At 38.7% G+C, this 112,550-nt stretch overlaps 1 protein-coding gene and 1 long non-coding RNA gene across 6 annotated transcripts; one reads left to right on the forward strand and one right to left on the reverse strand.

Moving 5' to 3' along the window:
- Nucleotides 1-3,791: 3,791 nt before the first annotated feature.
- On the reverse strand, nt 3,792-62,326 carry ITGB8 (integrin subunit beta 8). 5 transcript variants are annotated; one of them, XR_001553113.3, is made up of 16 exons: nt 61,083-61,792; nt 47,614-47,699; nt 44,801-44,975; nt 42,537-42,783; nt 41,668-41,833; nt 38,543-38,701; nt 33,413-33,508; nt 33,231-33,320; nt 30,449-30,583; nt 27,211-27,616; nt 23,896-24,121; nt 22,427-22,530; nt 21,164-21,327; nt 20,825-21,070; nt 14,703-14,828; nt 14,327-14,437 (listed from the first exon to the last, which is right to left on the reverse strand). XR_001553113.3 is itself a non-coding variant. In XM_085538508.1 (15 exons), exons 1-15 carry the CDS (start codon nt 61,210-61,212, stop codon nt 3,807-3,809), a joined length of 2,325 nt encoding a protein of 774 aa, XP_085394634.1. In that variant the 5' UTR covers nt 61,213-61,792; the 3' UTR covers nt 3,792-3,806. The 5 variants fall into 5 exon arrangements, 4 of the variants coding, with proteins under 4 accessions (XP_085394634.1, XP_015709285.2, XP_015709281.2 ...); XM_085538508.1 differs by lacking the exons at nt 14,327-14,437; nt 20,825-21,070 and adding an exon at nt 3,792-3,821; XM_015853799.3 differs by lacking the exons at nt 20,825-21,070; nt 61,083-61,792 and adding an exon at nt 62,144-62,326.
- LOC116653036 (uncharacterized) lies at nt 6,808-13,646 on the forward strand. Its single transcript, XR_004306422.2, has 2 exons — nt 6,808-6,884; nt 13,496-13,646. It is a non-coding gene; the product is annotated as an uncharacterized LOC116653036 (long non-coding RNA).
- Nucleotides 62,327-112,550: the final 50,224 nt, after the last annotated feature.

The raw sequence follows: 112,550 nt of genomic DNA on the forward strand, positions 1-112,550 counted from the left end.
TGCTAAATACAAGGACTGCGGTTTATTGTATCCCCAGAAAATACTTATTTAGACTGCAAGAGTTAAGCTTTCCCAGACCACACTAAGTCATCCATTCAATAGAAGTTCTTCAGTAAAAACTCAATTATGTTTTTCCAACCTATCACTCTTTTCCTTCAGTCAGAACCATGGCCATCTTAGCAGTGCTGATCTCAGCCACAAATCTGGCTGGCCCCCCCTTCAGCTGGATTCGATCAATGCAACCTAGTCAGGAGCAGCAGTAGAGATCTGCCCAGCAGATGTATGCCAAACAGGAGAGATATAGTGATGATGTTCAGCTCTTTCCTTTTTCAGAGGACCTCAAGGCAATGAATTCTTCACCTGCTTTGGGAGTTGGGGTCCTACTCTTAGGGAGAAATGTTTTGTCATGTGTATTCCAAACTCTCATTTGAGCCACTCAGAATGGAGTTTTGCCACTGAAGAGATGAGAGAAATGTGGCTGGGAAGTTCTTGCTTCTCCATCCCTCTTGATCTCTTGACACTAGGTTTTGTATGCTTGCTTCTTTTAGAATGCATTCATTTTTTAATAATGCAGCTTATAAAAGAAAGAAATATGCTAGCAGAGACTTTCTGCATTTAGCTATAATTCATCTCTATTCTGAGAATAGAGTTATTTGCTGCCCTTGTTGTTAAGAAGCCCAGAAAATGATGAATTTTTGTGAGGTGAAAAGTTGCTTTAAGTCCCTCTTGGATTGCTCCCTATAAACCGAGACACTTCCTTAATCTCTAGACATCTTCTAAACTTCAGCCCAAGATGAAATTTACTTTAGATTGAACAATTTCCTTATGGGGGACCCTTCCCATAATTCCCACAGAATTACACAGAGGTTTTTGTGGAAGTCCTATTTGGCACAGGAGTAGTTGCTGCTTGTGTTCAAGAAAATTTGTATTCAATTACTTGGGAAATACTTAATCCTCATGGAATAAAAATCAGTCACACCTATGATGGGAATGCAGGGAAGGTGGGAGATGGGGAGGACAGCTCAGAATGGGCGTGGTGCTGTCAGCCCTCCCTGCTGTTGGGTGCTCTGTGTGGGGTCATCACGCATGGTGGTGCAGCTCTGGGAAGAATTGCTGTGGCTGGGCTGTGGGCAGATCCCAAGAAGACGAAAAGATGTAATTAAGTCCAAGTGAAAATAAACAGACAGAGCTTCTGTTAAGAGTGAAGTGGTTGGGCATTCCTCTCTCACTTACTTCCAGGGTCATGAGAGTGCAGAGCTTCACAGAATTGTAATCTGTGCAATGAAGCTTTCCCCCAAAATGTGTTTGTATGTTTGTAATTCACCAATAAGATCCTGCAACCTAGAAAGTGCTTTTTTTCTTGGAAGTGATCACTGTACATTTAGATTTGGAGGTGAGGATATGTTTTCAAGTCCTTATTTTCCATTCTGCTCCATACAGGCTCAGGTGATGAAGACCAGGTCTCACCTTGTGGTACAGAGCATTTCTTTAGGAATTGTGTTAGTGACATGAGTGTGAGAGATTACATATGAAAGTGATCACATATATTTAATCATTATCCCATTAATTCAGTTCACCTCTTCTGACATTTTTTTTTTTTTTTTTCCACTAACAATCACAGAGATGTTTCACAGATCAGTAACATTAATTCTACCTGTTATTACACAGTGTAATACTGGGGATAGTAAATCAAATGCTCTGCCAATGATTCAAGTAGGCAAGCTGAGCTCCAGGGCTTTGTTTTTCTTGGGTGTTCTTGAGAATGCTCCCATGGAATCAGGAACAGAAATCTGCTAAGTGGTAAAGTTAAAGTTGAAAGCAGAAATCAGTCCAGCATGTCTAGTAATAAATGCCCATGATCGTTGCTTCAAATATATGTGGACAGCTTGAAGGCATGACATTTTCTGATAAGATGTATAGTAACATGCAATCTATCTGTAGTAGATCCATAAAGATCTATGCAACATCCTTCTTTTCTTGTGAGCCTCCAGTTTCAAAACAATATTAGGAAAACGGTGTGAGCAATGTTAAAGCTTTTTTTACATATATCAATGGAATACAATTATGGAATAAACACTTTACAGTACAGTAATTTTATACTCTACAATGAGAAAAAACAAATCATGTAGGAGAAAAGATGAGTTAGCTTAGCTAGCCACTGGATGGCAGAATTGCTCTATTTAACTATTGCAAAACTGGATTGTTTTTATTTATTTTTTTTTTCAGATGCAAACGAATAAATCAATCAATCTGGATGCAAAGTCTTTATCTTACATACAATGCAATAAACACAAATAAGTCAAGTTTTGCAGCAAATAGGAAGTACAATTTGTTGTGAAATTTATGACATCACTCAAACACTGCTACTTGAACAGATCAAACAGCCAAAACAGCCATTTGAGCAACTGCCACAGAACTGAACTTTGATTTCATTCCTGTTTATACAGCTCCACTGTCTTCAAATTCATCAAAACTAAAAGAAAAGGAAAACAGCTGAGAAAATAGAAATGTAAAGGTCTAGCAAAATGAAATCAAGCTTCTTGGTCAAATGTTTGCAATTTTTAAGATCAGTAGTTGTCCAAACACTGGAATTTCAGAAGACTCCATGATCTCCTAGTCAAGTTTTTCAGAACCTGATTGCCTTATTTTCTTTATGGCCTCTTGTTCATAGTACATGATTTCAAGTATACTTTAATGACTTTATTTATTTATGTTTTCTGATGTCCTTTGGATCCTCCCTTTTTCTCTCTCCTTGAGGTCAACTGAGAAAGATTTATAAGTCATAGCCCGGAAGGCTCTGACATATGATGTTTACTCCAATGAGATACAAGTTATGAAAGCGGTGTTTCAAGGAAACAGCGGTCATAAAAGGCTGATATACAACCTCAATAATACCATAACAATACTCAGCAACAGCAGCAGCATCCTTTTGATAGACCTTACTGGCAGAGTGTTGCTTATAAGTGACCTCTGCTCAGTACTCTGTGTTTGGCTGTGATTTTGACTCGTTTTTCATGGGCAGATATGTACCCAGTGACAGCTGCAATGTGGGTGGCCACCACTGTTTTACCAAAGCAACCAAGGAAGAAAGCTTACAAATTACTGATTTAACTTTTATTTTGGTTTTAAAAAAATATAACAAAAAACAAAACAAAACCAAGAACCAAAAAACCCTCCAAAACAAACAAAAAAACCCCACCCCCCAAAAGAGGGGGAAAGATTTGCACAATCACATTGTTTTTCAGCTGTCCACTTGCCTTTGGTAACTTCTGAATGACCGCAACAGACTGCAGTTCTTAAACATAGACTTTTGTCACAGTTTTGCATGAAACAAGATGGTACATTGGTAGACAAGACCCAGAAATAGAGGTGTCCCCTTGCCCCTTCTAAAGCTGGCTGATGCTGGTTGGGGCACCAGCCTGCTGATCTCTGCATACGCTGCATCATACAGCCAATCTGTCAACCAGCTCCCCTCTTCTAGTTGAAACAATTTCCCATTGTCCTGCCACAACAGAAGCTGCTACAGAGTCAGTCCCCTTCTTTCTTACATCCCCCTTTTAGATACTGAAAGGCTGCACTCTAGTGTCCTCGAGCCCTTCTCTTCTTCAGGCTGAACAGACTCATCTCTTTTAGCCTGTTCTCGTCGGAGAGGTGTTCCATCCCTTGGATCATTTTTGTGGCCCTCCTGGGAGTGCAATCCAACAGATCCATATCCCTTCTGTACTGAGGACTCCATATCTGGACACAGTCCAGGTGAGATCTCATCAGTGTGGAGTAGAGGAGGCTCTGAAAGTAATGCCTCCTTTTTATTTCCTTGGAAACTATAACAAAAAGCACAATAATGCTCTATGATAGAACAAATCCTTAGATAAAAAAAAAACACAACAACACTATTTTACAGCATAGTCACCTCCATTAGATGGTTTGCATGGGTGAACTGAACGTGACACTCTTCATTTCATTGTGTGACAGCTGTGCATGGCTGTTTGAAATATGGCTTCTCTATCACATTGTCATCACTGCTGAAATGCATAACTCACCACTGTACTAACACCCACTATTTGGTCTCTAGAAATATTCAGCAAGTGTCAATGAATGCCATTTGGGATGCACCATGGGTGCCTGTTGTTTTTCTGCCTGGAACAGTTCCATTCCACACCTTTGCTTCATACACACTTCCATGTCAGACACCACTCTGTCAGACAGCTCTTGTGTTGCTGTCTGTCACAGAGCAATAAGACATAACAGAATAATGGCAGAAAGGTTCAATCTCTACTACCCTACCACCACCATCTGCCTCTAATGTCATGGGCCAAAGTAATAAAACAGGAGGCATTACTTTTGGAGCAGCCCCCATAAATAAATGATACCCATGAAGGTTGTAGAAGCCCAAAGCCACGATGGAAATGCTGAGAGCGGTTCCAAGCATTTGCATGTGGAAACAGTGGCACAGGGCCAGCACTGAATCCCAGAGACGCCGCTCTTGCAGCAAAGCAAATTCTTTAATAGGCATAATTCAAAACCAGAGGAATAAACAGTTTTTGTACAAATAGCTGACCAGCTCATGCATGGAGGAGGGATCCCCTTGATGAGGAAAAGTAGTAGTACCCTTGAGACCTAAAACCACTGGATAAAACTGAAAAAAATGCACGTACTGAATAATACCAAAGACTCCTACACACACCCGAGGCATGAGCACAAAGGAAGAACTTGTTTTTCTGTAAAGAGATGAGGAGACCTGGCGCACTGCTGGTAACTGCAGTGTGCAAATTGGATCTCCTGTGGAAAGTAAGTCAGGGGTTCTAGTTTTTTCTCCTCTTAAGTGCTGAAATAGAGATGAAGAAGAGCAGAGAGAACAGCATCTGAGCCACATGGCACCATTGTCATAAGCATAGAGGCTATGATGCTGGAGCATTGGGCACAGTGCCCAATCTTGGCTGGGCTTCTTCTGAGCTGGCCCTACTGGTCATGGCCTCAGGACTGATGGCCCTGCATGAGGTGAGATCCCCAGACCTGCCAGCTTACAAAAGAGCCATTTTACAGAAGGTGGGGAGGAAAGCATCATAGGCTTAGTGTTTAGCTGGATGGCTTTTATTCATACTCTGTCTTTCTGCCTGTCTGCCCTATCCCATCACACTGGAGTGTCCCTAGATGCTCCCAGATTGACAACTCGTCTCATACACAGCATCTCAGAAGGATCACCAGGATGATGACATGTTGGAGAGGCACTGGTGTTTTGTGTGGGGCTTGCTTTGCCTGCAGCACAATGGTGAGCAGCTGTGGGCTGCTCCTGAAGGTTAACAAATAACCTAATTTTGAACCTAGTTATAGATACATGTGGCATTCCTAGAATCTACTGAATCCACAAATAAAATCAGAAATCTTCTGGATGTTCTGAAATTAAAGCTATGAGGATAAAAGCCCTCCATTCTGCACTTTTACTGCTTATTTCTCATAGAGAATGCAAAGCAATTGTCAAGAGAATAGAACATATAGAATAAACATACTGTAGGCTTTAATTTATTCTCAGAGCTTCACCGATGCCACAAAACCACAAACAGCAACAGACCCTTTGTGTGAATTAAACCTTATATTAGGTTTCAACCATCTGTTCACAACACATAGTTTTGAGGCCTGATTCATTGTGGCATAATGCCAGTGTTATAAATGGCATTTACATTAGAGTAACATTAGAAGGATGCTTGGATTAATCTGGCTTTTAACATTTTAATAGTTAGTTTTGCTTTAACTATCAGCCCTATTACCTGTTGGACAAGTAACAGCTGAATGTAGCTTTCACTGCCATGAGTCCACTAGAACAAATGCACTGCAGGTCTTCTACAGCTGTCTAAGGAAGGGACTATGACTATGGGCTAAGAACTGGAGTACGTTATTAAATAGATGTGTTGAACAATACACTCAGAGGGAGTTAATTTTTTTCTTTGTGTGCTGATCTGTCACATGAAATTCAGTGATGTAATAGTTTTGTGGGATGTGAATATAGCATACATAGGAAACTGATAGGTGTGTCTCCACTGGCAAGCTGGTGTATTTCATGTTTTGCTCTGAAGCGATATTGTTCTATGGGCACATAAGAGACTTGTGCCCGCTTCAATCAAGTCAAGTAGTATCCCAGGAGGAAAGACAGACTTTTTTGGGGGCACACTGTTTTTGCACTACCTGCAGTATCAAAATAGTAGGACTGTAATATCCATACTTTGTGCAAACATGTCTTAGACTGAAGAACAAAAGGCTCTTCAGACATGGACAGCAAAGCAGTGCAGAGGAAAACAGTATGAGCTGTGCTTAAGGTAACTGCCTTTCTTGGTCGCAACATTAATCAAGTTTCTTGTAACACTGACTAAAGTACAGTGTTATTGACATAAGCAATCTGCTATTGATTGAAGTTCCTGCAGATATTGCCTGTCTTCTTTTCTTACTCTGACGTAAAGTACACAATGCAAATGAAAGAATCTTTGCAAATGCAAAGAATTCGGGAGTGGTTTGTATTCATTGTTCCCAGATTAGTACATAAATTACTGCAGGATTAACTGGTAAGAAAATAAGAGTAAAAAGTATTAGTTTTTATTTAAGAAATAACATCCTATCTCCAAGTACCATCTGCAACCTTAGATTTCTTTCTGTTTCCGTATTAATTACAGCAAACAAACATGAAGTGCAAGCACATGGCTTGCCAACATCGTGATGAAGATGTAGATCATTGGTAACCTCTCTAATTCTCTTACTTGGGGACTTTCCCCAGGAAATTCACATTGACCCATTAGCCAGGAGCAAAAGTAACTGAGTTCTCTTTGCAAAGTGACTGAGTTCCTTCAGATGAAGCTGTTGTATTTGTGATTGAAAATGTGGGAAAATGTAAGATGGTAAGTTAATAATATGGTTCTGTATACTTATAACCCACAAAGTAACTGAAAGCAATTCTGTTTATACATTTCCAAGTTAATTGGAACTCTTTTGTTTTGCTAGAACTAATTCCTGCAGATACATGGTGTAACATACCTTGAATTTCAAGGAAAAATAATTGATTCTACTTTGGTTTAGAATTATTATTTCTTTAAATAATGTTTTCCCAGAGCCATAGAAATACAACCATTGTTAATCAAACTATTTTTGGAACATATTCAGCTTATGCCTTAATCTTGGATTTCAACCTTTTTCTTGGTTTATTAAACAAGTTTAAAAACAATCTCTAACTATCAGAGAAGGCTCAGATGAAAAATCAAAGTTCACTTTGGACTCATTCTTTATATTTTTGCTACATAAAATGAGAAATTGTCACCAGATTGAGAAATTAGTGCAGCCTCATTTCAGACTGTCAATCACCCTATTTTTTGGTTAGGAAAAGAAAAACATTAACAGAATACATACATATCTAAGTTGTTGTTGTTTTTATTTCTGTTCTTTCTTTTTCTTATGAAATCAGTATGAAGTCAGTCCACCTTCACTGCTGTAGTATCAGAATACCTTCCTAAATTTACCATGAACAATATTACATTTAACCTTGCTTATAGAATCACGTTGTTACATTGCCTTATTTATTTATTTAATATTTAAATAGCTTGGATCCTGCAATTTGATTCTGAAATGTAATAAAATATTTGACAGTGGATTTAGCTTTCTCATACTTTTCCTTGCCAAACTCTGTTTTTTGTTTTTTGTTCTTGTTTTTGTTTTTTTCTTTGTAAACTACCAGTCAGAAGTTAAAGATTCAATTCTCTCTCCTTTGGTTATATCTATCCATGAAGTTGTTTTCACCTCAAAAATTTATGAGAAGTATTTTACCCTTAGGACTCCAGTTTAATAAGAAAAATGTTACTGCTGCATAACAATAGTTTGGGCAACACTGTAGAATAGAAGCTAAGAAGAAGAAAACCAAACCAGGCAAAAAAAGGCAAGAGATTTCTGTGTGACCTTGGGCAGCACACATACCCAGTTTATGGTTTCTATTGTGTTGGTTCAAGGATTTTGTACAAAAATTGAACTGTTTTTTCCTAGGCTGTTTGGTACATGTTAGTAACTGCTTGTGACCCTATAACCCTGGGCTATGTTCTCATGATGTCTTAATGGTGCCATGCCTTCTCAGTGCCTCAATGTGAAACTTCCACAGGAAGTAACAATTTGGGAGGAGACAACCCTGGGGTTGCTGGCAGACTAGTCCCATTCCTGTCAGGGCAGAAGGAACAATGCAGAGGGGACAAGGACCAAGGACTTGCTGATGTCTTGTCCTCTGCTCAGCTGTTATATTGGTGTGTCACCATTATTTCAGCTTACATAGTCATATTCTTGCCAGTTAAATCCTTGCTATTATTCACTCAGGGAAGCCCTTGTTCACAGCATCTCCTCCTGAAGTGCAGCAGGGTGTCAAAGGCCACACAGAGCAGCTGAGGTGATTTGGGATGAATGTGGTAGTGCTCAGCAAGCAGGGAAAGTAGCACTTTGGGACATGCCTGACTGGGCCTTGCTGTCCTTGTGCTGATGGCTTCACAGCAAGTTCCTACACCTGGACTTGAGCACCAGAATCAGAACAGATCTTGGGTATGTTCAAGGCTGCCTTTGGGAAAGTCACAGGACTGATCATGTCTGTGAAGCTGCCTCCAGCTAGGCAAGGCCTAAGTATATTCTGACCTCTGCTGTTATTTTCTTATGTCTTGTGACAGTTCTTGCTTCTGGCCAGTGATGACATGACATAGAATATTTTCCTGTCTGTTTCTGACATATGGTGGACATCAGCCTGTTGCAATGTTTCTCATGCATGTTCTTTAAATCCCCTTTAAATTCCTTATGAAATAAAAATTGCCTGAACAGTAATTCTGAATGACGGTGAATCAAGTTCTGTTCTGCAGTTTTGTGGACATAAGTGATTAGCCTGATGTGATGGACAAACTTTAGCTTAACAGGGGAAGATTGTGAGAAAGGACATTTTCCATAGGAAATATGAATATAAATTATATAAGGAACATTTGGAACTTCTCTGATATGTAATATAAATTCCATAAGCTTTTTGAACCCAATTCATGAGTGGGAAGAGAGCATGAAATTCAGAAAAGTTGCATAATATTTGGTCTAATATTACTGCGTGACACTTTTGGCCTGAAGTGATCTCGTGTTTTTGTATTTCAAATTACCCATGGACTTTCTCAATAAATTTAATTAGACTTCAGAGATCTTCCTGCTAATGTAGATGAACTCTATAACTGCAACAACAGGAATTAATCAGAACCTTGGGAGGGGAGAAATATAAATACTTTAAGGAGAAAAAAAATGCAAGATAAAAGCTTTTAGGATGATACTGACAATGAGCCAATACACGCCTTCATCTATGTATATGCTGCTCCCACTGAAGCTAAGGGGATTTGTAGATGCCTCAGAGAGGGTATGTGGTCATTTGCTTTAGATGACAAAACACTTGCATGGACAGATGGGAAATATGCATTCATAAATCAATGTATGCTATAAATTTCACTGTACTGAATTTCCTTATATAGTTGTTTTTATCGATGAAGAAGATCTGTCTGCTTTGTAAAGGAATTTGGAAATGGCAGTTTTTCATTTCCAACAGATTGTTAGTAAATGATTGCTACCAGTGTCATTTTTCACTTGCATACTGAAGGCCTCTTGAGTTAAATGCAGGTAGTAGGGAAATAAAGACAATGTATTTTTTGAGAAATGACCAGGCTCCACACTTACCACTCACAGACCTATTCAGGTTAGAAGGGATCCTGCAAGGTATCAAATCCAAACTCTTGCTCAAAGGAGGATCAACACTTTATTGCTTTGGATTTCACAGAACATTGTCCACCTGGATTTTGAATGCACTGAAGGAGATGGGAACTGGAGCCTTTCTGAGCAACCTTTTTCTGGTGCTTATTCACCCTCAGAATGAACATTTTTCCATTTCAATTTCAATTTATGTCCATTGTCTCACCACTGAGGAAAGCCTGAATGCCTTCTTGGATAACCACCCCATAGGCTCTGGTAGACTACTTTTCAGCCCCCTGAAGCCTCTCCTCTGAGAGAGTCCAGCTCCTTCAGCCTCTCCTTGATAAGCAAGTGATAAGTCCCAACTATCTTGGTGGCCCTCCACTGAACTTGCTCCATGTTATCAGTCTTTACTGACTTGAGGCCCCCAAATTGGATGCACTATCTAGATTTCATCTGACAAGTGTCAGTACAGACAATGGCCTCCATCTTTTTACTAACTACACTCGTGTTAGTACAGCCTAGGATGCACTGGCTCACAACTGTCTAACTTTCATCTTGTATCCACCAGGAATCCCAGTCACTTTCCAGCAGATCTGCTCACCCACCAGGCAGACCCGAGCCTGGATCACAGCAAGGGGTCAGCTGGCCCCAGGTGCAGAACTTGGCATGCATCCTTTCTGAGATTCCTGTTGGTCCATTTTTCCATCCTCTCAAGATGTCCACCTTAATCCAAATATTCACCCCATGTGGAAAAACCTTAGAGATTCATCCTGTGGAAAATATCTTAATAGATTTCTGTCTTACTTTCAGAGCTATCCCAATAGTCTTTTTATATGTTTAAATTTTCCATTTTGTGGGATTCAGCAAATGTAGGAGTGCATTTAGGTCTCTGCTGTGCCAGAAGGAATCTCTGCCAAAAATTTTAAGTTCAGAACTTTAGATTTTGAACAAAGCTTAGGGGCAAAATAATGATTTCCCACCCCAGAGGGTCATCTTAAAGGTAATAGTCACTATAGCAGAGGACATTACTGACAGCAGCACAGTCCAGCAACTACATATAAAAGCTACATCATATGTGTGACTTCATCATACTGCCATAACTCTGATGCATAACTTTGAGACCTCCTCAGATTTCTAGGCTCTAAGTTACCCTATCATCAAAAAAGCTGTTTGTTTTTTTTTTTCCCTCCAAAAAATACTTTTTCAGAACTTCAAAGGTAGGAAGGTACAGAGATCAAAGAAGGATGAAATAATTCACAGGAAACCAGGCTCAGACACTGAAGAAACATGTGTTGTGAAGCAACAGGTAGGTAGCAGATTTCCTGAGCAACTGTTGGAATGCTGTGGGTATCTTCCTTGCTATGGGAGCTGTAGACTAGACAGAAGGCAGAAAATCTAAAATGAAGTTGTAGCTGCAGAAGATATAGATCTATTAAAGAAATAATATGTTTCATGGTTTGTTCAGTTATAAATTTTATTGTCTCATTAAATAAATATTTGTTTCCACATCCTTCACATAACTCTGTAGATTACAGGACTAATTCAATATCCCCTTTACAAAATCTTCCCTTTTCTAGAATCCTCTGTATAGAGACAAGACATTAATAAGCTAATCAAGCAGGAGCATTCAAGGACAATAACCCATCTGGGAAGAATTTGAGGTGGGATGTGTGGGAGGAGGCCACCCAGACACAGGTATAAAGCCAGAGGCCAGGGGCAAGATGCCTTGTTCCTGTAGGGTTGGTTCTAGCATGAAGTAAATATGAATCTGGAAGTAAATAGCTTGACAAGATTGTTTGTTTTTTTGTTCTAGTAGAGAGACAGGAGTGGGAAAAATCAGTAACTGTGTTTTTATGCCTTTTATTTTGCACATGTGCTTAGAGATGCTAGTGGAAGAAAAATGGCAGAAGGGCCTGCTTTAGGAGTTGCTCTTGTGGCTATTCAGAAGGATGAAAGGAAGAAAAAACACTATAAGTTTTATTATTATTTTTTTTTTTTCCGTTTTTTTTTTTTCTTCTTCTTCTTCTTTTTTTTTTTTTTTTCTCATGAGAGAGGAAGAATTATCAGCATTTCCCCTGTGGAGTAGCTATCATCTGTGCATACGGCTGTCATGGTGGGATAGCTGACCTAGAGGAAAGTGAACTAATTTCAGGTTTGCTGAACTTCAGGAGTAGCTACACTACTGCAGTTTCTCTATAAATTTTAAATCAGGTAAAACTGCAATAATACAGGTGTTGCAAGCATACCCAAATTCTAATATCTTTGCCAGAGCTTGCTCAAGAAAAATAGCTTCCTTATCTCAGTAGTTCAAAAGGATAGTGCAGACTTCACATTGTTGGCAAGCACCTTTGTTGGCCTAAAGAAGCAGTAGTAACTGGGCCATAACCAAGGAAGGAGTAAAATCTGTCAAGATAAAAGTACATGAATTCCATCTGAACTAGGTCACCAAATGTATCAAATAGTGTAAATGATAGCAATTACACTCAGTAACACACTTTTCTTCAAGATACCGAGTTACGTTGACAGTAATTTGATAAACTTTCTTTCATAAAATAACAAAGTTTGAGTACATTTTTCATGAACGCACTGGAAGAAATGCCAGTTAACTCAGTGAGCAAAATTCCTGGACAGTACAGTGACTTTTACATGGCATTGTTTTCAGGTAGTTCAAATACCAGCTAATTTTTCAGTGAGTGAAAAGAGTATAAAGAAAATGTAAAAATACTAGAGTTGCTTGGATAAACTCTTTGTGATCCAGGAGGGAACATCAGCTCAAATAAGCTTCTTACGTTTTGCCTTTTGCCTTACCAAACAGGTCCTGGAAGTTACCAAGTTTTTAGATTTATTTTTTTTTTTGTTTGAAAATTCATCAGACATGTTATCTTTCCGTTCTCTTTTTTTTTATTCTTTTCTTGTTTGAAACCAAGACACCAGACTCACAGTAACAAAAAATAAACCAGGTAAAGAAATATATTTTTTCTTATTTATAAAATCATGACTATGACCCAAGAATCCACTGTGCAGGACGCGGAGTTTGTCTTCCACAATTTAGGTGCAATGTGCGAGACAGCAGCTAAAAAAGGTAAACAGGAAAGTGCAAAGGCTCAAGGAGATGAATACTGGGGAACACTTCAAGTCATGATTTCAACGTGATAGCAGCATAGCCACCAAGAAAAACTTGGATAAGTATAGGAAATCTTAAGGGAAGATCCTCCTATGCAGGAGAAAGTTTGGGAGGAATCCCATTTGAAAAACATGTTTGTGAGACTCTATCTGGATATGTAGTAGATATTAGTATATAAATCTATACTGTCTGGTCTAACAGGTTATACAGAGATGGATTTCTTGATACTGAAGAAAAGTTACTTTGGATGGAATATGCAGACATAAAGAAATACATGAAAAAAAATACAAAGAATGATGGCACTTAAAATGAGTGATCAGATCTGACTTTTAACACTGGAAAGAAGAGGAATATGACCACATCTGACCAGGCTGGGAGGTGCTCTGTTTAGCTTTGCTTTACAGAGTTGGACTCACTCCTGTCTGCTCAAAGACAAAAAAAAAAAACAAAACACGTTCTTCTGAAGATAAACGAGCTGTTCACTGATGAAGCCTTCTGATTCAGTGCCTCTGATTTTCAAGGAAAGCATAATTTCAGATGGCACAGTTTTAAGGGAAATCTGGGAAGGACTTATTTTTGCTGGCTTTTTTCTTTTTTCTTGATTTTTTTTTTTTTTAAATTTTTATTTTTTTCTTTTTCTTTGCACAGGAACCCAGGCACAAATGCAGAATGACTGAAGGAAAGAAGACAACCAAAAGCTGTAGAGAGCACCAGGATTAACCTGTAGAATTCTTTAAAAGTTCTATTTTGTCAAAAGCAGAGTAAAGCAAGTGTTGTCTAGAAATCCCACATAAAATTGTCCATTGATTTGTCTAATTTTCATTGCAGCTAAATTACATACTTTAAGGATCTGGTGAAAGACTAATAAATAAGAAGAGGACGTGAAGAAGAACAGGAACTATGAGTAGTTTGGGAAGCACGGGAATCCCAGTCAGGAACAGGTCCTGGGCTCTCCAGATTGCTGAGGCATAAAGAGGCTTAGGATGAAATGTTGGTTAGGGGCTCAAGAAGGGAACTTGGCAAGCTGTGAAGCTGGAAGAAGTACATCATATGCCCTGATTTCAATAAGCATAATGTGATGTCACTTGGCAATGTTATGTTTCTTGGTTAATCGTTTAGTTTTATCAGCTTGCACGCACATCATCTTATTAAACAGTAACTGTCCTTCATTAATCATTGAGTTCGAGGCCAAGAAAACAGCTAGAGGCCATATTATTCTTGGGCTCAGCAGATGATTAACGATTTGCAAGAAGGAACGTTGCTTTCTGCCACCCACCACTATTTCCTTGAATAGAGGGCCGGGAGATGATAATGCTGGGCCACTAGTACTGATAAATCAGACTTGCAGCCTATGCCTAGGTAATGTAAATTCAGAACAGGCAGAATTTGGATGAACACAGGACTCCCAAGCAGAAGCGTCAAGCCCATGAACTGCAATGCGGATACCTGTGCCCCAGACACAGCTCCAGACCATTCAGGTTTCTGTAAAACTAGATTTTCTGTTTAATTCATACAATAAATTTAAACTACTTGGTTTCAAGCCCAGGGTAGCAGGAGTGTGTTTCCAAAGTTCTTCTCTTTGTTGTAGACCTGGAAGGAAAACAAACCAACCATTTCTCCGATTAACTTCTAACTAGTTAAAACCAGCCTGTTAACAAAGCTTTTATTTGTTATTCTAACAATTGACTTCTGGCTGTCATCACACGTATTCAGATCCTTGCTCAAACCACTGTGCTGAGCAGATAACTTACATGCAGCAGCCCCTAATTGTCCCCTCCATTTTCTCTGTGTATCAGGTCACCCGCCAGAATAGGAATCATGCAGGGAGACAAATTGTGTAATAGCGTGCACGTACATGACTGGTGTCAAAAAAGTGGCTGAAAGAAGGATCTTTTTCCTCCTCCGGCTTTAGAGGCTGTAACTTAGGTTTCATTCCTCTTTGGAGAGCTGGAGCAGCAAGCCTTTTTCTGGTCAATGGTATCTGCAACAAAATAGCAGTTGCATTACATTATAGTCAGTCAAATTAGAGCATCCTTGTGCCCTCACCAACAACTTCATGGGCACAAATGAAAACTGGCTAAATTTGATGCTGCCAGTGTCAAACCCCTACTGCCTCCTGCAAATTTTAAGGTGTCTAGGCATGTTTTCAGGATTTCAGGACACAGGAAGGATGGAAGGCTTCATACAGATCACTTACCATCATTCGACAACGTAGAGAGTAGGCATAGACTTGGTGCCAGTCTGTCAGAGATTTAGGATTAGTGTTACCACTGACTTTGAGATTTTAAATTAAGCAGCAAAAAGCAACCCTGTGTCTGTAGCTCAAGATGCTTGAGCTGTGTGTCTGATCCAGGATGTTTACTCAGAGGTGCTGACAACATTAACATTCTCTCCATAAAGAGCTGTTGTGGAAAATGTGTTTTTCTCTGTGGGAGTGGTTGCATGTGCCTGCTCTGTATGTTAGTGAATGCTTACGTATCTTCTGCCTCTGCAAAAGGAAATTCCTCTGCCTCTGCCTCATCAGGCTTAAAATGGGTTTGCCTTCCTTGCCTTGTCAGGAAAAGCAACAAAGATGCCCACATTGCCATTGTGATTAATGTTTTTCTTTCTAGGTTTGCTGTACATCTTTTCCCAGTTTTCGTTGTTGTTGTTATTTTTCTATTGTATTTTTTCTAGTGTATTGTTAAGGCCTGGACACTGCATGGATTAGTGACTGGATCTGTATCAGCCATCATTTGATTCTACCTCTTTCTTACCCCCAGAGAAAAACCTGGATCTTCCTAGGAACATGAATCTTCTTCATGTGGGAGAAGCCCATCAGTTTACCAGTGATTTCCATGAGAAATGTGATGGTGTTACGCAGAGCTTACTCTATTACCAACTCCGCAGGAGAACAGAGGTGTCCCAACCTACTGAAGTGTGTTTTTGCCAGACCTCATAAAGCAACACGGGTCTGCAGTGAGGGGCATAGACAACACATCTGCAAGAAACTGACCCATATGCAGGACAGGAGCTCCTCTGCTACCAAAGCAGAGCAAAGCAGGATACTGTAACCACCTATTAATAGATAGATTATTTTTTTGTAGGAAGTATCTTCTTGTCCCCATCCTGAACGCATGTTTATCTGTTTGGCTACATCTGAAAAACCGAGTATTCTTTTTATTTAGCTTGAATTCTCCTGACATGGTATTGTACCATTTGAAAAACAATATAATCATATCCTCTTTATAGACATATTTGCACACCTTGATGAAAACATGTTACTTCTTAAAAAAGAAGGGAGCGTCTCTTCCTTAACTTACCGGAGATATCCTAGGCATTAAAAATATGAAAATTCCATACAGATTAAATACTGATTTTATTTTTTTAGAGAGCAAGTACAATGATGTTGCATTAAAATAATGCTATGTCATACTTGTTACAGCTCTGATAGAAAAATAAACATCTCAATATACTACAGTGTCAACTCATTAATAAATATCAAAATGGAAGTTAGTAGTCAACTGAATTTAATCAATAGCTATAAAAGGATACTATTTTAAATAATAAAATATTCAGTATATTTTCAGACAAACAAAAGTAGTGATTTAAAAGTATCATTTAAAATGGAAGAGGGACAGTAGGAAGTTACAGATATAATTAAACCATCTTCCCTAACATTCTCTATGCATAAAATCTAGGGAAACATTATTCATCTGTATGTAATTTTTTTACAAAAGGTAGCACATGTTAAATAGAAAGTATAAAACTGTAGTATTATTAATCATTGTCACATCATTGCTAAATAAGACACTTTGAAGCAGTAGTAGGTAAAAGTGAAGATGTTAGCACAGTGAATTCTTCTAAAACAAATGTCTTCCTAAATGAATCTTTCATCTTTCAGCCTCGCCTTTCAAAATACAAACAACTCGAACACAACACATGTATCATGATGAAAAGTTAGGATCTGAGCTGTTGTTCAAACAAAAGTCTGATTTAGAACTATTTTTTAATAAGCAGAAAAGTCAACAAAGAGCAGCATTTCTAAAACTTAAGAATCTATTAATTTTCTGGGGTCTTTTTTATTTTATTTTTATTTTATTTTTATTTTATTTTTCCCAGAATGACCAACCATTCTGAGCTGGCTTGTACTCAGTGAAATCCCACTGATTTGGCTCACTATACAAAAACACTCACATTCGCTACCTCTAACCTTTTTTGTTCTCTCCATGAATTTCTGTTCTCTGTAATACCAATGAGACATCTGTGCATCGAGAAGTATCAAGATTACCATAGCAAAGTAGTGTCATTCTTAATACTGCTCCACTTCTGTTTACCAAATAGATCTTGCACCTCTGTTTCAAAGGGAGAGCAAGAACACTGGCATCATAGTTCATCCACAGAGCAGAGTAAATGCCACACAGCACCCTTATGAGAAGCACCCTTCCTGTGTACTGAAAACATCACTGAAATCTGGCAATGCAGGTCCTGGGGCTGGGGAGAAGCTGATGGACAGATGCCCAAGGACTTTGCAGAAGGCTTGCTTTCTATCAAGGAGGGCTGCAGCACCCAGATTTACAGTACCTCATTAGGTTTTATGCAAGCAGTGTTTGATGAATAAAGATGCAAACAGGCTGCAGTGTTGATAACGGCAGACTGCACATCATGCATCTTCAAAGTGACAAGGCTTCCTGCCCTTCCAGGTGGAGAAATATGGTCCCAGAGCACAATCTCTGTTGAGCTGCCATGAGGAACAGCGGGTTGCATTGGGTCTGCTTGGGATACCTACTGCAAAGGCATTCCCTACACCCTTCTGTCCTGGGCATTGCTGTCCCTTATGGCCACCACCAGGAGTAAGGGTTGCTTGAAACTGCTTCACATGTTCACTCCCACAGTTTATGCTGCACGTGCATTTAAGTATGCACACTAAGCAGAAAAAAAATGTATGATCAGACTGGGAAAATATTTTTTTTCCACCACGGTCTGAAGAATACTTTACATAGTAGGTTTTCATGACATCATAGAAAGGAAAAAATAAGTCCAGTTAGTTATAGTAGCTAAAGTGTAAACTATGCCTACACAGCTGTCCTTCCTTTTTAAGGTCCACTTGAAACATTGTTTGTGAACATTAGGGAATTTCAGCCAGTCACAATGAAAATTTCTCACATACCATGTGCACGTTTTCTGGATGAAACAGCTATTTTCCCACACACCATCTGTAGTGGTGTTATTAACTTGCTCATGATGCTTGGAAATAATCAGTGCATAGCATTCTTTTAATCTCTCCCAGGGCCTCCAAAAACAAATCTGAAGATGTATGTGTTTTAGTTGTATGAATGTGCCATTTCTGCAATGTTACGTAGTTAATAAACCGAAGGTAAAAATAATGTGGGATTAGAACTGACATTTTCTAACATGTACAAATCTGCTGCGAAGGGTATGGAAGATCCTCTGTTTCTAGGAGAAAATCTAGAATAAATGCTGCAAATCAGCAATGAAGTGCCATAGTATCTGTAAGCATACTATTAGGTATAGGTATGTAGTCAAATTATCTGACCTTCTTTCCATTTTTTTCAAGCAGCCTAGTATATTTCAAAATATTCCACTTTATTCAGAAGTTTGAAATATACTACACTGAGGCTAGATATTTTCCCTGTATTTTTACAAGCATCTTTGATGCACAGTACTTTGAAAATTAATCTGAACTAATTTCTTTGTGATATCTCCCATAATAAGCGCTATAGGAAGCACAGGCCTTCTGTGACTGCTGAGGAAATTCCTTGTGAATTACAGGCTGCTTTCTCATTTAAGGTCATGTGCTGAGGGAACACAGCTCCCTAAATAGTGAGGCTTTTGTTGGTCTATTCATCTCCTGCAGCAGCTCTTCTGAAAAACATGGTCAAAGGCAGAAGGAAACAAGCACTGAGTAAAGCCAGAGTTTCTCATGGATAGATTCCATCCTCAGAAACAAAGCCTCCTCCCAAGGATCCTGCTCTATGTAGGCTCCCCATGGGCCTTCTAAAAGCCTTGACCTGTCACATTAGCAACAGCTTATTCTTTTTTCACCAGATCCCTCTACAATACAGCGAAGCACTGAGCAAGATGCAAGAAAAACCTTTTTATAAAACGCTTCTTTTTCTTTCTTCCTTTCCTTTTTTATTTATTTTTTTAACTTAAGACTTTGTCCTGAAAGCCTGCTGTGTGAACAGAGCATATCACACATTCAGGCAGGTGTCTGATAAAGACATACTGTCTGCACTCCTGCACAGGCAGCACTGCAATGACAACAAAGTGCTACAGGAGAAAAGTGGCAGCAATAGGATGTGTCTGGATGATAGGTGGTACAGATTATATCTTTCTTCCACACCAGCTCCTTTGCCCTCCATCTAAATTTAGCTTCCTCTAGCAGTGAAAAAATTAATTCTAGAGACAAAAACCAATACCTGTCACTTCAGAAAGTGGCTTATGGGCTGTTAGGAGAAACACATTTTGGTGAATCTTTTCTGTTCAAAAACAATTATATAATAGAATCACAGAATTGTGGAATGGCCTGGGTTGAAAGGGACCACAATGATCATCCAATTTCAACCTCCCTGCTATGTGCAGGGTCACCAACCACTATACAAGGCAGCCCATCATAGCATTTGTTATACAGGCAGGTATTCTCTTGTGAGGCTTTTTTTCTTTGTTTTGTTTTTCTAAGAGAAAAAGATGGTCAGATACTTTTTTGCCTACTCAAAAACCGTGTGACAAGAACAATGATAAGTAAACCTTAACAGGTTTTTAATCATAATCCCCCTGAAAACAGTGGTTCAGGTTGACTCTGCCTATTAGTGCACAGCAATAATCTGCTCTCTACCATCACAAGGAGTTAAAAGGGTGAAAAAATGTTTCTGCTTGAAATTCTAGCTCAAATTCTGTTTTCATGTGAGCTTATATTGGTCCCGTTGTGTTTACAAGAGTTTTGTCCATTACTGAAGGCAGAATTTGGTCCTACAATTATGAAGTCAGTTAGTATGTTCCTCCACTTCTTCAAACTGCAGATTCTTTGTCACATCAAGCCGGACACATTTCTCAATGCACAGAAACAAAAATTAAAGCAGTAAAGTACAAAATGAGAAAAACGAATCCTGTCAACTAATTTACGAAGAAAAAAGAGTGAGTGTGTAACATCAGACTTATGTCTGACATACAAAAGGAACAAGACCTTACTTGGCAAAAGTACATGTAGCTTGCAGACCAAAGACATCTCTGGTGTAGTTTATCGAATTGGAGCTGATGCTGCTGACTCCAAAGGCACAGTCAGCAGGCAGTGGTTACAATGCATGTGGTGCTGGTGGACAGAGGAACTCATTTTCTGTAGCCATGCAGTTTTTTGAATATCTTAATATTCACATAAAAGTTTTATGATGAAAAAAGCAAAAAAAGCTAAAAAGTACTTGTCAAATATAAATTATCTTTAGGTGACATGACACACACACGAAAAAACCTACATATATATTTGTCTGTGTGCATCTGTATGTGTGCGTACCTACACACACACACTGGTAACTAAGCACTTGTTTAATCCAGTCATTTTTATTAAGCAATGAGGAAAAGCTAAGAGACTAAAGCAGACAAATCAGTGGAATTTAGTCAACTGAGAGAACTATAAAAGTACCATTTACTCTATTTTAAGAGCATTCGAATAGTTTCACCTATTGCTATAATATACAGCAATGTTAATAATTCAGTCACAGTTTTTGTCCATTCCCACAGAGCACATCAGTACTAGCTAAAAATAGAGCGAGATCAGTGCTTTGTCAGATCTGTTCGTATCTACATTCTATGCCAGAACTAAATAAATTAGAATACATTAAAGTGCTACATCAACACTAATGTTCCTGAACAGTAGTAACGCACATTTTCTTTAAAATAAAATAAAATAAAATAAAATAAAAAAATAAAAATACAGCAGCTATAGTTTCAGACATAGTCACCTTATGTGAATATGCTTACATGTCACGTTGTTACAGTATCCAACAAAATGCATGACACAAACAGCAACAGTCGAGATTCTGACAGAGTGGTAACTTCTAAAAAGAATGGTGGAAACAGACATTTGCAGAAAAGACACTGTCTTCAGAATTCACACTTGAAAGTTTCATTTAATCGCAACTTGCTGATGTCGATATTTATTTCCTCTGGTTTGTCACGTCTGTATGTTACTGTTCTTGTACAAACAGTAGGCAAAAACATCTTTTCCTTGAAGGAGAAGATACAATTTTTATCAACAATTAGCTAACTTTTATGTGCAAGAAATAAATTACCGAATACGATGGCTCTGAAATCAATTACCTTCTTTGATGCAGAGACTCTGTAATCAGCCGAAGATTTAACTTTATTGCTATTTCCCTGCAGAATTATCTGCCTGATGATAAGTACAACAAGCAACCCAATCAGAAACGTAACTATAAAGATTATGGAAAACACTCTAAAGTAGCTTCGTCCAGAAAAACATTCTGCAAGGAAAGGAAAACAAAAGTGTAAAGCTTTACATGCAGAATAAGCACATTCCTAAAGCACATTTATATTTACATTTACCACTGCATCTTAATGGAGCATAAAGGCAACACAAGCCTGATAAACATTAAAGGAAAGTAGCTTGTGTTGCCGTAAACAGTCTTCTAAAGCAAAGAAGATCATGAACTGATTAAGACCAAGCATAGAAAAATGCTCAAATATTATCCCTTTAATCTACAGGAGTAGTCTAAGGCTTCGCTGTGCTAGTGACCATGAATTCTCTGCAAACCAATGAGTTTATAGCTGAAACTGAGAAGATGACTTGTTAGTGACGTTCAGGTACAACATAGTTTGATTTTCATGAGATTACAGCACAGTTCACTGGCGAAATATGAAAGAAAATGTAGTTTCTTTATTGCTTGTGTACTATTGCCCTCACTGACCAATGATCTCACACTGTAGGCTTTCTTCTAATTAAAAACACCATGAGAAATGTATTCTTAACTAGTTTTCCCATTCAGAAAAATCTTCCAGGGAAAAAGACATACAGAAATGTGACAAGACATAAGGTAACAATCTAAGTCCATTTTTGATGCAGTGTGGACTAATTAAGCTTAATAATATTTTATTAAAAAGTATTTTATTCTTCCAAGACCCCCAAAACTACAACATTTTTTAACTTGCAGGGAGTATTTAAACATTACTGATGGTGAAGTAAGCATTCTATCTCATCCTTCTTCACTTCTGGTAATGTCAAATAATGTAAACATATCCAATGTAATAAAACATGCAAACGTCATAATGGACTTTTACAAATATTTCTTCAAGCATGGCTCAGGCAGGATTCATTATTATTAGATGTGATTTCTCAAGGAAATGGGAAATCTATTTAGCAATGCTTGCCAATTACATTTCCTGTCACTATTTATCTTTTACTTTCCCTGAAGCTAGGAGTAATTTCTTTTTTCCCGCTTTCCTTCTTTCTTATTGTAATAATACTGACATACTTCTGAAAGGCATGGTAACAGTGATGTTTTCTAACATTAATCTGGACAGATTTTCAACTCTCACCAAAATTATCTAGAAAATACTACATACCTGAAGTTTGGTCAACATAATGCAATAAGTAAGCACATGAGGTTTTACACTGGTCAAGTTTAGCTTGAGATGCATTGTTAGAATGATGGCACTGAACACAATTCCTGTAAGAGAAATGTAATTAAATCATTCTGTTTTTCTCTGCTCTCTCCTTACAGAGATTCTATCAACAAGCTGACGTATTATGTTTTTCTGTTGTTAGTAAAAACATTGCGACATTTATTTATTTTTTCTGAAATGAGATGCCTTCCTCAGCATTTTATCCCTGTGACACTTCTCAAGGCTGACCACTCAGAATTAGTAAGTAGAACATCTGTTTGGTTTCAAGCCCCCTTCATCCGGCCCCTGTTTTGCATTCTCAGATGTGTTCCTCAGGGGTCTTGCACCATCTCTTCCACTGTCAGCCTCCTGTTCATTCTTAGTCTTCCTTGTCTATCATTGGAAAATATGCTGTGATTGTCAAGAACTTTTTTGATGCTTTGTTAGGAAAAAACATGTAAGTTCTCAGTGCTGGGCAGCTTATACAGATCATCAGCAAGGTGGGAGACAGCATGGCAGCCTCACTAATTTCACTTTATAGCTTTGCAAGAGGATGGACATCTCAGGCGATAGCGGAAAAGCCTTGATTCTTTTTCAAATGAATGTATGCCATTTTCTGAATGTATTAGAGGCACACATTTCACAGTGATACTGAATTAGTCTAATGAATTAGTCTAAGCCAGCAAGGCTAACTTCATTTTATCTGGCGAATCTATTAGCAGTCACCTTTCCAGATACAGTCCAACTTGTCTCCCCTGTGCATTTACCACGAGCTATATTTCAAATGAGTACAAATAATCAACATTTCTGTTTCTACTGCATTTCCCTCCCCAACTAAAGGCTGTTCTGTCACCATGCTGTACAAATTGGGATGTGAGACGATATTTGTGTAATTTTTCAGGAGGGCCAGAAAAACCATGCCCAAGGACAAGGTTTCACTCACTCTACCTTAAAAAACACAGTGACAGTGCATGGGTACTGCTCTTGTTCACTCCTCCTCCCTTCAGACTGTAGGCACAAGGAGAGCGTGGAGAGAAATTCAGGAAATATTACTGGACTTAGTGGCACTTAAGAGCAGGATCTAGTGTCCATTTCTAAAATCCCAAAACTATAGACTCTGTTCTCCACTCAGAACATTTTATATGAATAACTGTCCCTTAGTATATATGAAAAAAGCCATACTCATACTACATATCACCTATGACTTCCCAAAGCAGAAATACTGGTGAGCACAGATGTGGACATTCAGCTGTTTTGTGAGCAGGAAAACCCTACTACATAGAAAAAAGCCTTGGGTAGGAAATGTTTCAAGTTTCCTATAATCTAAACATCTAAGGAAAATAGCACATAGTATACATAGCCAAGAAGAAATATTTCTCCTTGCTTCAACACTACAGAGTTAAACATGAAGTGTGGCACAAGTAACCTACCAGTTTTCTTCACAGGCTTTGTTACAAGCAGGGCAGAATTCACACAAACGGCCAAAGCTTCTTGGGTCAGTGCACTCACATTTTCCACATACACAGTTTCCTCTTCCACTGCAAATCTGGCCCTTGGAATTCAGGCACTGCTTTGCTGATTGTAATGAACACTCGCAACGGTCACCTTCCCAATCAGCAAAGCATTTACATTTACCAGCTTCACATTCACCATTACCTAAAACATCAGATAACCTTGAGTCAAATGCTTTTATGAAAACACAGAAAGTCAATTTTTATATACATATGTTTGTATTGCAGGTGCCTTATATCAAACAGCTAATGTAGTCCTTGGCCTGCTGATAAGCTTTTAAAGTTAACAATTAGGCTGAAATTATCACCATGATACACATTTATGGCTGCTGTTTGCTGCTAATTTGAGCAAAAGCTGCTACCTTGATTGTGTCCTAAAATGTTTTACCACAGTTTTCCTTGTTGTCATGGATCAAAGCAGAAGAGTTTAAAAATTACACAACTTTCAGGAAAACAGCCTTCAAGCAAACTAAACAAACTACTCTGTAGCAATTAAGCATTTAGCTCAAATAAATTGCAAAATTCTGAGAGGAAGGAGTATCAAGTTCATATGTTCAAGCCAGTTCTTTTCATTTTCTTTTCAGAAGCATGCATTACAACATTTTTCAGCCTTTTAAAGGGACAGATAACTGAATGCAGTATGAAAATTAAATTGCACAGCCTCAAGGGCTCAAAGGCTATGGAGAACCTCTGGTGGCAAATCAGTGGATGCTTTGGGGCAAAATCCAGACATTTTTCACATTGCAGTATATTAAGACAGGGGTACAATTGATGTGCCGGTAGTGTTTAGCCATAGTTTTACAACGTAAGAAAACACCTTTAGGAAATATAAAAACAGAAAGTCCAATGCAGCTATTGCTTGCAGCTATAGCAAATCTTATGAGACTTCCTCAGCCATGCACTCAGCAGTACATAGACTTTGCATACACTGCAGTGGCCCTTCTTGTGCTTCAGGGACCTGCAGAGCAGATGCAGAAAGACAGTCCCATCTAACTACATGGAATCGCCTAAGGGTTGAGGGCAGGGGGCAGTGTGAGTAAAGTATAGGCTGCCTCTTGTTCTGCCTGGGCTCTGTGCTGTAAAATATCCCACTAAGAGGCAGATACAGAGACATGGTCCCATGTTGCTTGGGCAGGAGACTCCATCAAAGTAAGAATCTCCAACATGTCTTAGACAAAGATCTCCCTGTTTCCTCTTCCACTGCATCACAGGCTTTGGGACCTTGCAAATTTGAAAGTTCTGCTTAGGATAAGAAAAACTAAATACCCAGACTTTGCTGTGATCAGAGGAGAAGACTGAGAACATGAACAACAAGTTTTTGTGTTGGAATGAATCATAAAATCATAGGATTGTTTGAGCTGCAAGTGACTCTTGAAGGTCATCTAGTCCCATCTTCTGCAATGAACAAGAATATCTAGAGCTTTACCAGGTTACCCAGAGATCCCTCCAGTCTGACCTTGAATATGTCCAGGGACAGGTCATCCACCATCTCTCTGGGAAACCTGTTCTGATGCCTCACCACTCCTGTAGTAACTTTTTTTTTTTCATATATCCAGTTTAAATCTCTCCTTCAGTTGAAACCATTTCTCCTTGTCTTGTCACAAGAGATCCTGATAAAAGTCTGTCCCCTTCTTTCTTATATCCCCCTTAGATACAGAAAGGCCACTTTCAGGTCACCTCAGAGCCTTCTCTTCCCCATGTTGAACAGTCCCAGCCCTCTCACATGTCCTCACAGGAGAAGTGTTCCATGCTGTGGATCATTTTTGTGGCCCTCTTCTGGAAGCGCTCCAGCAGGTTCATGTCTCTCCTGTACTGAGGACTCCAAATCTGCATGCAGTACTCCAGCTGAGCTCTCACTAGCTCAGAGCAGAGAGGCAGGATCACCTCCCTTGACCTGGTGACCATGTTTCCCTTGGTGCAGCCCAGGACACAGTTGGCTTTCTGGGCTACAAGGGCAAATTGCTGGCTTGTATCCTGCTTCCATCCACCAGTGTCCCTAAATCCTTTTCACCAGGGCTGTGCTCTATACTTCCATCCAGCTTGCATTGATATTGGGGGTTGATGAGATCCAGGTACAAGACTTGGCTTTGTCAAACTTCATGAGGTTCACCTAGGCCCACTGCTCAAGCATGTCTAGGTCTCTTTGGATGGTATCTTATTTCTTGGTCATGTTGACTACACCACACAGCTCGGTGTCATCTGCAAACCTGTTGAGGATGTACTTGATTGCACTGTCAGTATCACTGATGAAGATATTAAAGAGCATCTGTACTAGCACTGACACCTGAGGTCCACAACTCATTCCTGATTTCCATTTAGACATTGAACCATTGACCACCATTCGCTGGGGAGTAAATGGGAATTCTTTTTCCATTGAACAGCCAACCTGTCAGATCCATATATTTTCAATTTGGAGAGAAGGTTGTTGTAGGGGACTGTGTCAAAAGCCTTACTGAACAAAAGTTCAGACAGTTGACTTTAGTGACCTTTCCCTTGTTCACTGATGCCGTTACACCACCATAGAAGGCCAATATGTTGGTCAAGCAGGACTTGGTGAAGCCATGTTACTTGTTCTATATCACTTCCCTGCTCTCCATGTGTTGCAGCATAGCTTCCAGGTGGATCCACTCCATGGTCTTCCCCAGCACAGAGACGAGGCTGACAAGTTGGTAATTCCCTGGATTGTCCTTTCTAACCTTCTTGAAAATGGGTGTGACGTTGCTTTTTTCCAGGCACAAGGGACTTCACCTGACTGCTGACTGAGTTTTCAAACATCATTGAAAGTAGCTTGGCAACGCATCAGCCAATGCCTCACTCAGTACAGAGTGAAATGAGAGGATGCAGAACAGCAGTACAGGTTTTAAAATACTTGAAATATAACTTCTGAGGGTAAAAAATATATTAGAGTAGAGATAATGATTCTGATTAAAATCTATTTTCCTTAATATCATTAATTTAAAGGTACTTTAAGTGTTTGCATATGTATCAGTATTAGAAACCAGATATCACTGTATCTATGACAAGACTGATTCAGGGTGTTAGAAAATCAGAACTACATATAGATGTTATGGCTCCTTCTATTCTCTCAGCATCTCACATATATCTCCTAATTCTGCACACATAATTCTTGTACTTGACAGCTTTACATCATTGCTTTCAGATGCATAATGTACATAAGTTTCAGAAAAGAAAACACAAGAAGAGTAAAGCACAGACCTAAATTCTGCAGCTTACCAGAGCATAAGTTTCCCTGGTGATATGGGCAAGAAAAATCATCCATTTGACAGTATTTGCCATATACCCTGCCTAGCTTGTTCTTGTAGCAGAAACATTTTCCCTCTATGCAATCTCCTTGGCCACTGCAGATGGGCTGGTCCTGGTGCTGCCTGCACTCCTCAGAAGGAAACGTCTCTCTGCTGTAGCTGCAACTGCTGTCACTGCAATGGGGCTGTTTGCCATCAGGAAAGGTTTCATCAGTCCATACTCTCTTGGGCTTTGTGTTGTTTCCATTCTGACAGGCACAGCTTTTCTGTACATTAATAGTAGTGGTTTCATTGAAACCAATAGGCTTAAGTATTGCATAATTTCTTCCCCCTGATGTATCACATCCTTTCACTGTGACTGACACATTGAAAAGTACCTAGAAAAATAAAAACATATTTTACATTTATCCTTTTTTCCCTACAAATTACTTACAATTTTTAATGCACAAAGAAGAATCTCACATTACATATGAACGTGCAGTAGCTGGTAATAGTACTTAGTGGCCACTTGTGAAATATACTAGCAAACATAAGCATCGCAAACATGATTAAACCCTAACAACATGAGGTTGGCAGGAGTCTGCTTTTCATGTTAAGAAAGCATAGCTGCAGAAAACAGGTTTAATACTTGATAAATGCTCATAGAATTACCATCTTCCACCTCCTTTTTTTTTTTTTTAAATATGTTCATTCTGTTTATATTATAGAAACACAAATCAGAATGGATAGAGCAAGAGCAACACAAGCAGAAACAGATACTCATCATAAAAACAATCTACAGTAAATTTCCTTGTTGCAGAAAGAGACTGTGGAAACATAAAATACATGGGCTTTTCTGGAAGGTCCTACCTACACTTGTTAAAACCAAGAAATGGCTCACACCTTAGCAGCACCTTATTTTTGCCTTTCTTGTGATGCGCGTGGAACAGGAGAGTGCTGCTGCTCTGGCTGTGACCCTGCTCTGGAGGGAGCCCTGCACTCACCCCTGGCCATGGCCAGGCCACCAGCACCATGCCCTGGGTCACAGCCCATGGCTGTGCTCACAGCATCAGTGGCCCCTGGCACCTGACTCCTTCCACAGCCCAGGCTCTTTTAGGGGTTAGGTGACTGCCAGAGCTCTTTGAGTTTTGCTATCTGTGGTAGTTTCAGCACAGAAGTCTGTGTATTCATCATCACAATCTTTTGTATTGCACTTATTTATTTATTTTTAACATATTTAACGGCAAGGCTTCTGATGGGGAATTCCCACTAATGTCATGCCATCACCTGACTGAGAACCAGTCTTCTAAGCCTTCTTGCAGGGAAAGTATCACTGAAAAGGTGAGAAAGGAACCCGAGGGATGCAAATGCCTTTACATTTTATCACCAACTTTTTCCAAATCAAAAGAATTGAAAACATAAGAAAGCTGTATTGTGGGAGGCTGAAACTCCCCACAAAGACTGCAGCATTCATTCCCCATGGCAGTCTCCCCCTCCCAGCTCCACAAAGGCAGCTTTGTGACCAGCCGGGCTGCGGCTGCCCACACCAGCAGGAGAAGAATGCAGTGCCGAGCGTGCACTCCTTAACCATCCCATCGAGTGTGCACAAAGGCTTTGTCCCTCTCTTTGCTTTTCTTCTTGTTTTTCAAGTGCTCCACTGCATGTATAACCCCCAGCTGCCAGCAGGCTCTGTGCTCAAGACTTCTTCCATGAGGAAGTGTGGACACGCACTAATAATTCATACAGCAGGTGCATGTCACGAGGGGAGAAAAGGCTACAGCTAGAGAACGAGCTTTGTGTTCAGCACAGGGCCCTGCTAGAAAGTGCAATCTTCCCATACAACATGGGAGGTAAGGGCAAAGAATGCCTTATCTAAAAGTCATGAAACGTGATGGGTAGCAGCAGAAAGATTAAAGTCATCACCACTAAATAATCATGACACTATGAACTCACTAATAGTCAAAGTTAGTTTTGCCCCATGAAGAGGACATAGGATTTTTCCAGAATATAATGCACTTTTATGTTTTGCTAAGGAAAGGAAGGAAGAAGGTTTAGACAATGAAAGGAATGTGAGAATTAAGAACAAGCATTCTGCCTGTAAACAAATACTGAAGGGAGGCTTTGCAGTTAAAAATAAATTAATCTCTTGAAGATGGCTCATTTTCAACTGCAGTAAGCTGTAAGACCACATGTGGTCTTTTACAATCAACTGGCTTGTCTTTTTAATAAAAAGAACCAGATATAAATATTTTTCTTTTCATTAAACAGAACGAATTCCATTCCTATTTCTTATGACATACACAGGCAATGACATTTCAGAAGAGTTAAGAACAAAAACATATCACATCTACCTTAAAGTATAACAGTTAATCAGCTGCAAATTGTGCAGACAAAATGGAGAAGCATATAAAATACATTTAAATGAACATGTTTAAAATTCACACATTTGATCTATTGTTTTGTTTTGCCACTTCTACGCACAAACACAATCAAATCCCATCAACTGAGCTGTGTGTACACCACAAGGAAAGAACTCCTTGACCCTGCTCTCCAGAAACACAGACCGCTTCCTGGCAAGCTACATGAATTACTCTACTGGTCCAAGCAATCAAATAAATATATCAACACACAGAGAAGTTGTTCTGGGAAGAAAATCATGTTCTTTATATTTGCCAGACATCTTCCCCCACATTTTCAGGGTGCATGATGCTCCAGGTTTATAATCCATTTCATTCAGTAGGTGGTACTGATCCAAATGGGAATAAATAATTTTATTAATTTGATTTATAAAATAAACTAATTACCCATGACTCTGAATGTGCACAAAGGCTACTAGAGCAAGGAGAGTGAAAGGTGGTGTCTTGTACAGATCCAAGCAGCACAAATTCCAACGATTCTTTTCCACTGGGTGATTATCTTTCAGCCTCTTTAAGTACAAATTTCATCACAATGAACACAGCCATTGTGTCCAGTGAAGGACAAAGGAGGACAGTTTTAATGGACATTAGCTTTCAGGAAAAGCTTTGAGCCTGAGTCCCACAAGATTAGTGAGAATTAAAACGAGATTTGGGAAAAATAAAACCAGAGAATAATAGAGAGTCTGTGATCACTAATCACTAAAGTCCAGTTTCAGTTTGAGTAAATCCCTAGAAGATTTCACACCATTGAAACCCAACCAAACAGAAAAACAAGTATTCCAGTTCCTTGAAGAAAGAAAACTATCAACATACTTCTTCATTATATCCAACATTTTTACATCCTTCCATGCCAGTTTTTTTGCTTCCATCAGGACAGATTGCAGTGATATTGAAATTAAGATCCTGAATCTGGTTATCCACTTGAATTTTCACTTCAGAGATTAGTTTCTGTAACCAGAAAACAACTTTAGTTGCATTGCATTCCAACATATAATGTGCTTTAATGACTAATAGAAAGTACTGCTATTATGACTGACTAAAAATGAAGAAAGCTTGTCTGTGTGAATAAAGGAATGAATTAAAGCATTGTTTCCCATATAAAGACCCAATTACATTCCAAATATACAGAATCAATGAACTGGTAGCACTGATAAAGTGGATTACATTTTCCAGATAAAAATGTTTTCAGCTTTTCTAAGATGGTTTTGAGGCTGTATTTTTGGCAATTTGAAAATCTGTTCTAACAACTATGTGTAACAAAAACTGCTTATTATCTGAGAGACTATGTTGTCTTTTAGCTGCACACTTAGAGTCAAAACAGAAAACATGCATGCAACTATTGTTTTTCAGCAGAAAAGGTAACTAATCAATGCTTTAAACTTGTGATATTTTGCATCTGTCTTGGAAAAGTTTCCTCTGAGCAAATCTTAGGGTGATATAAAGGCGACTGGGATTACGCTTCCTGATTTATTTGGGTCAGATAGGACTATATAAGTCAACAATCTGTTAATTCCCATGAGGGCTTTTCACAACACAAAGTAAGTAAAAGGCCTGCTTTGTAACCAGTATTTTCTATGACCTCAAAAATCCTATTTAGTAATTACAAAAGAAATATTACCTGTTTGACTTTTCAAATGTATTAAAACTGTAAAAATTTATTGCACCGAGGGATTACTAAATTTCCTTGCAAACAGTAAAATTCCTTGCATCTTACTATTTTTAAAATTAATTTTGTGGGACACTACTGCTACAAATGAAAATTTAATTACATGAATCTCAACACGTGGTTAGCTAAATAACTTTTTCAAACTTAGTGACTCATCTTTGGTTTTTTAGGGATTTCCAGACAAGGTTTTCCACAACTAAGCCTAAGGCTTCCCTGCTTGGAACAAGAGTACAAGAGGCCCATTGCCATCAAACAAAAACACTAAATTTTCTTATGTAAATACTTATGTTGTCATGAAGGCAAAACATTCAAACCCTGTTCACTGTGTTGTTTGTATATTACAAGAAAGTAAAACCATGACAAAAGTACTCAGAAGTACCAAATCCAGTGCAGTTTATGATAGGAAGGATGATACTGTCAAAAAAAAAAAAAAAAAAAAAAAAAAAAAAAAAGAAAAAAGAAAATAAAGCAAGAATGGATTGGGGGTGGCTGGAGAAGGAAAGTCCCACAGAATCTTCCATTTAGCGGAAAGGATTATTTTGTAAATTTTTATTTCCTTTCATTGAATGCTTATCCTGGATTACTCTGCAAAAACTTTGATTCAATTAAGGATGGACAGTGCAAAATTGGCATTCAGAAGAACCATGATCTGCAAATTATTACTTTTTTTTTTTTTTTTTTTTCTTTTTTCCAAGCAGTATTTCACTATTTCCTGCAAATATCTATATTCAAAATGAGACTTCTTGATATTAGAAGAGAAAATCTAATATCAGGGAGAATTTATCTGCAATTTGATTATACTTCCTCTGCTTTTGAATGACTTTGGCATCTGCACAATGTTTCTAACATGACAATATGAAAACGCACACAAGCCCACTCTACTGCTAGTAATAGACTTGGGATTTGGCTCCTCATTAGGGCTAATTTGCTGAAAGCAACCGAAGAGCCTCATTTAGATGGTTAACCTAGCATAATGGACAATTTCATTCTTTCATCTCCAAATAATCAAAATTAATGTGATGCACACAGATACCTTGCATCTAGGCTTATAACTAATTGCCTAACTTTTTAGTCTTGCATATTTATGTAACTTGCACACCCGGACAACATTCAGCTACCTAGCCTATTTTTATTTTACTCCTGCTTATGTGCTCCCATTGCTCAAGTGGGTCAAATGTATACTTCATAGCTTCATTTTAAAGCTGTTTATCCCCACTTACACTCACTATCAAGATGACAGTCCCCCCTTAAAAGCTGACATTCCTAAGCAATCATTTGTGCAAATGCTTTTTCCCAAACTACTATTTCCAGTTGAGAACTCTACAGGGAAGCACACAGAGACATTTCCTTTGTTCTCTCTCAAATCCCTATCAAAACTTTTCTTCATTTCAGTGTGCTAAAACCCAGAGACATTATGCAGCTGCATGAAATGTTAATGCTGCTTTCCACAATAATCACTGTTGTCAAACTACGTCCTTGTAAATATCTACTTTTTTTCCCCTATTTTTTCTAAGAATTATTAGGTAAAACCCTCTAAATGTTGCAGTATCCTTTTGCTCTGAATTTTTATGGTGCCTAGGCAGTAGCGTCTGGTATTTAACCAGAGATCTGAGGTCCCAAAATACAAATGAAACAGAAATTTTTTTCGAAGTAACATGGCAAAAGGTGCAAAGAATCAAACACTGTATTAGGGAGCATCCTTAGTATAAAATAAACTTTTGATTTTGGGATGCCAGCAGCCCAGGAGTTTCATAGTTGTTTAGGGATACTGTCACCCACCAATTCAGACATTTGGAAAACAAGAAATGTGGAGCTGGGGCCTGGAAATTCCAACTTTAGGCTCTAGACCTATTTTTCTTAGTGAAAAAAAAAATAAAATAAAAAACACCTGTACAAAGACAGCATCCAGCACAGTCATTGCAATCATACCTGATAAGCTTCTACCACCAAATCATTGAGATTTGCTGCTTGTGATTCTATCTGTCTTGCAACAGTACCAGGCAACAGAGGTAACAGATCCTACAAAAAATACAGTAATTTATGCACATTCAAAATATTTTTTAAAATATTGTGTTTTCAAAATTAGAAAAAGAATCAGGTTTCTAACCTACTTTATACCAATGGAACTGGCTTCCTTGAACTGCAAAAATGACATTGATGTTATTGTCAATCAGTTTTTCAGAGAGCTGCCCAAGAGATGGATGCTCCTGCAAAATAACACAAAGAGAACTGCAGTTTAGTAAGGGAAACCTTTAGATTTTATGTTTGGCATAACACAGGGCTCCAAAGCCACTTAAATCCTTATTTCTAAATGTACAGAGAAATACTAGGCCTACATCCAAAAGAAGGTAGGACTGACTAAATATTAAAAAAAGAAACAAACAAAAAAACCACAACAAGACAATTTAAATCAGCGCATCAGGTGAGCTGCAATACACTTCCATTGTGAGCTCTGCAGCTGTGCTGCAGAATGGTAGGACTAAGCAAACTCTCCACACAGTACCTTTTTGTTGGAGTCTGATGCTTATGAAACAGCTGCTGGATATGGGTTTTTCCATGTTCTGCCTAGAATAATAAAAGGATTCCTGAGAACAATAAGTGGGTTCTTGCTCAAAAGTCAAGGAGAAGGAATGACATAAGGGCACTAAGATGAGGTGTGGTTTGAAGAGTGGCAAGGAGAGTTACTAAATAGGCTCCCCGGGGAGGTGGTTGAGTCACCATCCGTGGATGTCTTTAAAAACCATTTGGATGTGGTGCTCGGGGACATGATTTAGTGGAGGGTTGTTAGAGTTAGGGTAGTATGGTTAGGTTGCGGTTGGACTTCATGATCTTTAAGGTCTTTTCTAATCTGAGCAATTCTATCATTCTAAATCTGTATCTCAGAAAGGTATTTTGGCACCAGGGATCAGACATATTTGCAAAATGAAACCACTGGTTTGAGTTCTAGCAATGTCAATACCCTATACATATCTTACAGCTGACAGCTTTTTCCAAGACCTGCCTAAGGAGCAATGTCTCCAGTTGTCACTGCAATGGCCTGCTACAGTTTCTGAACCCTGCTTCTTCTTGAGGAAGATAGCATGAGTTTCACTTCTCTCCACACTGGGGACATTACTCTTCTTGGTGAAGTACCTATGAGGGCAAGTCCTTTGCTGTGACCTGCCCTCCCACACTTCTTGCTGCAAGATCTGACACAGACTTGGGAACAAGAGGTATGTTTGCTATCTCTTCATCCAAGATATTGAGAAGAACAAAGTCTTTGTGATCTCAGTGGGCTTGTAAATCTGGGCTGTATGGGATTCCTTTCAGTTCCAGTACTCCAAAACAAACGGAATCTGAAAGACACTGCTGATTTACTGTAAGTCTGGGAATACTTCCTAGGAAGTAAATTCAACATCTAAAATTAACACCGAAACATAGTGAAGTGACTGGGGCTCGTGCCTTTCCAGAGATTTCATCAGGACACCTATACACATATCAAGGCAACTGCTTTACCCCACATAGTTCTGCGGTCTTTCTCTTCCTGCCATTTTTCATCATCTGTCCCACATTTTCTTTCTTCCTTTCTCCTACACAAACATGCTCTCACAGTTTACTTGCACAATTCATTACTCCTTGGAGTGCCACTTGTTATTCAAAGCAGCCTGCAAGTCAAATGCTATCCTAACAGTAACTTGAAAGCCAGGACAGCAGAGACAAAGTTATGTAAGGGGGTAAAATCCATTTTCCACCACAATGCACTATTATAAATAGCCTTGGACAGAAAGAACAAAGGAGCTCCTTGCTGCAGTTTGATCTTAAACAGAATCTCCATTCATTTATCCTTTGATAAGGTAAGTGATTTAGTAAGGTTGGGTAACACAGCAATAAATCAACCTTCTTACAGCTGCAGCTTCCAAGTGTGCCATACATGAGGGTCCATAGAGTATACATTCCTTACTTAAGACTGAGGTGCAGCAGCAGAAGCCTTGTTACCTCTTTTACAACACTGTATTAAGATCTCCTCCCTTCTCCATGACCACAGACCACAGTGATTGGGCCTCTTCAGCCCGCACAAGCTATTTGCCACATGCAAATAGTAGATCACACATGAGGCAAGTGCTCCCAGGACAAGGGCCAGTGAAACTAGATGTTGTATAAATACCCACTGCACTCAAAATGCAGGGCAGTGGTGAGGGATCATCAGAGGGTGCACAAAAAAGTCAGTCTCCTCCTGCTCACCATGACACCAGGCATGTCCAAATTCCAGTATTTGGAATAGTTAGGAATAATCGTTTGGAATAATTGAACCTTCAACATCTCTGCAACTAATGGCAAAAGTTCAGGATTGGTAGTAGCTGAAATGGGTTTCCATGAAAGAAAAGTTTTATTCAGATGGAGCTTACCAAAGTAAAGATGACATACATAGACATGTAAGAGTTGTAGGGACCAGATCCCAAACTACATAGTCTGCTTACAAGAAAAACTGAACCTCCATCTTCTTGCCAGTTCTAACTCATTCCAATGCCTATTTTGGTTAATAGGGCATTCAAGTCTCTGCAGATTAGAAGGACAACACTCCTTTGTATTAGAATGGGTACAATTTTTTAAAGCCCCAAAAGAATCACAGTATCTTTTTTTTTTTTTATTTTAAGTACATAAAGAGATGACATAAGGGACTGCTGGTCACTTGAGGAGCCTCATTCTGCTTGTGGTAAAAACCTTGGTGTACTCTAAGTATTTTTATCTTATCTACTCCCACTACTGTTTAGGAGAGTATATTCCCATTTTAGATCGTCTTTCTTGTTCCAATTACATCATTCATTTCATTATTTTAACCTACTGTGTTAAACTTAGAAGATAACTAAAACAGACGTTAAGTATTTCAGAAAGGGAGTGAACTGAGCACAGATCTAATAAAAAGGACCTGGATATCTTTCTTGCCTAATGCTTTTTGCTGATCTGTGCATGACAAGTCAGAAAGAAGTGAGAAGAAAAGTGAATAACTGGAAACATTTCTGATTTAAAGATTAGGCCTATACAAATAAATAAGGAAAGGTCCTCTTAACTGGAACAAGAGAAAAATCAAACTATGCCAGAATTCAATCTTCCCTAGACTATCTGGCGCTAGGAATGAAAGTAGGAGCACAATATTATCACAGATGGCTCTTTAATTTAACATAGCACATCAAAATTGAACTGAGAAGGAAAAGAAAAAAAAAAGAAAACTATGTTTCTTCTTTGCAGCTTTTTAGAAAAAGAACTGGTAGACTTTCACATCTCATTTAAGTATTAGTTGCATAGATTTTCTTTTTTCCTAATGAGAATATATATGAAATAATCACAGACTATATGCTACTGAGAAGAAAATAAAATAGGAACCCAGTACACTTACTCTTCTAGACATTACTGTGCTATTTTGTCAAATCTGCTCCAGAAAATGTCTGATACTGAGAAAGATTTCCACTCGGCACCTGTTCCATTACTAAATCTCAGATGCAGGCATGCAAGAATTAGCCAGTGGCTGAATAAAGACAACACATGGGCCAAAATGTGCTGATCTCAGTATCCTTCAAGGTCGTTTCATTTGGACAGCCTGAAAGACTACATAATCTCACAAAAGCATCAAAAGCAAAAATCATGGAGATTTCTTACAGTAAATGGGTAATAAAATCATAAAATTTTCATCCCAGAATTAAAAAAAAAAATTAAAATCTTTAGTCAGCCATCAACTAGCCTTTGAAGGAGATTAATTTCGTCTGTAAAGAGATTTTTGCCTCCATTTTATATTGGTGAGGTTTTTCAGATAGAAAGAGAAGTGAATTTTTCAAGTTGGACAGCTTTTTTGTTGTTGTTGTTTTCTGAAACTGACAATATCTTTATGAACAAAGAAATCCTGATTCCAAGAGACAGATTTGTATCTACACCAACTGTTCAGTAAAGCAGTGGAAAAAGAGTAGAGATAGGGACGTCATAACCCATAAGTATGCTCTGTGTTGGGAAAGGAGTTTCTGGATTCTTTGCTTTTGCAGAACAAAGGAAGGCATTGTTTTTATCGTAGGGACACTAAAAATACTGGAAATGGACAGACTAGTTAGAGGGAAATAAATAATCCTGACATCAGTGAGGGATTATCCAAAAGGTGACAAAAGGAGTGAGTTACTGTAATAACATTGTATAATCAGAAATCCAGATGACCTTCCCATCAGCACATGCTCAGTTGCCTCCTCCACTCAGTAAGGTTCTGAACACTCCCCTATTACTGGAAATCTCCTGTGTTTCACTGTAATCTTTTTTTGCTTCTCCATCCCAGTAAGCATCTGTGCTGGGATCCAGTTCAGGGCCAGCCTGCACGCAGCCCTTACTGATTTCCTGAACAGCCTGGCCTGAACAAGGGCTGGATGCTTCAACTGAGTGCAATGGGAAAAACTATGAAAACACTGTGTGTTGTGATGACACCACAGCCCATATTTCTATTTTCTGGTAATTACACAGTAATTTGGTAATGATTCACATTTCTTAAAATGAATGAATTATGTTCATTCAAGGAAATATCAAGTTCAATAGTGTAAATCTCATGAAAACAATTCTTTCTTAATAACTCACAACTATTTGGTATATACTTGAAGAAATCCTTTTGAAAGTTAAAAGTACCTATTGAAGGCTTATTATTTAGTTACAGTGGATTTGAAGCAACTTTTAACACAGGTATGTATTTCGGCACATTTGTTTTATGCTGTGAGATTCAAATATATTTACTGCTGCATTAACACAGCAAAGCTTTTTGGTACCTAAGTATTTCCTAGATCATCAAGGTTGGAATAGCTCCATCTTCAGTTTTCTCTTATAAAGTCTCTTCAAACAATGCAACTATGTATCTTCTCATCATAAAGCATGATCAATACCTTTGTCTCATGAGCACATTTAATTCTGACACATTATGATCTTCTGCAAAATGTCACAGCCTCCTACTCATGTTTTATACAGAATATTTGCCATTCTTTTGACATGACAGTAAAAAACACATTAAAAAACAGTAATATATTCCCCCGTGTTCTGTACTGTTGATTCCGACTAAAAAACACTTTATCTCAGATGAAAAGGATGTCAATATTTCCATGCAACTGATTCTTTATTATACAACTTGCCTACCTGGGAAAATATTATTTTGACGATTGAATTAAAAGCAGTATTCTGACATCGACCTAAAAACCTCATTTACACCACTTCCCTGAAGGCAGAATGTATGACATATACCTTACCATACTCGTGGCTTTGACGTACACATTATCTTTCAAATGGCAGTTTCCATCGTGGGGAATCACAATCCCTGCTAATTTACTGTCTAGGGCTAGATGGGAAGTTTGGTCTGTCATCACAAGAAGCAGTCGCTTGGCTTCTTTGCGCCATCCAATGTGGCTCTGAAAAGGAAACAAAATTGAACGTAAGAAAGAGATAACTATCTAATTTCAATAATAAATAACAAAATGAAAGATGAATGTAGAAGCCTGCTTCCAGGAATATATAGAAACACTGAGTTTAAACCAGTATATTTAAAGCTTTCTTTCTTTCTTTCTTTCTCTCTCTCTCTCTCTCTCTCTCTTTATTTATTTATTTATTTATTTATTTATTTATTTATTAATTCTGAGAGTCAGAGATACGCTTACAACTTGTTTTCATGATGGTATTAATGGTATTAAGCTTACCATCTTAAAAAATCCTGGGTTTTCCTCCAACAGTGTACAGTCTCCTTGCTTCTAACATCCATTACCTCATTTGTCAGCTCAGTACTTCTTCCTTCATATGTCTGAGCAACCAAAAATTCAAAGTAACATCATGTACTAATCTGATTCTGCTTTGAACAGGGATGTTTGATTAAAACGAGTTGGAATGAGTTATAAAGTTCTTATGTAAGCAACAGCAGTACACACTGATATAAATTATAATTCATGATTGTAGATATGAACTGCATATTGCTCTCATTTTGGTTCCCAACTAAATTAGTGCCTCCTCATTCTCACAAATCATAGAATCATTAAGGTTGAAAAGGACTTCAAAGATCATCTCGTCCAATTGTCCACCGATTATCAGTGCTGCCCAGTAAACCATTTTTTTCAGTACCACAGGTACCACATCTAAATGTTGCTTGAATGTTTCATCATGGATGATGATTCCACCACCTCCACGGACAGCTTGTTCCAGTGCATGACCACTCTTTCAGAGAAGGAAATTTTCCTAATATCCAACCTGAACCTCCCCTGGTGCAACTTGAGGCCATTCCCTCTTGGCCATTTGCTAGTTACCTGAGAGAAGAGGTTGACCCCCACCTGACCACAACCTCTTTTCAGGTAGTTGTAGAGGGCTATGAAGTAGCCTCTAAGTCTCTTCTTCTCCAGACTAAACAATAATAGTTCCCTCTGCCACTCCAGGAGACTTGAGCTTCAGACCCTTAACAGCTTCATTGCCCTTCTCATGACATGCTCCTTGGCCTCGGTGCCTTCTTTGTGGTAAGTATAACACAGTACTCGGAGTGTAGTCTCACCAGAGCTAAATGCAGTAGGACAATCACCTCCCTGGTGCTGCTGGCAACACTATTTCTTATACAAGCCAGGATGCCATTGGCCTTCTTGGCCACCTGGGCACACTGCTGGCTCATGTTCAGCCTAACGCTGACTAACACTTTTGAGTCCTTTTCCTCTTCATGGTCTCCCAGCCACTCTGCCCCAAGCCTGTAGTGTTGCCTGGGGTTATTGTGGTCAAAGTGCAGAGCCTGGTACTTGGTCTTGTGTGAACTTCCTCCTATTGGCCTCAGCCCAGTGATCCAGCCTGTTCTGATCCCTCTACAGACAAACTCACACTCTCTACCAACTTGGTGTCATCTGCAAACTTTACAGAATCACAGAATCACGGAACAGCCTGGGTTGAAAAGGACCTCAAAAATCATCTAATTTCAATCACCCTGACATGCGCAAGGTCACCAAACACTGGACCAGGCTGCCCAGAGCCACATTGCCTTGAATGCATCCAGAGATGGAGCACCCATAACCTCCCTGGGCAACCTGTGCCAGTGCATCACCGCTCTTTCAGTGAAGAGCTTCCTTCTAATATCTAATCTAAATCTCTCCTGTTTCAGTTTAAAACCATTCCCCCTTGTCTTATCACTATCAACCCATGCAAACAGCCATTCCCTCTCTATGCTCCCTTCAAGTACTGGAAGGCCACAATGAGGTCTTCCCAAAGCCTTTTCTTCTCCAAGCTAAACAAGTCCAGTTCCCTCAACCTTTCTTCATAAGAGAGGTGGTCCTTAGTCCATGTTTTCATTCTATTTCATTCTACTGCTTTAGGAGGTACAGATGATCCTAAAACTCACAAGACATAAGTGTGGAATGTACCCAGTGAGAAACACTGCAATTTAAGGAACTTTTTCAGAGCTTCTGAATAATTTTTTCTAACAGCTGTGATCACAGTGTTTAAGAATAATAGCTATTTGCCTGTGTTACAGCTCATCAAAAATTGAAAATAAAACTGGAACCTAAGAATTCACTTTTATCATAGCGTGGGTTCCTTTTTGGCCTTGACTCCTAATCCTCCAAAGGAGAATGTGAAAATGGTCAAGATAAAAGAGTTACATTGACATCATCCCAAAAAACAAGAACTGCACTAGAAGAACTGTGGTTTGGCTGGGAGCAGAACTATCACGTATCCTACAGAGCATCCTTCTGTAAACCCAAGAATCAGTATACTTTCAAAATCTCTATTGCACTACTTCAAGGAAAATAGCATGCAAAAAAGCCTTTAAGAACAAATAAATTACTGTTATTTAATAGTCTTACATCTTGGAAACTACTGATGCAAATCTTTCCTGTCTCTTTCTACATGGGAGTGAAGGGGATGCAATTTTATCAATATATAAAAGTTAATTTTTTGTTGATTTGTATTTTTTCAAATATTAATTCCTTAAAAGCTGAGACAACACCAAAGTGCATATGTTTTCTTTATCTATACAAGCTAACATGTAACTGATTCTTCAGTTTTCAAGTACACTCTTAAGTAGCAGAAATGACAAATGGTATGTCTTTCATTGGGAGCACTAGGAGGCCATCAGTGATTTTTGACACTGATTTTGTAATTGACTGAAAGTAATTCACATGTCTGTTCAAGCAAGAAGCAGCTGATTTCATTATCCATTCTGTTTCCTAATTCCTTTCTCAGTTTCATCTGGAAGCCAAAATGCATAGCTTAAAAGGAAATAATGAAACAGAAGGAAGAAATCCTTTTATTTTATGGCCTATAATTGACAATTTGAATTCAGTAACACTGAGCACAGTTGTAACATGTATATTCATGTCTGAAGTACCATTTGGTCTTTTGTTGATGCATTCCTTACCTGGCACACGGCTGCTTGGAGCATTGCATCAAAACCCCCTTCAGGTGTATCAATATTCCCAGAAATTTTTTGTTTATTCACTGCATTTCTGAATTCTGCTATGTTGTCAGTCAGGGATAGCACGTGAATATAACCATGAGGTGGCATACAATCTAAATTATAATCACTGTACAAAATATAAACAAATATGTTAATATGTACTTTACCAAATATTATGCATTACATAGATTTTAATCTAATGTGAATAATCTTGTCTTCTTGGACCATTTCCAAAGTGACTCTTCACTTTACCTATGCAATGAATGCAAGGAATAAAACACATGAAAAATGAAATTCAAGCCAGAACACCTTTGTCATTTAAAATGGGAGCTACTTCATAAAACAATGGTGGAATTGAATATAAGGATTTCTTTTGTTTAATAAATGAAAGGAAGTGAATCACATCAACAAATGTAGCTCTTGAAAGAAAAAGCTCATGAAAGCAAGACCATACATCAGAAGAGAAGTCTTGGATCAGAAAGTATAATTCTTTGTATTGAATCTATGCAACATATATCCAGACTTACTGAGAATATATGCTACAAAATGAAATGAAAAACATATTCAGACAGACTAAGAAGGCTTGTTTTTATAAGGAAAACGTTGCACACTTTTTCTTGTACAGTAACAAACTTTTTAAAAATGATACACCAGATATTTTAGAAGTAAACATTAAATAATAATTTTCAATACATTATTAGGATCTTTGCTGGAGACTCATATTACGATGAACCAGATTCTGGAGAGCTTTTAAAATGCATGCACATAATGCATATTTGTGTCATTAAATCAGTTCTCAGATCTGTAGTAAATATCAAAAGATTACATACCTGCATTGGTTATGGATTCTACCTGGGTGAATGCTAATATAGGGTGATACAGTTTTATCCACATAGGATCCAAATCCTAGTCGAAAATCAAGAGAAATATTCTCCATCTTCTTAGATAAAGCAAATCCAACGGAATTTAGTTTTTCTATGTTGTTGTGCATAGAAGCTGAGACATCAACTAAATAGTAAAGATCCACAGGGTACTTCTCGAGAGGACGAACTTTTAAGATAAAGCTTGCCTCACTTCCTGATTCAAAGGAAATAAATAAATTAACACACTACTTTTCAACAGACACTCTTAAAAATGTATTATCTTTGCAGCAACCTCACCACAAAGTTGTTTGTGTCAGCAAACAGAAAAACAAGCAAATAAGAAAACCTCCCAAGAGTAGATGAAACCTTGAAGCATAGTTCAAAACTAAGCTGTAAGCGAACTCCTCTTAGAAAACATCTTGCTTTTCTTCCTCTCTCAAGACTTCTCCCATTATACCAAATAGCAGTTGCAACTGAAAAAGGACACAGATTTGCATACAAATTGTGGCTAGTTACTTCAGGGCTGACACTCCGATGTATCTTGCAAACATCCTATTGTATTCATTATAGTTGGGATTCTCATAAATACTGATGAAAAAATAGAATCAAAACAAAACCATCTTTGGTCTGATTACTGTAAAATATTTATGTCTGTCCCACTGTCACTGTATATCAGTGAATTTCCCTGGGAATTAAATGCAGGCAGAATGTCTACATATCAAAATTCTTCTGTAGTTCTAGGAATTTCATTCTTCAGTCTCCTTCAAGCAGAAGCTTCAGCACAGCATATGAAACCCTGGGTTTTGTTTCACTACTGGCAAAATGGTTCATTAATCATCACAGAATCACTGAATCATAGAATGGCCTGGGTTGAAAAAGACCAGAATGATCATCCAGTTTCAACCCCCTTGCCATGGGCAGGGTCGCCAACCTCTAGACCAGAATTTATTTTTTTTTTTTAAATCCAGTTCTGTCAAAGCCTTCAGAAATAAATGTGATTGCAGACATTTATAGTGCTAGCTCAGATCTCAATACCATGATTCAGTGCAAAGCAGAACATCAGTCATTTCTTTGAATGGAAACTGGGGAAAGCAGAAGAAGTGGTGACATTGCTTTTCCAGTTTTATCATTACAAAGACAGAAAACTAGAGTTACTTAGTGCTTTATGCTCATGCAGTTCCTTTCTTTTTCCTTGCAATTAACAGAAAATTACTTATATACAAAGACTGATTTTTAGACAGTTAAAATCAGCAAAACACAAAAGTGATTCAGACTTCTCACATTAACTAAGTATTTTTCTACCAAAAAAAATGTATCAGTTCAGTAGAGAGCAAACAGAGGTATATTATTATATATTATTTAGGGAACCTATAATCAGGAGAGGAGTAAACTCTTTGAAAGGGCTGATAATAGCAGGATAAGGGGAAATGGTTTTAAGTTGAAAGAGGGAAGCTTTAGGTTGGATGTCAGGGGGAAGTTCTTTACTAGGAGAGTGATGAGGTCCTGGAACAGGCTGCCCAGGGAGTTTGTGGATGCCCCGTCCCTGGTGGTGTTCAAGGCCAGGTTGGATGGAGCCCTGGGCAACCTGATCTAGTAAACGTGGAAGTTTGGTGGCCTTGCCAGGCAGGGTCCTTTCCAACCCAGATAATTCTGTGATTAAAAAGACCCAAATCCATACAAGAACACATAGATTCTGCCAGGACCAGGTGTCTCATGTTATAAATGAAACATTAAGCATTGAATATCTAAGTCGTCCTTATGTGTCCAGTCTTCTCTTTCACATTGGCTATGGTGTCTCCACGGTTGTCTGGTCAATGCACTTAAGCATAAGCAAATAATCAATAAGCTTATAAAAATATTAATTTAGGAATTAGAAATTTTAGCCCAATTTACTTACATTTCATATGGATGTAAGGGAAAATCAGTTTTGAAAAGAAAAAGAGTAACAAAATCATAACAGAAAACAGAAAAGACTGCCTGAGACCCCTTTCCCACTTACTACTTGCATTATTTTGTCCTTAAGCTGTGTTCACAGAAACACTTCTTGCTGAAGATCGTACTTGAGTATGGGAGGAACACATTCATAGTCCTACAGTGTAATGTTATAGCTTCATTCTTCAAGATGATTATTCCAGCAATTCTTTTCAAAATGCATATATTTAAATACTATTGTGCTGTGTTTTAATTCACTATAATATCAGAGTGTTAAAAAAAAAAACAAAAAAAACAACCTGGACGCAGTTGGACCGAAACTCTTCCTGGAGTCACTTGTGTATTTGTTTCTTGGTCTCTGGGTATTGTAACATGAACTGTGGGACTTTCTACAAAATCCGACTGGCAGCCTCTTTTCAGTAAGTTGAAAACAGTGTCACAGCGTCCCTTCTGTGTTGAGTCAGCCATGAAATCCTATTTTATGAGAGATAAAAAGTACAAAACAATTTGAGCTGAAAAAACTCCAACTGTAGGGTCTGCAAATGAAAGAGAAAAACAAACTAATAGTCTTTGAAACAATAAAACATGCTACTATAATTGAATGAATAAAAGTAGTTCATGGAAGCCATATGTTTTTAATAAGTGTAATGCCAAAATATTTAAATTAGATGTTAACCTAATTGCTACAATGACTGTGTTTCTATAAAGAACAAAACTTTTGTGTGAGAAAGAGGATCTTGCACAAACAGAACATGATGACTTTGGAGGAAAAGGAAACTATGTACTGTCACTGTCAGTAAAAAAAGTTCTGTGCTATGCTATGAATTAGTTTCACCAAGAAAATGTCATTTGCATGATTTCTAAACATATTTACTGTCAGAGTAATCTTAGGCTAGTATTTAAAGGAAAAGCTTAAGTAAAAGCTTTACAAGTCTCTAATCTGAATTTGACAATTGCAGATTTTTAAGCTTTACCCTGTAGCATGCACAAAAGTCAAAGACCAGTTGGACTATATCATTTCAATCCCTAGAAATAGGAATTTATGTACAATGGGACCAGAGAGTTTAAGATGCCACAAATAAGAAAAAAAGTCTCTGTAACAACAGAAAAATGGTTAGTAGTAGGATGATCTCAGAAGCAGTAAAAGGACAAAGCTGCCAAGATTGTGCCAACATGAACCAGTGCAAAATTCCTTCCTGACCACAAATCTGGTGATTAGCATGATCCTGATCATGCAAGGAATAAAAAAGGCTTGACAAGATCCTTTGTGCTCTTTGAAGCCATTAATCCATTGCAGCCACAGCTGGAGACCAAACAATGGACAATCTCTGATACTTCAGAGGCAGATGGGAAAAATAAACAATCAAAAAATGCATACATCCCACTCTGTAATAGAGAATAAATTGTCACTCAGACCCTGAAAAGACTGGAGAAAGCCTCTGAAGAATGAGACTTGTCAGAGACTTGTCTAAGTTCCTACTGTTTTTTGTAGCGTACCTCTGATACTGTTTTTTTTCACAACCTTCTTTAACATAGACAACAGAGACTACTCTCTTAGATCTCTCCTATTTATACATCCCTCATGATTTACATAAATTTCAAAAAGGTAGATTTTTAAATACCCAAAGATCATATTCACTCTCATTGTTACCAGTGAAAATGAACAGACATATAGCATTTTCTGAAGTTCACTGTGTGAGGATCAAAGCATCTCAAGTGTTCTTAATGGCTGCTTTTATTATTATAATACAGGCAGATGAAACAGATGCATTGAAATCTGCTCCTGTAACATTACTTTGAAAAATTTCTATCTGAATTAATATGGGTTTTGCCATTCCAGAAACATGGACGATGCATGAACTGATGGCATGAGTTTCAATAGGGCCAACTGTTGTGTCCTGCATTTTGGTCACAACAACCCCAGGCAACCCTACAGGCTTAGGGAGATATGGCTGGAAAGCTGCCTGATGGAAAAGGACCTTGGTGTGCTGATGGACAGTCGGCTGAATTTGAGCCAGCAGTGTGCTCAGGTGGCCAAGAAGTCCAGTGTACAGGCATCCTGGCTTGTATCAGGAATAGTGTGGTGAACAGGACTAGGGAAGTCATCCTGCCCCTGTAATCAGCATTGGTGAGGCCTCACCTTGAGTACTGTGCTCAGTTTTGGGCACCTGAGTACAAAAAAGACATGGAGGTACTGGAGCAGGTCCAGAGAAGGGCAATGATGCTTGTGAAGGGCTTGGAAAATCAGCCCTATGAGTAGAGGCTGAGGGAGCTGGGGTTGTTTAGTTTGGGGAAAGGGATGCTGAGAGAAGACCTTATTTCTCTCCTCCAGTATCTGAAATGTGCTTACAGTGAAAGAAGTGTAGGTCTCTTCTCACTGGTGACAGGTGACAGGACAAGGGCAAATGGCCTCAGGTTGCATCAAGGTAAGTTTAGGTTGGACGTTAGGAAACACTTCTTTACATAAAGGGTAGTTAAACACTGTGATAGGCTCCCCAGGGAGGTGGCTGAGTCACCATCCCTGGATGTGTCTAAGAGCCATTTGGATGTGGTGCTCAGAGATATTAATTCTTCTTATTTGAGATTCATCTCCTATGACGAGTCTCAGAACCAATAGTTTGAGATGTCAAAATAGAAAAGCATCATTTTTTCCATTTGCGACAGGGGACATAAAATGTGGTGAAGTCAATGCTAACTCCACTGTTAGTAAAACCTCTTGCTAAATGCAATAGATATATATGTATAGTCTTGCTCTGATATATAAGGGCTTAATGCAAATTACTGATAAGTAATTTTAATTTTGATGTCAAAAACTGCTGAACTCTCAAAGTTATTATAATCCTGCCAAATCTGTCTACAAAGCAGATGGAACATGTTAAAAAGTTCTCACTTTATTTAAAATTACTGCAATTTTCCAAATAAAAGATTATATTTTTGCCTTTGGAAACTAAATATATTTCACGTGATTTCTCAGGTGCTGCGTCCAGAGGACATTTAAAGATTTTCCTGCTATTTCTCACTATAATTTTCACAGTTTAGATGTCTTTTATCTTTATAAAGATCACGAGCAGCTAAAATTTAAAGTAAAAAATAAGTAATCAAAATGCCATACCTCCTGAGCACACCATCCACACTCTGGACCCAGAGCAAGACACTTTGTACATGTTACTGCATTTGAAGTGGCACATCTGTTTTCCGCTGCAATGAAATACAAAACCAAACATTTAATGATTTATGAAGGTATGTGCGAATTGTAAAATACCTAATTTCAAACCAAGATTTCAAAAATTGCTTCACCAGATTAAGGGTGATGACACTGTATCCAAACAGAAGTAAAACAGAACGAAAGCAGCCTGCTGAGGGAATACTTACAGCATTTTTGGTATCTACAGTTTTGAACTGTATGTATGCATACATACAGTTATTCTCAAGGTCAAGATTTTAAAATCCTGACATAAAATAATTTTGAAGTGAAAACCTATCTCTAGCACATACTTTGCTGATTTACTGCCCAATGAAACGTGTTAAGCAGGTAGCTTATCTCTTTGTAGACATTTTCATTTTAAGTTATTTGCACTTGTCTGAGTTATTCATTATCCACTCTTCACAGAACACATAATATTTTCTCACCTTCTATTATATTTCCCCCCCCCCTACATTTTCTGGAATGAATAGTTTCCTAGAAGAGGCAGATTTCTTCTTTTTTTCTTTGCAGAAGCTGACACAAATTTATCCAATGCAGTGTGTCACATACTGAAGACACAATTCTGCACTGACAACAGCAAAAAGCTGTGCCTACAGCAGGTCTATGAGTGAAGCCCTTCATACCCTCTTTATACCTGTGCTTTACAGGTCACTGCTTATACTACTAGTATTTTTGTGTCTCTGCTATGAAACTCTAGCAGCCAGAACAGAGAAGAGATGTTCTTTTCTTTTGTGTGGGATAGAATTGGCCTGACAGCAGTCACAAGGAAGTACAGGATATGACCTGTCAGAGCACAGCAGTATGGTGCCACTCCACTGCTCAGTGGCACATTCAGCATGGATTACCATATGGGTATACAATAAACTGGAAACAAAATAAAATGAATTACTACATACTGGAAAGTCTACATCTTTTGAGTGATCCACTATGATAAAAGGCATATCACCACATCAAAGCAGTTGGAAAAAAGCTTGTCATCCAAAGTTGTGACCAAGTGCTGTTTCTCAGGTTACTTCTTTCCAACCTGCCACAATGCAAACCATCTCTCTTTTTAGAGCAGTGAGAGCAACTTTTCACAATGAAAGGCAGCATTAGGAACACATTTACTAAAATTCCTTCTTTTTTAGATCTTTCTTTAACCAGTTTCAGCTATGGATCCAAAGATGAGATTTCCTACTGAGCTGGCCCTCTTAATAACAGATGATTCAAGGAACTAATCATAGCTTGCACATTATTGCCATCAGCAACATATGCACCACCATAAGTATTATCAAGACAGAAAAGCTTAATAAAGCACAATTGCAACATTACAGTGATAACAGGCTTGGAACAGTTCCATTGATTTCAAAGGTCAGACTGATATTTCATATAAACTGCTGTTTACAATTTATGCCATGCATTCAGTACAAGAAATGCATAGGAAAGGAAGAAAAATAATTACAGATGTGATTAAAAAAACCAAACCAAAACAAATAGACAAAAGAGAACAAACTGAAAAGGAGCCTGGGAAAGCACTAGAAAACAAAAATAATATTTAAAAAGAGGTTGGCAGGGATAAATGCAGGAGGGGATGCTAAGGAGAGAGAAAAAGGCAAGACAAAATCCAAAAGCTTTGTTGTAAAAACAAACACAGCAAGTTTGATTTGGATAGGGTAAGCAAGAAAGCTTGTTCAATACTGAAGAAAGAAAACATCTTTGCATGTGTAAGAAGATGGTAACAGAGCTATGCTGGAGTCAGAAAGAGCAGAGCTGGAGGCCATGAAAGAGTTACTGCAGCCATGGGGGTCAGTGCAGACATTCACATCCCTGTGGAGCTTAACACTGACCTGCTCCTAGCCACAACTAAGGACAAAGACCAGGTGAAGAGTTGCTAAAGGAGTACAACTAACAGGAATGTAACTGTTCTTGGGTCAGAAGCATCACTTCCATCTTCAGCTGAATGCCAAGTGAAAGATGGTTTCAGTAGAAGTCACAAGAAAAGACAGGAACTGCTGATTTGCAGCACAGTGGTGGCTAAAGAGCAGGATGGGGCAGAATGGAGAGATGGTGCCATGAACTTTGAGGATACCAACCTAGCAACAGCCACCCTAGGAGAAAGAACTATTGAAATAAACTGTTGACAGAAACAAATTTAGAGAGCTCTGTATCTAGCTAAAAAGATGAATACGAGAAATCAACTCCTGGTTATCAGAACCAGTAAACTGAAGTAAACCTAACAGTGAGTTTGACTTAATTAATTCCCTATAAACAATTTCTGATCTGAAAACATATAATCCCATTTGCATAAAACAGATGATGTACTCTCACAAATTCTCACACTTCTGAAAATGATGATGTAGCAAGACATTCATGTCTTACTGTAATGTGCACACACTAAGAAGTGTCTATGACTGGAACAGCTATACTATATAACAGGTATAGTATTTCCATTAAAAAAAACAAACTGAAATAGAATTGTCACAGATTTTTTTTTTATTTTTTTTTTCGGTGTGGTTTGGTGCTGAACTTTTTTTATCTGTATGAATTAGACACTGAATCTACCAAAGTCAGATTTAGTTTATAAATACAGCCTATCTGTTAAAAGATATGGTTTCCTTTCTGTCATTCGCAACTGCTGAGAGAGAAGAAAAGATCTCAAAATCCAGTGGGGGTTTTCAGGGTGATCAAGGAAGATTAAATGCTTTACCAAATGAGGTACACAGCACTGTTGGATGCAAATCTCTCAGCAGATAACTCTCCAGACTCAGAGCTCCATTTTTGCAACATGAAGTCATGCATTGGCAACTGACAGGCTTGGTGCCATTGGCTCCAAAAAATGATTTTTTTGGAATAAAGAGAAACTTGAAAAAGGTTTATTAGTGCCTCAGACACATTCTGGCTACATCACTACTGTAGTTCCCAAGTATGCATCCTTTATAGCAGTAACATCTACAGAAATGCTTTCATTCACCAAATATTTATTATTTGGTTATAAATGTACTCTAAAACCTTAACTGATTCAGTATAAACTTCTCAGTTTATTTTAAAAATCACATGCTAGAGCAAGAAACATTTTTATATGAGTTGGCTCAACAAAGCACTGAGATTTTTCCTGCCACTTCACCAAAAACAGAGTCCAGACAAGACTGAGTTACTGTTCAGCCAAAGCTAAGGGCAAGTTTCTACTGGCTTCACTAGAACTGATGTATGCCAAAAGCTATTTTCAACAAGGGCCAACCTTCGTGCTAGGAACTGCACAGGCATATGCATATAATAAAAAATGAGTGCTGGAGGTTAACCTGCTCTTTTCTAGCCTCCCTTACATCATTCAACTGTGCTCCAGCTACTAAGCAAAGGTAGGACAAGCCTAAACTTCAGCAACAGGAGGGATCAAGATTAGACAAGGATCATATACGTTATAATCACATCCTGTTATTATGAAAATAACTTTATCAGAGTGTTTATCTGAGAGTTGGAATAATAATAACAATAATGTGTTCTAGGGTTGGAGTGAATGCTAAACAGGTTTTCCAACAGTCAGCATGTTGTTCATGGACATCCAGGAATTGAGATTCGTACTAACTTTGCTGTAGTTAAACGTTTATGCTGTTTATGGAATGTGTGTTCTTTGCTTTCTTAAAACAGAAAGCCAAAACATAACTAGCAGTTTATACTCCCTGATCATTGTTCTCAGACTGCTGAGCACTACTTAAGGTAAAATACAATATTATCTCATCTGTACATTTTGCCTCCTTAAAATCTGCATCCAGACTTGTTCAATGTCAGCAGATGGGCCTTCCTGCCCATCTCTTCTGATAACATGCCTTCAGCAACAAGCATGGAGCCTTGCTCCTGAGGGATGCTGCAGCACACTGCAACCACCTCCACCTTTCTGCCCTTCCTTGGAAGCTGCAAGGCCCGGAGCTGCCCCAGCTAACGTGCAGCTTCTCCATGCACTTTGGCTGAACGCACAGATACAATGAAAAGCATTGTAAAAATGTTAGAATGTTAGTGGGATTTTTTTCCAGGATTATTGTGTCTGACACTTTCTTACTCAGATTACAAGGAAAAAATGAGAGGCTGTGCTTTAACTGCCAATCCTAAAACCTAATCCTGGAATTAGGGCTTCATCCTCCCTTTTTCCAAGCAAGCAATAAGCAGTCTCTTTGCCCCTGGTGTGCAGTGCCATGCTTCAAAGGCATGCTTTTTCACCACATTTTCCCAAGAGGGTAACAAGGTATTCCTCTGAACAGGAGGTCATCTCCCTCATTCAAAACATATTTCAGTTTGAAAATTGTAATCTATTATGATTCAGAATAAATTCCTAAGATTACTTGAATGAAATTACCAGACAACTTTTCTGCTTTCTACTCTCCTGTTTTGTTTAAACAAGGACTAAACTGTACAGATTTGAAAACATTTCACCAGCAATAGAAGCAGCAAAAGGAGCCCAGATACAAAACCTGGGTATGAGACGTGCATTTTCTAAGAAGAATGAGGTGAGAAAATAAAGGTTGAAAACACAACTGGCGCTGTTCACAGAACCATAAAATCACAGAATCGTTAGGTTGGAAAAGACCTTCATAATCAGCTATTCCAACCTACCATCACTAAACTGTTTTTCTTAGTACATGTACATGTTTCTTGAACACCTCTAGTGATGGTGATTCCACCACCTCCCTGGGTAGCCTGTTCCAGTGCACCACCACTCTTTTGGAGGAGAAATTTTTCCTCATATCCGATATGAACCTCCCTTGGTGCAACTTGAGGTCATTCCCTCTTGGCCTTTTGCTAGTTACCTGAAGAGAACAAGTCATCCCCTACCTGTTAAGTCCCGAAACCAGGAAATATACTTCTGTTATCATGGCAAGTGAATAAAAACACCTTCCTATTAAACAATCAATCAATCAATCAAACAAACAAACAAAAAACACACCATCTTTGACATTCTTTTTCTACTAGTCATTAAGCAAAATGAACAAACAAACAAACAAAAAAAACAAAAACAAAAAACCAAGAGGTACAGTGTTCCTTGAAAGAAAGGCAGAATACACTGAAAGATAAAACAATGGCATAATTATAAAGATAAGAGATAAAAATGACACATAAATAAGTGTGTGTAAACACTTAGGCACCACTAGTGAGCAAGTCCTGGTGGCCACTATGGGTTACCACTCCTTATTGTTCCAGCAGCCTGGGACAGTTCCTTCCTCACTTGCTCCACATTACCACAAGAACACATTAATCAATGAGCTTGAAGGGTTTTACTGAAAGTCACAGCTATGACTTAAAGAGCCATCAGAATGTCAAGTAATGCAGCAGTCTGCCTTAGTACACTACAGTTCATACCTGTGTAAACCATGCAGAGACAAACCCGAGACCTTCGATTTATTCACACTGTGCAACCTCTGAACGACATCACTTGGGAGAATTGATAATGGGTATCAGCTGAATAAAGCAAAGGGAGATGAGGAAAAGGGAGACCCTAAACTACACAGTGTTAGGAAAACTGACAGAAAAGGACATTGTGGCAAAGGCTAGGATGTGTAATGTTGAAACTAAATGTGCTGGTGTTGAATGCTGTATGATGGCACATAGGATGGAGTTTTCCAGCATGTACGTATGGGGTGTGCACACTTCCAGAATTAGGGAATGAGGCGAGGCTTCAAGGAGATACTCCTGACACCTCCCTGTGCCTACATACCTGTGCCTCATCTCTCTGGGTGATTCAATGATGTGAATATTGCACAACGTTCAAAAGGAAACTTTGAAAACAGAAACTTCATACAGATTCACAAAGACTCTAGTTTTCAGGAGTAATGCATAGATCTCATCAAGAATTTCTTCTTTTTGTCTGAAAGCTGCACGTAGCATTTCAGAAAAGGTGCTACAAAAATAGCTGCTGGTGTAGCAGTTTGGGTACACAAACACAACATCAAATTGCAGCCTCAAACATGACCTTGAATGTGGGAGACTTCTATTGAGCACTTTGTTCCCAAGCCACAATACAGAATGAAAACAAGGACTGTAACCTTGAAATTTTTCATAACACACAATTTGTGTTTCTTGTCCAATTCTACTTTCAGCCTCTCCTTTCCATGAAACTTCCTGCTTTTATAGGAGATGGTTAAATTTTGTTGATGCAACCCACGTCTGCAAACAATGAGTCAAAGACTATTTAGTTTCTGAAGCCAATCTCTTCTGTCTCTGGCAAGTAAAAACACACAGGACAATTTACTCTGATTATACCATTAGAAGGGACTTGTTTCCAACAGCCATTAGCTTTTATGGCACAGGTTTGATAGCCCTGTTTGCACAGTATTGCACCAGTAAAAATATAAAGCATATGGAAGCAAAAGGTTTAATTCTTTTTTTCCTTTTTTTTTTTCCTTTTTTTTTTTTAAATTTTTTTTTATTAAATCCTTTGATTAAAAGGGAACTTCAGGATGTGTGGAGCTGCTTTAATTCCCCTGTTTTCAAGGACAGAACATGGACATGGGAATCATTATACTCTCGTCATTTCCAGATGCTAGGATCTCCCTAGGAGTTGGCCAGCTTGGACACAGCCATGCTGCTCTCACAAAGCTTGGAACTGCTTCTGTGTTAGCAAGCATGACTGGCAAGTAGCACATCAGAATAGCTCAGAGCAATTTCTTCACAAGGAGCATCACCACAGACCATCTGATCCACTGGTTCTTAGTCCACAGCAATGCAAATAACTCACTCTACTGACTTGTTATGTATACACATTGTGGACTGGGACAAGTTTATATCATATTCTAAACTATAATCCTCAAAGCTGAATATCTACAGGAACCAGACCCTCAAAGCTGAGAACAAAATGATAACCAAATTATGCTCTATAGAAGTCTGTCCTAAAACAAAACAAAAGCCTCAATTCACTATGTGCTTACATATAAAACCAAAAAACTGCATGTATTAGTATAAACAGAAGACAAGCCGAGGTTAAAAGAAAACATTGAGCATGAATTAGAAAGATTACACTCACAATTAGAAAACTTCAAGAATATGAAATTAAAGACTGGGATTAAAGATGGTAACCACCTCTCTTATGGACTCATAGTGTGGGATGTCCATATTCTAGAGGATCCCAACTTCTGGAGGAAGATATATTCAGCAGGGGTAGTTAAAAATGTTATTGCTTTCTGGAATACAATGTGTTAGCTCTTTGTTGTTTCAGTAATTTGCTTTTCAATAGTTTTGAATCTCCAAATGTAGTCATTGGACATGAGAACAATGGAATGTGGTAAAAAACTTTCTGGGATTTTCTTTTAAATTATTTTTGTTACTTTTATTCTCTTTGAATGCAGAAACTGTTGTCTTATTTCAAGTAACTGTGATAACACAGCACAAGACACTCAAGATACAGTTTGATGAAAAACAGCTGAAGCATGAGTCCTTCAAAGACAAGTTAAACTGTAGTGTTTTTCCACATATAAACATAAAAACTGGAGAAGCACAAAAACCTTTTAAATGAAACTAATTTTCTGAAACAGAAGACACACATGCTGTTCACAAACATTAAGAAAAGAAAAAAAAAAAAGGAAAAAAAAAGAGAGAAAAAAAAGAAAATAGTAATCATACCTGTCTAGGAACAAGCAGTGCCCAACCTCCATTTTAGGTTTACATAATAAGCCTGTTAGGTTTTTATAATTTGTGGGTAAAGACTACATAAAACATGACTGCAGGCTGTAAAATGCGCAGACTTGCATACTAACTCTTAACTACTGGTGCAAATACAGTCTTTGATTGCAAGCTTCTGCTTGTGGTTCTGCAAGTAAGTACTCACATATGTGAATGCCTTGCAGGTGCAGTTTAAATGCTCTGTAAGGGACAGCCTTCAACCATGCAGCCTTGAGATTTCAAACAGGTAGTTATTTATTTCATGCTCTGAACTCACACCGCAACAGCTTTGACAGCAAAATGCAAAATTCAAAGTTTTGCTTAGATTGGAAGAGCTTGCTTGCTTATGTCATTAGTTTTATTTAGATCATTTTACACCATTCATGCCAGAATGAAAGTTGTCTCAAGTTTATTTCCTGGGAGTCCTGTTTGTACAAGGATACGGGAATCTTGCTGCATTTAACTTCCAGATGTCCAGCAAGAAACCTCCCATCTCAAAGAAACAAGTTGTCTTCAGCACAGAACTAACCTGTCACCCTGAGGAGATGAAGTGGACATAAATCATATTCTTAATTACAGTACAGCAAGAGGAATTCACTATGCCTCACTCACTTGAACACTGAGAAGGAAGGGAATTTGTTTTGGAGAGAGGAGTCACTGGTTTAATCAGATTTGGATGACTTTTGAGATGCCACCATACATCATGCAGCTCTATTCACAACACAGCTACAACAGCAGCAAAATACCAAAAATACTATACTTAAGTTCTTAAGACTGGAACTCAATAACACAATGCTGCTAACAACATCCAAGTCACTGGGCAGAGAAGTGCCCTTAGGAAAAATAAAAGTCCAGCACCCAGGAGCATTATTCCACCTGCCTGAAGCTACAGAATTTTCCTCTTCCAATAATTACAATTCAAATCCATCTCTTCACCTCTTTTGGTAATTACAAATACTTCAAGCACATTACTGTCATCAAAGTTAATAGCAGGCTGAAATTACTGCAGGCATATGACACTGAAGTCATGGGAACATAGAAACATATGAGGAAAAAGAGTCAATTATGAACTTAGCAAACTTCTGATCTTAGGAAAACAGACTCAGTGAGAAGTTGCCTTTTTAGCAGCTTTCTATTGCTATAAATTCATATAATCTTGAAACTCATTTTGCAAAAGGGTTGTTTTTGTTTTGCCACCAGAACAAGAGGGAATCCTGAATGGCTGGCTTCTTCCACTTGAAGAAAGGTTCTATTACAGTGAAAAGAATTCATTAGAGCCCTATTTCCTTACCAAAAACTAAACAGCCTAAGTCCATTTATGTATGTCACACAAACACACATATATATTTCCTTAATGAAGTTTGAGTACCTAGAGAAGAATAACAAACCATCTCCTATTTTGTCCATCAAAAATTATGTCTATTTAAGCAGATCAAAAAGAAGTATTGCATCTTTTCTACTGGTTAGACAACAGTAATTAGTTATGGAGTTTTAAACCAGATTTTCTTGGAAAGATGGACATAATTATAAACATGGAGGCCTTAAGAAATTGACTTAAAAGGGTATTAACAGAAAGGAATTGATGTTCTCTAAAATTTTGTTTTTTCTTTCCTAGATTTGAAGCTGTCTTTGCTTGGTAACTCTCTGTTGGTCTACACTAACACCTAGAACTGATGTGGTTTTGTCTTCAGGAGTCATTCACCTGAAAAGTTCCTTGATGTTCTTATTTTATGACTAGGTTCTTTCCAGGAACTTGAAGAATACCTACTTGCAGTGAGTGAAGCATATGGTGAAGCACTATGTTTTTATGTTCTGTTTATGTACGTTGAACATATAAACAGAAGAGGATTTACTGGATGAAGATTTCCTTAGGTTTCCATAAAGGTGACATTCTAACATCCTACTGATGTTCTGCAGAGTTAAATCAAACTTAAATTGTACTTTAAAGGAAAATCAAATTTACTCATCCAGGCCTCTTCATTAATGAAGCGTAATTCCTACCTGCTCTGGCATTATTGCAGCTCCAGACCTTGAAAGCTCAAGGACAAAAGAAGCTACCACCTCTTCAAATTGCTATGAGCAGTATTCCTGCTGCATGCAGTCTTCATGCTGCCTTCCCTACTTTCTTCAGCAATAATGTGTCCAGAATTACATAATAACCCTACCTTCCTGGTACACCAAAAGTATACTTATTGCTCCTCTAGTAAACTTAGTAAACTGTCCACCTCCTTTCTTTTCCCACAATCACACCATCTCAAGCATCTGTAGCACAGAAACACTGTAAATGGTAGATGTGCAACCACCATTTCATTCAACTTGCAAAAAACATAAAATAACTACTGCAAAACAAACAAACAAACAAACAAAACAGAGACATGTATGAATTTGCAACAAGTGGTGAGAACTGTGCAAACTACAAAGTAAATTTATGCATACTGTTGGAATAATATATTCCTTAGGCAACATGCAGGTAAGTAAACCTCTTCCTTACTATTCATCAGGAGTGTAATCTACTGCCAAAAATGATCTTATAACCTTAGGGAGCAGATCACCTACACAGGCTCAGGAAATTTAAAATGGGTTTTTTCTTCTCCTTGGATTGCTTTAAGACTTAGGAAAATCAGAACTGTCTCAATGCTGAATACCCCATACAATAAAGCTTTCACTGGGCCCCTAAATAGAAATAGGCACAAAAATCAACAGACAGACACATAGTTAAAGCTACCAAGACTTACAATTTATTTCAGATTGTTTGTTTGTTTGATTGGGGGAGTGGGGGGGGGGGGAGGGGAGAGGATGGAGGGAGACATTTCCTAACCACCTCCTCAGAAACAGTTCTTTCATGTGTGGTTTGAATGGCTTTTTCTACTCCACTGAGAAGTGATACAGTAATGATTAATGAAACTTTATATCTAGAAGGAGTACACATGAGAATCTGATGTGTCAAGGCTGGCAAACTACCAAAGAACAAGATAAGAGAACAGCAGTGGATTATGTTTGGCAACAGATGTCATCCTATTTGGATAAATCAATTAACAGTTGTCTCTGCTATCATCACAGATCTTCTGCTTCCCCCAAAACCCCATCTGGTCTTTCCAAAAGATACTATAAAGAAGACTTAAAATGCCAACTTTCAAAATGTCATGAGATTCGTCAACCATGACTGTGCAAAAGAACTGTCATGTGACTGTTCTTCAGTTCTTTAATCGAGGCTAAAGATCGCCATGCCATCCAACCTCAGAGTGCACATCACATGTAAGCTCTGCTTACTTGAGTTTCATGGAGGAATAACTAACCCAGATAGTTTTGAAAGCACCAAGCATCTTAGTATTCAAGTTTCAATGTATGTAAAAACTGCTTTTTTTTTTTTTTTTTTTTTTCCTTAGATTATGCTAGGATTTTAATCAATGTCCTCTGTTAACCTGGACTAATCAGTCATTCTGCATCATTTTAGCCCTGTGCGCTCTATATGTTAATACAGCAGATGCAAGACTTGCATGAGGTTAGCTTTGGAAAGAGCCAAGTGAACAGACTCTGTCTGCACGTAAGTGGAGTAGTTATACAACCGATTAACACAATGCACACACGTGCTCTCACTGTAGAATTCAGCTTCTATTCACTTCGCTGGTTTAGTTCTTTAGGATTTCATCAGTTTTCAGTGTTCCATCATAAATACGAGATCTGTGTAAATCACTATAACACAAATTTAGTTTTGAATTAGTTCCATTCTTATGTCAGGTACTTGTTTTAGTTGGCTTAGTGAACTGTAAATTCCCTTCGGTAAGACTTAGTGAACAAGGGACTCTTTGTGGAAGGGAACAACACTAACCTTTTATCTGAGCTTACAGAACCTTTAATTTGGGACTTGCAATTTATAGTGTTGGGAGATTTTCTTCTGCACTCCTCTTAGCAGCAAACTGGGGGCCGCGCTCCGTCTTTACTTACACCCAAGCAGGAACTCACATCTCAAACTGTACTTTGCAGAACAAGCACTTCAGGTAGCATTAAACTGTACATTTTTCAATTAGAAGACTAAGAAAAGCTTCAGCAAGAATGAATACATTTCAGTTCCATGAATGTTTCATATTCATTCCAGTTCCTTTTAGAACTGGAGATTTGGTGCAAGAAATTCTGCCAAATGTGCACATAAATAATCTGAAGTCTCTGATGGCATGGGAACAGTGCGATGCTCTTCTCCATGCCCAGTGCTGTCAAGGCAGAAGCACGGAGTAGTGGCTGCTTCAACGAAGCTGTGCTGCCAAATAGTTGTACATGGAGCCGCTGCCCAGCGCTTTGCTAACAGCAGCCTGCAGAAGTTCAAGGAATTCAGGTGGTGCTGTGCTGGTGCAGAGAGCTAACGCAGCCAAAAGCAAAATGAACAGACAAGGCAATAAATTAAAAAATAACAACAAGCCTCCAAACATCTACCATTTATGTGTTCACTCGAGGAAAAACAAAATGCTCTTCTTGGTTAGACCATAAAGTGATTAAGGAGGAAAGGAAGAATTCAGTGCAACTTTCAGCTTTCACAGATTAGCAGAAGTTTCAAATACAGGGGAAGAGAGCAAGATCTATCAGAGCTTGCAGACTGCCGGACATGGAAGCTGTTGTCACAATAAACAAGTATCCCACAACTTACCACCCATGTGCATTTTCACTGTCAAGCACAACAAAGGAAGCAAGCATCTTGTGGAGCAAAAGCCCCCCCACAGTCTTCACCTATGCCGTGCTGTTCTTATCCTTATTTGCATTATTGTGCACCCAGGAGCAAGCAGACCAGACTGTGCACTAAGGCACAGAGCTCTCCTCTCCATAAAGTTTCAATTAGTCTTCAAACTCAATTACACTGCACAGAAAAGAATCTGGAATGCTGGATAAAGCTGTCATGTTTCATAAGACATTTAATAATATTATATTTTATTTTTTCCTATTGACATTTATTTTGGTTTTGAGCTCTAACTATGAAGCCAAAAGAGCAAAATAAATTATTCTGTAAAACTCAACAAATTATTCCATTGTTTTTAAAAGCACTGGGCAAATCCCACTGAATTAGGCATGAATTTGTCACATATGTAGGGAGGAACTTAAGACTAATGCATTGTTCCCATTACAAATCTTATTTTTAAAGGTTACAAGTTAATATTTTAAATTAAATCCAGGCTTAAGCACTGAATATGCACTTAGTCCACAAAGGGAAAGGAAAGAAAGGGAAGGTGGCTGGGGACTTGATCTGCCTTTTGGTCCCTGCTGGTGGAGCCGGATCCTTGGAGAAACACGGGACTAACCTGAGAGCTGTCTGACACAAGAGGTGCGTCTGCACAGGATCCTCGGCCTAATCTGACGGCAGAGCTTTGAGAAGCCCGCCCGCAACTCGAAGCGTCCCCCACTCTTACCTGAGCTCCACGGCCAACAGCACCGCTGGTGCCAGCGGACTGTCAGCGCGCCCCGATTGGAGCAGGTAGAGGAAAACAGTATCCCTGAACTTCATGCCTATGTTTAGTCCTCGCTGTCAAACCGAGCGCTTATCGTATTACCTACCCGCCCCGGGGCCGCAGCCCCTCCACCTCCCGGCTCCCCGCAGCCGTGCCGTGCCGGTAGCTCCGGCAGAGCCGGACGCGAGCTCCGATCCGGCCCTCCCATACCCCGCCGTAGGTACCCACCGCCCCACCTGCCCGTAGCCGCCCGGCCATCCCCTCCGCCCCGCAGCGGCCGTCCCGCTCGGGCAGGGCACGGCGAACAGTTCGGCAACTTACGGCGCTGGCAGAATCCGGGCACGGCCGCTAGCAGCCGGACCGCCCCGAGGAGAGCCCCGGGGCCGCGCTGGCACTTGGGCACGGAGACGATCCCCGCGGTGAGGCACGCCAGCAGCGGCACCCACATCATGCGGCGCCGATCCCGCAGCCGCTCCCTCGCCCTCTCCTCGGGGCCGCGGCTCGGCGGCGCGGCGCGCTCAGTCCCGGCCCCCGCGGGGGCGGCGGCGGCGGCGGCGGCGGGGCCGGGGGAGGGGCGGCGGCGGCGGCGGGCCCGGCACAGGTAGGGCGCGGGGAGGCGGCGGGGCGGGCGCGGAGCGCAGCATCTCAGGGGCAGCGCCCGCCGCGCCCCCGCACCCCGCCGAGGGCGGCTCCCTCCCAGCAGCAGCGGCGGCTGCAGGGCCTCGGGCGTACGCGGAGAGCGGCCGCCTCCATCTGCCTCCAGCCCGGCGCGCAACAGGCTCCCGGTCGCCCGCTCCGTCCGGCCGCGGGGAGGAGGCACCGGGCGCAGCGCGGGGCCGAGCGGCGGGAGCGCGGCCGCCCGCCCCGCACCTCCCTCAAGGAAACGCCCGCCCCCCGCCCGCCCCCGCCGCGCACCCCCCTCCAGGTGGCCGCCGCCCGCCGCCGTCCCCAGCCCCGACCGGAGCCGCCGTCAGCACCCGCCGCGGGGCGGGGGAGCGGCGGTGGCGGTGCCGCCCTGCCGCAGCTCGGGGCGCCGTCGGTGCGCGTCGGGAGCGCGGGTCCCCTCGTTGCTAGGAGACGGCAGCGGGGCAGGTTCGGAGTGGGGGCGGGCGGAGGCGGGGCGCTGAAGTCACTGCGGCCGCGCCGCTTTGTTCGACCGCGGTTCCGTCGGCCGTAGTCGAGCCGCCGCCGCGGGGAGGCGGGCGCAGGCCGGGAGAGGGGGGCTGCGCTCCTGCCGGCGGGGAGCCCTCAGCCCGCGGCTCGGGAACGGCCCCTCGGCCTCCCCTTAGTCGCTCATCTCGTCCTCCCCGACTTCTGTTCGGAGTTTCCGCCCCACGGGGCGAAGTGGGAGTAACGCAAAGGTTAAGAGGCGCGGAAAGTACCTCGCCGTGTGCGGGTCAGGAAAGCCCCGCCGAGCATAGGTGCGAGCATAGGATCAGCAGTGACATCGCGTTCCTCTCAGGGCTCTGCTGCCCGGGCTATGGGCGGTGTGCAGGCAGGTGGCAGTGCCTCCTCTGTCACCCTTTGGGGCTGTGGCTGATTTACAAGCCCCGAGTGCAGAGCCAGCCATGGCTATCACTGTGGCCTCACTTCATTTATGGTGCTTCTGAAGAGATGTCAAAGCGTGCGCAATGTTAAGTAATATCCGGGGGAGGCATCCAGGGTAATAACAATGTTAATAAATCATTCACGTGCAGCCACGCAGTCTCACAGTTCTTACAAATAAAAGGCCATCACAGTGTTTTGAGGCCCAGTGCTAAGCCTCGCAGCACTGAGATAAAGGCACAGGCGCGTCAAAGGTCAGAAAGTGAAGGTGCACTGGGTTTCTTCAAGGTCTCTGTGGAAGAGATGACAACGGAGCACTCCTGTGGTCCCACTCCTGGCATTTTTGAATGCTGTTTCATTCTTCTGCCTCGTTTTGGAGAAATCCTTAATTTTAATGTCATTAAATAATAATTAATGACATAAATAATGACATTAATTTGGAATGTCATTATTCAAGTTGCCCAACCCCACTGGGGTTATCATCTCTGAGAAAATAAAAACCACACACAGGGATGGTCACACGACTTCAAATGTGATCCTGATCTAAAGGCTCCGTGATTTCCCAGATCACAATTTTTAGATACTATTTGGTGATGAGCAACTTGTCCCACGAGATGCTGTTCTTTGAAATGAGGTACATTTGTGACAGGCAAACTAAACTCAGTTTACTTCTGTTCAGCGCTTTGCTATCTAAATCCCATCTCATCATGTTGAAAATTCATGTTGATTCAAATGCGTCTGGAAAGGAACCAAGACGAGAGAGAAATTCAAGGAAGTGTCTTAAAAATCCAAGCAGAAGCAAAAGTTGCAGAAAGAAAACTTAGGGATTTTTGCTTGCAGAGGCTAAATAGTGTTGTTAGGAGGAAGAATACACCTAATACTCCATTATATTCTGTATATATTTGTCAGACTAGAATTAAAATTACTAGCAAGTGGCTCTATCATCAACATCTTGTGAACTTCTAAGCGTAAGTCATTCAACTGGTACGAGATTGAGTCCTTACTGTTCCTCATGAAGATAATCCTTTTGTCATTCTGGGCAGACAGACAATACCTACAGTGTATCACGGGGCAAAAAGCAAACAAGCAAATAAACAAACAAAGGATGATCTTAATATAAAATATGAGAATAATATGACCAGAATTAACACACACTGCAAGTGAAGCACCAAGAACTTAAAAAAAAGAGCAAGTCGGTATAAAGTGAGAACTATTCAGCCTGAATACTGTAAATCAGCAGTACTAGCTGTGAAGAAGGAGCCAGCTATTGAAAGAGCCAGTAGCTGAGGCCTACACTAGCAAAGGCCACTGAAACTGCTCTAAATATTCTACAGGTTTGTGTAAAATGTAGCTTTCCCTCTTTGCCTTCATTCCTCCCATGGGAGAAGCCAGAGACGTAAAAAATGTGTATTGTGGAACAGTGTTGTCTTTAAATACACTGCTGTTCAAATAGTGTTTGTAATGCAACAATACAAGCTACATCTCAGAGTGCATTATGCAATGGATTTGGATAGTAATTCAAGTTTTACAAATGGAGAAATGGAATCATGGAAATGGCGTCATGTGAGAGACTTGGAACAAGGAGCATATGAAGGATGCTGGAACTGGGTGCAGGTGTCAGTCTGCTGTGCTATCCACAGGGCCATGAATGCTTGAAGTACTGAGGCTGGAGAACCTCCACCCTTGGATACAGTTAAAATTCAGCTGAACAGCTCCATAAATAAATAAATAAATAAACAAACAAATAAATAAATAAAAGTCCATCACAACATTGGCCAATAGCCTCTCTTTTCAGGAAATGATTTTGGAAATGTTTCATCTACCATGAATATTCATTATTGCCGGTCAGAAAACCCAAAGCATTTCTCACAAAAACCATGTTCCTTTTTTGGCTGAATAATTCCAACCATCTTTGACGTGCCATTTCATGGGGGAGAATCCAAACCGAGACAGCAAAGGGAAGAGCAGTGGTGTTTTACAACTTATAATATCAACATATATGTACGATGCAAAATTCCATTTTTTAAGAGAATGTACATCTTATTATATTATTAAGTAGTAAAAAACTGCACATTTTTCTCTTTTCTAGACTTAGTTCTCTGTGTTAAAACTGGTAATGTTATCTTTCAAAATAACCCCCAGTACTATATTTTTCAGTCTACTTTTTGTTAGTATTTACCTTATTTGCCTGTCCACACTACTGAACTTCCTGATGCATGTGTTACAAGGCCAAAATAAAAAAAAAAAGGTTTGTTTTAAAGAACAGTAGTCTAAAAGACTGGTGTTTTAATATTTATAGTGCATCCTGAACTTTCCATTGATTTCACGTGGATGGTTCATGTGGGCTTAAAATCTTGGTTGGGTTTGCATCTTCAGTGACTTCAGTAAACTTACATAAGACGATCTAGCAACATTCAAAGCATTGCCTTTTTAAACTGGCCTCCTTGACTGTGACACTTTGGGCAGCATTATATACTGAGAGGTGGGATAACACATTTGTTTTTCCATACATACTAATTTCATTTGTGTATAGTATGTTTAACTTTTGTTCTTAATCGCTGTTTGCATGCTGGGTTTAATGGTAAGAAGAAATTTTTTCTGGTCTGTATGTGCAAGAAATATTCCCTCCCTTCCGCTTTTCTATACACAATTACTTGCAAAACCACAGTTACATTTCTCTTCCTTTCTTACATGACCAATAAAATAATAATATTTGCGTGTTAAAAATTCATTATGTAATACCTCAGAAATCCCAGATACTGATCTTGTGCGCTTCAGTGCTTGCCAGAAGCCTACTGAAGCAAGTGTGTGTAATAATACAATAAACCCAAGCTACTTCACACCATTGAGGGGAAAAAAATTATTGCTGTACAGATGGATTCTCATTCAAAGCGGTCAGCATGCAATTATGATCTCACCTTACACTGTGTGAGACAGACAGCAACACCTCAGGTGGGAAGGTCTCAGTCTGTTTAGGGTTTGCTGGGTCAAAAACAGCACTTTCAGCTCTACACAGACACTTGTTTTCTAGGACATCTGCAGTTCAGGGAGCTGATTTGTAAATAAGAATTCAGGAGATCTCAGTGACGATGCCCTTGTCCTCTAAGAAAGAGTAGGCAGATTTTGCTAAATACAAGCAAAGAGAAGAAATAATTGCAACAAAGATACTACGAAGCATAAAAGCACTGTAGTCAGTGCTCAAAGCTTAGGACTTTTTATTCAAATCCTTTAATAATCTCTTTCTGGAAATATTTATTAAAAAAGTAAAAAGAAAGAAAGAAAAGCAGTATATTCAGTTGAACAGTTGTAGTCTGAAACAAGAACATTTTAATTGTTGTCATGTGCTGAATTTTAAAGAACACTCACACTAAGATGTTTTAGTACTTCCACTCTGCTTTTTTATGAGACGGAACTGGTTTTTCAGATAGAAGTATTTTCTTCCTTTTAACAAGGATACATGTGGTGTGATTTGAGGGCCTTCTGACTGCAGATGGAATAGCTCCCTTGTGGCCTATTGTCAAAGTGTAAAATTTACCCAGGGTTCTTCTAAATGCTGTCATGAATATTTTCCTGATACCACACTGTAGATTTACAGGCATTGCAACTTCATTTCTGGATGGAATGGGACACAAGGTCAGTAAGGGCGGTAAGTTATTTCATTAACTTCATTTCAACTGGACTTTTACCTGAAGGACAGAAGACCAGCCCCTGTGATACTGATCTTTGTGCCATTTTCCTGTTTTCCTTCTCTGATTAACAGAAAATTAAAAACATAGAGTTTTATTTAGTTTTGTATCCACAGAGGTCTGTAACCCAACCCAAAACAATCAATGGAATTATTATTTTAACTATATGTTTTTCCAGCTTTACAGAGGATGGGTGAGGGACAGATTTCCGCTTGATCAGTGTAGGTGAAATCCATTGGTGCTAAGGCAGCTGAACGCTAAAAGTATACATGGGTTGCTCTGAAAGTAATGCCTCCTATTTATTTCCATGGAAACTACAACAGACACAAAGAGCACAATAGCACAATTTGATAGGGCAAGTTCTCAGCTACAAAACACCATTTTTTCAGCATAGTGACCACCATTAGCTGTGCATTTTTTGCTAGTGATGAACAGGACCCTGAATGCTGTACTTGTAAAAAACATCATGGCCATCTGAAACATGGCTTATCTTTCACGTCACTTTCACCTCTGCTGAAATGCACCACCCATCACCTCACTGTTCTGAAATCCACTGTTTGGTCTCCATAAATGTTCTGCAAGAGTCAATGAATGACAGTGGGTGCCATTTATTCCACATGGAGGAATTCAGTTACCCACCTTTGTTTCATCCACACTTCCATGTCAGATGCCATTTTATTGGACTTCCCCTCTGCTGCCATCTGTCACACAGCAACAACATATAGAGGAATACTTGTGGGAAGGTTCAATCTCTGTGTCAGCTTGATGCCTCTAATGTCACGGCCCAACATTATAGAACAGGAGACATTACTTTCAGAGAAGCCCTTGCACATTTCAAAGGCCAGTTTGTGGTGTAAGTAAATAATATTTTCATTTCTACAAGGATGCAACAGTGTAAATTTCAGCAACCAGATTTTTAAAAAATATTACTCATTGAAACTATCCACATTACTCTGACACTCCATACATTTTTCTTTCTTATGCCTCCATCTTTTTCCTTGTGCTCTTTCTCTCTGGTACTTGAAAGAGGTGTGCAATCTCCAGTTGCTGCTGACGACTATTTAGCTGCCAGTCAAGTGACTGTGTTACAACTCAGCTTTTTTTATATATTATTTTTCTTTTTCCTCAATATTTTTTTTTTTTCACATTGAGGACTATTACTCCCATTTTGCTCTAATACTCACCTGCTTCAGAATTATTTTAACTCTTCCTTCTGTTGGTTGTTTCCTTTACAATCATGTGAGGTGGATCTTCAGATGCTTTGCAGGCCCCTTGCTTTCCCCATCTCCCCCCGTCTGCTTCTCTCACTTCCCCAGTGACCTCCAAGGTCCTGATTCCTGATGTAACTATCTCAAGCAGTGCTGGAAGTTTCTCACTCATCTTTTTTCCACTGTGATTTCATCCTTTCTCTGTCCTCAGGCTTTAAGATATTGGGTTACCAGAGGGGGAGATCAAATATTCTGTAATAACACAGAAGGCTGGACAAGATTTTGGAAAGTTTTCAGAGAAAATTCCCAGATAAGCACCATTAGCTCACTTGTATTTCCCAGAGGTTTCCTATGTAATGTTTTACAAGGAACTGGTAGAAAGAAAAAGGTAAGATATTGTGGTAAAATAGCAGGAAATATTTTGTTTTATTTCTCAAAGATCAGATTCCCTTGTGAGAATCTATTGAGGAAATTAAGTGTTAGAGGTTGAAAGTAAAAGTTAAGTTGTGGTTTAGAAGCAGAACTAGGATTATTAAACAGAAAATTAACGTTCATTTTTAGCACAGCATAGCCTTTATAGATCAGACTCAGAAGTATCCTAGTTACAGTGCATAAGTATGTGACTAGGTGATGGATGACTACAAATCATTTCTCCTGTCCATAGTTAAGCTGCTAAATCTGGTGCATTGAGCGGTGGCCAATGAATGGAAAAATCCCAAAGGCAAGCTGTGTGTGCGTGGCAGAGGGGGAAGTGGGAGGGGTGGGGAACAGGAATGGGGAGGGTGTGTTTTTCCAGAATTATCAAAGGGTTTCAGCCTCTCTGGTAGGATTTTGTCTGTTCTTATCCTTAGTCTCAAAATGTGGTGTGCACGTTACAGCCAGGATGCTCTCTGTGAGATATTTTTCAGGGTACCTCTTCTCTCACTAAACCCCTGTTTAAGACTCACTGCTACCATGGCAACCAAAGTAAATCATGAAATACTTAATGGCCAAGCTGAGAAAGAATGGGGGCAGATGGGGAGCATTTAGAAAACAAACAGCAACAACAGTCAAATAAAAGAAAAAAAAAGAAAAGGTTACTGATTTTTGTGATTAATTCAAATATGTGTCTGTATACATACCTATCTCCTCCCCTCTCATATCGTGCTTATCCTTAGATTGTTATCACTTTGGTATAGGAAGATGTAAGCTCAGGCAGTGCCTCACACAATATATCCCTACTTCTGAAAGATTTTTTGTACATAACTGTAAATCTTCCCTTGTCTGATTCCAGGATCCAGAAGAGCTGAAATTATTGGTTTTATTGTTTTTTTCCTTCATGCTGTAATAAAACTAAGATTCGTTTCAAATAATATATAATTAACTTGTGGAATTTGTTGGCTGAAGATAAGAACTTAAGATTTAAAAATAGATTAGATATTTATATGAGCTTCATGTGCCTTTACAATAGCCAGGATAAAAGTTCTTTAAGAAGATGAACTTCAGTTATTTAGAACAAAAAACAACTGCTCTCTGGGCATGCAGAGCAATTTTCCCTGCTGTCATGCAGTGATGATGTTCTTTAAACACAGTTTCTACCCTTGCTGGAGTATTTGAGTTATGGAATCTCCCTCCTTGGAGGACTTCAAAAGCTTCCTGAACATGTGCCTGGTCACCCTGCTCTGTGCGTCCCTGCTAGCACGGGGATTGGGCCAGGTGGACTCAGCCTTGCCCACCTCAACCATTCTTTCATTCTGTGATTCTGAGATCTCATACCAACCATTACTGAAACCAGGATAAAGTATGAAAGAGATAACAGGATTCACGTACTGCTAAGACTCCAGTATCACTCTGTTTAGACAAGAACTTCCGGACATATTTGAGTCAGTCTAAGCATAATTCATTAGTTCAACAATATTTAAAGAGTCAGTATAAGTTGAGGACCAAAATTAAAGACAGAGTGGTAGCATATACTTGGCTGGAGCACACAGGTACCTTAGGGTTTGGCCAGACCTTATCATTATCTCAAATAGAGATACTTTCCATGATTAACTTACAGCCAAAACAAGTAATTTATTCCTTTAGAGCATAGTTAATATGTTACTTTCCCAAACAGTACTTGTGTAACATGACACGCTAATGAACACTGGAAGATAAGGGGAAATAAAGGTTGCAAAGTAATTTAGTAAGCCTTAATTATGTTTGATGAAAAATGTTTCTGATTAGACTTTTTTGTGGCAGCATTTTCCATCTCTTGTGGTCTTTAATTCAAGACTTCATGGTTGCATAAGAGACTGGCTATAGATCAAACGGAAGTGTTAAGATTAATGGAGAAATTACTAGGTGAAGTTATATACCCTATTTAATATAGGAGGTCAGAAACGATAATCACTATAATTCTTTCTCAGTTTTAATTCTATCAGTCTTCTAAATGTCTACTCTTCTGCAGGCAATTCACTCTGCTATAAATATCCCCTAAATGCTAGTGAGGTATAGTGAATCCCACAGCTGTTTCAGTAACTCTCGAGTCTGGATGAACAACATGTAAAATTTTAAGGGTAAAGTATGCTTTAGCGGAAGATAGAAGCTAATGTCATAGAGCAAAGTTGTGACAAGGACCTGGAAGAAAATGGAACTCAAAATATTAGTTTCAAGTAGTTACCTCTCTAACAAGCATGAATTGCACAAAAAAATTAAACTAAAATTCCACCACACTAAACAGAGAAGTATGTGTGTAAAACACAAGTGAAAAAGAAGAGCCAGCACCGTAAGCAGTTCAAATACCAGTGACATGCAAGTTACTCAGGCCCAACCTGTCATAATAATAAATGCCATAGGATGCCATGATCTCCCAAGATGTGATCTAGGCAATAAGCTGAAATATATTTGTATGTTATGGAAAGCAAAGACATATAGACTACTCAATGTGGCAGAAGAGAATAAGTAGATTGTTTGCTCTGAGCTGTTAACTGTCTCCTGAGAAACACTACAACTACACTATGAGCACAATTCAAAAATGCAGAGTTATAAGTCAGAGTTACTGATGACTTGTGTGTTTTCATTTTTACAACAGGGCCAAAATTATGCTGTCACTAAGCTTATTCCCATGTGTGGGTGGAAACCACTGGTTCTCTGTAGACTCTTGGTTTATTTTTCAGTGCAGCATTGTCAACTGGTCTGTCCACTTCTCTATAAGAACATGGGAGGTGTCACCTCTGTAGGGGGAGGGAGTAAAATGAAAATAAAGCAGAACATGGAAAGCCAGGATGAAGATGGATATTTGAATTAGGATTAAGCTTTAAAACCAAAATAGCCGAAACTTGTTCTTTGTTGTTCAGAAATTCTTAAACTTATGACCATATTTTTTTGTCTTTCCTACTCTTTTTGTTCTATGTTTTGCTGTTTGTGCTCTGAGATATGAGACACAGAATTAGAAATGTGTTCCAGTACAGTTTGGACCAACCCATGGCAAATGGTTGGGCTGTGTTTCCACCCTTGGGGCAAACGGTTCCAAGTATACTGAATGCCCCTCCAGGTGAAGGCAAACTGTGGCTTACATTCTGCAGCCAAAGGAATAGAGAAGAAGGCATTGGCAATGTCAATGGTGGCATACCATTTGGCTGCTTTTGACTCCAGCTCGTACTGGAGTTCCAACATGTCCGGCACAGCAGCGCTCAATGGGGGTGTGACCTCATTCAGGCCACGGTAGTCTACTGTCAGCCTCCATTCTCCACTGGCTTTACGCACTGGCCATATGGGACTGTTAAAAGGTGAGTGAGTTTTACTGATCACTCCCTGATTCTCCAACTGGCGAATCAAATCATGAATGGGGAGCAAGGAATCCCTGTTGGTGCGATACTGCCGTCTGTGCACTGTCTTTGTAGCAATTGGTACCTGCTGCTCTTTTACTCGTAGCAGCCCCACAACAGACGGGTCCTCTGACAGGCCAGGCAAAACAGACAGCTGCTTAATGTTGTCCATATCTACAGCAGCTATCCCAAAGGCCCATCGATACCCCTTAGGATCCTTGAAATGCCCCCTTCTGAGGTAATCAATACCCAGTATACATGGAGCCCCTGGGCCAGTCACAATAGGGTGTTTTTGCCAGTCTTTGCCAGTGAGGCTTATTTCAGCCTCCAGCACAGTCAATTCTTGAGAGCCCCCAGTCACTCCAGAAATATGGATTGATTCTGTCCCTTCATGACTGGAGGGCATTAGGGTGCACTGTGCACCGGTATCCACCAGTGCCTTATATTTCTGTGGTTCTGATGTGCCAGGCCATCGAATCCACACAGTCCAATAAACTCTATTATCCCTTTCCCTCCCCTGACTGAGGGCAGGGCCCCTCTATTGGTTACCTGTGATGACTGGAGCAACTCCACTGGTGGTTGGTATGTCTAGTAGTTCTTTCACCCGTGCTCGTAGTGCAGAAGTGGGCTGATCATGCCACTTCCTCATGTCTTCTCCACGGTCACGTAGGTAGCGCCACATGGAAACACGCGGTGCAATTGTACTGTTGTTCTTTGCTCGAGCTGGGAAGCGTGTGCGTTTAACAGCTGAGACTTTTGATGATGCAGGTGAGGAGTAGGACTGGAATACTTTGATCAGATCCTTCATTAGACCTGGTGGCCCGTACGAGGATTGACCTTCATCAGTTGTTTCTGATACTATTACGGGATCATTACGATTAGTTGATGGAAACAATTTCTTGCACATTTCATCTACTCGGTTTTCTAGCCGTGAGATGGCAGAAACTGCGGCATGCAGTTGAGGGAGCTGCTGATCGGTGGTTTGAAGCATTATAATCAGCTCAACAACTCGGGGCCATCTGTCCACGAACCCTTTAGAACCTGTTACCAATGACTGTGCCATTCTCTCTGGTGCTGTACTTGTGATTTTCTGCCACATGTCAGGATCGGCCCTCACTCTCTCAGGGTCAAGTTCGCTTGGATCAGGGCTGTACAACATTTTCGCCATGGCCAATTCCCTCAGGCGCTGAATACCTTTTTGGACGGTATTCCAACTATCAAATTTAGGCTTCAAAGCATCCTTATAGGGGTACCTTTCTCTCACGGCTTCTAACAGCCGCAACCAGAGAGTGGCAGCTCCATCCGAACATCTGCTAATCCCTCTGTCGATACCTGCATCTTGGGCAATGCTTCCTAGTTGGCGAGCTTCATTACCATCTAGAGACAAGCTGTTGGCCCCGTTGTCCCAGCAGCGAAGCAACCAAGCAAGGATACCTTCATCTTGACGCCGTGTGAACTCCTTTCTTGAGCCTTGGATTTCAGTCAGCTTCAGAGGTCGACAATAGGTGATTTCCTCCTCATCATCAGTCTCTTCTTCATGCCTCTTGGTTTTTGCCTTTGCTTTTTTCGGTACTGCTCCATGCCCGGCACCTGGGTCTTCTGCAGCCCCCCCCTGTGCTTCTCCTTCTTTTCGTTCTAGACGCGTGGACACCCGTTTCCATTTCTTGCCTTCCACAGGGGCAACTGATATTGCTACTGATGCCTCCTGTGACTGATCAGAATTAACTTGGGCTTGAATCTCAGATCAGAAACTCTCTCTCTCCAAAATAGTATGATACAAAGCACGGTATGCATAAGCCAAACCCCACATAAGGTTTACCTCCTTAGATCTCTGACCCAAATACTCACTTAATTTCTTAGGGTCCCTTAGGTGTTCAAGAGTGAAATCCCATGACACTGCGGGTCCCCATGCTTCTAAGACTTTTCCTAAACCTTTCCATATTCCCTGCCAGTCATCATTCTCTGGTTCTGGAGGAGACTTCCGCATAGAACGAATGCATAGGAACATATATGCATGCATTGATAGTGATAACATGAATGCAAGTATGAACCCTATCTCAGTTATTGAAAAGCGTGTGGAAATCTGAGAGTACAACCTAAATAAAAAGGGTTTTTTTAGCCTGTACAATGAATTAAACATGGTGGTGTTTGTAAAATTGCCTGTTCCATCTGGGATGCAAGTATTTGTAAAATTGCCTGTTCCATCTGGGATGCAAGTGTTTGTAAGATTCACAAATTCATCTGAGGTGTAGATGCCAAAATTCTGACCATACCACATCTCGTAAAAGTACCAGGCAGGTGTCTCCATCAGTATCCACCTTATTAGGCTATATATCTGCACAATTCCACAACACCAAATTATGGTGTTAATAGTTGACCAATACTTTAAGAAGATCATAATTGCTTTCAACCCCTTAAACAAAGCAACTGGGATGAAGAGTGGATTCATAGCTGGCAGGCTCTGTAAAAGTCAGAGCTAGCTAGCTTTGCTCTAAGGGAGAAAGAAATCCCTTTGTTTTCTACACAAAAGATAGATAGCAGTGCTGAGAATATGCAGCAGCTCTTAATGTTGACAATTTGTCTGGTATTTCAAGGTCACGTTCTCCGTGAGCAGCTACGGAAAGATAACACTCCCAACACTCCCGTAACGAAGCTCTTTAAGAGTAAAGAGAGAGTTGTTCTAAAAGCTAAAAAGCTCTATGCCCGCATTCTCCACCAAAAAATCTGTCACGGGTTACTTAGATTTACCTATGCCCGTGACAGGGGAAGCCACCCCGTGGGCCCCCCTCCCGGGGCCCGGAAAGGAGGGGGAAAAAGGGAGTGGGATAAAACAGCGACAATCTAAGGAGGAAAAACTTATTTTACTAAATATGATACCGAAATACAAGATAACACAATATAATATAATTGAAGCTAACAAATCAAACAAAACAGAGAGAGAGAGTCCCCGAAAACCGAGAGGCCTACTGTGAACTCTAGGCGACACGGCTGGAACGCTTCCCACTCTCCGAGAAGTTCGAGAGAAGAAGGAGGGCACTCCAGCCTGGGAACAAGATTATATAGAGTCCTGGTCCCGTGACTTATCATTAACCCTGTTGTTCTCTGGGATATGTAGTCTTCTTCTGTGGACTGCACATTCAATAGAAGTATCCATACTTGACATGATGTTATGATGTGGAATACTGATAGCAAAATTACAAAATTACAAAACCATGACAAAATGATAAAAAAGTATGAAAAACTATTGACACTACTCTACACTGAAAAGAGTGTTTTATGTTGCTTCTGGAAGAGTGTGCATGGCAACTTCAGAATCCTCCTGTTCAGATTTTCACACTGTATTTATTCAACAGCCTACCAAAAATTATTGACAAGGTTCTGCTTATACAAGGAACAAAACATAATGTTCAATGTGTAGTGCTATGATTCTGAGTATATACATCCAATAGAAAAAGGTTTCCTAATGTATGCACATAAATTTGATGTTTTATTGAAATGGAATTTTTTATAACATTCAAACAGCAGTGAAAGATGTCAGTATTATCCACTCTGTGAATGAGAAACAATGACTTAAAGTGAGTTGATGGGAATTATAGGTAGAAACATCCAGAGAACTGGGGCAGAATACTGCAGAAAGGAGTCAGTTGCCAGTCTTCTTCTCCATTTGAGCTCCAGATATCTTCAGGTACCTTGCGTTTCTAAACAGTGCCTGGACAGTAGAATCCAGGGCATAAGACTTACTCAACTGCATGTTTCCTCCATTGTGTTACCCAAATGCTGGCTGAGAACACCACTCAGTTTTGCTTCGGAGACATCCATTGCTCAGCTCAGTGGGTTGCGCTTCTTTGTTAGTGGTGTTTTGTTTCTGTGTTGTTTTTCATTCTAGATTTCTTCATTTCTCTGAAACCAAGCAACATATACTATTTTGTTCTTAGTCTATAATTTGGCTTCCATGTCCAGAACATATGCAAGAAATTATTCTTTCTGGAGTGCTGCTGAACAAACTTTTTCTGTTTGTTTGCTTTGGTTTGGTTTACTGTTTTTGTTGTTGTTTTCCCCTTTATTCTCTTTCAGCAACAGTGACTGTAGGGGCTTCCTGTAATGTTAGTAGGCAAGCATTTTTGCATTCCAAACAAACAAATGTAGCCTGATGTTATTCCTCTAGAGAAGTACATGAAACCTTTAGGTGGCAGCCAAGGGCTACAGTATCAATCCCTAGATTTATTAGTTGTGTGGTTTATGGACTGCTACAGGTGGCAAATCTAAAAGCATGAATTTCTAATCAATCCAAAAGCAACGTGGGAGAAATTTCATGCAGGTGATTTTATTTATTTATCTATCTATCTATCTATTTATTTATTTATTTTTTCAATCTGACCATATCTGGAAACATGGGAGTGTACCTGAAAACACTCTGTGACCTGTGGCTATTCTGCTATCCTCTTTTACATTTAAAGTAGTCTAAAAATTGCACCATAAAGCCTAATATCTTACTCCTAATGGCAAATCACTGTAAAAGTGGCGTTACTTCTCTCTCAGGCTCAGGAATACCTCTGCAGCTCTTGTGGGCGATGTGAGATGTGCCATTCTGTGTTTCCAAAGGTGGCTTTTCAAAGTGTATCTTCAGGAATGACAGCTTCAGAATTACTATCTCAGTCTTCCCCCTTGTCATGCTAATGCAAAGTATTGTGAAAGCTTTTCTTTTTCTTTTTTTATCATAAGGTAGACTTAGAGTATATTATCACAATATGATACTAAGATGTCTAGAGATGTCAACATGTTTCTTAATGAAGATATAACTCTTTTGAAAGAAGCTGTGGACTCCAGAGACTTTTATTAGAGAAGAAAATGCATCCTTGTTATTACAAGTAACTGCATGAAGTTGTTTCTTGAAGTGGAACTTGTGTATGATGGGGCTTAATAAAAAGAAAATGTTATCTGTTATCTGTTTATTTAACCTTTCCTCAAGTTCTTCTTTACACAATTAATGATCACATGCAGCTACAAATCATATTGTTTACCTATTTAGTTTAATGCAGTATGCATCTTCTTACCATCCCACAAATAGGATAAAGTACTCAACACTTCTGTACCAGAAACCTGCATATGTGTTGCACAAACAGCCAGATTTACCAGTGAGACAAGTAATTGTTCACACTAATTCTGTACCTTAAAAACCCTGTACCTCTTGATTCTTAAAAATCAAGTCTAACTTAAATGAATAATAATTCAGTGACAAACAAGGTTAGTTTACTTAGAATCATAGAATAGCTTAAGTTGGAAGTGGCCTCAAAGATCATTCAATTCCAACCCCCTGCTCTAGGCAGGGTTATCATCCACTAGATCAGGCTGCCCAGGCCCCTGTCCAACCTGTCCTCGAACACCTTCAGAGATGGGTCATTCACAACTTCTCTGGGCAACCTGTGCCAGTGACTCACCACCTTCTGAGTAAAGTTTTCCTACCATTTAAGCTAAATCTTCCTTATTGTAGATTAAAGCTACTTCCCCTTGTCCTATCACTATCAGACCATGTAAAAAGATGGTCTCCCTCCTACTCTCCTCAGGTACTGCAAGGCTGCAAGGAGGTCTCTCTAAAGCCTCCCTTTTTCCAAATGAAGCAAGCCCAACCCCATTAACCTTTCTTCATAGGAGAGTTGCTCCAGTCCTCTGATCATCTTTGTGTCCCTCTTCTGGACCCACTCCAACAGCTCTGCATCTTTTTTGAGCTGGGGACTGCATGCCTGGATACAGCATTACAAGGGCACAGCAGAGAAGAACAATCACTTCCCTCTTCCTGCTGGCCACTCCACTTCTGACACAGCCCAGGTTACAGTTGGCAGCATGCAGGAGTGCACTGCTGGCTCACAGCCATCTTTTCATCCATCAGGATGCCTTTCTCATCAGGGCTTCTCTCATGAGTTTTTCTCCTGGCCTGTATACATATCTGGGCTTGCTCTGACCTGAGAACTAGACCCCGCTCCTAGCCTTGTTGAATCTCATTAGATTCTCATGTGCCCACTTTTCAAGTTTATCCAGGTCACTCTGGATGGCCTCCATTCTTTCTACCGTGTCAACTGCACCTCTCAGCTTGGTGCTGTCAGCAGATTTGCTAAGAGTGCACTCAATCCTGTTGTGTATTTCATCAACAAAGATGTTGTAGAGCACTGGTCCCAAGATGGGCCCCTGAGGAAGTCCACTCATGACTGGCCTCCAACTGGGACTTAAAGCTGCTGATCACAACTCTCTGGCTGTGACTGTCCAACTGATTATTTATCCACTGAATAGATCAATCTTCAAATACATATTTTTCTAATTAAGAGATAATGCATATCTCTGCACAACCAGAGAGCATTTCTACATTCTTCCTAGACCATCCATACCTGCTTCCACATCCTATATATTTCCTTCTTATGCCTCACTTTGACCAGCAGGTCTTTGCTCATGTGGGTTTTCTGCCTCCTCTGTTTGTCTTATGCTGGAGAATGGAGAACTCTTGTGCTTTCAGAAAAGCGTCCTTATAGAGCAGCCAGCTCTGTTCTGTTTCTGTGTCCCTAAGGACAGTTTCTCAGAGGAATCAAGATTTGCATTAGAAAATGAATCTTTCCTTATGAATGCTTGTAAATGCATATGGTCTCATTGAGTATGTGATTATTTATTAGGGAAGAAGATCTGATTCTTCTTCCCTCTGCCTCAGTATTATTTATTTATTTATTTTCCTACATTCTGTATTTTCTGTGCATCCATGTCAATGGCTAGGTACAGGTGTAAGCTGAATTTCCACTATTTCAGAATTTTCAGGTACAAGCAAGGCTCTCCTGAAGACACCTAGGATGAGGCTAACCTGCTTTTCCTGCAGAGCCTGCTAACTTGTTTGTATCTAGTTAGCTCTGACTGAAAGCAAAGAGATGTGAGCCTGTCTGCTCCCACCTATGCTGAGTTGCCTTGCTTTTACTGTTGATGTTGTTATCCACCTTCTAGGCTCCTTTTGCACAAACAGGTCAAGCATCAGGTTTTACAAAGTCTTTGATCTTTCATTGTTCACTCCTATTATCTGGCCAGAACACCCTCTCGTTTATTTGCTATGTCTTTTCTTTGTATTTGCCTCCAGAAAACAAAGAATAGGGCATCTAATTCATGTGGATGACCTTATTTAGAAAACAATGGTCTGAACTAATGTTGAATGCAGCCAGGATACTATAAGAGAAATTCTTGTTCATTCAAGAGGCATCTGTAGATGTTTACATGGGGAGAAAAGGTAAAGACAGAAGTATTTCACACAAACAACACCCATTCCTCTTGTGTGCATATTCTTAATTATTTACTGTTTGTTATTAGGTATAAGAAAGCACTGGAGAATGACTTACCAGAAGCAGTTACTAAATGGTTCACTTACCTTTTCCTTAAATAAAGTCATTACTGCTGTATCATTCTCTTCAATTTAAATATATCCATCCACCTCCTGTTCAGCTGTACTATTATCATTATTATTATTTTCTGGAGTATAATTTCTTTGGAGGCCTTTCCTCATAAAAATGGTGCTCCAGGTAGCAGTGATCAGCCAGGCATTTTCACTCTGTCTTGAGCTGAGCTACACTGAAGTCTTTTGTGATACATCACCTTACTGAGGAAACATTTGTGATGTAGGTCCAGATTTAAAATACTTATTTTGCAAACAGGTTAGAAATAATCTCACAAACCGCTAGAAATGAGGGGTTTAGTGCAATAGGATGTAATAGAGGAAGTGTCTAGGATGGTGAAGAACGAATTATGTATTAGCTCAAGTCAATAATAATAGCAGGTGTGAGTAATTGCACTTTAGTAAAACTGTATTTGAAAGCAGTTAATTTGTAGTTTCTTAGCAACTGCTGCAGACAGCCACATTTTTAAGTGGTCAAAGCTTTCAAACCCGGTAACACCCATAGCCTGTTACACAATAGCATTGAAAGGACAGAAACAATGAAACAAAAGTGTTTCTAAACAGAAACATAGTGGAAGGCCAGAGCAGCAAATTATGTGATTAAATAGAAAAATGCAGAAATTACATTTACATTTCAAGATAAGCTTTTTCAGGAAGAACTGATTAGGAGGAAACACATCTGAGAAAGGCAGGACCTGTGGTCTAGTCAATGTAAGGAGTAGATTTTAGGGAATGTTGTGAGGTCCCTAATTCTTTGTCACTAACTCCATTATTTCATTAGCGCATTTTATTTTATTTTATTTTATTTTATTTTATTTTATTTTATTTTATTTTATTTTATTTTATTTTATTTTATTTTTATGTTTTCATGCATTTGTTGTGGGTAAAATCTATGCAAGTATTTGAGATTCCATGTAAAGTATTTTATTTTAGGGGAATTAATATGTCTATGAAACATAAATGTGAGTACTGTTCCTCAGGAACCCACTGTTAACAAGGTGGTTTGGGGTGTTGTGTAAGAACATTTCATGGGAAGCAGACTGTGCTAAAGCCAACCAAGAAGAGATGAAGAAGAAGGAGAATGAGTCTGAAAGGTTTGTCTTTTTGGCTAGCTGATGTGAATTTCCATTTGCCTGATTTATTTTATAGTGTCTGAGTTGCCTTATATTCCTTACGGATGTGCCACAGAAAGTGCTACTTCTGACTTTTAACATCATTCCTTATTTAGTTAGGTCCTACACTAGCAGCCACTGTCTGTACAGCCAGGAGAAAGTTCCTAACTAGTATTTTTTACTTCTTTTGAAATCATGACATTTTCTAGAACATGTGTAGGCTTATTATCCCGGATAAAGTTCTCCAACTCAAGATGGAAAGGCAAATGTGTTAGCTAAGGTACTCACTGAATTAACAAACATCAAATTCTGGGCAAATGCCCTAACTTCTGGCCTACTATTTTGGTGAGTGGGAATGTCAACCTGCCTGTTACATGAATTCTATGGTACACCGTGCCCTTATTCCAGTTCTGTAAAAACAGTATTTCTTTTTAAAAGTAGATCCTGTGTATGTCTTTTTTTTTTTTTTTTTTTTTTTTTTTTGTAAGTGCAAATTGTATTTCTATGGCCTGTCTTTCATTACCACAGGTATATAAAAAAGCTATGTATGTGAAAAGACTGTTCTAACATGACATGCTACTGTGATCTCCCTTCTTCACACTCTTGGTTGCAAGCAGAACAGCTTTTTGCCCACTCCAGCTCCCCGCCCAGGTGCCCCAGTACAGCAGGTACAAGGCTCTGGCTGTGGAATGCCCATCTGTGGGTGATAACAGCCCATTTACACTACAGGAAGTGTGAAAACCAAAATCAGAAAAACCTTCCCTCAGTTCCAAGGTTACATCCTCAAAGAAGAGTTAAGTTTTAGTTGTAGGTGATTCTTCCCTGCAGAGAACTGAAGACCCAACATGCTAGGAACAGTCTGGGCACATGCTGGACAAGCCCTCTTCTTAGAGAAGTTCACTGCCTCCCCAGGGCTTGGGTGAAGGATGTTATCAGGAAACAACCTAGCCTGATATGTCCAACAGACCATTATCCCTTACTGCTTTTCCATGAGGAAGGTGATGAAGCACCTACATGTTGTTTAAAGGCCATCAAAACTCAAATCAGTCTCTTGAAACTCAAACTATTCTATGATTCTCCGATTCTTCTGGAGAAAGGATAGGAATAGGACCAATATCTGGCTTTCAGCCACTGCTGTAATGAGTACACTTTAGTGCCTATTTACAGTTGCATGAGGTTATACCAAATGTACACAGTACAAACGACTAATAAGAGTTATATCATTTATAGTATTCAGTTCATTAGCTTCTGTATCTGGTCATATGTTTGCTTTTATCCTATGTATCCTCATACAACCTCTCTTATGACATAGATTCCAATTTAACCACAGCTAAAAGGCATTTGGTGGTTATGTGATCCAAAACACACTCAGTATTCCCAGGGGATCACTATGATGTCTCCACACATTCAGAAGCAGTCTTTGGATTTGAAGAGAGGAACTTATTTATCCATGATTGTATAGTATTGAATGGTGACTCTCCAAATATTACTTTGTAGGAAAATGACTGTTTACCTCTTTAATTATGTCTCTTTAATTACATGTAATTGAATTATCTATTCATCTGCTTTTTCAAAGCTGCATGTGAGATATGCTGATCACTTTTGCTGCTCCTGAAATGAGTCTGACATTAATTTTTTTCTTCTCACATTTCAGTGTTTTATTCCCAACTTAACAGTTAATTAATAACTTTTGGTACTTCACTGTTCTATTTAAGTTGTATTCCCAAGAGTTGATGGTTGTTCATGATTTCCACTGTGGGATGGTACACAGATGTTACAGTGAAGGATATATTTGTCAGTTTGAATTTCAGGACAGAAAAAAACTAAAATTGTATGAAATTGAGTAAAATTTCAAGCTATCTTTGATACCTTTAAATCTGATGAATGTGATCCTCTTCTCCTCTTTTATTTATTTGTTTGTTTGTTTGTTTGTTTATTTCCTTCAGGTTTTCATGGAGTTTTCAGGCAGAAGTACTGAACAGCAAATACTAGTAGTCTTTGCTTGGGAAAACTGTGAATATACATTGAACTGCAAATTTAGAAAATGGTCTGTGATTCAAAGTTCTTCGGAACTGAGTAACATAGTTTTGGATATCTGACTTATACAGGGCTGATTTTCTTTCTGGTTTCCACAGAAATCAAGTGGATTGAAATCTGTATATCATTTTATAACCAGCATATTGCAAATATGTTGTTCTGATGTGGAGCTGTTGGAAAGGGTCCAGAGGAGAGTAATGAAGATGATCAGGGGACTGTAGCACCTTCCCTATGAAGACAGGCTGAGGGAGCTGGGCTTGTTCAGCCTGGAGAAAAGAAGGCTGCGGGGTGACCTCATTGCAGCCTTTCAGTACCTGAAGGGAACCTATATCCAGGAGGGGAGTAAACTCTTTGAAAGAGCTGATAATACTAGGACAAGGGGAAATGGATTTAAGTTGAAAGAGGGAAGATTTAGGTTGGATGTTAGAGGGAAGTTCTTTACTAGGAGAGTTGTGAGGCCCTGGAACAGGCTGCCCAGTGAGGTTGTAGATGCTCCATCCTTGAAGGTGTTCAAGGCCAGGTTGGATGGGGCCCTGGGCAACCTGATCTAGTAAATGTGTATGTTTGGTAGCCCTGCTAGGCAGGGGTGTTGAAACTTCACGATCCTTGAGGTCCCTTCCAACCTGGGTCATTCTGTGATTCATTCTGTGATTCATTCTGTGATTCTGTGATATTTGGAAACCATATTCATCCTTTTTACAATAGCGCATAGGTTTTTAAATATATCATCTCTGTTGGCTGCTGGCAAGGTACCTATCCCATAAATGAATATATTTTTCCATTTTAAAGGTGATAATACTGTCTCTAGAAAACCATTTTCTAATATTGATTATTTTTTATTAATATTGATTATATAATGATTAAAGCACTGACACTCTATTTCTCTTTTATTGTTGTAGTTTATGATTAAAATACAATGGTGACGCACTTGTGTAAAAAAGATCCATATTTTACTTTTTAACTTTCTGCTTCTTTTTAAAGTATCCACATGCTAGCTGTAATGTGCATGTGGCATCACTGGGAAAGAATTTGGAGGCAGAACTAAAGTATTCATTCCCTTCACCAGAATATTCCACTTATTTAAAGATCTTAGTGCAGGCAGATGGGAAATGTCTAAAAAAAGTACAAATCCAAGGGAAGCAGAAAAAGAACAGGTTGGAATGAACCATCTGTGAAACGTTGAGAACCAGATAGACCTGAATAGCTGTCATAAAGAATGAAAGCCTCACTACCTCCAGATGATGCAGATGCTGTGTGTTACAGAATTATTCAGACTTCACAGCAATAAGTCTGATAAGTTTCTCTGAGCTGGCTTCAATTGACTAATACTACCTGAACAGTTATACAAAACAAGGGCACTTTCTTTTATGTCAGTTTCTTGACAGGATTCTCAGACTTGCCATATTGTGCAATGCAGGAAAGCTGACTTTGGTCAGACAAATTTGGCAATTTCAAAAGAATTCCTGATATTATTTGCATGGAAATGTGGCTGAATCATCTTACTACCAGATCTGAAAAATCTATCGGTCTATGAGAACTTATGGTAAAAAATATACAATTAATAATAAGCAACAATCTGTATTTACAAAACATTGTTTAACATAGTTTCTTTGTAGTAATAGACAGTGTGAGCCCTAGAATCTTTCCCCATTACCAAAGGCAGAATAACTACGAATATGATCAGGACATGATATTAACTACAATTTTAAGATGACATCTAAAATGACTTGTATTATATTGAAAGTCCTTTTAAGGTCTTCTTGTCCTGTTCTCTTCCCCTCTCCTCATGAGAGTGCTTTTTAAAGTGAAGGCTCCAGTTTCTGAGCAAAAACTTGTATTGTACATATATAACAACACTGTGGCTATAGCAAGTGAGCCATTCAAACTGGAATGAAAAAATCCCCACCAGATTTTATAACAGCTGTTGAAGTCATGTGGAGAAGCCTGCTCCCAGTCTGAACCTCACAGGAAAGAAAGATCAAAGGGTAGTACAGAGCTAACCATGAATACAGTAGGGTAAAGGAAACACGGACAAAAGTATGTTTATTTTTGAGGCTTCTAAAACTGCTTTTGTACAGAACTATTTTGCAGAGAACAGAAATCTTGTTTTAAAAAACTCAGGCTCAATTTGAAATTATTCACCAAGGTTCTCCATAGGAACAAACATGTTGCTATGGAGATGAACCAGAGCAAAGACAAAATATAGATACAGATAGATTCTCCAGAGGAATGTAATTCAAAGCATAAGTAAACTTCTTAAACAGCATAAATACTGTCCTGTTATGTCTTGTTTACTTCATCAAAACTACAATAAAACAATCCTAATCCTAAATGAGCTGTTATTTTAGCAACAGTTTTTAAGAGAAAATTAATCACTTCTGTATATATATTTTTTCAATAAAGAATATTACAAAAACTTTTTTTTTTCTTTTTTTTTTGTGATTGCCCATGTGTTATTAAAATAAAAGGGGAAATCAGCAATAAAACTGATAAAACTATGCAGAAAAAGCAGAGCTGAGGACTTTGCTGATGTAGAGATACTGCTTGCCGTGAATTCAGTATTCATAACAAATGTATATAAATGTATTCCTTTTTCTTAATTGCTATAAACTGTGCTGAGGTGAGCAGAACATCTGAGACAGAAAGGCAAGTGCTTCTCCTCTGAAACCCACACATCTGCCACTTGGAAAACATCTTTGTTAAACTTTTGGGTAAGAGTATCTCTAAGCATACAGTGGTGGAGATTTGATTATGTTGCTGAGGAGCCAGCACAGTGCACATAGTTCATGGATCATCATACTCCAAATGTTGTAATTGGGAAAATGATATAGCCTCAAATAGTGAATGACAAAACATTATAATGTTTTTTCATCATTCAGCCAGGAGAAAATTCACTTCGAATTCAACACTACCTTTTCCTGAAGTCCACTATTTTACTTGAATAACTGTGTAAAAGCTCAGCTTCTGTTTCAAGTTAGACATTTTTATTCCTCAAGCTCTCAATGGAAAGAGTAGGAATTCTAGTACAGTTTATAAAAAAAAAAAATCAGGTTAAAACCACTCCTATACTTTTTTTTCTCATAAGAATTTTCATAAATCTCTCATTTTCTGCAAGTAGCTCGAGGAATGCAATATCAGTGGCCTTTTGCAGCATTGCATCACTGTGTAGTACCACAACATGAAGAAAAAATTATTCAAGCTATAAATTAGATAGACTCCTTTCATAGATACACCATCCTTAACATTACGTCTGGAAGCTATTGAAGCATGTGGACCGCTCTTCAGGGATGCTTTAGAGACAATAAAGCACAGATTTTTGAATATTTCTCTACAGCTGTAACTGTCAACTTGATGGTGCCTGCCATGCTTTATTACAATTCCTCTGTACATATGTAATACCTTATAAAGCTATATATGTATGGTTTGAATTAATCTCATTATGGAAATAAAATATTTTGAAGCCTTTCCAAACAACTGCTGGATCAATTGAGAAGATGGTACCAAATTTCCTACACCTGAGTGCTTCTGTAGATACACACATGCGTCTTTAAGTGAGTGCTAGTTCCTTGAGAGCCAAATGGCTGAATGCAAGCTTTCCAGATCACTTACCTGTATTTTAATTTAAAAAGTTCTTTTTTGGAACAGGCTGACATGGTTTTCAGAAATGGTGTTGTTAATATTTGCTCAGGACGGGTTATTCCCATCATTCAGTTCTGGGACTTGTTTTTTAAAGTAATATCCTTAGAAGATCAGAAATAGTGTTTGAGCCTGTTCTTCATCTGAGTGATTGCTGAGCAATGAGGCACACTCTTAGTAACTAACTTGTTAGCAACGTCAAGCTTAAAAGAAATATACGAATAGTTGTAGAAGATTTTAATAGGGAAAGTTTAATTTCCAAGAATTACAAATCTTCCCAATACTGTTTGAAATAGGTTAATTTATTTGTATGACAGAAGTAGTCTGGTTGCTGGAGACATAGTAGGAATTGACTGAACTTTTGATGAATTTGGAAATTGAACCAAGTTTCTGTAAGCAGCACATAAGTAAATGCTTCATCATGAAGGAAAAAAAAACACAAAACAACAACAAGTTAATTTGGTGTACAATTTGCTTGAAAGTTTTTCTTTTTTTGGAACATGAATATGTGCCACAGACAGGCAGAATGAAAAATAAATAATATTAAAAGAAAAAACACAACAAAAAACCAACAAGGACAGAAAAGAAACTTTGCAAATCTGTCTTCTGGGAACTGGCAAGACTCACAGCTATATTAAAATCCCATCAAGCAAAGAATGAACATTCCCTGCTTTTGCACAGAAAGCAAATTAGGAGATGGTGGAAAGGCTCTTCAGGCAGAAGTAATACATTAAAATCATTACACTGTCAGGCAAACCGAGCTACTATATTCTGAACAAATGCATTTTCACTGTTAGCAAGTGATACATTCAAATCAGATGCTTATTTCTAAATAAGCTGTGGCACCACCTGGTATTGGGACATGTCAAATATTATTTATCTATCTATCTATCTATCTATCTATCTATCTATCTATCTATCTATCTATCTATCTATCTATTTATTTATTTATTTATTTATTTTTGTGGTGGTAGAACACGGCCCCAAAATGTGATATTTAAGCACTGACATTGAAGAATAAAGTGCCTGAGAGCCCTGAGGGGACAAGTACGGATAGGCAAAGGTGATACTATAACCTCTCTTACACTGCAGATGGAGAGCATCTCTTTGCCACCAGTGCCATTGTTTGCCCAGACAGAGCTGAGATCTCAGATGCGGAACCTGGAGCTACCAGAGTGCACACGTGCCAGGTATTTACACAGCTGGTGTTCTTGGGCCATTTCAGCAAGGCCCGGACAGTTCCTCAGCTCTCCTCAGTAGTCTCAGGCTAGAGATATTTTTTGAATATATGGCCTCCTGTCTCTCTTCTGCACACATGTACAGACAACTGTGGGCTGTTCAAAGCCCATCTGGCTTTTGTTCAAAAGTAGAACACGAGAATCATAGAGGTGGCTGCCTTTCAGCTCTCACACATTCATTTTCTGCTGCACCTCTAAAAGCTGTCAGTAATACTCACAGGTTATGTATGTGTGAAACTTAAAATAAGTCTCATGGAAAGCAAGGTATGAATAATCTATTTACATATCTCTATTTGCATGTTCTATTTTCAACAAGTAGAGCATTTTTAATATTTTAGTTATAAAATCACCAAAATTGGAGGTTCTTATGTTACCTGTACCATGTGAAAACAGAATACTTCACTGACTGACCCCGAAAGAAAGTTTCACTTGCCCCTACGCAGTTATCTTCAGTAACCAAAAATGCTCCTCCGCACTGAAATGTGCAGCAACACAATTTGCACACAAACCTCAGTGATAAGCAGGACAAAATAAGATTGTAGACAAAAAAGTGCTATCTGAACTAATGAAATGTAAATGTCATACTAAATGGAAAAAAATAATGTAGAAAAGGAAATGACAGGTTAGTGGCATGTTGTAACTATTTCTGCATGTCTAGATTTTTCCATCAACGTATGAAATCAGATATTGGTTTGGGAGAATTGATATTATGTTCTAGAGGTAAATTTCGTTTTTGTAGAGTTCAGACATCTACTAGCAAAATCCAAACAACATAAAAACTGGGTTTTTGTTTAATTAAAATTAAAAGTGGATTACAAGCAAATTTCCACTTAGTCTGGAATAATGGAAGTTAAGTTAAAAAAAAAAAAGTAACTTGAGCACAATTTTACCATGAAATAAATCCCCGTGGAAGCCTTCCACTGTCAAACTTGATTTTAGATGTTCAAATAGTTTAGAATGTTGAGCTCACATGCTCTTCATTTTCTAGATGGAAATACCAAGGCCCTGGACTGACTATGGCACACATTACCAATAGAGTCATAAAAAGAATGTAAATATTATTATTCTCTCTCTCCATATTTCCAAGAACCAGACTTGCAATGAAAGCTCTGAAGAAATTAATTGATGTCACTTTTCTTGAACCTTTTCTTGGTGAATGATGAAAACAGCACAAGTCCACTTAGTCCATTTTTTCTTTAAATCAGAATTTTAAATATTGTTGAATAATTAGAATGAGAGACATTGTTTTCCTACAATAGTACTTTCTCCTACATGGAAACATTAGTCAGAGAAACACTGTAAAGTATTTGATCTTATCTAATGAAGAATTATTTCAAGGCAGAGGCCAAATATCAGAACAGATTTGAATCAAGTTAAGCAGTATAACTGCCCATGCAATAAAAGAAGAATGAGGTTGGAGCCACTGAGAACATTTATTGTTCCAGCCATATCACTATTGACAAAACAGGAGATAATAAATGTACCAACAGATATTTCATAATTTGATGTTGCTTGTGCAAATGTCAGGTTAAATTATAAAAATATGGGATTTCAGAACACTGAAGTAGACCTTTTTTATATAACAGGTTGTGTACTTTTTTGACAGCAGACTGTTACTCACAAGTAACCAGCCAGTCTCTCCAGAATTTTCACATTACTCCGTCATTTTTCTGTTCACCTTTTCAGTTCCTGATCTTCCTCAGTTATATCCTTTTCTTCTAGTATCTTTTAGATTTTGGTTTTTTAATATGGTATAGTGGCTTTTATTTATTTATTTATTTATTTATTATTTTATTTTAAATCAGCCATGCTCAGTTCTATTTGGTTAACTCAAAGCTTTGACATAATAAAAATCTTTTATTTATCTATTTATTTATTTATTGCTAAACCATGGGGAAAAACACAGTTCTTTAATACAAAGCCATAACTTCTCTGTTCCTAGACGGGACTCATTACCCTACTGCTAAGGAACAAACACACAGTAACCATGCAAGAAAAGAGAACATCTTTTTCAAAGTTCTTTAACTGCACTTTTGTATTTTCCCTTTGCACCATTATCTGCTGTGTTTATGCTAAAGGTGAATGTTCACATGATTTTTATTACTATGACAACAAGGGCAGAAAAACTCAAAAGAAAAAAAGAAGTAGTCTTCCTAGGATGAGTCTGAAAATTATCAGTTGTTTGGAACAAAATGCAGGAGTGAAATTCTGCTTTGATTAAGATCAGAGGCCATTATTCTTAATGAATTTTTTTTTTCTTTTTTTTTTTTTTTTTTTCCTTTTCTACAGTGCCACACAGATATACACAGATCTGTCTCAATATCCTGTTTTAGGAGTCAGTATCTTCAAGTTGACCACAGTTTTGTTCACTTCTTTTTGTTCCTTTCAATGGCTTGTTTAAACTTCTCTCTTTATATATCTTTTTTTACCATTACGGTTGTTTTTTTTTGTTTGTTTGTTTGTTTGTTTGTTTGTTTTAATTTAACTTCATCAAGATTTCCAGTGAGGGGGGATAACTAGGCTGTGATTCTAATTTCTCTTCATATCCACCCTCTACTCTACTCAGGAGTTTTCTACTCCTGAAAAATTTCTTTTTCACTCTGTAAAGTAGTCATTCATCTACTCTACTTACTGACCACTGACTCAACATATGCTTTATAATTTGCTTAATCACTGTCCAGTTTACTCTATATTGTGGTTTTCTTAGCACATTCCTGTTGTGGGGATTTTCCAGCTTCTCATTCTATTCATCCTGACCAGCAACATTTAAACCAACATTGTTATTTACAGTTTTCACTGAGGTATTTTGATTATTTTCATTGAATCATAGAACCTTCTGTTTATGACCATTCAACCAATTTTTTAACCACTGAACAGTCCACCCGTCAGATCCCTCCCCCCCCCCCCCCCCCCCCCCTTTTTCTTTTTCAATTTAGAGATGATGATGTGGTGCAGGATTATGTCAAAGGCCTTGCACAAGTTCATGTAGATTATATCATTTGCTCTTGCTTTGACCACAGATGCAGTCATTCCATAATGGAAGGCCACCAGGGTTCTTCAGTGCTTATCTGATCTTTATATAATTAAGTTTTACTGTGTTCTTTTTTCCCTCTCGTTGTAACCTATAATTCTTCTTGTGCCAAGCAATTCTGAAACTATTTTCTTCTCATGAGAATTTCTATCTGTCTAAATCTTTTCTTCTTCTTCTTCTTTTTTTTTTATTTTTATTTTTATTTTTTTTTTTTAGTTCTTTTTTCTTTTCCTATTCCATTTCACAGCGTAATGTAGGCATAGCATCACTGAAAATTCTGATGGAAAGGGAGCCAGCTCAGAATGTATCTAGTCCAACCACCAGCTCTAAGAAGATATGAGGGCACGTGAAGTTGTCCAGGGCTTTACTGTGGTCTTGAAAAGAAAGAATGTAGGCAAAACAGCTTCCTAATAAACAATCACTTCCACTACCAATATGCCCTAATGGTGGAAGTTTTTCTTTATACCTAGTCTAAATTTTTCCTGTTTCAATGGACACCCATCATCTCATCTTCCCATCATGCATTGCTATGTAGAGTTTGGCTTCATCTTCTCAGTCACACTTCTGTCTTCTTGTAGATAGTCCTTCCTTATCCCCTCAGTAGGATCTTGTTCTTTTTTTTGACCACTGAACATAAACCTTTGTGTTATTTAGTTTTTGATCATCACAATACATGATTTTCTACAGCTTTAACCTGGGCTGCAGTCACATTGTGTCTATCCCAAATCTGGTTAAAAAGATCCACATTTTTATACCTTCATCTTTAGCTTTGAAAATGTTCTCTCAACGGGGAAAGTTACAAAAATGCAATTTGAAACTTTTTCTATGAATAAAATTATTCCTTGAACTTCCTTAGGCCAGCTTTCTCAAATACATCTAAAGAACAAAATATCTAAGGAAACCTAAAGCAGTCTATAAAATTCATCTATTCTGATGGCCAAGATAAAAGTTTGCCTTTCTTAGCATGTACTGTGACTTTCTTAGAATGTACTGTGTCTGTCCCTGCCCTAAGAATCATGGACCCAGTGTTAGCAGAGTGGCTTGTATACACAGTGAAAGTACAACACATTAACAAGTTTAAGCCTTCTCATCCATCGGCTATTCACAATTATATTGAGTGAACCACAGAAGATTCATCAAGGATATCCAGGCAGACTATTTTATTCCGTATGTGCAGTTTTAAAATCTTGACATGAGATGATGACTGGTCTTTCTCTTGCTTTGTGTGTAAAAACAACAGTATCACAATTTAGAATCTAATCCTAAAGAGAAGGTGTAGCAGATAGGCTGGTTATGTATTGCTGTTGTTGAAAAGCTTCACACACAAAGAGAGGATGTTATCATCATAGAATCATAGAATACTGTGGGTTGGAATGATCCTCTATTTTCAAGCCCCCTGACACAGGCAGGGTTGCCACACATTGGATCAGGCTGCCCAGGGCCCAGTCCAACTTGGCCTTGAACACTGTATGGATGAGATATCTACAGCCTCCCTGGGCAACCCGTTCCAGCTATTTACCACCCTCTCAGTGAAAAACTTCCAAACAACTCCACAGATTCTTGATCAGCATGCCATAAAAGAGCTACTAAAAGCATTAGTAAGCTGATCAAACTGCAGGAGAGCTCCTTAAAGCACAATTTGTCCCTCTCGCTGAGACTGATTAGCTGTTTCATTAATTTTAGACCCTTGCTGTGCTTTCACTCTGTGTACATTTATGTTAAAATTAACTTAAACCAAATCAGTTATTTACCTTCCAAAGGTCACCCAGTAGGTGGCACTCCCCATCTGATTTAACTAAACCACAAGTCAAGAAAGAAGAACCCATGGCAGACTCAGGACCCTGTAGCCAGGTAGATTCTTTTCTGTCTCTTCTTTCCTACACAGCACAACATCATGGAATCTTTCATGCCTTTTCTGTTATCCCACTTTCCAGATTTCACATTCCACTCTAGCAGCTCAAAACGTGGTTTCTTCCCCATTTCATGGCCTCCTGTGTAGACTTGGAAAAGGCTGAAAAGTGAGGCTGGTGCCAAGGAAATTGGAAACAGCAGTGACCAGAACACTGTCAGAAAAATTAGATGAAGTGACTTGAGAGTCTGTAAAATGCTTATCTGAAGAAAATGAAGATAAGCTTGGTATTTCACAGAATCACAGAACTGTATATGTTGGAAGGGACCTCTGGAGATCATCTAGTCAACCCTCTGCTAAGGCAGGTTCCCTGCAGTATGTTGAACAGGAAAGTGTCTAGGTGGATTCTGAATATCTCCAAAGAGACTCCACATCTTCTCCATGCTCTGTCAACTTCAAAGTAAATAAGTTTTTTCCTAATGTTCATATGAAACTTTCTCTGTTCCTGTCTGTGCCCATTGCCTCTTGTTCTGTTGGTAGACTCCACTGAAAAGAGCCCTGCTCTTTGTCTCCCACCTGTTAGGCAATTGTAAGTACTGGTAAGATTTCCTATCAGTGTTTTCCAGGCTGAACAGTCCCAGGGCTCTCAGCTTTTTCTTGTGTGGGAGATGCTCCAGGTCCCTTGCCATCTTTTTGGCATCCCACTGAATTGTCTCTGTGAGATTCTTGATCTGAGGAACCCAAAACTGGACATAGTACTCCAGATGTGGCCTCTCCAGGGCAGAATCTCCTGCCTTGATCTGTTGGCCATGCTCTTTTAATGAACCCCACCATACCATTGGCATTCATTGCCTCAGGAGCACATTGTTGGTTCATAGATATCTTGTCCACCAGAACACTCAACTCCTTCTCTGAGAGCTCCTTTAATTCTATGATAACATGTACTGTTGCATGCAGTTATTCCTCCACATGTGTAGGACTCTACACTTGCCTTTGTCAAACCTTGCAAGGTTTCTCTTCACCCAACTTTCCAGGCTGTCCAGGTCTCCCTTAGTGGCAGCACAGCCTTCTGGTGTGTGAGTCACTCTTCCCAGATTGTAACAGCAGCAAATCTGCTGAGGATGCGTTCTATTTCTTCATTCAGATCAGTGATGTTGAACAAGATTGAACTTAGTACCCCTGGTGAATGCCACAAGTTACAGGCCTCCAAAATTTCCTAAGCTTATCTATGTGGGTAACGTCAGGGGAGACAGTGAATGCAGAAAAGCTGACATGCACTCACATCTGTACCAAGTTACATAATTTACATTTCACTCTTCTGTAGGCTTTGGTGACCTTTTCGATATTTCACTTTTCACATTATTAGCATATTTATTCTGGTGAAAGAGTTTGAAAGGTTAAAAAGTTTGAAATCACGGATAAACTGCTATCTCCATTTACTCAACTGATTAAAAAGGTTCAGTGTGACACAAATTAAAACTATAATTAATGGAAAATATGAGACAAAGTATCGATTACGAAACAAAATGTCAAATGTGTAGGAAAGTTGACTCTGAGGTAACTCTTCTTTAGCCTCAGAGTTCTCTGTTTTTTAGTGATTTTTATCTTTCAGCCTTTCATTTTTCACATTGAGGAGCACCTCTAGTATCTTTGGAATTCTTCCCTTTACCACATCTCAAATAGCTGTGTACTTCTCAGATTCCCAAATAAATGGTTGTGGTGAAAGAATACAACAAAAAGTTGTCTCCCATGTGGGAACAGGAAATTCTGGAATTTGGGAAACAGACTGTATGGCAGTAGCTCACAGTATACAGCTATAATTTCTTTGTTGAGGCATGTTTGAATAAATAGAAAGGGATGCTTCAGTACAAGCTCTAATTTCTTTGCTACAAAATCCATCACAATAAACTCATATTCAGCTCCCATGCACAAGTTGTCAGAAGCTTCCTCTGCTCTTTCTTTGCTTACTCTTACTGTCCTACTTCCTTCTACACAGTCATTTGCAAATGAATTCACTTTTGGACAACTCATACAGGAGTTTTCAGTTTAAGCTAGACTTTATGATATTTATCTTCTACACCAGAATACATTAGAGGAAATTCTCTCTGTTATACTGACGTGTATATTCCTTGCAGCTTAAGTAGAGCTACCATTCTAGTTTCCTAGGAGGTATTTCAGAATGAAAGGGAATCATTTGTCATTTCTGTGTACATACTTTCAACTCTCTATAGACTAATCATGCAGCTAAATACTCGTATTGTGATAGGTCACTCTAACACTGTTTTTTATTCTGTGTATTGCAAGAGACATGCTTCTTCAACTGGTGCTTCTAGGACATGAAATTGCATGTCCTTTCTCACAGTCACAAAAGAAAAGAAGAAAAGGAAAAAACAAGAAAAAAAAGTGCAATCTGTAGCTATGATTTGGGGATAAATTACAGCATATTTTTCACTAGTTGAATTGAACTAGTGAACTACATATATTATATGTATACATATGTCATGTGTGTATGTGTGTGTCCATGGCTCTACTCTTTCAGTTCCCCACGAATTATTAATTGATGCTAAATCAAAATGAGAAAATACTGCCACAAATCCCCGATTCCATTTCTATCCTAGGTAATATTCCAAGAAACAGAAAGCCACTGATGTTATTTCCATTACAGTCACCTCTGTCAAACTCAAGCCCTCAAAAAAAAAAAAAAAAAAAAAAAAAAAAAAAGCCATAGCTCATTTTATCAGAATTACAAAATCACACATTTTTAATCTGCCTGTTTTTTATTAAACCTTTATGGTTCAGAGGATTTTTTGGTTGGTTGATCGTTGCTGCTTTTTAAAGCTTTTCACAATAAATATGAACTGGATGCACTGGATATGTGTACTTTTCTATAATCATGTTGTATGTGAAAGTATGTGCATGGTTCTTACTTTTCCATATATATGTTTTAATTCCAGAGAAAAATCACTCCCAGTAGCACACACCCTAACTGTCTGTTTTCCATAGCCTGTCTGGCAGAACATACTTCGTTCTGTTGGGGCTGTGATAGCAGGAAGCTATGCTAACTCTTTCATGTCTACATGTATATTCTCAATCTCCCATTTGCAATGGCCTACACTGCATTTTAGATCCTTCATGATAATCTGATTGAGCAGGTTTGTCATGACATTTAAGAGTAACCTATTTTTTTAGTTATCATTTACTAAATTTCAAGTTAATGTCTCATCTCAGTTTATGCGTAGTGTCTTTTAAAGACAGGAACTAACAAGACTGTAATTATAGCTTGCATAAGTTCATTATTTTTTCCCAGCAAAAGCAAATATGCAGCTTGCATGTGCAATTCTACATTAAGAATCATAAAAACTTATTCAGCATTTGACTGCATTATCATTTTTAATTTTTTTTTCTTATAAACTGTAAGACAGAAAAATTTTGTTATCTCTACTTGACAGGCCTAAGAATGGAAGAGAGGAGATTCTAAGGCCTGACATCAAAAAAGTTTTAGTCACTTTCTTCAAAATAATTACATGCATGTGTGTGTGTGTATATATATATACATATACATGGCTTGTTCAAGGTCCTATGGGAAATCTGGAGAAAAATAAGGTCTCAGATTCCAGGCTGGTGCACAATACCCTTTGCACATTGCATAGTAGCCTGCAATAGTATATTACTGAAATCCCCATAGGGAAAAGGGGGATATTTTATTATTGTTTTTTTTTTAATTGAAAGTATACAGTATTTTGTCAGACTGTATTACAAGTCAGTTTGCCTACAAGCGCACTAGAATATTTCACTCCTTGTGCTGGTCCTCCCTCAGAATTATATGAGTGCTTTTCATTCTGCCAAATAAATGCATTCTACAGGGTGCAATCACTGTTCCAAAGTTCCTTTTTTGTAGGCTGTCACCCATATACTTGAGTTGCAGGTCTTTCTCCGAATAAACTGAGCTCTCTATCTGCATTTTTCCTACTCCCTTTCATAGATTTTGGCATGTCACTTGATTAAAGATCATTTTTTCAAAGCACACCCATCTCAGAGCTTCCTAAGATCTTAGGCCTCACTATTTTTCAGGTGAATGTGTTTGAGTCTGTTCCTAACAAAGAAAACGAGACTTTCTTTTATTATTATTATTTTTTTTTCATCCCCAAAATTAAATTGAACACAGGAGACAACAGGCAACACAAACGTTGACTTCAAGGTTTTACAGCTGTGAATGCTTAGAGGTAAAACTACATTGAAAGAATAGTTGCAATAACCGTATATAATAAGGTTATATTATTTTAGAGAGTACAGATGATCAAAATAAAAATTAAGCATATAAATCCTATGCATTTCACTGTTTCTTTCATGAGATGCTGATATCCTTATTTAAGGCAAAAAATCTAATGTTAAAAAAGCCTGTAGTCTCTTGATTACTTCAGTTTCCACAGCTAAGAAATGTACAACAGAGTCTTTGATATTCTGCACACTATCTATGTGGCATACATTAATTCAGCAAGTGAATAACACATTCATCCTTAGTCTCCTCTAACCTAATAATATACCCAATGTACAAGATTATCTTTCTAAGTATATAACTGCATATTAGTGATTTTATTTTAAAACATGGTCCCATGAGAGATCATTATCAATTTTGAACCTGCTGAGCTAAAGGAGTAGTAGAGGCTGTACAGTGTGCTCTGGCATCTTTCACTTTCATTTTATAAGTATATAATAGGCTGCATTGTAAGAGCAGTCTGTGAATTATACATTGCACTACAGACACACACTGGATAGGCACAACTATAAACTATCACTCCTATGTATTCTCATGATTGTCATGCACTTTTCCCCTTGCCCTGTACTCCAGGCTGATCGGGCAGTCAGGCAACTGGTAATGCTGCTCCTCCTCTGTACGTCAAAGCCTGAGCAGCAAACGCTTATCTAAGAGGTACAGCAGCTCTGCAGTATCTTGTGACCCAATGACAAAGTAAGCTGGAATTTAACTTATGTTGGAGCCTCCCTGTCGTATATTACTTATTTTGATGCAGTCTTAAAAAGAAAAGCAAGAATCTTGTTCAAAGCACTATGATAGCAAGTTTGCTTTATCCACAGTCTGATCCTTAAGGAGTACAACGGAGTGTTCTCACACAAACCACTGTTACTATGCTTAAATGAGAGATCTGCCTTCAAAGCTGTAACAACACTGTAACAACTCTGACAGGAGTTACTTTTTTTTTTGGCACTGAGATCTCTGAAAGAAATGTGAGATAGTAGGATGAAAGGCTGCAAAAAAGGCTAGGACTGAAATCATTTTCATGTAAAGTGAGAAGATGCCAAGTGCCAATCTTTCTGAAAAAGGGACATTTCAATAGAACACCTAACTTGTCTTCAATCACCTCTCAAGGACTATACTTCTATTTTGAAAATGATGAACTGTCACTACAAAGCACACAGTTAAACTTCCCTAAACAAAATCAGATTTTTAACTGTCAGTGATGATGAAAGACCCTCCAAAGACATACAGTTCTGTTTAACCTAGCCAGTATTTTAAACCACAGACTCAAAAACCATGGTCTGCAGACTACTGGTGCTCAGTTGATAACACTGAATGCTCAGATACTGTAGAAGTTGATGCTAGGCCTAATAGTTTTCCGTGAGAAACTGTGAAGATTAATAGCAGCCAGGAAACAGCTCTAAAAAGTTGCAGTCACTGAAAGTCACTGTGTAACCAGGAAGCGAGCATGCATTAGTGATGCCTTAACTGTTTTCCTGAGCCAGAAAGTGATAGATCCCTCCAAACAATACTTAGGACAAGAAAAGGTGCTGTGATTCATATCCCACATAGGCAAGGAAAATACTCCTCTAAGCACAAGAAAACTGTTTTTTCCATTTAACTCTAACCACAGAGAAGTGGTCTGCATGATCATTCATCTCTTCTTGGTGCTCCATTGAAAAATGTGTGTTGCAAAATAAAGGACTTGAGTTAGGGAATATTGGCACAAAGATTATTTTTATACAAGAGAAATTTCTACTTATATAAATTCAAAGTACCTTTGTTCCAAGAAGTAACTTATTTTTTACTTATCTGGAATATTGTGTCCAGTTCTGGACACCCCAGTACAAAAAAGACAGGGATCTCTTGGAAAGAGTCCAGCGGAGGGCCACTAAGATGGTGAAGGGCCTGGAGCATCTCCCCTGTGAGGAGAGACTTAGGGAACTGGGTCTGTTTAGCCTTGAGAAAAGAAGGCTGAGAGGGGACTTGATCCAGGTTTATAAATACCTGAGATGTGGGAGTCATAGTGGTGAGGCTGGTCTCTTTTCAGTAGTGCGTGGGGACAGGACTAGGGGTAATGGGATGAAAGTACAGCATAGGAAGTTCCACATGAATGTGCGGAAGAACTTATTTACAGTGAGGGTGACGGAGCACTGGAACAGGCTGCCCAGGGAGGTGGTGGAGTCTCCTTCTCTGGAGATGAATATTCAAGACCCACCTGGACACCTGCCTGTGCGACATGGTATAGGGAGCCTCCTATGGCAGGGGAGTTGGACTCGATGATCTCTAGAGGTCCCTTCCAACCCCTACAATTCTGTGATTCTGTGATTCTCTTTCCAAGCCCGATAACATGACAGACTAAAAGGTTTCACATTCCTTTAAGATCTTGTAACAACTCCTCCAATGAGTAGCATTTCAGACAACCCCCAGAATGTACTCATTCTCCCCCTCCTTTCTGCTTCTTCAGGAGTATAATTATTATGAGACCATACAGTTTATACAGTTATGAGACAGGTACCCTCAAGATATTTGTAGATTTTATGGAACAACACTAGAGTTACTTTATGAAGTTCCTGGTATCTATTAAGCACATCAAACAGAGAGAAATGACCTCTTGAGATTTATTTTGCTTAAAATCCTCAGTTTTACAGAAAGAAAACACTGAAAAGCTTCTCTGGAACAGGAAGAAAGTTTTTCTTTCACCCTTAAGACAACATGTACAATCAGAATATCAAAGAAGAAGACTGAAAAAGGAGGAAAAGATGATAGCATGAATTCTAACTTAAAGATGTTTAACAACACTTTGGTTTGATAATTGGACTACATCACTTGCAGAACCCACAGACCATTTCCATTTAATGAGCCGGCTCCCATGGCAACTGAGACTCTTCTTGCCATCACTGTCTCCCACAGCTGCTGAAGTTACTTCAGCATTCCAGCAGTGCTGCAAAAGCCCATGGCTGTGTCACGACTTGTGCTGAAATCTTGTTTTGTGCCTGCTGCACACACTGTGCTTGGTAATGACATTACAGGGGAGCTGCTGACAATTTACGCTTGACACAACTCTGATACCAAAGATCAGTCTTAACATGCTTATGAGAACTGTTCATTGTTCCCTGAAGTCCAACAGATATGAAGTGAGTTCTTGCATCCTTCTAAAAAAGAAAATATATTTTTAAAAGAACTATTTTGTTATTAATGATGACATGCAAATTGTGTTTTAAAGATAAGGCTCCGTAACAAACATTTTGTTGGTGCATGTCACTCAACTGAAATTATCACATTGTCCTACCTCTCCTCTATGTCTTGTCTGTTCTACCTTTTTTCTGTTACAACACAATAGTAAAAATCTGCAAGGCAAACTGTATGATTTGTCAACAGTGGCAGAGTGCAAGACGTGTTGAGTACACTGAAGGTCATCTCCTGTAAATTACTGTGGCACACAGAATCTCTTTGCTACTCTCTTTAAAATTTCTGTACCTGCTCAAAGGGCTGCAAGGCATAGCCATGTACTAGGGCTGCTGCAAAAGTAACACCTCCTATTTTATCATGTTGGCCCATGGCATAAGAGGCAGATGTTGGTGATAGGCAGTTGAGGTTGAACCTTTCTGCCAATATTCCATTACATTTTGTTACCCTGAGACAGATGGCAGTGGAGGCGCAGTCTGACAGAATGGCATCTGACATAGAAGTGCTTATGGAGCAAAGAAGTGGAACTGAATTCCTCCACACAGAAAAAAAGGCACCCACTGACATTCATGACACCTGCTGAAACTTCACAGAGACCTAGCAGTGGATGTGAGCACAGCGAGCTGGAGGAAGACACATTTCAGCGGAGGTGACAGTGATGTGAAAGGCAAGCTGTGTCCTGAACAGCCATGCGTAGCTGTCACACCAGAAAACAAAGCACCTTGATCACCTTACCTATGCAAATCAGCTAATGATGATGACTATGTTGTAAAATAGTACTCTGTAGCTGAGAAGTTGCTCTATCAAAATAGTGTTATTTTCTCTTTGTACCGACTGTATTTGCCATGGAAAGAAATAGGAGGCATTATTTTCTGAGTGACTTATTTATATCCATCTACTTCATTCTTAGCTGAAATATTTAGGCTGACTCAATTTTCATTCACATATTAATCAGTGATCTAGAATGTAAATTTTGAAAGTATTTTATGCAATTGACACAAAGATTAAGTTTTTAGAAAATGTTTTAGAAACTTCAATTTCACTTCATTTTTTTCTCTTGTCAATAATATTTAATCCTTTATTTAATGACACACAAAGTTCTACATTTAAAAAGTGAGCATGTGATCTGATCTGTAAGTAAAGTATGTTTTTCTTTCTACTTGTGTCATCCTTCTAGAAGGAGGATCTATACATTTGTACTTTTTTTTTTTTGATGATTGAGTACACTTTGTTTCCAGCCTCATATTTCACAGGGAAAGATTTGCTGCTTCCATAGGAAAAAAAGCTGGCAAAAAATATGTTCTGGAATAGAATTATTCCACTATCAAACAGATGTAAGTTTCCAATGGTTTTGTGTGTGCGTGTGGAACAGAGCCCTGTTATAGCAGCTTTTTTATTGCAAAGCTTTTAAAATATGACTCATGGGTATTTTGTCAGTGGAAACATTTGTAAAAGAAGTTAGAGCATTTTCTTTTAAATATGTCTTTTAACTCTGATTTCAAATGTTTATGTACTGCTCACAGCCAATAATTTCTTAATTTCCATCATCTGAAAGCAAGTTGCTATAGATTAAAATCAATTAATCACATTTTTGTTCAACATCTCATATGACATCTATTACTGAATATAAACTAGTTCTAAAATAATGCATGTTACTGTAGAAATTGAATTTTGAATACGTTTTCTGCTTAAATATATGACAACATGAAGATGTGTAAATGCACATTTCAGTCAAATACAAATATTTCAAGTTAAACATATAATTAAAAACTTTTATGCCCCAGAAGTTAAAGTAACAACAATAAAAAATATATCAGGTACCACAGTGAATTCAGTCACTCATGACTGAGAAAAGATCTTTAGAGAAATAGCAACAAAAGTAAATAGATCACAGTAATGAGAAACTTCTTAAGGTGTATATGAAATCGTTATGCATGCTGAAAAGACCGTTTATTTTCACAGAATCACAGAATCACATATTTTGTTAAGAAACACATCATTAACACCTAAAAACTGGAAACTGGAAACCTAGATCTCTACTAACTCCTGAACTAACAGATGAACATGAGGTTCTCTGCTTTCTTACAAATGAGCTACTGCTTTTCCTCTTAGGGAACAGTGGCTAAGCGAAGGATGCTTTGGGAAAATCAGAAGGCAGAAAAATACACCTTGCTATTTACTTGCTATAGGAGATTTTCTACCAAATGCTTCCAGTCTGTTTTCATGAGAAAAAGTAACATCAGCAGAAATGAAATATTTCTTTGTGGCTCTAAACATCAGCAAAAAAACTGATGAATCAGAGGTAAAGAAGTGTGCTGCCAAATTATAATTTCAACAGAATATTCTTTGTTTGTTTAACCAAATGCCTTGCCAGAGGTAAAACACCGTTTTACCAAATCACAGGAGTAACCTTTCAAGTAAACAAACAGATATGAATTGTTCCTTCTTCACTCCATCACCAAAAAATGTATTTCAGGGTTTTCTAATCCTGTGTATAGAAATGCATCTTTCTGGCTTTCCCTTCTTCATTCTCCTGTAGTTCAGATTACTATACAGAGAACAGTTAAGAGCTAAATCAAAAATCAGCTAACCAGTTTCAGTTGTCAAGTGATAAAAGACTTCTAGTGACTGAACACAACAAAGAGAAAGTTTAAAACTTTTTTTGAAGATAAGGTGAAATATATTTAAAGTGAAATACATTTTTAAATGTTATTTATTCAGAAAGGAAACTCACAAAGAAAAAGAGCTTTTTATTGGTGTGATCATGGATTATATTTATAATCACATAAAATAAGAATCAGTGCTTAATTCCAGTAAAATATCTCAAACATTTCATCAGAGGTCACTGAAATCTTCCCTTTTATGTAACAGTGGAAGATGAAACCACTCCTCTGCTCACTGTAACTTGATGAATTTCAGGGGTTCAATTTTGAAGTCTGTGACCATGTACTTCATTTCTGTGGTCATGTAGTTTTTAATGCTAAATTACTTCTGATTAAGTACTCATAAGAAGATATTACTGTGCTTGGATAGTTGAAGTGGAAAAAGAAGCGTGAGGCATCAAAAGTCTTTCTTTTCAAGCAGCCACAAAGAATGTCAGTGACTTAGAAGGCTTTCAGTATTCATAGGAGAAATAAGGGAAAGGGAAAATGATAACAGAATTTGTTCTGATGATGAACAATGTTGTTCATCATCTTCCAAGACCAACACTTATATTGTGAGATCATTGGACTGAAGCTGAAGACACAACTGTTCCTCAGAAGCTGAACAATTTATTCAACTGCTTCCTAAAAACAGATGTGATCCTGGAAATTACAGCAACTGGAAAAGGGTCAAAATAAATGTGCAATTCCAGTTACTCAAAATGAGATAACAGAAATCATGGCTTTTCAAATTGTGAGCAGTGTTTTCGCAATGGTTTCTTGTAAACAGAAACTGACTGTGGCTGATGAAGCAGCAAACTTCCTGCACAAAAAGCAGCTGACTTCGTGCAAGCCTGCATGGATACTGACAGAATGTTCATATTGAGTCCACTACATTACTTAGTGAGAAGGAGTTACAGTGGTAAAGATAATATTTTGTTCAGTGCTGAGGTTCACCTACTGTCATGAAATCTTCTATGAGGATTCCAATGCTGTGGAAAGATCCATACCATGTAAAGGAGTGAAAAGGAGAAGACAAGAGTTCCGTTTCTCCACTGCAATGACTGTGCTAGAAATTTAGCTTGGGTAGAGAAAGCAAAATACTGCTGTTATATCTAATATATCCGTAACTATCCCAAACTACCAAATTTAATGTGATACAAATGAGATATTATTCTTCAGGCCGTATAACGAAGAGTAATTATCATAAGGAATTTGACCAAAACAATTGTGTATGCATGGGGAAGAAGTGTCTTTAATTTCTGAGCTGCGTAGCATGTGGTACAGTGGGAAAACTGGGAGAGATGTAGAGAAAGAATTTAAAATGATTGTTTGAACTGATTGCAAAATATTGTTTTAAAAATCATTCTTTTTATTTCCAAGGTTACGGAAAGTTTCCAGGCAGGGTAGACCTATTTTCCAATGAAAGTTGCAGTAAAAGAAGGAAAATCTTGCTTCTGTTCACTCAAATTACTGGAATTTGGAAAGAAGATATCAAACAAAGATCATCACATTGTAATTCAAATGACAGAATAGGACTTCAGTAAGATAGTTTTCATAAGTACAGTTTTGGACTATGTATGCAATGAGGAGCACTCACCTGATATGTTATGCCAGAAGAGCTGAAGAATTCTTGGCAGAGAAGCTAGGATAAAAATCAGTGAAGGGTGTAATTTCTGAGCTGACACAGACATTTTGTCAGGAACAATTTGCCCAGGGTTATATTCTATGACATCCACCAAAAAGATGTGAGAAATTTTTGGATGTGTCTAAGATTCCAAGGAAAAGTTCCAAAGAAAGTGGGGCAGACATAACTAGATTGTCAAGTTCAACAAAGTATTACATGACTTTTTTATTTGTGGGTCTCAAGTAAATTTGTTTACCATTGTTTAGTACTCAACCAAACATCAAACAGAAGAGGTACAAACTATTTAAGATCTGGAAATTTATAATGATATCAACCTGAATAGGAACATCCAGACATACTTTGGCTTAATGGTTCTAATTGCAAACATGATTGACCATCTTATTTTGAAACGATCTTATTTCACAGACAGATTCAATATTCTATGTATATTTACTGAAATGCAACTAACTACTTGTGATAAATTTACAGCCTTTTAAAATGTTTTGCTTATGCTTGGACTTCCACCACCCACAGGGCAGTGCCACCACTGCTCTGAATTCCAAGTTGTCTGATGTCAGCAAAGTTGCAGCTGTGAGCACCACAATCAGCTTTGGTGTGGTTTTATCACCTATCTTCCTCACTACGTTTGCTTGGGAGGGGAAAGAAATTAAAAGCAGGTAAAATTGGGTACAGTACTGGAATATGTTAGGTTAAGTGACTGCTGGTTGTGCTTTGCTGGAAAATGTCTCCTGAAACCACCCATGTCTTTTAATGAGATCTGAAATAGTTAATTACTTGATCTTATCCTACTTCTGTAGGTGTCAACAAAAACATTCATTATATTCATAATGAAGACAATGGAGACAAACCTTGCAAGATTTCTGAGTGAGTATTCCCTTGAGCCTGTCAGCGCTGAATATATTCAGTGTGCTGCAGAACCTGCCTTCCTTGACAGGTCCCATGAAGGCCTCTGGGCCTTGGAACCAAACATACTCCTATATCCAGAGCTTTCAGTTACTCATACACCAAAGAAATGTTTCATGTTCAACAGTGGTGTTGGCATATATAGGAGTGGGATCCTTCAAAGATGCAACCTGGAATTACTCTCTATGCTTAGTGGAGTTGCTATGATTAATAAAATATCTGGCATAACTTCTCTTTTATAACAGCATCCTCAGTGTGTTAAATTATGTAATTTGTTATACCTGACAGATTTTCTCTTAGCTGGCAATTCATTTCTAGCCTTAAAAGAAATAACCTAAAAACGTCATATTGGCAGAGATGGGGAGGGTAGGTGGAGAACATTTTGGTAGTCAGGTGTGACTGGTGGCAGTACTGAATAAGGTCTTGCTTAAATACCGTGTGCCCACAGGTAGCAATTGCTATTTTCAAAGCTGACAAGTTCTTAGAGTGGCCCTTTTCCTGAAATTCTCTTTGTTTCTGGTCCTTCTGCTCTCAAGGCAGCCAGAAGTGATCTTTCCTTTTAGGTAATCAGTTCCGCAGTTAGGCAATGTTTAAGACCTAGGAAGGTCTTGGGGCCATTTTGTGTCTCTCGGATTAAACAAGTGAAGTTATTTCAGCAACAGAAGAGTCATGAGGTGGTGGTGGTGGATGTCTCAGTGCCTTATGCTGTAGCCATGCGGAGCTGACATAGGAGCATCCCCAAGTCCGGCTGCAGCCTCTCGCTTATGCAGGGTTTGAGATCCCCTCACACAACACAGGGACAACTGAAAACTTTGCCTGCAGCCTTCCCAGGTTGCTTTGGAATTACACTGCAGAAAGAACATTGGAGTAATCTCTGAGCAAATGCCTGCACAGATCTTACTGCCTGTGTGTCTCGTGGGAGTTCAAGCCAGGTCCAGCTTTCCCTTGTAAGGATGACACAGCCAGGCCTTTTGTGAAGGAAGTAGGATTAGCCTGCCTTACAAGAAAGCGTGATATGCTCAGAGCACACCAGAAATTTCTTCTTGTAGAAAAAATGATCATTTCCAGAAATAGAGTTTTACAGACTTGATGGCTGCTTGCAGAGATTCGAGGAAATTGCATTGCAGTTATTAAAAGCAAGGCAGCATTAGCAGGCTGGTGGCACAGTCTGGCTTGTATGCCTGTTAGATGCATACTCCAGCGCTTAGACTCCAGCTCACAAATAAAATGCATACATATGCAATGTCAGTATGATAATGTTATTCCTTAATACAAAAACAAAAATACATAATTAAATATGCATCAGAACTGCATCAACAGTAAGATTAGCTGATGTTTTGCTGACTCAAACTTAATGAACAACTGAATGGGTACACAGCTGAGTAGTTGTTTTTCCTTGGTGGTGTTTCTCTCTGTGCTCTAAGATTTTTCCTTTCCTTCTGTATCAAACAGTGAGAGCAGTGTTTTTTTCTTCTAGGTAATAATTATACAGAAATTAAGGGCTCGGATCCCTGGTTTTGTATCTTATATCTGGGACAAACTTACCTAGATGGGGTTGATAAAAAAAATAACTAAATCATCTGAGGAAAATACATGAAAAATGCAACACAAAAGAAAACGCAAAAGTTATATAAATGTAATTAATGAATGAAATGTGATCACTCCAGATCTCCTTTACAGTTCCATGGTAGTTTTGCACATAGTTTGTGCAAAATCACCCAAACTGTAACTCCTGTTTGGAGAAACACAGCATTTTAAAGGACACCTTTACACTTCTTTATCTGAAATATTAATGCAGTAAATATGACTGATGAATTCTTAAGGTATTAGGCACAAAGTAATGAGTGTAAGAGGTTGAATCTGTAGTAGGCTTAAACTACTGCAAAAAATATGCTGTCATCTGGCCTATTGTAAATGCATTTCAAAGATATGGCACTGCAACCAACAACATGCTCTAATTAAAGGTGCCGGGTGACAGCATGAAGGGGCCAGAAGCAAGCTTTTAGTTCCATTCACACCCATGCTGTTGACTCCCTGTTTCACTCCTTTTTTGGTTCAGCAAATCAATTATATTTGGGTTTACCACGGAATATGAGCTATAATGCATAAATAAACTTAAAACGGAAAGAAGGTTTTCTACTAAACTGACAAAATATTCTCTTCTAAAAAAATATGTCCTCACTTTACAACAAAGAAAACATTGTATTTGCATCCCTAAGTTTTATAGGTTTATTAGTTTCTATATTACTGGAGATACAATTTGTGATAAAGAAATGAATACTTAGTTTATACATAAATTTTACCATAATTTACTTAATACAATTCAGTTAATTATAAATGAATCATAATTATGCTGTAATTGATGTATACTTAGGGAATAATTATTCAAGTTGGTAAGAAATTATAGCAGAAAAATTTTAATGTGTTCTTGCATTTCCAGAACTGCATTTATATCAACCTGAAATGGAAAGAAAAAATAAAAACCAGTTATTTTCAGTTTTAAAAGACAAAGAACATGAAACCCACACTATTTATGCTGTTCTTCAACACTAACATGGAGACGATCAGTTTTAAGTCTGCACTGGAGGTAGGACACATTTTTCAGGTCTCAGCCTGCTAGTCAAAATCTGGTTCTCAGAAGAACCTGCTTTCCATTTAGACATTAAAAAAAAGCCTTGTATTTCAGAGAGAATCTAGTATCTGGTGACTCCCAGTGAGGTGCCTGTGACCAGATTTTCCAGTTCTTAATATAGCAGTTGCTGAAAAACTGGTCCATGTTTACAACCTCTATGGTCAAAGCTAGGCACATACTACTTAATTCAGCAGACCTGCCTGGGATCTACAGTGGTATTAGATTCTGATTGTTTATGTTTATGTTGTATAAATAAATACCTTTCTTCCCACTATGTGGACACTGGCTAACAAAAAGAAAAATGAAAATGCATACCTACAAGGAAGAGAAACTTCTGGAGGTACATTTCTCATAAATTTGTGTTTTGAACTGGATTTTCCACTATTAAAAAGGACAAGTCCTGAAACCTCTATGCAAATTCATAGAGGTCCCTCACTCATTATACTGTGTGAAGCCTAATGACATGGTAACCTTTTCTCCATAGAGATCCTTAACTATGTTTTTCTACATGAATGACATTTTTTTCATTTAACTTGCAGCACTCTACCAAGTCCGAGGTCTCTGTCCCTGCACTGTGTTGAAATGAGCTGAAATGGATGATGGATTCAAGAAACGTGGGAATGCATGCACAGTCTTTGATGTGACACATCATGAGTGTCTCTTTGCATATACACGGAGGAAACTGGGGTAAAACCACCACTAACTAAACTCTTATTCCCTTCTCAGGTAATGTTATTTTCTACCAACATTCTGCAGAGTACAATAAGATTTTCTTAAATACTGAAGAAAATATTCTAAAGTGAAAAAGTATTTCTTTATTTGCTGTTGACTAATCTTGAATACCCAAACTTCTTGGCCTGGAATCCTGTGTGCAGGATTTGTGTTTACTGTCACATAAATAATTTTCATTGTTGACAAGCAATGTAAGTGAAAAGATCATTCTTAATTAGTCTAGGGGATTTAATGAGGATCTAGGAGAAAAGTAGGCCTTTCCTGATCCAAAAGTTGTTATTCTCCTCCCAGTTCAACGCCGCATAAAAAAAAGTATTATGAGGCCCTTTCATCTACTGTTGTTCCTGCCTTGGTTCTGAAGGCATTACTGCAAGCTCTTCTCTATGATGCGTCTCCCCAAAACACCACCTGGGTCACGTGAGTCTTTGTCTGTGCCTTATTGACTGAGGCAGTAGGCTTGCATACTAAAGCTAAATTTGTTTTTCTTCTCTGAGGTCACCTTGTGCGTGTTCCCCATGGGAATGTAGTAAGTGACTTTGCGGAGAGTAGCAGATTCTGTTGTGGAAGAGAGGTTTACTAGCAACAGAGTGAAAATGGTGTAAACAAAAGAAAAATTGTTTGTTTAAAGAATAGACTTTGCATAAAGTAATCTAGAAACAAACCAAACTAAACAGTTGTATTTACAGAAAGGAAACAAATGTTCCCATGTCACAAAAGACATGCGGGTCCTTGCCTACAGCTCAAGTTTCAATGCTCTTGCTATTTCAGGAGAGAAAGAGGTCTCTTATCTCCCTTTGCCACTCTCAGAGGCCTTCTTCCAAGTCCCTTTTGGCAACCACAGGTTCCTCATTTAAGAAAGCTCTCGCCCTGATGTTCTTCGGTCCAATTTTCCAGCTAGCTATTCATGTTAATGTTTGGATTTGACGATTCTTTTTAAAGTTTTTTATTCACTAAATAGAAGAACTACAAACACAAATGAAGCAAACAATTCCTCCCACTCCTCTTTTAAAAATAATTTAATAAGATATTTATAACATTCCACTCATGTAAGGGCATGCTATACTCATTCCTTCACTAACATAAATACGACAGGAAAACCATGATGTTTTTCCTGTTGATATATTCTACTCAAAACAACTATGATTTGTCTTCTAACGAGTTTCAATTCTTGATCCAGATCACTTTGGAGAACTGATTTCAATTTTTTTTTTTTTTTTTTTTTTCAGAGTACAAGTAGATATAATAAACATAGGTATAGCACCTGCTACTCAATATGTTTTCTTTACTAAACCCTGTGCTGCACAGTGCTGTTTCAGTTGGGCCTACTGACTTCAGCAGTTTTAGTATGCATTCCTCCTGTGGACATTGGCTGTTGTTTCCCATGCAGAACTGATTCCAAGGGTTCTGTGTTCATTAAAATACAACAGATGCTTTTTGAAAAGCAAATCTTCACCTTGGCTGAATTCTAAGACGTCCTGCTAAGGATATATAATGATTTGAGACTTTTCAGATTACCATTGCCCATGACTATATCCCATCCTTTGGAAACTGGTTAAAAGCTTTCATAGAATCACAGTATTGTAGTGGCTGGAAGGGACCTCCAGAGACCATTGAATCCAATCCCCCTGCAAAGGAGACCTCCTAGAGCAGGCTGCACAGATAGGCATCCAGGTGGGTCTTGATTATCTTCAGAGGAGAATCCACTACCCCCCTGGGCAGCCTGTTCCAGTGCTCCATCACCCTCACTGTGAATAAGTTCTTACTCACATTTGTGCAGAACTCCCTGATATCTCTGGTTCACTGTTTATCAAGAAAGGTAGTTTCGCCTGCTTGGGTGGAGTATTCGTTAGTGTTTGTAAAGCCTGCTTTGTATTAGAAACTTTTGTTAGTATAAGTAATGTCCCTTAGGAATGTGATTTTTGGCAATATTGTATATTGGCAAAAGCCCTAATGTGGATGCAGAACTGGCAGCATCAGTGCTTTTGCTGGTATAGATTATACTCAAGGTTCTGGAATCAGCACAACCAGCCAAAACTTTTTTTGCCAGCATAATTATAGTATGGTATGTTGGTGCTCTAGCATAGACCTGGCAGGAAATCAATTCTCACCCCCACATCTCTCTTAGTTATTAAATATTATTTTGCTAGTAGGTGTAGGGAAGCTGTTATCCCATATGTAAACATCTTCAGCCAGAATACTGTCTGTTATGGAAGCTTTCCTTTCACTGTCTGGGGGAGAAAAAAACCCTGTATTTGACCATGTGTGAGTGGTTTATTTATATCCAGAATGACCTGACATGGTACCTTTTTTCCTGTTACATGTATACATAAATAATCGTGTAGTAGCCACAGCTAATTTTCAGGAAAATCATTAGGTAACTGTCTTGTAGCTTGAGATTTATGATTCTTCTTTTTTAATGACTTGATGGGCAGGGGCTTCATATTTTATCTCTTGTAAGCTTTAGGAATAACTGAAACAAATGGAATGAGAACAATGTATAATATACTTTAAAACCCTGGTGCTTATCATTCTGAAGAGAACTGCAGCAAAACTGAGGTCAGGTCCAAAAAAGGTACTCTGTTTCTGGCCAGCTATTCAAATTGTTGAAAATAAATCTTTACAGACAGAGTTGAAGTGATCCCTTTGACCCTGTAATCACTGCTGGCATTAGACATCAAAATTTGTAATTATTTAAACAAACAAAAAGGAAAAATCAGTAAAGTGTAAGGCACATGTAATCAAATAAGAAGTGAAGACATGGTGGCCACTTCCCATATGTGTTCTGTTACATCAAGCCAAATTATGACATCTAATACTCCCAGGCTTTCCAGGATCCTGCTACCACTACCAGTAAGGTTGCAAAAGCCAAAGGATGTGGTTTGGTGGCTCTCACCCCATTCCAAAGTGAGGCAAATATCCCATTATGTTTCTTGTACCCTGGAGCTGACAGCCCTGTATGCTGCTGAACAACTCTTCTGCCCTTTCTACACTAGTGAATGTGTTCCTGAGGGCTCACCCATCGTGTCCAGCTTGCACCACAGACTTCCTGCTCTTCCCAGGTTTTCTCAGCTTCTAGATCTTCCCTTTTAGGCCCCACTTATATACTAAAATATCCTCCTCAAATTCCACTCATTTCAAGACAGAAGCATATCTGTGAAGTAGACTGAGACTAGCAAACAAAAAAAAAGTGAAAAAATATATTACCAGATGAGTTTGTGAGCATCTGCTATTGCATTTGTCTGTGTGTCCAACATGTGGGTTTCCCCTGTACGTAAACAGTGCAGTTAATTAAACTCACAGAACTGCTTACTAACTATCCACATAATGCTTAGCATTCCTAAAACCTAACATGTTAATCTACTTCATGAAAGGCTTTTGCTTTGAAAATGAATCAAGCTGCAGGAGATTACAGAGTCTCATCAAATGATTTTCACAGAAAAGTTGCTGCAGAGTACCGGTTTCTGTGGAGTCTGGAAAGGAAAGCAGACCAGTCAAATATGGTTTTGGAGAGGAAACAGGGTATGCAGCATTGTCTTTTAAACACTTACTTTAGATGGCAGGCTCTATTATGTAACATGACAAAAGTAGCAAACTTTAATAATAACATGGGAACTCATTACTGGTCACTGGTCACCCTTGTACAGAACACCCTGATAAACTATATTACTACTCAAGCCCTGTTCTGAAGTCAAAAGGTGAACTGGAATCTTGTAGGTGTTTTACATGGGTCAGCAATGTCCAAGCTACAGGTACAGATATCCTCTACAATATTTTCCCAGTTGAGAAACAGTTGAGAAGCAGATTAGCTTGACTGAGTTTTCATTCATTCCTCTGGGAAAAAAAAAAAAAAAAAAAAGATATTGAAAATAATCAAAAAAGATATTGAAAATAATCAGCTCTTCTGTTTAAGGTAAAATACTTTGTGTTGGTTTTTTTTTGTTTTGTTTTTTTTTTTGTTGTTTTTTTCAATCAAAAGGAAGGACTGTCAAAAACATACGGCTCTAAAAATATTTCTACTCTGAACTAATGTTTCTTCTCTGAGCTAATGATGATCTACTCAGGAAAATGAAGTCTCAGGAAGGTATTTTAGCTAAATAGAAATTTTAAGGAATAATTTGAGATGATAGAAATGAGGTTGAAATTTAGAGATTAAGATACCAAAATCTTCATTCCTATTCAAATGATATTACTGTAACAATGAATTTCAGCTTGTTTGGATGTGTCATTGTCTCCTGTATTAGAGAGGGATAGTAATTCCTAACTCAAAAAACAAGGAAACAAACAAACAAACAAAAAAACAAACCCACCACCACATAAACATAAACAAAATAAATAAATAAAATTTAAAAATCTAATTAAAAACCCCAAGAAAGTAAGATATATAACAAAAATTAAATATTTGCTTTCTCAGTATCTCCAAGCAAACTAATAGATGTCCCCGAAAATGTTTCCTTTAATCTCATGACAAAATTTTAACTGAACTATGTGTTCTATTTCCAGGCCTTGAGTTTCCAAACTAGATGTTCAAAAAGGCAGTGGAAATAGAAATCAGTTAAGTTTTCTGTTCTCTAACCTCCTGCTTCTGACAGCAGAGCAGAGCCCTTTTAACGATCCATCTAGTTGGTTAGGACATTTGGAGCATATCTTCTTTTTAATCTCTGTCACCATCACTGCCTCAGTTTATTATATGAAATAGACTTTCACAATCCCATAAAATCAGTTAGGAAGGCTGTTTCTGGATGAGCAGGTAGAAGAGAAAGTATTGAATTCTCTGAAGGATTTGAAAAATAGTAGGGGCTGCAATGGAATGACCCTTTAGTTGAAATGGTGCTGGTACTATTCCTTCAAATACATTTCCCCTTACACTTTTACCAGATTAAACTATTTGCTTAACTTGATTTCACTTTTCTACTAGCCCTGGTTGGACAGAACCACACTTTTTTTTTTTTTTTTTTTTTGTTGGAAGTTGCCCACCAGTATTGACACCATCTGCTCCAGGATTCTGTTTTTCTACAATTTTTTTATCTTGGTTTGTATTTCAGCTTTTTGGAGGTTGGCTTAGAAAGTCTGCAAAGCTTCTTTTCATCAAAAGAAATCTTCAGCTGTGAATTTTAAGTGCTACTAAAATAGTGTTGGCACATAAGAACTGGACAGGAAAATCATATTTTCTCCAACTACCCATGACTTGCCCGCTTCAAAGACCATTTATCATACCTCTCTGTGACTATGGTCTTTGTCTTT

The sequence above is a fragment of the Coturnix japonica genome, chromosome 2 (assembly GCF_054131305.1).
Source record: "Coturnix japonica strain WE chromosome 2, WE-NBRP24, whole genome shotgun sequence".
Classification (NCBI taxonomy): domain Eukaryota; kingdom Metazoa; phylum Chordata; class Aves; order Galliformes; family Phasianidae; genus Coturnix; species Coturnix japonica.

Bases quoted from the DNA above. Each gene is read 5' to 3' on its own strand.
- ITGB8 (XM_015853795.3), bottom strand. From the start codon at position 61,212: ATGATGTGGGTGCCGCTGCTGGCGTGCCTCACCGCGGGGATCGTCTCC. The intron at 24,122-27,210 runs GTAAGCTGCAGA...CTGATGTTTTAG, and splicing joins CCAGGGAAACTTATGCTCTG to GTAATGGTGAATGTGAAGCT. The intron at 14,829-21,163 runs GTAATTGATTTC...ATTTTGTTGCAG, and splicing joins GAGTCTCTGCATCAAAGAAG to ATACCATTGACCAGAAAAAG.